Here is a 127,911-nt window from a genome sequence, read left to right on the forward strand (position 1 = left end):
ACTGTCAGCGCAGAGCCCAACAATGGGGCTTGAACTCACAAAATGTGAGATCATGACCTGAGCTGAAATCAAGAGTAGGATGCTTAACAGATTGAGCCACACAGGTGCCCCTGGTTTCTTGTCATTTTAGACATGTGGCTGAAGCAATAGAACTACAAATGGAATGCAAAATTTGTTAGGGACTTTGGAATAGAGGTGACAAATCAGAACCATGTAAAAAGGGATATTACTAAAAATCTATACATCAGGACAGATAAGTATTTAAAAGAATTGACTAAAAATAAATATTGATAAAAGTGCTCTGCTTAATTAACATAAAGTATTATCAACACAAAATAACACACTATAACATGATATCTAATTTTGGATAATTCTTTACTTTCTTATGCAACTCATTTCTTTTTCTTCTATTTTGGGCTCCTCTCTTTTTTCTGCTTGTGTAATTCACTACAGTACTCTGAGATGAAGTCAGAGATAAATTTATAGGTTCTGGAATGCAAAATCCTCAGTTTCAGTGTCTGTGTATTCATTTCGGGCCAGTGCCTTCCTGACTGACAGGTGGAAAAGATGAACCCAGTACCTGACATCCTTATTAAAGCATTACGGTGGTTTTATTCATCATTTTTTAATTTCTCTTAAAATATAATTTATTGTCAAATTGGATTCCATATAACACCCAGTGCTCATCCCAGCAAGTGCCCTCCTCAATGCCCATCACCCACTTTCCCATCTCCCCCACCCCCATCAACCCTCCATTTGTTCCCTGTATTTAAGAGTTTCTTATGGTTTGCCTCATCAGTTTTTTCTTAGGGCTCTCGGATTTCCATGTCTTTCAAAGCTTTATGGAAGTCCATTCTGTGTTCCACTCTGCCACATTCACCCTTACCCCTGCCTGGGCTGCTCTCCACTCTGCTGAGAGGGTATCTGTCAATGCATCATCAGATGAAGCACTGTGAGGTGCCAACATGTAAAACTTTAAGTACATCTCAGATTGTAGTTTTCAAGCCTCATAGTACAGAGCAATGGAGAGACTATTCTATAAATATTTAGAAAAACTCAGGAAAAGACTGGCTCTTCTAAAACCAAATGGTGGTTAACATGCCCAGATAGTTTTTTGCAACTTGACTTGGAAAAGACAATCTCTAACAGTCTCCCAAACACTAACTAGTCTTAAGTGGATGATGCTGCCTTTGTTGGCATATTTAAAACTTCACAGTTTATAGACCACAACATATCCCCAAAGTCTGATTTTTTTTCCACATCAATGAAAAGGTCTATCTGATGTGTGTGTTCTAAAAACATTAATAACATAAATGATGTCCCTGGTACTCTTTGATTTTTGTCCCTTTTGGGATACTTGATTGTATTCATAGGCTTGTTATTTGCTCTGTTATAAGCACTCACATGATTTTGTCAGTAATTCGGTGCTGGATAACTGACTTCTTGTGTTTCAGGACACCAATTACCCCTCCCAGCTTACATCTTGTGTGGGCTTGGCAGCCATCAGCCCCTAGCACCTACAAGGCTCTTCCTTCTCCAGACTAACTTCACGGAAACAATGTTTCTGTTGCAACCAGCTGAGGTTGGAATGAACTCCTCCTCTGTCTGCATCACAAAATAAGTGAAGACTAACGGGCCCAGGCAGGTTCTCTGTATCCTTGGATTGATCTCTCTGCATGCTCTTTGCCTCTTTTCAAGAGCTCTTTCTGTAAAATAGCCAGACTGCATCTAAATTTAACAATGCGATATGGTACAAACAGGCTTTCATGCACGCTGTGTCATCAAGGGGATTTCAGGATTGTCTAATTGGTCTGCCTTGGCGAATCTGACGCAATCTCCCATGGTCTGTACTCAGGAATCTGGGTGGGAAGTGAAAGTACAGACAAGCCAGCCCGGGCCATCTCCACCATGCAAGAGCTTGCCACTCTGTGTGGGTCTGAGACCCAATTTCAGACCAATTCAAAATGAAAAGCTTCAAATGAGTGCTCTGAAAGTAAAACGAAAACTGATTCTGCTTGCTACATCTCTGTGAGGCCCCTGAGATAGCAAAGGTTTTGGGGTCCAAAGCCAAGCTGAAGGGTTAAAGACAGACCCTCAGACTGATGAAGTAGCCCTTCCCAGGGGTATGGCTGTGGAAAAATGGCACAAAGGAAGGTCAACTGACCCGCATTGTTGGACTGGACCTCATCGGAGCCTTTTCTCTGACACCCCCACAGAGGGACTGGCTCCAAACTGAGCCGTACAGTTACATGAAATCCTTTCTGCTTTAGGACTTACAAGGGGAGAAGAGAATGTTTATGCTTAAAAAATATATTTTCCGCTAATATTCTCTAAGTTATTTTTATTATTGAAATGAAAAAGAATCAGCTAAAGTGGTTTGGCATAAAACATATCACAACATTTTTTTACTTAAAAGATCATTTTCTTCTGATCATCAATTCATGCTCACTGAAAAAATAATCCAATGTTACAGAAATATGCGACACAGAAAAGGAGCGGCCTTCCCCTCCAGTACATTTCCTAGAGGTAACTTCCCATCCCAACTTGTTACTTCCCCACTGATTATCAATCTATGTATCTATCTATCTATCACTTATCTACCTATTTCTAGTTTTTACAAGAATGGAATCTTCCTTGATACACTTTTAAGTTGCTTTTTCATTCTATTCAACAATACACCTTTCCATGTTTGTTTATGAAGACATACCCTGATACTGTGTTTGGTTTCTAAGACAAATTTCTTTAAAATTATTTTATGCAGAATAAAAGCCAAGAATATAGAGAGATATATTAAAAATAAAAATGCTTCCCTTCTCGGGGTTCCTGGGTGGCCCAGGTGATTAAGTGTCAGACTTTGGCTCAGGTGACGATCTCATGGTTCATGAGTTTGAATCCCACGGCAGGCTTGCTGGTGTCAGCACGGAGCCTGCTTCAGAGCCTCCCCTCTTTCTCTGCTTCTCTCTGACCTCCTCAGTAATAAACATTTTAAAAAATGTTTCCCTTCTCTTCTCCATTCTACAGTATTTCTCTGATCTTTGTAATGTTTTTTAAGCATATACAAGTATATATATATATGTGCGTGTTTACTCCTGTGTTTTTTTTTTTTTCACACCAAGGGAATCGTACTATAAAGTTCTGTGTCTCTATTTTTAAATTCAGTACTAGAATTTTCTCTCAGTTGTACCAAATGGTGTTTAACTTCAAGATACAAGAGCTTGCTTCTAGAGGGCAGAGACCATGTCTGTCTGGTTCGTGGATATCTGGACCTTTCCTGGCATGTGGTCAATACACGGACATACACGGAAAGCCTGAGGGTCTTCCGCTCCAGTCAGAAAATCTCAGAGGAAAGAAAGTACCCTCAGCTCCAAGTGCTTAACAGATCCCACAGGATCTCCATGAGGGCTTCCTCTTACAGGCACCAGGCAGCTTTGAGACCTGTTTCTGGGTGTAGGAGCCATTTGGTGCCCCGGAATCAGCAGGGGAGTACCTGAACCTGGCTGCAGAGGGAATACGGAGGTCAAAGAGGTCAGCAGACCCTGACTGAGCTACAGTTTCCTTCGTGTCCAACAATGTGTAAAATATACCCAATCTTTGTCGGGACAGAAAATCCAACTTTGATAGCAGAGAGTGGATTCTGAATAATCAGTAAAGTTACAAACGAATAGAGAATTTTAATCAAATTCTCAGTGGATGTTGTTTTAGTAAATTTCAAAATTATTTGTGTATGTGTGTGTGTGTGTGTGTGTAGGCTGAAATAGCCAAGTAACAATACTAAATAAGGTGTGCATTTGAACTCTTATGGACACTGTAATTTCTCCAGCATATTCACTGTGATACGCCCCTCCCCAACTGTGATTTTGATTTTTAATTCTTCAGTTCTAGGAAAACAAAGTGATCCTTGTCACTGCATTTGAGCATTAAATCAGGCTATTAAAAAAAAGCCCACTAATTCTATTAGAGAAGAATTTTATTCATCATTTTGTGGCTAATAGAAATTAAAACCAATATATAGTAGCTCTGAATAAGAGCGAAACTTATCTATCGGAGAGACTTCAAAGGTCAACACATCCCAGAAAGGCTCTAACTTATAACAGGAGACATTTATTATGTACTGACTTTGGGACATTAAAATGTCACTGCTAAAATTTATGGCTTTTGCAAAATGTGTACAATTTCTGTGGGGAATTTTCCTCATCCCAAAGGACAGGGATAATAGAAAGGAAGCCTTTTATTAGGGCTTACTTTTAAAACGTTCTAAAAGTGGTAAGGAGTCAGGATGACTGTTGTCCAGCTGGCTACAGGCAGTTGGTACATAAATCAGAAGGAACTGGTCTTAGTGAGCCTCTGTATGGAAAAGCTCACATAGACTGGCAACCGATCATTCCCTCTCCTTTATTTCTGTATAAACTGTTTACAGAAAACTATGTGGCAGAGTGTTTGAGAATAGTGACGTTCTAATCCCCAGTAATTCTTCGGAAATGTAATTGTAGGAACAGAATTCATAAAGTGCCTTCAATCTTGTATAAATCTGTGTAAATCACAGAGCCCTGTAAATGCCATTTGGACATCAGAGCTCTAGCTGGGACCAGAGCTTTACTCCCCTCTGGAGCTTTCCAAGGGCAACTGCTTGTTCCCTGGTGGAATATTTGCCTTCCAAGTGGCTAGTCTATGTGCTGCCGAAGCGAGCACTCCGTCCGAGTGCTTAGGTCTTATCTCTGCTTTCAGGGGTTTCTGGAGGGATTGGGGGCAATTTCCCCCTGTTTGTTGTGCTAAGAATTTGCCCTCCTGAGTTTTAAAGGCATCTGCCTTTCATAAGGAAAAACCAACCTCTGGTTCTGACTCACTGGCACAGAGACTTGCAGATGCCTGAGTTGAAGTGGTTGCTGTGCCTAGCTGTGAACAGACTCTTTCTCTGTGTTGAAAACTGAAAACCTATGTGGTAGATGCATGAGTCGTGTTTCATGGTGCTAACCTCCCTTCCACAAAAGCACTTTTAGCATGCATAAGGGATGACAAAGTGAGGCTGGAAATGTGTTGCTCATGGCTTCCAGAGCTAATGAGGATCAGTGAGTCTCTAGGAATGCAAGGAGTCCATGTCCCTCTTTCAGCTCCCTAATGTGAAATAAGTGGCAATTATATTCTTAAAGATACAACTCTGGGAACACAGGGCAGAAAAGTTTTCTCCCAGTTGTTCACACCACCAGAGAACTGAATGGACTAGTGTAGGCATAGACGCCCTGAACTTGGTTGTTACCTAATTGGATCCACGCCTGTCTCCAAAATATGACTCCAATCCTGCACTACTTCTTCATTTGTACATCATTGACCCACCCTGGCCCTAAGAATCTCTCACCTGGATTATGTCTGCAGTCCCCAACTTGCACCTCTGATTTTAATCTGGCCACCGCTCATTTATTTTTCCTCTAGACCACTGTCAAAATGTGATCCACCCATCACCTAAATCTATTAGGTCATTCCCCTGTTTATAATCTTTTGAAAATTTTCCATCACCTATAGACTAAAGTCCATCTACATGCCTTCCTGCCGCTCCAGGCCCTGCCTCATGTGGCCATGCCTCACGCTGGACACTCTGCCAACACATGCCTTCCTCACACTCATTCCCTCTTGACTCTGTGCCTTGATGTGCTGTCCTCTCTACCTTGGTGTTCTCCTCATTCTCTTGGCTGTGGTGACTATTGTTCATTAAGATTCCACTCATATACTATCTCCTCCAAAGATCCTTCTCTGACCCACCAGATAAAGGAGACATAAGGAATGGATAAGGGTGGATAAGGTGCCCACCGCTCTGTGGGTTGTCTCCTTCTACAAGCCCAGCCCTCAGGGCACTGACCTTATTGCAACTTACCAGCCTCATTGTGTGTCTTCTGGCCTCTGAGATGTTTGAACATGCGAACTATGACTTAGTCATTGTGATGTTCTTTCCTGAAGTATAGCACCATATTTGTCATATATGATACCCTATAAATGCCTGATGAATGAATGAATGAACGAGGTGTGAAAGGCAAAATTAGCGATAAGAAGGGCTTATATTTTTAAACAAGTTTTGCAAAGGTTATAGGAGGTTCTATAGTTTACAGTTGGTTTTTTATAAGGATGTTTAAGTTTTGTTGGAAGCATATATATTTATGAATAAGAGAATAATTAAAAAAATAATGTTTATGGCTGCAAGAGATTTTACAAAGCATCTTGCCCAACACTTTTCTTTTACAAATGGTAAAACACAAACTCAGAGAAATTACAACCAGCCCAAGGCTCCACAGTAAGGTAATAACCTGTGAACATGTCTACATAGAGTATTTATGGGATCTACTGTACAGATTGAGGTCTGTATTATATATGCTTTAATATTTATGTTCAAGAAAAGAATCAATATCATGATTCACAAGCGGTACATTTAGCCCTATCAAGGTACAAATTTAAGAGTAACACAAAAGTGTCTAGAATTGCAAAACGTTCCTCAGCTACCATCTACAGCAATAGTGAATATTACACTAACTCCTATTTCTGGAACCACCAAGTGGAACCCACAAAGGAGCAAGAAAATGGGAGCTCAACACTACCAGGAAGTGATATTTGATTTTGCAATCTGAAAGGAGGGACTTGACTAAATTAATTTGTCTTTGTCTCTTCTTATACCCAAGTGGTTTTGCTACCTATACCTTCCATATTCTGAAGCAGTGCCCATCTCTGATGTCAGCAGTGGCACAGCCCACAAGCCTGAATGGCATTGGGTCAGTCCTTTTATCATGAGGGACACAGAGCAAGAGAAGTACAATAGTGTGTCCCTGGGACCTAGGACCCAGTTTCCCTGGGACTAGAGCTAATCATCAGGGCAGATATTTTGGGGTATCGGCTGTGTTGTACCAGCACTGAGCACCCACATGTTGCTTAATAAACATGGATATTTGTAGTATGTGGTAGCCTCTAAACCTAGGGGACCAAGGCAAGAATCCCTCTTGTTTTGCTTTAAGAGCAGCATGAAATTTGAAAAAAAAATCATACATGGTAATTTTCAACCTCCCTATCAAAATATCCTGTGATGGTGATAAGGCATAAGGCAATAGCTTACCAGGTTCTTAATATAGGGTTTCTTACATTCTTATGGCATTGCATTTAGGATCTAAGGTATAAAGGTCTAAACAGAAAGGCCAAGAAACTGGGAATTTGCAGTCTTGAATGTTTTCTTAAACCTACTAATTACCTACTGGGTAACTTTGAGAAAACACAACCTGTTAATGGTTAGCCATTTCAGTTTCTCTACCCATAAAATAAGCCATAAATTATCTACACCCCTGCAGAAATACTGGGAGAATAAGGGCTCAAACAGAAGGTATTGTATAAGGATAACATGGTTTTACAAAGTTTGAAAGCTGTTCTGACCCCCACTTAAATAGTTAGCATGATGTCAGGCTCTCATGGAGAGAGTCTCCAACAGAACTAGTCTTAGATGCAACAGTGTGTTTTCTTTGAGCCACTCAAAAGAAAACTGCTTTCTAAATCCAATCTATTTTCTTAAGCAAATGGATTAAGTTTGTGTGTAACATGGAACTATCATTTGAAAATAATCCATTATGAAAACAAGACTGTTGCCTGGGAGGCTCTTCTGTTCTGTTCACATCTAATCTGTCATTACCTGTTCTTTTCTGGGCTGCCGGACACTCCTGTCCCTTTTTGGCTGGTTATAAACTGGACAAATAGACTCTTCTGTCTTCCAGTGCCACACTGAAGCTGACTTGAGTCCTTGAGTCTCCTAGAACAATCTGTGATTTGGATTAAGGATATATCAGGTAACTCAAAGACACTGAGACAAATGTGGTTAAAAGCAGATATTTTCCTGATTTAGATTAGGGACCAACTTCACAAGTTTGATTAAGGAAGCATTCAGAAACCCAAACCATCTAATCCTGTCTTGAAGGGCTATGGGATCCAGAGAATCCTCCCTCCCACCTACAAACAGCACTGAGCTGGTTTCTGGGGACCCAAAGACTCTGGAGTCATAAGACAGAGCACGGTTAGGGTATGGGCTTTGATGAGCTATAACTTCTTAGGGTTCTAATTTGAAAAACTTGCCCTAAGAAATGGGAGATTTCTGGGAAGTGGGTGGTTTGTTTGTGTTTCCCTTTACCCATGGTAAGTAGGTTCTTCACCTTGAGAACCATCATTCCAGTGGTATGTGTCCCATTTTTAAAAGTTTATTTATTTATTTTGAGAGAGAGAGACAGAGACACTACAAGTTGGGGAGGGGCTGAGAGCAAGGGAGATGGAGAATCCCAAGCAGGCTCCACATTGTCAGTGTGGAGCTTGATGTGGGGCTTGAACTCATGAACTGTGAAATCATGACCTGAACAAAAACCAAGAATTAGATGCTTAATTTACTGAGCCCCCAGGGGCAACTGTGTTTTCCATTCTTGATCAGTTCACTGAACCAGACCGTTTTTGTTCAGGATCATCTCTTCAGAACCTATTTTAGCCTTGACCATGATGGTGCTCAAAAAAAATATTTGTTGAACAAATAAACAAAAAACATATTACTTCATTACTCTTCCCTTGGTAATTACTTAATTAAAAAAGTGATACCCTACTTGCAAGACCTTAGAAGTATTTTCCCACCCTAAATTTCCCAGAAGTCCAAATGGACAAAATATTTCCATCATTTTAATTTTTAAATATCAGAAGAATGCAGTGACCACAGTTTATATTTTCTCTCCTATTTTCCTCAGGGCCTGAGTTGCTCATTTAAATGCAATTTGCTGCATGTTTGGGTCAGTGACTTAAGTCAGAAGGCTCTTACAGTAACTGGGCGCTGCGGAAATCCCAGACTTTTGGCTGAGGTCTGGAGGAGAAGCCTGGGATGGGTGGCTCTGAGGACCACTGTAGTTCCGCACCAGGCAGAGGGCTGGGCCACTTAGGACCCCAGGTCTCCAGCCTCACAAGTTTGGTTTTGCATGGAAATCAGTCAGCAATGCCTGAGAAAGCCAGGAGGCCGGTAAGGATGACTAGGAAGGTTATAAACCAGAAAACTTCCGCCTTGGTATTTGAAAACCACACGGTATTTTACAACATTCCTGTCTATTAACTGCTGGGAAGGGCACTACCTTATTGCCTTTTGCATAATGGAACCAATCTTTCCCCTCAGAGGCCCTCGTGTTGCTTTGATCAAGTTCAAAAGATGAGGGAAATGATGACTAAGAACCTTGGGAACCAGACTGAAGAATCTCACAGACATACTCAAGGGTTGCTTTTTTTTTTAAATTGTTGTTTGTTTGTTTGTTTTACTGATGCATTATTTTGGTAAATAATTCCTATAGTCAGTGCACTTATCAAATTCCTTGCCCAAATATTTGTTATTTATAAAATAATCAAGGAAACAGACTTGTGTTTATTATTCTGAAATCAGCAGCAGTTTGATGAATTGAACACAGCCTTACTTTTTCCTCTTTCCTCTCCCTTTACCAGCCTCTTGTAAAAGTGCCAACATTATACACCCATCCCTCTAGCGAGTAAAAACGAAAAATAAAAGTGACCTTGGTGAACTGGTTAGACCAGGTTAGATTTTGGGCCAAGAACCCATCCCCCTTAGCATCAGAGGTAGATATTTGGAACTAATTGAGTTGGAAAGGGATACTGTAAATGTCTGTTTCCGGTTCACAGGGCCCTCAGCGTCACTGCATAGTTTGGATGTCTGACTAGTTTCCTGACTTTGAGAGTCTCCTACTTTAAACATGAGGGATTGACCCTGGAAAGGAAAGGAAAGACACGCACAAGTCTGCCCCTGACTCCACCAATCATTACTCTCAGGCCGGGTTTCTCCTGGCAGGATTTAAATAGAACTATTGTGACACGGATAGTGCTTTCTGTTGCTGTCCTGAGGCAGGGTGGTGGTGAGGTCGTGGGTCTGCTCACATGGTATGAGTGGGGAAGGCCAGGTCTGGGCCAGCTCTCCACCACATAGCTTCCAGGAAAGCCCCACCGCCACTCATCGTGACCAAAGTACAGAGCAAAAACAGACACTTCAAATTCAGAAAACCTCGGTAAGACTGGTTCTCCTCTACATTGTCCTTAAGTGGTTCTATTTATATTTTACAAGTGTAAAAGAAAAGCTTTGTTAAAAGGGGCACAGATCTAAACATTTCTTTCCAAAGGAATCAAACTTGCTAAATCATCATGAGGATGGAACCAAAGCATTCCAATGAATCCTTAAAAAAAATTTTTTTTTAAATATTTATTCATTTTTGAAAGACAGAGAGAGACAGCGTGAGTGGTGGAGGGGCATAGAGAGAGGGAGGGAGACAGAGAATCTGAAACAGGCTCCAGGCTCTGAGCTGTTAGCATAGAGCCCAACGTGGGGCTCAAACTCACCAACCCTGATATCATGACCTAAGCCAAAGTCAGATGCCTAACCTAAGGAGACACCCAGGTGCCCTGAATCCTTTTATTTAAGAATAACTACAGTTATCCTTTACCAGACTAAAACTCTAGAGCCACGGTAACTTCAGCTCTGCAGAGTTGCCATAAAGCTTAACATACATATTTAAACCACTTGAACTGTCTTTAAAGTCACCCTTATTCTTGAATGTCCTCAATTTTGTCTTTATTTTCATGAATATGTTTATATGTTAACAAATGGAATAGCGATTCTCACCTACCTCTGAAGGTGTAGATTGCTTCTATTCCTTTATAATTAATATGCTGAGCTGGCTGAGAAATAGATTCTGTTCAGTCAAGGTGTGTCTCGTGGTTGCTAATTCCTGAGGAGCCAATAGGCTCCTGCTGGCATGATGATTGAGACAGGCCAAAGAATCCAGTTTCCTAGAGGAAACACAGGAGTAGGGAGAGGCACCTGGGGAAGGGAGCCAACAGAGGTTGGTTGGGGGAGAACCTCTTGCTGGCACTTGCTGGGGGAAAGGGTGTACTACATATTCATAAGTTAATATTTCATATTCATGAATAAAAACTTCATTTACCATTATGAAAGTAAGAATTTATGTTCATAAGTAAAAATTTCAGCAAATAATTTTATTATACTTAGGGGATCCTACTGCAGGAGTCACCTCACCCCACACCACCACTTGGCGCCAAATAAGAGCAGGTGGCCATAGCCTTGGAAGCAAGGCTGTCAGTCACAGGCACCCAGCCAATGGAAGTCTAGAGAAGAGTGGGAGGGGAAAAAGCTTTTGTTTTCCCTTTCTTCCAGCATTATGAAACAGCAAGCAAAGCTAGTCCCTTAGTATTCCACTTACATCTCCCACAAACTACTTTCTCTCAGGAACTTTTGCCTTGAACCACTTTTAGGCACTGAGCTAGTTCCTTCTTGCTGGAAGAACGTTATTGTATTGTCTGAAATACTGCATGCTTCCTTCCAGAAGGCGGGCGGAAAACCCCAATGATGCCTTTTCCCACCAAACTATTAGGATTTCTCCTTCCAGTAAATACAAAAAGAAGAACACGCAACGATTACTAACTGGCAGCCTACGAATGTTTTTTGAGTTGAAAAGTTATATTTTTAACTTAAAATTTCTATTATAAGCTCTGCCAGTGCAGAGACCTTGCTATACATCTTTGTATCCCCACAATATCCACTATTTTTTATGCACATAATTGGAGACGAGTAATGATTTTTTTTTATGAGAGAAATTGACTCCCACATTTAAAGGCTTTTTCATACAGAACTGTGGCCAAGCGAAGGCCTATAATATCGGTAAAGGTGCTAGGGAAGCACTGAGCATACTCCTTTCATACTCCCCAGTCTAGTATGAAAATCTGGATTGATGAATGGTTTTGCCTTTCACTGTTTTAATGAAGCAAAGGAGGAATGCGAATAACTGAAAAACGATTTATAATTCAAACAAAACTCATCTGAATTTAGCTTTGATTTGTGATAAATCCCACACCTCAATAGTGACCTTTTTCTCTTTCCATTCGTCTTTAACTTCAATCTCTGTCCCATTGATCAGGTCCTGGCTGGGAAGAGGACCCAGAAGACTCCAGACATGCAGGGAAGGCAATCTGTGGGAAAAAGAGGAAAGGTGGGAGAAGGTGCTAGACTCGAGGACCCAGTGGTGGTAATTGTTGAGGCTCATCTCTGCTGCTAAATCATTTTGTGTCCATGAGAAATGTTTTTTCCCTTTTCATGCCCAAGGTTTCTTCTTGACAACTGAGATGAATGGACCAGATGATGTGAAAATTTTCTGCTGGGACTGTGATTGAAATTCACATGTAAATAGAAATTCATAGAACTTTGCATTGTTGGGGTATAATGCTGAATGTGGATAGAGCTTAAAAATTTAACAATAAAAACTTAAAATGGATAAACTGAGTTAAACAAAGAATTATCAAAAGTGCAAAGAAATTTAGGGACAAAAATGAAAACAAAGTAAAATATTTACATACTTTTAATTCCAGGGTTTACCACTGTTTCCTTCTACAGCTTATTTAAATGCACATTTCAAAGTTGTAATAATTTTGAGTAAATCCCCTCGTAGACTTGAATGTATGTAAATTTGATCTTGGTCATTTGAACTTGACACAATTCAGCAATTTTTAAAATTTGTATTCTAGTTGTTCAAGTAAATGAATAGTGTCATTTGCTTATTTGATGCGATTTAAAAAGATGAGTCCTTTGGGAAACTACTTCTGGGTATCAATACTAAAATGAAAACACTGACTAAAATCATAAAAGCAAGAAAATTAATTTCAGGGCATTTTAAGCTCCCCCAGCTTCCTGGGCTCACAGGGCTTCAGAAGTTGAGAATTGCTCTCTGATGTCACTGTTCTCTGAAAACTGATCCATTCAAATCCATATGGTGGACATCTTTGAATCACATACTGCTTACATTTTTCAGTGCCTCTGAAAAAGAATTTCCCCCTTTTAATCCTCAAAACCAAACTCAAGTGAATTGTTTTCCCCACCTGCAGCTTCCTCTGAGGAATATAACTCTTTGATTCAATCCATAATTTCTTCTATTCTCCACCCCCCAAATTATCCAATTTTAGTTTTAAATTCAAATCATTATTACTGTCACAGATTCTGAGCTGCGAAAATGGAGGGTGGTTTTTTATGATGCGGCACGGAGATGTTACGCAGATATAAGCTGGGAAATTTCTCATTTCTTTAATTCTCAACTACAAGCTACAACCTTATTAATTTAACAGAGTTTCAATATGGTTCCATAGACTGCAAATCCAGAAACCGTTGGCTTCTAAAAACCTAGGGAGCTCAGCCAGCTGAGCATCTGACTTCAGGTCAGGTCATGATCTCATGGTTCCTGAGATCAATCCTTGCAACAGGCTCACCATTATCAGTGCAGAGCCCACTTAGGATTCTCTATTCCCCTCTCTTTCTGCATCTCCCCCATTTGTGCTCTCTCTCTCAAAAGTAAACATTTAAAATTAATTAATTAATTAATTAATTAAAGTCTCTTTCAAAGAAAAAACTATCTGCTGAACAATGAAGTCCATACAGAGGAATGGAGCATGGACCTCATTGGTTTGTGCTTCAGCAAGAGGACACCAGTGGCAGGAGGCTAGAAGAAGACTCTGTGCAATATAGAATTGCTTCTGGCTCAAGAAGCCCTCAGACAGTGCCCAGGATCAGGTAATAAACAAATGGTTAATGGGCAGGTCTGTCCTGGCCTCTGTCTCTTTGTTTGCACCCAGTTTACACCCCGACATTCTGTCATTGCATTGCTTCAACTAAACTTCAAGCTCATTCATGTTTCTAAATATTTTTTCTACTGGGGCATCTGGGTGGCTCAGTTGGTTAAGCATCTGATTCTTGGTTTCAGCTCAGGTCATGATCTCATGGTCATGGGATCAAGCCCCACATGGGGCTCTGCACTGAAAACACAGAGCCTGCTTGGGATTCTCTCTCTCCCCCTCTCTCTCTGCTCCTCCCCAGCTCATGCTCTCTGTCTCTAAATAAATAAACTTATTAAAAAAATAAATAAATAGGGGTGCTTGGGTGGCTCAGTCGGTTAAGCATCCAACTTTGGCCCAGGTCATGATCTCCCTGTTCTGGAGTTCGAGCCCCACTTTGGGTTCTGTGATTACAGCTCGGAGCCTGGAGCCTGCTTTGGATTCTCTCTCTCTCTATGCCCCTCCCCAGCTCATGCTCTGTCTCTTGCTATCTTTCAAAAATAAATAAACATTAAAAAATTTAAAATAAATAAGTAAATAAATAAATATCTTTCCTACTTGCACACAACCCTATTTTGTGTCATTGTATTGTAAGGACATATACCACTGTAGCATTTTTAGACTGGAAATAAGTTGTGGTTCTAACAGTACATAATATCACCATATACTCACAAGTTCTTTATTTTAATTTTTTTTATTAAAGTTTATTTATTTTATTTTGAGAGAGAGAAAGAGAACACATGAGTGAGGGAAAGGCAGAAAGGTGGGGAGAGAGAGAATCCCAAGTAGGTCCTGAATGGTCAGCAGGGCTCAAACTTCCAAACTGTGAGATCATGACCTGATCAGAAACCAAGAGTCAGACACTGACTGAGCCACCGAAATGCCCTATACACTCAGGAGTTCTTAATTTATACACTGTTTCTTCTGTGGGAAGAGCCCACTGTTTACACTCAGGCCAATGCTATCTATCCTGCAAGACCTGGCTATTCCTCAGATGCTCTGTGAAGCCTCTCTGACTGTCCCCCTCTTCTGTGCTTCCCAAGCATCTCAAGGAACCTCTGTCACAGTTTCTAACAGATTGTTATGGACTAAATTGTGTCCCCACCCCCCAAATTCATATGTTGAAGTCCCCACCTCCAGTACCTCAGAATGTAACTGTATTTGAAAATAACCACCTCTTTAAAGAGGTGGTTAAGTTAAAATGAAGACATTAAGGTCCTAATCCAACATGACCAGTGTCCATATAAGAGGAGAAAAGCCAGAGATACATGACCACAGAGGAAAGGCCACGTGAGGACACAGCGAGAAGTTGCCATCTGCAAACCAAGGAGAGAAGCCTCAGGAAAAACCAAATTTGCTGACAACATGATCTGGCCGTCTAGCCTCTGGAACTGCAAAAAATAAGTTTTTGTTGTGTGAGCCAGCCAATCTGTGGTATTTTAGCAGCCCTCACAAGATAATGCACTGTCCTGCAGACTGTTAACTTTACCGTCTCTACTTCTGTTATTGTGAAGACCCTCAAAAGTCACTGTATTTGATCTAGGTAGTCACATAACCTAGAAGAGTGCCTGACATAAGTCAAATAAATTTGTTGAATGAGGAAAAAAAGGATTTTCCTGACTCAATTTGAAAATCAGCCTCCAGTCACTTGGTGTCTTATTTTGCTCCCTATTTTTATTCATCCTCTCCTATCCTAATTCTAATGGTTTGAATATGTGTCTCTATTTTGCACCTAAATCTTTAACTCTGTCAAATTTATTCCTAGTTTTTAGAGGTATCACTCGGGACATTAGTGATATCTGGAACCGTCCCTCCCGCACTGGACATACACATAGCAGTTGGGTGCTGTGGTTTCTCATGATGGCAATATGCCCGCCAAAAGATGCCAATTTACATGGTACAAACAGTGAAATGATGGCATACATGCTCCTTTTCTAGGGTCAGGCTAGCATCTCAATCTCAAAGAGGCTGAAATTGCTCCTATGAACCCCTTCTGACGGCTAGTTCTGATGTGATCAAAGAAAGAGATCAGGGGTGCCTGGGTGGCTCAGTTGGTTAAGTGTCTGACTCTTGATTTTAGCTCTGGTCATGATCTCACGGTTGGTGAGATTGAGCCCTGCATCAGGCTATGTGCTGACAGCGTGGAATTCTGGAATTCTCTTTCTCTTTCACCCCCTCTCTGTTCCTCTCTCCTCCCACTCTCTCAAAATAAATACATAAACATTTAAAAAAATAAAAGAGGAGGTCATTGGCACAGTGACCCAGTAAATGTTTAAAAGGGTGGGAAGTCAGCTTAGCAGAATTGGGAGCTGCCTCACATCCTGAAGTAATTACTTCAATAAAACGCTCTTATGACCATATATATATTAGTTCCTCAAATTAGGGGATAACTACATATATCAACTCAGAAAAATCCCATTTGTGTGAATGAATAAAACGTGATTGTACTTTGAAAACATCATTTCAGCGTTTCTCTGCTCTGGTCTCCTGGGCCCCAATAAACTTTGAGGAAAGAATGGCAGGCCCAGAGTATTTACACACCCACAAAGGCTCTATTTGTTTTCATACATACTTGCTGCTTGGCTGCTTGGCTCTGCTTTCTTGCTTAAGAAACATAATGTTGAAATGGAACGGTATTTTATGTGAGTGAGGGTGAGTGATGAGTCCTCTTGTAAAAAAAAAATAGCCTGTCTTGATGCAAGAACACTCAAGCTGGCCTACTTTCTCTGGACAATGGTTAGCAAAATTTGTAGTGGACACTATTTGAACCTAATGCATGGAAGAATGTTTTCTCCTGTAACATGATTTGTAATGGCAAATCATTCTATCCCCAGGTTCTGTATTTTACATGTGTGTTTTTAATTCCCAGTTTAAATGGTAATTCTAGAAAATCTGTACTTTTCCTTAAATAGGATGTTTAATAGGACAGAGTATCTTAATGTTACAGCTATACTGAAATACTGTAGATGAGTTTGTTTTACTTTCCAAAGAAGTGTTGCAAGGCAAACTATGTATTTAAAAGAAGAAATGGTTTAAGATTTAGCACTAGATACCTTGAGGTGAGAAATTAAGAGCAAGGAGCTCATTTGTGACGTGAGATAATGATGAAGATCCTTCAGTAAATTCCCAGGACCACCTCTTTTAGACTTTCAATTAAGTAAACTCCATATTAAATGTCCGTTGTGTGCAGGGTATGATGTAAATACCTTGAGAGCCATTAAGGATTAAAATCTCTTAAATGTTTCTGGTCCTCAAGGAGTTTACAGCAAAGTTGGGGACAAAAATTTTAATCACAATCAGGTCAAATAGAAATAAAATATTTTAATAATAGATCTAAATAAAAAGAGATGGCAGTTGCAGTAAGGCTATCCATGGTTAATTGCTAAATGAATTCAACAAGCAAGCAATGCTCTGAGGCCCCAGAGAGAACAGGCTTGGGAAGGTATCGTCAGGACAGGTAGATATAAATAGGCCCAGGGGAGGCTAACAAACCCATCGAGTTGTCTCCAGATTATGAGACCAGGCAGACTTGAGCTTAGCTCCACTAAGGATAACCTGGATCAAGTTCTTTTCTGCACGGAATCTGTCTTCTCAGAACAAATTAAGATGATAAACTTACCCTTTGAGCTATTATGAGGAGTAGATGAGCTCTGTGTAAGTAAATTCTTGGTGTAGACTCCCACACATATTAGGGTTTATGAGAGCAAACATCATGTTATATATCAACTTGTCTTTTGGTTTATTGTCTGTTTCCCCCACTCAAAAGTAAGTTCCTTGAGGGCAGGGACTTAGGATTATTCTGTCCCTGGATCCACAGTGTCAATATCACTATCCAACAAATAGTAAGTGCCTAGTACATATTTGTTGAATGAATTAGTCAATGAGTAATCAATTTAACATAAAAAAGTAGATTAGCTAATATTATTGTTCAACTCTATCTTTTGCATATTTCTTCTTATCCCTCTTCATTGTCCTTAACCTCAAGAGCAACAAGAGATGTTACAAGCAACAAGCTAAATTCCAAATGAGCAGGATCATTTGGAGTCTTTAAGTTGTCCTTATGAGTTCAGGCTATTGGAACTTACATTTTTTGCTTTGAGAAGAGTAGATAATGCAGTGAGGGGAAATAAAGCTTTTCTTCCTGTATCTCCTTCCTCTATCAGCTTCTCCTCACTGGGTCCTCATCAGATCAGTGCCCCTTGTGGCCTTCTCATGCATCAATATCTGAAAATAAAGAATAGAGACAAATCATGGGGAGGAAACAAATTTTTTTTTAACATAGACCTTTCAACTCCCACGGAGAGAGGGTTGGAATGTAACTGCCCCTTTCTCCAACCCAACATAATGCCCATTTTTAAGCCCAGGAAGACTTCATTAGCCAAAGCATGCCAAGTGGAGCATGTCTGTTAGAAAAATGTTGGGTTTGCCATGACACCAGGTCAAGCATAAATAGGCACCTAGTATGCGATCCCTTGGCTTTGTGCAAAAGCCCCTGTCACTGCCAGCAGAGACAGACTTATTTTTGGCCTACTTTTTAGTTCTGTTATGATTTTTTAGACTAACGTGAAATTTGGTGTGTTTTAAGAACACAGACCAGGGTTTATATCTCTAGCAGGAGGGAAGGAATCAACGATCAACATTTTATCATCTTGTGTTGGTATGTGACCAACTGGAACGTCTCATTAAAATCTTATTTGCGGGAAATGGACTCATTTACAGCTCCCCACTCAGTAGTATGCTTGTTAATAGTGCAGAAGGGAGGGAAAATGAGTCACAAAAGGTCAACTTTGGACCGAGTAAGTTTCCTCCCAGACTGCAGATTGCGGACACCTCACTATGTTTTCTGTGTGTGACACACAGCTTCGATCCATGCACAGGATAGCCTCTTAGATAAAATGCTATCTCCAGGCCTGCAAAACCCATTATTGCCTAAGAAAAGCCAAAATTACTGGATGTTTTCCTTTCTTCTGACTTAAAATGAACGTCATCAACCATGTAAAGGAAAAAGGACAACGTGCAAAGTATTCTCTGGGGTTTCTCACCCGTTCTAAGATATTCTCACAATGAGTTCTCAGCTTAAAAATGGTTTTGTCAGAGGATTTTAATGTCCCTGAGTGAGCATTTCAAGAAATTCAAAGAAATGAAATCTAAACATTTCAGGCACATCTTGTGGAGAGGTTGATTTAAATACTTAGGTATTTTGTTTTTCATATGAGAAATATCTTAGAATCTACATAAGAGTTAATGGACTTAAAAAAATTTTTTGTAATATGCATACATTAGTCAGAGTCCTGATAAGAAACACAATTTGCCCCAGTGAAGACATTTTTTTTGAAATATTAAAAAAAATTTTTTAATGTTTATTTATTTTTATGAGACAGAGACAAAACATGAGTGAGGGAGGAGCAGAGAGAGAGAGACACACACACAGAATCTGAAGCAAGCTCCAGGCTCTGAGCTCTCAGCACAGAGCCTGATGCAGGGCTTGAAGTCACAAACAGTGAGATCATGACCTGAGCCAAAGCTGGATGCTTAACTGACTGAGCCCCCCAGGCGCCCCAAAGTGAAGATATCTTAATAAATAACTACTGACAAAGGTTGGGCAGGTAAAAGGAACAAACAAGAGATGTTGAGGTCCCCAGAGACCAGCAACAGTGGGAAGCTGTTACCACTGTTATGCCTAAAGGGCAAGGGGAGGGAATGGTGCTACTTGATTTCCTTGGAAGCTGGTAGAGACTACAGTCCCTGCCAAGGACACACCCAAGGAAGATGGGGAGCCGGGAAGAAACACCATGATCACCACCTCCCACCAACCTCTGATCTCCTTCTGGTGCTTCCTGTTGGCCAAACTGAACCGTAAGGGAGAGGCAAGGGAGGCTGGGTGACAGAATCCCTAGGGGGTAGTTGCTTCACACATAGAGCAGAGTGGAGAAAGGCAGAGGATTATTCTGCAAGGGCAAATGGAGCATAAAAAGCACAGTGGTTTTCAGAGGCAATGATTTTCTTCAATATTTATTTATCTATTACCAGTATTCATGATAAATCTGCAGCTATTTATCCAGGATTGCTCTCTACTCTGATCCTCTTTGAGACCCTGTAAACTCTACTTACATTCCAGGCCATGAAATACTTTCTCTCTGTACAGTGCTAACTCTTCCCTATTTGGATTAATCCTTATCTCCATATCAACTAAATTTAAAATTATGATAACTGTGAAGACCATTCTTCACCTTTATGAATCTTTAAATTCATAATCTCTTGGTTTGACAGTTTCATTCTTTCAGGGACATTAAAACATTTTACTTTTGTTATCTCATTGATCTTTGCCATATCTCTGATGGGTAGGGATCCTGGTATAGTACCTAGTACAGTGGCACACGGAAATAGACGCTCAATAAATGCTCGTTGACAAGATGATCACCACCAAATGGCTCTTGTGCAGATAGGAGAGCTTACATTGAAAAGTTAAGCAACTTAGCCAATATCTCATGATGTGTCAATAGGAATAGAAGCCAAATTAGAGAATTTACCCTAAATATGCTTCCTCTAAATGGAGATTTTGCTAAGCTGGGCAAGAATTTGAATAAGAGTTTATTTTCTTCTTGTACTTTGACCCAATCTTAAGAATAGTTGAGAAATTCGGGGCATAGTCTTTCAACTGATGTCTTTCCTACATTGCCAGTGAGATGTATGCCCCATTATTTATTATTAATCATTAGACATGAAACATTGTTACCAGCAGGAACAAAAAACTGAGTGATTCTCTTAAAGGAAATAAACTAAACTACTATACATTTTTTTGTATTATTTCTGGGATGGGGAAGGAGATGAAACCTGAGAACTACATGTGAAATCAGTTACAGACAACTCTTCCTTATCAATGAAAATAAAGGACAGGAATGACCTAAAATACATAAACGTACATGGTTTTAGAAACACTACAGTTGTATATTCCAAAGTTTGAAATGTTAGTTTTTCTTGGTTGTCACTGTTTTCCTGAATATTCCATGAAGGGTTCATATAGAGAAGGAGAAACAGAGGAACCTGGATTCATTGCAAGCAAGATCAACTCTTTGTGAAATAATATTAAATCAGGTAGATTAAATTTTATACACAAGATAAGTTATTCATCAACATGAAAACATGTGGACAGAAGGATGATCTGTAATTTTGGAAGCCTGTGTCACAATTTCTTTCAGAGAGTGTATTACCTACTCACTTGATCTGTAAATGGTACAAGCCCTTTCTCTAGGTCTGTCCTCCAAGAAGGGACCAAGAAGTCATGTGCTCACTCTTAGATCCAAGGAACAGCCAACACAGCTACTTGTGAAGCATATGGGCAGAACTTGTATAAACAGGCTAGACTGTCCACATGCATGCATGCAAAGTGTTCTGTGACAATGTTAGAGCAGAATTAGGAGGAGAAGGCAGAAAGGCAGAGAGTTGGAGAATGGAGCCTCAAAGAATTAGAAAGTTTTAAAGTTGAACTTGGCCTTCTAGGTAGTTATAAATATATATTAATCATGGTAGGAGAATAGATCATATTTTATCATTTGCAACCTTGAAATATTTAGATATATGTCAATGTGAGCCTCCATTTGTACTCTAGCCTGAACCTTCATAAATATTAGGGGACTGATTTCTTGACTAGTACAGTGCATAACATATAGGAGATGCTTAATGCATGACTGAGGACTGGCTCACAGCAAAACAATGTGGAATAATTGAGACTCAAGGGAAATAATTGTGCAGCATTTGAGTAAGAGAAAATAATACAAGATGTTAATCATAGTTGAATTAACAAACTAGTTAATATACTTCCTAAGAATGTTTATATTCAAAGGCCAAACTCAAACATTCTTGTTAGGAAGATGTTATTTACCAAATTAATGGTTAATTTTTACAAAACCTCACTTGTATTTTAAAAGTCTCTTTGCATTTCCAAAGCACAACACTAATCTACAAAGCACTCATAGATGGGTTAAGAATGCAGTCAAATAAAACATGAATCAGATAGCAAACTTAGTTGTGGGAGTTATACTCCATCCAGAAAGGAAGAATTAATGAAAACTAGCAACAAAATTTCTTGGAACCAGCATTTCAGGTCATCACTTAAATGACCCCTTTATCCTTCATATCAGATACTATCCTTCCTGTAAGGAAAAGAACCTTTGTCTTCTAGGTGAAACCTTGAGAACTAAGGTCCTGCCTACCACAGATATGATAATTTCAATGAACATAGGCATTTTAACTTTTTCTCCAGTATAAGAATCAATGGTTTGCCATGTTGAGTAACCAAGCCTTATCTCTTTTCTAAAGATAATACTTTTATTGTACATTACATTGTAGATCTACAATATTTTGTTGTAGATAACACATAAATGTGTGTTACTAACAACTGTAAAGAAATTTCAGGCTAAAATATGTATCTACATATGCTTATGTGTGTGTACATGTATATATGTGTGAAAATTGAGAAAAGGAGGGAGAGAATCTATTTAACCTGGAAAATCCACTAAGGAACATGTATTGAGTGACTTCTTTATACTCAGAATTTGCCATTTTATGCTAAGCATAGGAGATGAAAAGTCAAGGTCTTCAAACAACAATGAGATACCACTGTAATCCTATTAGAATGGACGAAATTTGGAACACCGACAACACCAAATGTTAGGATGTGGAACAAGAACTCTTATTCATTGCTTCTGGGAGTGCAAAGCTACTCTGGAAGATAGTTTGATGGTTTATTAAATAACTAATACACTTTTATCATATGATCCATCAATTGTGCTCCTTGCTATTCATATAAAGGAGTTGAAGACATGTCCACACAAAAACCTGCACATGAATTTTTATAGAAGCATTATTCATAATTCAGAATTTGGAAGCAACCAAGATATCCTTCAGTTGGTGAATGAATAAATAAATGTGGTACATTTGTGGTAATGGAATATTACTATTCAGTGCTAAAAAGAAATGAGCTATTAAGCCATAAAAAGACATGGAGGAAATTTAAATGCATATTACTAAATGAAAGAAGCTCATCTGAAAAGGCTGCATATTCTATGATCCCAACTATTTGACATTCTAGAAAAGGCAAAACTATGAGGACAATAAAAATATTAATGGTTGTCATGGTGGAGGAAGGAGAGGAGGAATGAATAAGCAGAGCACAAAAGATTTTTAGGATAGTAAAAATACAATATCATTATATCATTATACATTTTATTATGCATATCATTATATATTTGTCTAAATCCATAAAATGTACACAAGATTGAACTATAATGTAAAATATGGACTTTGAGTAATTATGATGTGTCGATGTAGATTTGTCAATTGAACCACTTTGATGTTGTGTTGTTGAAGGGTCTGGGGGTGTTGATAATGGAGAGGGCTACGCATATATGAGGGCTGGGAGTATATAAGAAATCTCTAATTTTTCAATTTTGTGGTGAGTCTAAAACTACCTAAAAAATTAAGTCAAGAAGGAGAAGGAGGAGGAAGTAGAGGACGAGAAGGAGGAGGGGAGGAAGGAGGAGAAGGAGGAGAAGAAGAAGAGGAGAAGGAAGAGGAAGAGGAGGGAGAGGAGTCATCGTAGTAGTAGTAGTAGTAGTAGTAGTAGTAGTAGTAGTAGTAGTAGTACTAGTAGTAGAGTAAGACAAGGTCTTGTCTGCAGGAAAGTTTACAATATTTGATGGGCATTGGGATTGGGTCTGGAGTGATGAGAGAAGTACTGTGGTCATATGTTGGTAGAGATGAGGGCACAGATTTGTATATTATCTCCCATGAATACACACTGTGATTACGTGTGTTATATTAGGGCATCTCATTTAATTTTCACCAAACCAGTGCATGTAAATACTATCTCCATTTTCCAGATGTGGAAGCCAATGTTTAGAAGAAGAGCCTAGGGGTGCCTGGATGGCTCAGTTGGTTAAGTATCCAATTCTTAATTTTGACTCAGGTCATGATGTCACACTGGTAAGATCAAGCCTTGTGTCTGGCTTGCACTGGGCATGGGGTGCCTGAGATTCTCTCTCTCTTCCTCTGCCCTGTTCCCCTACTTGTATTCTTTTTCTTAGAGAGAGAGAAAGAGACAGAGAGAGAGAGAGAGAGAGAGAGAGAGAGAGAGAGAGAGAGAGAGAGAGAAAGAGAGAGAGAGAGAGAAGAACCTAACAAAAGACCAATGTAACTGAGAAGTAGCCTAAAAAACTATTAACAAGTAACTATGGGAATGTAAATTGGTAGTCACTATGGAAAACAGTATAAAAGTTCCTCAAAAAATTAAAAATAGAACAATGTGTGACCCAGGAATCTCACTTCTGGGAGTATATCTGAAGGAAATGAAAACAGGATATCAAAGAGATATCTGCACTCCCTTGTTAACTGCAGAATTATTTACAATAGCCAAGGTATGGAAATAACCTAAATGTGTATTGATGGATGAGTGGAAAAAGATGTGGTTCATGTATACAGTGGCATATTATTCAGCTGCGAGAAAGAAGGAAACCCTGCTATTTGTGACAACATGGTTAGACCTCGATGCTAAGTGAAATAAGCCAGATAGAGAAAGACAAATACTGAATGGTGTCTCTTAACTCTTGGAAAATATTAAAAATCTTAAGTAAATAAATCTAAAAAAAGAAAAAAGCCAAACTCTTAGAAATAGTAGCAAAGTGGTTGCAAGGGGCTAGGGGTTGGGAGTATAGGGAGAGGTTAATAAAAAAGGTACAAACTTTCAGCTATAAGATGTATAAGGTCTGAGAATCTCATGTATAACATGATGACTATAGTTGATAACACTGGACTGTATAATTGAAATATGCTAAGAGAGTAGAATTTAAGTGTTCTCACCAAAAAATAAAATAAAACAAATATGTGAGGTAATGGATATGGTCATTAACTAGACGGGAGTAATCTTTTCCCAATGTGTATGTATACCAAATTATCACAATGTACTCTTTAAACTTCTCAATATTTTGTCAATTATACCTTGATAAAGCTGAAATACATAAACTTGAACAGCTGAGTCAGATTGCTCATACATCTCACTTATGTTATCAAAGATACAAGTCGCTCTCTCTCAATTCATGGGTCTGCAAATGGAAAAAGTGGATGGGTTTTACAAGAGTGATCTTGACTTCAGAAACAGTGATTACATGCATTGTGCTCATTCAGAGCTGGTAATGCTTCAAAATCAAGAAAAAGTTTAAAAGGAGAATCAAGTTCATTCTTCATTGTTTTATATTAATTTTTTGGTTCTGCTTTGAAACGTGTTCTATTTGTGCTTAAGAAAGATGTACAGTCTCTAATTATTGGACGCAGACTTTGTATATATGCCCATTAGATCATGTGTATTAGTTATGTAACTCAAATATTCCGTATTTGTTTGACCCTCAAATAACTGGGAAAGATGTATTGAAATCCAGTAGATATATAGCATTTATATATTTCTCTCTATAATCCTATGAATTTTGCCTCCTATATTTTGAGGTTATTTTAGAATTACTAAATGTTCTAAAAGAGTTGGGTAAACACAAGGAAAGGAATTTAAACATTTTGAAATTGGTTGGGAATATGGTGTCTATTAACTCAGGATAGTTTTATCACATGATTTTTTATATAACCAGTAAAATGTAAATTGGCCTCACTTCTGCTTAGCAAATATATTAATGCCTCATTTGAATTTAATCAAATAACAATACAAAATTTATATGTATATTTTAACACCTTCCTTACTGCCTTATTCCTCATTAGATAGAGTCTGGTACTGAGCCCTGGTTCTTTGGTTTGTTGAGTTCAAAGAAGTATTTACTCCCAGTGAAATGATCTTTGACATAATTGAAGATTTCTATTATTCTGTAGAAGGAGGGTGCAAATTTAGAAAGCAGTGAGACAAAGTTAAGTTACTCTGCAAAGAAAGGGAGAAAGATTTTAGGAGGCAGAAGTCCTGTGAACACAGTGTCAGAGCTGGGGAGGATGGGTGCCAAAGAGAATGGGTGGAAGAGAAGAGGCTTGAGAGAGGGGTATATCCAAAGGGGATTTCTCAAGTACTGTGCTGTGGAACTTCTTCTTTTGCCCCTCTACCTGGTCTTTAATGAAGTCTCCATGGCCCATTAATGCTTTTGAATTGAAGGAGCCAGAGCTATAGGACAAGGAGATGGACATCCTGTTTAAAACAAAGATATGCTGAATTTTCCTTGGTAGAAAATAGTTTATCTACATCCTCACTAAGTAAAGGTAAATACTCAGAGATCATCAGTTTGAGGATCAGCTGGTCATCATCCTGGCTGGGCTACTGACTCCTCTGAAAGGTCTTATCTCTGGTGAAATAACCAGGTTAGGTAGCAGGCCATTGCAGGGTGGGGACTCACACCCAGCCCATAGTTTCTTTATCTGAACTTGGAGAGGGGAAACTTGTAAAGCCTCAGCTCTGCTACTTATTAAGGCTTAAATTAGTACAGTTGGGTCTAAATTAGCCTCTCTGGATCTACTTTCCCCAACTGGGGAATGTAAATACTCAAACCTTTTCAATCCACCTCATCAGTCAGGTTGAAGGATCAAACAACAAAACAGATGAGGAAATACTTTGTAGACCATACCGAACTTTGATTGGGCCAGCTAACCTCAGAAATACCTGAATCATCATGAGCATGCCTGGCCTGAAAGAAAGGTCCTGGGTTCAGCATAAACTGATATTACCAAAAAGTATTAGTCATTTGCTAAATGCCAAAATGACTGGAATGCAAGACAACGAAAACCACCCCCCTCTCAAACAAATGAATCCAAGAGGTTAGACCTCTTGTTTTTATAGTCAGTATCAAAGTTTAATCATCTGACTTCTTAAATAGTTTAATATTTTCTGGTGAACTCAACTTGGTTCCTGGGAATAGAGTGGGAAGAAAAAAAAACACTAGAATTCAAGAAAGTGTTAGCTGGAAGTTAACTGGGCGGTACCCTTCCTCCCAGTAACTCCGAGAATGCTGGAAGTCAATTCGAACATTCTGAATGGCTTGTGCTTAGGCAAAAGTCTGGGTTTACCAAACTTTCAATGAGTGAAGTATCTGACTTTGGTGTCCTGAGCAGGTGACAAGATCCCTTCCATCCTGGTACTGACAGACCCATTGTAATCACTCGTGACCTTAACGGCTGTGGCCTAAACTTTTCCTCTCTATTTTATCAGATTTTCCAGGTATACATAATATAAATACTTAAAAACACAAGATATGGTTTTTATTCCTCAGGTATTCCTCATGATTGCCAGCATGAATTTATTCTGTTATCATTCATGTCACACGTTTCCTCAGACAATTATTGAGTCAAACTAATAACTAAGTTAGCGCTTCCCTTGTTTTGCCAATAAAATAGAAAAATATGGGGAAAAGCCATGCAACATTGTAGGTTTTTAATGTTCTATCCTATGAATCCTTATCCTCATAGCTCAGGAAATGTTAGTGCCAGGAATATCTTCATTTAAATCTCCCTCAGGCATATTTTCCTAGAATAGACAATTTCAGATTTTGGTAAAATTGTGCTTGTCCTAAAACACATGAAGGACAAATGAATCAGCTTGTGGTCCAACTCCTGGGGATTGTGTTTGTCATGAGAAAGGATTTATATTGCACCACCTTCAGCTCCAGTTACAGTTTACATCAGAAACTTCAACATTCATGCCCAGCATCTTTGGAGACATTTTCATTCTGCTCCTAATTGAGAAAAGGCTGAGCCATCAACTGTCAATTGGGATGACTTTTAAGAGCTAGAAGACAATCTTCATTCACCTGCTTCCAAAGTGCTGTACTGAAGACATGAAAGCCATGTCCACCCATTCCTTGGGGAACGTGCTCTGGGGGGTACTGGGACAAGGTTTTCCACGTCTTGTGTCTCCAACAGGACCGATACAGAGTTGACAATTATATGATGTCAATAAATGATGAACTGACTCTAATTAAGATTGCCAAAGGAGATTAGATATAAGAAAGAAGTCAAAGCCAAAATGAGAAGCAGATTATCAGAGAAATAAAGACAGAAACCAAAGTATTCTTTAAATAGGAGATACAAAGTGTGCCACTCAAAAGTCAATCCTACTGAGCCCATTTGGACAAGTTCCTTTTCCTGTTGATCTCTCTACCTATTTGTTCTTCCGTTGGTGCTGGTGACCTTGACCAATTACCCAACTCCAACCCATTCTTTTAAGACCTACCTCAAAAATCACCTCTCCTGAGAAGGCTTTTTTTGTTTTTTGTCTCACCAGACAAATGAGTTGTTTCCTTCCCTGTGGAATTTGAACCCACCCAGCACTTTATCCTTAGCTTTGTTTCACCACTTACCTCACCATAGCGTTATGGTTTGTTGACAAATCTGTCTCTTCCCCCTTCCTCCCTCCAGACCCAGACTGTAACCTTCTTGAAGACGTTACATTGTTTGTCCTGTTATCTATGACTATCATCTATGTATCCACTCCTGAACTCAGTCCCTGGCCACAGGAAATGCTCAGTAAATGTTTAGTGGACAATGACCAGTGTAGCTTCCATTTGTGGTTTTCATTAGAAGCATCAAAATGCAAAAGGAGCTTCTTGAATTCCTACTTGAACCTCAGGAAATTTACAGTTCTTTCTCAACAGGCAAGAAGAAAAGCACTTTCAACACAGAAGGAGCCCCCTACATAAATATCATTCCTCATAAATGTGTAAGCCACAACTTTGTACCCTTAATGGTTCACATCCCTCTAGAATAAACTAAATCAATAGACATTTGTGATAGGCAAGTTCTTTCAAAAGATCCACTGTCCCCACTTCACAACAGGAGTCCACGTGGAATTACTTTCTATGCTGCTTTCTCAAGGGTCTGGTCTAATCTGGTTTTAAAATAACCACTACAGAGAAGGTCCCATTAATTCCCTAAAATGGCTGTCTCCTGGATTAGTAGACTTCTAGGGATCTCTTGTACAAATAAACAGTTTGTGACACTGAACCAAGGCTGGCCTGCTTTGGTATTTCTCTGTGTGAAGCTTAACTGAAACATAGCTGGACTTGGAACATGTTTATACAAACTAACTAATCCTTCTAGATCATCATGACCTGTAATTACCCTGCTATTCCCAGCATGTACTCAACTTGTGCCAAATGAGGCAGTAGTTTCATAATGAAATAAAGTTTCCATTAAACAGACAGGTCAGACCCCTACACTGCTTTCCTGTTCACTCCCGTGTCCCAAGTCTCTGCATATCTAGCACTCTCAAGGAAACAACGTTTAGGGCATCAGCCTCCACAGGACAGCTGTACTGAATTTGAAAGAAAACTTCTCTTTGTTATCACTTGGATCAGATGTCAAAACTCTGAGTTTCAGGTGGGCCTCACTTTCTTGTAGCAGCCATTTTGTTTAAACAGGACCCTATGGCTCAAGGAGTTTTAATCTACTCATGATAACTCTAGTTACTAAATAGTTCACTTATATACATGATGATATGTATATACATGAAATGATATCCCTACAGGCTTGCAGAGTCAGACATCAAGCTCACATAATGTCTTAAAATAATCTACATTTGGTATCTGATGGAAACTCAACTATATTTTCCCTCAAATATCTCCTACAAACAGCGTGAAGATTTCTAGGGGGATATTAATCCATGTGTTTCTAATTCATTTGCACTCATACCATTAAAATCCTGTATGATAAGAGCTAGCTGATGTTCAAGAAACCAGTTAAACTTTTAAATAATCTTTGTAAAGTCTTTCTTCTTAACAACAGGAAGATGTGTTTGCCAAAAGAAAATGAACTGAAACACTAGAAAATCTGGGTTTGATTCAAAACTAACCCGGGAGGTTTAAAAGGGCTGTAAACTTGGTGAGTGAAACGAGTTTAGTTTCCATATACTACATATCCATATGCCGTGTTGATACTTGGTGTGCACACACTTAGCTCACACGTGCTGATGTGTAGTGTTAACATTTGGAAAGTCAGAGCCAGTTGGCAGGTTAGGTAGGAACCGGGTGCTAATGAGGTCAAGATTCCAGGCCAGTCTTCCTGAGGATGGGGTGCCACTTCTCTTAAGCCAACCACTTGCCACTAATGAGCTCAGTGGCCTTGGGCTACTCTGATTCAATCTAATTTAACAAGTTTCTTGAGGCCTACAAAGTGCCGGCACTGTACTCGGCACTCCGACTGCTCCCAGGGTTACCATGCAGTCCCCACACCAAAGGAGGTCACAGTCCACCAGGTGAAACAAGTAAGTCAATGTACCAGGGCAGTGGTTTAATACAGGAAATAAGTAGGATTTATGATCCTTGTAGGTCAAGGAAGGCTTCACAAAAAAGGATTTTCCATACCTTTCAAGGCTCAGCCCAAGCATTATACTTTTCTGTGAAGATTTCCTTAGGCAAACATAGGTGCTCCTTTCTCTACAGTCTTAATGTCCTGGGAAGAGACTTCTATTAAGGAAACTCAGGAATATTTGGTGAATAGGTGGTGGAGACTATACAGAATTATAGACCGAGTTTGAAAAGAAGAAGAGCACACCAAATAAAGGAATGTGGGTAGGGGGAGATTTGTCTCAAGAGCCAATGGATGGAAGAAAAATAAGGGATGAGGCTGAGGAGGTAGAAAAAAAAGACGCAGCTTTTAAAGAGTTTGCATGCTCTACAGAGAAGCTTCAATTTCATTTTGTAGTCTATGGAGCGTTACTAAGGATTTTAAAAAGAACTAGGCTTGTGTTTTAGCAAGATCAATTTGGTAGGCTGCTTAGCTAAGAGAAGCACTGGGATCAATTGGGAACCTATTATTGTCACTTTCTAGGTAGGAGCCAAGGATGGCTTGAACTTAAGCTATTGTGGGGAAGAGGAAGAGGAGAGGGTGGATCCCAGAGATGGCTGGAAGGCAAAAGCGTGAGATCTGAAGAATGATTGGGTGTGGGGTGAACAAAAGAGGAGTCCTGCATGGTCTCTCCCTTGGGGAGATTCGGTGGACAGAGGTGTCACCAGTTAGCATGAGCAATGTTGGAGGATATCTAGGGCTGAGGAGGGGAAAATGTGACAAGTTCAATTTCATAAGGAATGAATTTCTGTTGTTTATGGATATTTTAGGGAAAGCGTCTGTTTTCCAATAAAATATAAGCTATGTCTTCAGGAGCCTATGGAACTGAGATATAGATATAAGATAAGATAAAGATAGAGATGGAGATGGAGACAGGTATCCTGTATCCTGATACAACAGGTAGAAGGAGAAAATAGGAATGAAACAGAAAAACACTCAGGGATCCTGATATTTGAGACATGGACAGAGAAGGTTGATCCAACAAGAATTCTTAGGAAGAGTGCTCAGAGATAGAAGTGAACCAAGAGAGGGTGGTGTCACGGAAGACAAAAGAGGAAGGAGGGAGTAGCCAGTCCTGCCAAATGTCCTAGGAAGATCAACAAAGGAAGAACCTGAGATGATTCCATAGACTTTGGCATCAGGAGATAATAAACAGCTTTACTGAGAACAGGTGTCATGAGTAAGGACCTATTTCCAAGGGAATGTGTGAATAGACGTAAAGCATGAATGGTGCCTACTGATGAGAAGCTTGAGGACAACCCAAAGGAGAGCACTGAGGTAAAAGCTAGGGGCCACACTGGAAGGGCTTCCCTTCGTGTAGTACGGGCCAGATTTTCTTAAATGCAGTGTGCTACATTTAAGAAGCACCTCAGGAAAAAAATAGGAAATATAATGTCCCCAAGAAGGAGGGGACATGAACAAGGGACCTACTGGCCTCACCAGGAGGCCTAACACCTCCACCATCATAGAAAAAGTTCTTACTCAGCTTCTGGTGTATTATGATGTTTTCATGGTGAAATCTTTTATTACATTATTCATCTTAAACTCTTCCCAGGGCCCCACTTGAAAGCATCCTTGACCTTTGTTTTTAGATATGAGAAGTAATGAATTTCAGTTGCTTATGGATATTTGCAGGGAAAGTGTCCACTGTCCAGTGTGAAATGACAGGATGGGAGGCATGGCTGTGGTATAGGGAGATGGGTTTGCAGGGAAAGGTGCAGGTTGGAGTCCCCGCCCTGCCACTTATACATTACCTGGCCTCTCAGGACCTTATTGCTTTACCGTGTTCAACCTATTCAACAGGGCCCTGGAAGGTCAGCTCGGTGAAAGCTCTTGGTAAACTAGCACAAGACAATGTTAGCTCTTGTATTCAGTTCCCTGGAGCACTACATCTGTCTTATTCTGTGTGACTTCCAGGGCCTTTTGTTTTAAATGAGGTAATACATGCATGTAAAGCCCTAAAAACGGTGCTTGACAAAGGTATGAACACAATAAAAGTTAACAGTTATCAAGCTCCTCCTCTACCTCCCCGTACCTCCATTGCACTAATGCGCCTCAATAAGCCATCCAGAGATGGTGAAGCTTTCACGTATTTCTTTATACCATTCTAGGAGCTTCTCAACCTACCCAAAATGAAGGCTCACTGGTGTTGTGCTACATTTATTCAGACCCACCCCTTCTAACAGCTATTATAATAAAACTTGCTTATCTAATTCTCACTACAGTGGTGATGACAGATAATACTACTTTAAATGATTACTTCTAAGAGTATCTACAGTTTAGTATGGTATAACTCTTTAGCCAAGGAATGAAAATATCAGGTAATATGTTAGGCTAGTCACCACACTGCAAGTTAAATGGAGTTCAGTCTTGGTATATTTGAGATAACAAACATTTTCTAAAGTAGATGAGAAAATGAAGCTGAATGGCTTTTGAGAGTGTCCTATGTTAGAGTTTTCATCATTCATATTTACATTTATTATTTATACTACATCTCTTTCTTAAAAAGACTTGAGTTAGCTTATGATAAAGTATGCATGTCTAAAAAGTTTAATAAAATCAAAATATAAAATCAAAACTATGAAGAGGAAAAATATAGAAAGAATGTTTCAAATATAATAATTTTGTTTATGTGTATTTATTATATACATAAATGCTACAAATTTGACTTTGGGCTTCCTTATTGCCTGTTCATAAAAAACAAACAGACAAAAAGAAAGAAACCATGAGCATCTGGATGGCTCAGTTAGTTAAGCATCTGACCACAGCTCAGGTCATGATCTCACGGTTCATGAGCTTGAAACCTGTGTCAGGCTCTGTGCTTTGAATTCTGTGTCTTCATTTCTCTCTGCCCCTCCCCTGCTCACACTGTGTATCTCTTTCTCTCTCTCTCTCTCTCTCAAAAATAACTAAACATTAAAATTAAAAAAAATACTTCTTTCCAAAAATGACATTTCACATTTTTCTTACAGCTAACCCAGCTGTATTTGGTAGTACAAATTTGGTACAAACCCAGCCATAAGATTCACTTCTAGTCAATGGGGTATAAGTGGAATTTATAGGTGCAATTGATAACTTTAGTATGACGGGCATGAGACAGGATAAGATGAAATGGCAGGAGCTGGGGCAGTCATTTAGAACTCGGAAAAACTGTGTGTGTTCAGGATGACAATCTCTGTATGATCCCTGTAAGATCCCTGAACTGTTCATCTTTAGGCTCTTCCTTTGCTGAAGCTACTTCAGTTTTGGATCTTTTTGTTTCATTAGCTTAGATTGTACTCTACAAATGCAAAATTTGGTATCTAGAAGTAGAATCCTGTAGTGACAACAGAAACCCTGAAATAGATGACAGTGCCTTAATAATCAGGCAATAGGTAATGAGGAAAAGACACTAAAATAGGTGAAGCTGTTGACCAATGTCATGGCATGATAAACATTTGCTAAAACTACCAACAGTGATAGATGACTGGTAATTGGCAACCTTAGCAAAGCCTTACAACAGAGCTTAACTCAGGTGATAGCTAGTCAGCTTGCAAGCAGATGTCTGCTCAAGGAAGTTTTTTCTTGCATGCAGTCTGCAATCTAAATGGAATGAAAATCTGGTAATTCATAAGGTTGAAAATACCGCTGCTTTTGTACCACTAAATATACTCTATCCTTCCTCAGAGCAAATACAGTGTTCCCTACTAGACAATGGGATCATTCTCAAGGTAAAAACTGAAGCTGTTCCCTCATCATTCAAGCCTCTAGGGAGTTTCCAGCAATATGAGAGGGAGAGGTATGTTGAACATGGAGACCAGGAAATAAAAGAACAGAATCTTCAGGCTTAAGAGGTATGGATAGATGAGATCTTTGGCAGTGGTTACTGGCATCTGGAACTAACAGGAAGCAAGTAGACCATAAGTCTATCAGGTTTTAAGGGAATTGTATTGTCAAAGAAACCACAAGGCTGTCCTGCAAAAGCTATCTGAAACTTAAAGTAATCCCTAGCCTCCTAAACACCAGCAGGCAACGAGCTATGCTCACTTCATATGTGGCCATCAAAAGACAAATATAAGAACATGTCCCAGTGAATATCAAGCGAAATACAAAGGGTCATTGCTCCCAGCATCCCAGGCTCACCAGGGGGTCTGTGCTGCCAGTACATGGAATCTGCGATTCTTCTCCCGTCGGGTTTGACAGTTGCTAAGGACTAGATGCCATTGTATGTTTATCATTTTTCACTCTTCTAAATGGGAGTTCTTATTGTGGTTATCCACAATCAAATGGTCATAAAACTCTGTTTGTTGTGGTATTGGGGGTGGAAGGTGGGGATGGAGGTAATTTGCCTCTTAATTTGTAGGTTTAGAGCTAGACTTGATGGAGGGGACTATAGGTTATGCAGATTCTGAACTATAAATCTGATGGAAAATGTTTCATGTGTGAGAAGAATACACATGGAAATCGGGGTGGCTGAAAGGGCAAATTCTGGCAGGCTCTATTTGTCCACCAATATCAATGCCTCCTTTCTCTCTTTTCATTTTCCCTGATAGCCAGGCACAGCCATGAGAATAATTTCTGTCCATTGGGCGGTAAACACAAATAAGCCAATTCTGGGTTTCCTTGTCCTTTGTCCCTTGGAGCAATCACTTTGAATCCAAAGATGGGAGTCGTGTGCTGATGATGGCAGAGTCTCTTACTAGCTCTAGACCTCCTATCTGTGGAGTTTTACACAAGATATTAATAAACTTCCTCCTGTTTAAGCTACTGTGATTTGAGATACCTTTGTTAAAAAACAGCTAGGTTAATAGACACTACTTATTAAAAAGGAGAATGTCCACCAGTTTTGTAAGAAAAGCCTTTTTGTTTAATCTAGCTCTCAATCCAAAAGGAAATTTCTCAAGTGTATCCTTACATTGAGTGTCCTATAGACTCTATCCTTGACAACACTTTATAACACATCAGAAGCAATTTGCACATGGCTGTCTCCTGCACCCTTACCCTTTTGAAGTGCTAAAACCAAAAGCATAAATTTGGAGAGCAGTTCAGTGAAAGCAATTCCTTAAGAGCTTCCACTGGAGTGTTTCAAACATGGAGTCCCCCGGGGAGGAGGATGCAGAGCACACTTGATTCAAGGGTAGTTCTTACAACCTTCTGGAGTAGCAGAATAACAAGTACTTCCCAACTTAAGTCATTTGAAACCTCTTCAGTAAACTCTACAATAGCAACTAGGGTCAAGAGGGTATGTATTTATGTTACATGGACAGGCTGTAGAGTACATGGGGGGATTGACATTCGATAAGGAAACTGGAGAAGAATGGCTGGTGTTCCTTAGTGTATTAAATCTTAGCTCATCCTCACATGAAAGAGACTAAAGAGGGCCACCTGGGTGGCTCAGTCAGGTAAGCATCTGACTTCAGCTCAGGTCATGATCTCATGGTTTGTGAGTTCTAGCCATATGTTGGGCTCTGTGCTGACAGGTTGAAGTCTGGAACCTGCTTTGGATTCTGTGTCTCCTTCTCTCTCTGCCCCTCCCTTTTTGCACTCTGTCTCTCAAAAATAAAATAAATATTTTTTTAAAATTTTTAAAAAGAAAGAGACTAAAGAGCTGCTGGCATTTCAGAAATCAGGAGTTTGCTCAGGAGGGGCTCAAGCACAGGTACTAAGGCTGCCTTCTGCAGTAGACTCTTTCCAGACAGAAGTATCACACCACTCTGTGGGCCCACAAGCAATATATGAAGCAGCCTCTATGGTTCTTCAGTCCTTTAAAAATAAATCTCAGTACCCAGAGCTGTGACACAAAAAGCAAAACAGCTCACTTTTGAAGCACTGGTCTTTGGCACTTGGCTACCCCAAAAAACCTTTAAAAGCTAATCCTGTTTTTTTCACTGTCACCTGAAAGCAAGTTTCTATCCTAGAAATCAGAGTGTACTTATAGTAAAATAACATAAAGCCTTTTATCCATCTTCTTGATTATCTTAGAAAATTATTGGGTTTTAAGATGAATTATTTGAATAACAACTAAGAAAAATATACTAGAGGCTCTAGGTAGACATCCACTCATGGGCACATATAAACCTCTACTTCAATATTTAAGGAAGACATGGCTGATTCAGGCCTGGAATATTTTCAAAATTAGTGTTATAGGATGCCTATTTTGCCCATAGAGCGTCTACAATATTTCTGCAGATTTTCAACCCAGTAGCTAACCAGTGAGTGACCTTGGGGTATCTGAATATGTAGGCATGCTTTATGGGGTTATTTAGCTTTCTACAACTTAAATACCCAGATAATCTATCTGTTACACTGCTTTCAGATTCATTATAATACTGAGTCACATTTCTTGTTGTGTATTTAATATCTGACCATTGACTTCTTTGGGCCACCAGAAGCTTTGAGGGGAAAAAAAACTGATTCAAGGATTCATCTTAATATCTTCTGGAGTAGTGGACTATACAAGTTAGTTCCCAACTTAAATTATCTAAAAACTTCTCTAGTTAAGTCCAACGATGACCAGGGTCTAGAGGGTGTATACTTTATGACACTTTAGTTGCCTGTGAAGTGGATGAGGGATTGACATTTGATCAGGATACCAGAGAAACCTGATCATAACACCACTGCCTAGGAGGCTTTTTGCTTCCTGTTTGTTGCATAGGATAAATGCATCTAATTGCTGTTCTCAATCTGTGTTAACTGAAAAAAGCCAGATACAAAATTAGACAAGGCATGTGTGTGTGTGTGTGTGTGTGTGTGTGTGTATTTGGAAAGTGAAATTGAGAGCAATTTTAATTTTCTTCCAAGTCTATGTTTGTATTTTTGATTGAAGCACACATTACTGATATGTTCAGAAAAACACTTAAAGACATATCCCTTTCCAATCTGTCAGAATTTTTTAACAGACAAATTGGGCTGACATTACTTAAACCCACTGGCTTGGCCAGTTTCAGCGCCTTTAAAAGGATGATGATCAGACAGTATATACTTTTTGATGTGAGGCAATGGGACACATATAGTATCTTCCCATGAGATATTCTTGCCACTTGCCCCACCAACTCCCTCAAACACACACACACACACACACACACACACACACACACACACACACCCAACTAAGTCTGAATCAGTCAAGACTCAAGATCTAATTGTTAGTTAATAGGAAGTATAGGGATTAGAGAAACAAGTTGAAAGACACTATAAGGAAACAATCTATCAAATATAGGATAGGGAAGTATTTTACATGATAAAGAAGGAAAAATTACATTATAAAAAGGAGAATAATGTCAGAGTTTATAAGGGACTCATGAGAGTCAATAATTGAGTGCAATGTGTGGACCTTGTCTAGAAATTCATTCAAATAAACAAACTATAAAAAGACATTTTTGAAGAAATTGTGTAAATATGAATATTGAGTAGAAATTGAATCTCTATTCAGAAATTAATATGAAATGTTGATTGAGAAAGAAAAAAAGTACGAGGAAAATAACTGTCAATCTACAATTGTATACCTAGTTAAACACTATCCTTCCACAGTTAGGGTGAAATGATATTTTCAGTCATGCAATCTCCCTATCCCTCAAAGCACTATGGCATTAAGGTGAAGATAAAGATCATGAGAGAAATATTATTCCCTTTTACATCAGTTGAGATGGTGATCTAATTCTGCAGTTTCTGTCCTGATATAATTCTTGTAGGTGGATTAAAATCCAAGTGCTATAGTGGTCATCACCAACTGTTGATGTAAAGCACAGAATACATTGTCCTTGCAGGGATGACTAATGTCCAAAACACAAAAGGGAAACAGCATAGACAGATATGATAATAAAGTAATAAACAAAAGGTGAAGACAGATTCATGCTATTTTCTTTACGATGAAAGGGAATATAATTTTAGTTAATATATCAATATACCTGCATTCCAATGATTCGTCAATTAAAATTTTGGACTAAGAGATGTGAACTTGCCTCTGTTGGGAGAATCCTACTTGGAGCTCAGCCTTCCACAGTGTGTTCCCTGTTGAGGGGCAAAGATCCCTGGGAAGCAGCTGGAGGATTAGCCCCACAATGACAATGTTGCTTAATGATGTGTCCCAAGTATCAAGAGCAGAGACAGGCACACAATGAGTGGTCAGTATTTTGGGATAGAATTTTTAAATGTGTAATCACATGGAGAAAAGGAGATCACGAAAGCTAGCCAGGGGCCTGGGGCCATCAATTAGCAAAGAAGATATTGTAGGAAAAGCCACAGAGGGTTGCTCTGTGCATATGGGTGTAGGCCTACTCTGAAGAGCTTTTAAGATAAAAAAGAACACCATGGGATTATGGTGGAGGGAAATGATATAAAAATGAAGGCATTGTGTATTAATTGACTCACCGGTAGAGCCTCTAGGCTGCCATTACAGTATCTTATTCTCCCTTCCAAAGATGAGATCAAGGACTATAGAAAAAGGTTCTTAGCTCACTTCATTTTGAGGATTTCTTTGTAAGAGGATAAGACTCATGGTCAGTGCATTCAGTGGTGGGATTCCTATTTTGGTGGGAAAATGGAGATTTGGAGCAGTCCAAGTTAGATAAAGAGTATATTGTATTTTAAGTGAATAACCCAAATAGGAGCACCTGACTCTTGTGCTACAGAAACCTATGTCTTAGCCAGCATTGTACTCATGGTGATAAAGGAAGGGCATATTTACATATGTGTATTGATTAACATCATATGCACATTCAACATGCATCTGTAGACTCTTAGACCACATCTGTGGTCCATCCAGTGTACTTATTTACATTGTGATCTGTCGATTTCATAGGGAAATCCAAACAAGGTAGATCTGTTCTCAAAGGGTACCATGATACTCAACAAATTCAACTTGGGGAGCTCAGTATGAATACTCCTAGGGGATTAGGAGATCTGATTTGGGCACAACTCAGCACCCAACAGTCCCATTGTTGGCTTATCCCTGATACTTTAACAATTTTAAAGTTCTCCCAATTTGTGAATCATTTCAAGGATGTTGGAAAATAACCAGCATGGATTTGTTTAACATAAACACTCTTTCCTATTAATGAAGGCTTTTGTATAAACATCATGGCCCTAGAAATGGCTGTAAATGCCATTAATTTTATAGGTATGTAATATGATACATATGTGATATATATGTAATAGCTCAGTTTGTGCTAATTTAAATGAGTAAAGGCCCTTTATAGCTTGGTACAATCCAACTAATCATTCTACCTTGATTCTCCCTAGCTTGTGCCAAAAGGAGTTTTCATTTTAATGGGTGTGGGATAAAAAGATGAGGGAAGTGCCCTTCTGCAGTTCTTGGAATGTTTTTGTCATTAAGTTTCCATGAATATCTTGATTGTGCCATCATGTTAATAGTCTGCTCTGAATTAGGAGGAAATTTTATTTCATAACACTTGTCACCAAAGACAAGCACATCTCATCACCCATCCATAACATGTATAAACATAAGAAAAATCAAATCCAGGTGTTCAGTTAAACCTGAGATCCTAAGGCAGAACAGGTTAGACTGGTGGAAAAAATTTTATAGGCCTTTGATATTCCTACTTTGCAAAGTGTAAATAAGAGTCTACCACTTGCTGTTTCAGTAAAGAATGGATTATATATAAATTTACAAGTGTGGTCAAGCAATTTTTAATAACTAAGAATTAAGTTGGGTGAGAGAAAAATATACCCTATGAAATAAAAAGACATTACAAGGCTACAGTAATTAGATAAATATAAGTGTTCAAGGACAAAAAGATAAGTCAATTGATTGCAGAGTTTAGAAGTATATGAAAAACTATATAGTTTGAGAATAAGAAAGAAAATAAATGAATCATGTTATATAAATTATGGCCCCCAAAGAAGTGGATTATCAAACATCTAAAACTCTTCTATATGGCTGTCTTCAATAATTCTTTACTATGTACTCAGGTGTTATTCACGGATAAGCTTCCTGAAAATGTGTGTTTATTAGAAGCAATAGCAATAGCAGAGCACTGGGAGGCCAATATAAATTCTTTTTATTAGTGACTTATACTTGGGGACTTAATATCTTCTGAGTACTTTGTGGTAATGAAAACCATGTAATATATCATGCAAGCTGTGACATCGTGAAGAACAAAAGGGGAATTGTTGATAATTATTCTGAAAGAACACACATAATTCTGGACCATCCCAGGAATATCAGGTCATATAGTCACCCCAGCCATGGCTGTATAATGCCAGGAACTTCATATTAATTCTAAAGCCCCTGGGAACACTATAATTTCAAGAGGTGCCCCAGGGATCCAGACTTAACTTTGGGTGAACCTGTATATTCCATCTTGGCCCAGAGAATGTGATGTACTTGTTCCAAAATCACATAATCTTTTTTTCTCCATGCTCCACCATCTTTAAATTCTTTCAGTTTGGGGTTCCAGTCTATAGGAGGCAGGAACTGGGGTACATAACTCAGGTAAGGAGATGAATTCTTGACCCCAGGGTAGCCTTTCCAAAATGCCTGGAAACCCAACATTTTCTGGATCCAATCCATTTCACCCTGATCTGAGTTAACCTGGCCAACAAGACAGTTAAAATTTTCTACATAGGTTATGTGATTTTATCATTTTCAAGCCAAAATGTTTTAAAGCTGGTAAGATGCCTAGAAGCACAACAAAGGAGAGAAGGGAGTATGCCAGTCACTGGGTTTGATGCTTTATAAAGATTATCTCATGTCAATCAACCCAGAAACTCTATAAGATAGGTGTTTTGTACTTATTTTTAGGTGGAAATATTAAGCCTCAAAGATGGTAGGTAATTTGCCTAATATAACACAGCTAGTAAGGGCCGTCTAAAGGAACACTTGTTACCTTATGCCTTCCCACTTTCACCTGAGTTTCTTCATTTTGTTATTGGCTTTACCTTACTCAATGTTCCCAGTGATAATGATGAGATTTTGTTGTAAGAACACAACCAATGGAGGCACATCAATGGAGAGGAAAATGTTGTATCTCCCAGCACTAAAAAGGCAGAAACATCATCATATGAACTATTTAAAGAAAGAGTCATACAATTTAGCTTTATTTCCCAGACTACTATTGGACCTAAATGGGAGTTTTCTATACTGACAACAAACTTTCCTCTACCGTAACTTCAGTGTATGTTCTGATTTCTCAGAAATCATCATTTTTCTGTTCACTCTTTAGGGTCTCTGTCACTCTAGTGGTGAGTCCTGTGCTAAAAAGCCAACACTACCCTAGTGTCAGATGTGCTATTTACATGTGACCACACTGGTTGCTTTTGATTCTCAGTTTCCTGTGCATCTGGCTGAAGAATGGCCAGATGGAAAGCTGGGGATGCAGTTGTGGACCATACTGAAGTGCACAGTGTTTTAAACTGCTTTCTAAAGATCGGTTCATATTCTGTAGCAACTCACCCAAGTTGATTTGGGGTGCCCTGAGTCAGGCAGATAAATTCCTGTGCTTTTTTTCCCCTGATAGTTAATTGTCTCTGCTTCTGTCTCTGCATCTCTACCTTCAATCCACCTCTCCTTCTCTGTGTGTGTGTGTCTCTCTCTCTCTCAATTAGGCTAGATCACACAAGAGGTATACTGAACTTAGAACAAATGTTTATGGTTAAAATAACAGGATTATCCATTGTGCTCAGAAATTACAATAAACAGAGTACTTGACAAACAAGGATAATGGAATCATAGAATAGTATCATTGTTCATTAGAGAAAACAATGACCCTTATGATGCTGTGAGTGTGGAGAACTACATTATCATTTATTCCAAACACAAGCACAAATATGGAACAGACAAACTAATGAGTTGAGATGTCATCTGAATTTCCATGGATTACACTTACAGCTTAGAATTGTAGCTTTATTGAATGGTGCCAAAACATTCTTACTCTATAATAGCAATAGTGACAATTCACTTGGATAATCCTATTTGTTTTCATTCATTTTAATGAGGTAGCTTGGGATGGTAATCTGCAGAGGAAAACTTGGGAACAGGTGACAGCATGATTTGAAACGCTTCTTGAATTGAAAGGTAGTTAAAAGCTGAACTAAATGCTTAGATGCACAGTGGTTATCCAGCACTATATACTTTACTCCAAACATAGTGAGGCTAAAGTACCAATTTTAAGAACGTAGGACTTTATTACCTTTTAAATCTTTCCTGTGTGAATGAGTGGATAATAAGGACTAATTTGCTGCATTTTTGTGGCCTGTTTCCACATGTTTGCATTTCCCAATATTGCATTCTTTATGAAAAAGAGTATGCTAGGCACAACACATTTTTTTTCCATGCAGTGATCACGTCTATGATTCATTAAATCCTTCAATATATATACACACAGTCAATAGTGATGCAGATGGCTAACGGGAATGGATATTTGCCAAGCCTTTAGGTGTCCCAGCTTATAAAAGGGGTTTCTAACATTGAGAACTTCAATTATGTGACTTAATCCCATCAACCTTTTTCCCTTGCCTAATGCTATAAATCTTTCCGATCTCTTATTTCTGTAACATCTGGCGCCTGGAGTGAAAAGAACTCTGATGACCATTTGAGTTTTCCATAGAAACTTTGAATGAGAGAAATAGAGGCTCTGTAAGTCTTCTTTATCAATTAAAAATGGAAAGACTTTCCTCATTCCATCTATGCAAAGGCTAACTAAGCTGGTAAGTAGACCTCTCACATTTTTGGGGGCCCAGGATAAGAACTCATACTAAATTCTAGTCTTTGAGGCCCAGGGAGTTAGTAGCAATAAGGTATTCCTAACCAAAGAACACCATTCTCACCTTGGCTTCAGGTACCCCTTGCAAGATTTAGTCAGTGTCCAAGTGAGACAACTCTGAGATCATGAAAAAGACTGTTATTTTATCACTTCAGGACTAGTCAGAAGACAAATTAAACCAATGAAGAGAATTTATTAAACAGAACACAAAGAATTATTTGCTAGGTATTAAATTACTGAACACGTACAAAGGAAACACTGAGTTATTATGGAAATAGCATAGTTACTACCTGTAGGACTGGAGAGCAAAAGGAAGAGATAAAAATTATTAAGACCAGAAGCTTGGAGAAAGGGTCCCAATGGACCCAACACTGAAATGTCTAAGGAGGGAGCATGGCTTTAAAGGTGCTGGGCTTCAGACCTTAGAAAATGAGCCCTGTGGAGGGTAGACTCAGACCTCCCACTGGGAGGTGGCAGCTGGCTCCTGCTGTGTATCTATGGCCCCTTAGCAGAGCCTGTGGGGTTAGCCCAGACACCTAAGGATTCTGCCAACTGAGACAGTGTCTCTGAGGGGGTGGCATGGGACAGGTTCTACAAGTTTTGAAAAACTGCACACTAGTATCACCTCCTGCTTATTGGAATGAACTGCCATAGCTTGGGAAAAGAAATGTTGCCAGGTGATACTGGGGAGAAAAACAAACAAACAAACAAACAAACAAACAAACCAACAGCCAGCAAATCTGAGCTCAGTGGTAGCAGGAAGGAAGATAAGCTTTCTCCTCCTCTAAGCTTCTAATCTCCCATTAGCATCTCCTGTAGGCAGAACCTAACAGAGAACTAGAGGTAATTGTGTTTTGCAGAGACCCAGCAACCCAAAGCAGAGGACAGAAGGATGAGTTTGACACTGGGAGGCAGTAGCTTAATAATGAGAGACAGTAGCTTTAAAAAATATATATTTACCAGAAGCATGAAAACACTTTGTATTTCCCCATCCCCACCAGGTCATCTCCTTTGGCTAAGAGCATTTATACATTTGATAAAACTTGAGTCCAGACTTTTCTTTCTAACTTTGTTGCACTATTTCATTAGAACCAGAGTGGAATCAATTAGAAAGGTCTTTTATAGAGGTTATCTAGATGACTTTTCCTTCAGAGGGTTGTTTACCATTGTGAGGAAGGATCTTTTTAAGTCTATTTTTACTTAAGGAGGAAAAGCAAACCCTACTTGGGAAACGATTTACCATAAAGGTCTTATTTATGAACTATGTGCTGCAGCAGTAAAATCCCACGCATCATGCCCTTGACTGAAATACCTGGTCATTCTCCCTGAGTATGGAATAGAACCTGCCAGGTACATGGGTCCCTTTTTCCAAATCTCTAGGCTTCTTAGCCTTACTTGCCAGTTCTGAGTTGAGTTAGATAACAGAATGAGAATGGCCATTTGTTTGTCTTATTTTTTTAAGTTCTATTTTTGAAACTTTGGAACCCAATCCATTACCCAATAGATTTTTCTTCTAAAGTGTATAGAGATTGGCAGTTACCTTCTAACAGGGAAGCAGAACAACAGCTGGATTTTGCTGGTGATAGGGATGTAAGCTACTCAAATGAATCTCTGATTCATGTCAAGAACGACCAATCAGCTGCTACTACACTTAAAGAGAGCACCTAGCAAATTTCTGGAGGCTGACTTATGTAACAGCTTGTCACAATAGAAAACATGAAAGAAGTACAAAACGGTATTGTTTCCCAGTGATTCCCTTTAAGAAGTTAGTTTGCTATATGGCAAGAGAAGAGATGTGCAAGTATTCCTAGAAATAACAATCTACCTGTGTGCTTACTGGCACTTCCACCATGGAAAGAGGCTTCTTTATGATGGGCAGGTATTGGTTTCCAGCCTGCAAGCACGCTACCAGAGGGTTGCTTGAAGGAACTGGGAAAGAGCTACTTAGGTCTCATCTACAACATGAATCTGATTTTGAGCCAAGTTCCTAAGAAGAAGTGACAACAGGTGTTGTAAATGATGCTTCATACAGCAAACTAATTGAAACCAAACACCAGGCAAGATTTATGTGCATAAGAAATGTAAGCAGACATGGAAAATTACATTCTGAGAATATCTACAAATTAGAAAATAACATCAATAAGTGTAAGAGTAACAAAAACAATGAGGTCAGGCTTGTGCTAACATGACAATAGGAACACCATATTGTTTACTTTGGGACGGAGGAGTGTTAGACATTGTTTATTTCAGTTCCCATAAAACTCATTGCCTCCATAGTAGAATTGGTCCCAATTGCATATTTGTTCTGGCATAGGCACTGGGCTCTCCCCAAAGTTTAAAGAGTTCAGATTACTCTCATCCCCAAGAATAAACCTGGGACAAAGCTGCAGTTTCTAGGATTGAAACAGAGGCCCTCTATTCCCGTTGTTGGGTAGAACCTGTGGAGAAGTCATAAAACACTCTAAGTCTTAGGTGACTCTTCAAGAATGGTGCAAAGTCACCCAAGCTTCATATTCAAAGAGTTGCTAGTGGATCCCTCACATGACCTCAAGCCAGAGAGAGAGGGGATTTTGGAGATTCTCTCCTAGGAGTGCAAAAGTGGTTTGCACTGTTAACAACCTGGACAGAGCTAGCCAGACCAATACATTCGCAAACATTGAAGGTTCTGAGAGCCTGTCTGAGACCAAATGCATTAATAAATGAAAAAACCTATAAGTAACCTTCCCACCAACAATAACCACACCAAAAGTGAGCCAAACCCAGGCTTCTCATAATTGGTTCTTGTTCCGACACAAGGGTGAGAAGAGCCATTTGCTGTGGCCAACGGTTACTGTCGCTCTCCTCTGTAGAAAGCCACTGTCTTCGAAGAGCTTACTAAGGGTCTCCACCAAAGAACAAAAAAACATGGGTAAGACTGGTTTCCTCTCAAGTTATGACTCAACTTTGGTCACCGCACTTCCACTTAGGCCTATTAACATTTGGTGGCCAGAATGTCACTCTTCTTAATTGGCTGCCCTAGCAAACAACAGCCTTGCTGCCTCTCAGTCATATAGAAAGCCACAAGAATATTTCCTTTTGACTCTCTTCTCTCCACATCAGACCCACAAGTCAAGCTATAGCTGAGATCTATCTTCTCACAATCTACTAGAAAGTGGCCTGCCTTGACTTGCTTACCCTGCTAAAATGAGAGGCAAGAAATAAACAGCTTAATGTGAACTATATAAATAGAGGACACTGGTTACTAAGCTTATCTGTAGCATAACGGAAATTCAGGGAAGCATTCTCCTCCATCTTTGCTCAAGTTGTGAGAATATAGTGCCTTCCTCCTCAGCACCAGGGGAAGCAACGTGATTCCAAGCAGAAGCATATGGCAGGATCCTCATGACCACTCAGGGACTCCTGTACTTCGAAGGTGGGTCAGAGGAAAAAAAAATGCTATTGTTTTCTTTTCTCTATCCTTCTTGGAAATCAGAAAACAATAATAGATTGTGAAGATCCACTCTTAGAGATGATCTCCTCTGTGGTCATGTGCATGTTAAGACGTTAATAATGTTGCTTGGCTTTGAGATTTTATTATGATTATTTATGATTATATTAATACAAAATTAATCATTAAGATTTATTGGGTCCAAGTACTATGATAAGAATATTAAATAGTTTCTTTCTTAAGTCTCACAACTACTAGATGAATTAGATACTAACATTAACCCCAATTAAAATTAGGAGCTTGAGGCATGAAGAGATAGACTTGTTGGAGACCATGTTGCTAAAGAATGGCAGGGCCAGCGTTAGACCCTAGGTTCAGAGCTCCAAGAGCCCATCTTCTTATTCACTTTGGGTCAGTCTTTTCCCCTTTAAAACACTTAACTGTTTATATTCTCAGCAGACCCAAATGCTTAGCATATAGAGCCCACAAGAGTAATTATTACAAATGCCACTGTTTGGTGTTTCAGATGGTACATCTCAGGGTTTTTTAATTTAATCCCTTGTTCTTTTGTGCCAGTGGCATCTTTGCTCCTTGGGAAATGTCCCTCCCATTTCTTACATCATATCTTACACCATTTCTTCACAATCCATCCCCCTATCCCCTACCCCGATCCTCATCCAGGCTATCTGAAATCTACTCAGTGTTAAGGATGTAACTCAACTTCCACCTCTCCCAAAAAGGCTTCTCCAACTCCGGTAGCTCCTACCTCTGAATTCCTATAAAAATTAGGGTTTATACTACTTATTTGATATTTATGTTTTACATTTTACTGTTAGTTCTATTTGAGAATAATCCATCTTCAGGCTGAATTCATTGATTACTCATAACCCTAGAAGGCAAGGATCATGTGTTAAAACATTTTTATATCTACACATACACATCAAGCTCAGGCACACGACAAATGACCACTGAGAGCTGGATTAGAAAGCCCACTGCAGCCTGGAATTTGAAACAGTCTGGCTTGGTAGAGAAAGCAGCTCCTCTGTCCTCTTAGAGTTCTAGTGAGTACTATAGAACACATGTAAGAAAAAAGTCTAAGGACACTTAGGGGCAGAAAACAATCTTCTGACCCCTCAGTTCCTGGCCTTCCATATTCCAACTTCTCTCACATAGTCTATTCAGACTCCTAAATTTTGAACTAAAAGTATATAGAGTATCAGACCCTGAAAAACAACACCAACTTTTACTTACCAGTTTCACTGAACTTCACACCTGTGGTTTTGAAGGTGTCAAATTTCCTCTGAAGTCTTTCTGCAAAGCATTATTTTTCCCTCATTTTCTCCACCCTGCCAGTCATCCCTGTCAACAGTGACAATCTCTTTGTCAAACAGAAGTCACTTGAGCTATCAGTTTTCATTAGCATCTGGGTTTGGATAATCCTTGCTTCCTACAAAACTGTTTTCCTTCTAGAAATTACTGGTTTCTTTTTATTTAGGGTTTCTGAAACTTCTCTACTAAAGCCCCCTGCCCAGATGATTTCACATGGTTTTCTGAAAATCTTCAGCTAACAAGATGTGGTAAAACTTCATTGTCTATAATTTTAATTATGCAAAAATTTGGTATATTACTTCTTTTTCCCCACCAAATGACACATGGTACCCCAGAGAGTTTAATATGTCCTTGAAAGTGGTATCTCCCATGGGATAACTGTTCAAATTACTTTTCATTTTCAATAAGATCTGTTTCTTTATCCCTTTCATTTCTTATCCAGACCAGAGCTCATTCTTTAAGGGTTTGAGCTAAGCGGAAAAACCTTATGCCAACCTCAGAATCCTGTCATCTGTTTTCATTCAGATTCTTAAATTCACTAACCTAGAGGAAAGCCATAGATAGTAAATGTAACTACGCAAAAGGACCCCACTTCCTTCAGTGTGTATGAGTGCTAATTTTGGGAACAAGTAAACAAATAACCAAACCTGCCTACCTCAGTTCTCCCCCAAACCATGTCTCCGTTTTCAGTGCACCAATTCTTTTTTCTCAAACCTAACATTATAGAGAGGTTGAATTTTAGGAACAGGTAAGTAGCTCATCATCTTTCTGTGAGGTTGAAGTGAGCTCTGAGCTTATGGTCTCCCAACACTCACTCACTTTTCCCTGCTCACCCATTCCCTTCCAATTTTCATTTCCTACCCATTCACTGGGGTGAGCTGTTGGAACAGAGTTGTAGGTAAGAAGTGACAGTAATGATACTACACAGGTGATTTAGGACAATCCAATGAAGCTCTAGAAGCAGATCCCTCTTCCCTGGGGGTTCAGTCTTCACCTGACTAAAATTAGGTGATTGAAGTAGCCAGATATGTGGACCAATGCATTCTCATTGACCAAGTGACTGGGCTGTCTGTGTTAATGTATAAAGACAACAATTTATCTTAAAGCAAACTGTTAGAAATATCTTTCTTTTTTATCTTCTGATTTCCAGGAAATCAGCTAATGGCAAGCAGAAGTTCTGTTTTCCTTCCTAAAGCACAGAACAATCACTCTCAAGAATCAGAAGACACAAGTTCAAGTCCTGATTCAATAAGACACTAGACATGCAATCTTGGACAAATTATTTAGCTTCCCCAAATACCAGTTTTTCTCAAACATAAAGCACAAATTTTGCCCCAACTATTCCACAAGTATGTTGTGAGGATGGACTGAATTAATATATAGAAATACTTAACAAACTTCACATTCTACATGTATATAAACTCCATATAATATTATCATTCTGCTTTTATTTTCTTATCAATAATTCTTGATCTGCTATTTCTCAAATCTGTTCTCTTAATATACCAATGATTCTTTTCTGGAATACTGAAAATTTTCTTTCTTGTAGTTTGAACCCCATATCTAATCCCCTGCAAAGCAAAATCCACACCCCACATCCCCAAAGCCCAGTTCTTTCTTGAACTACTTCTGGATAGATATTCAGACATTCTGGTCTTTCCATTTTTTTTTAATAACTAAAGAGCTGATTTTCTTAAGAGATCTTTTGAAAACATTCTGGGCCCACAAGAAGGAGGCTGAAATCTCTTTAAACCTGTTCAGAGAATGGGGCACCTGGGTGAGGCAGCTGACTTCAGCTCAGGTCATGATCTCATGGTTCATGAGTTTGAGCCCCATGCCTGCTTCAGATTCTGTTTCCATCTCTCTCTCTGCCCCTCCCCTGCTTATGCTCTGTCTGTCTCTATCTCTCAAAAATAAAAATAAAGTAAAGTAAAAGTATTCAGAGAATACAGGAGCTCTTAGTCACCATTCATATTACATTGTTACAACATCAACACCTGCAGGTGTCAAGAAACATAAACACTATCACCTCAACTGTTGCTTTGTATGATTATACTCATTTTTAGAGTTAAAAAATTTGGATTTAAGTAGTTGCAAAAGCCATGCATCCTACTACCATGTTCAAAAGCACAAAATAAATGGGAAAACAATGATGGTTTGGCTAGAAGAAGAAGAAAGAATTTAACTTGGAAAAGAAAACTTTGAAGGGATAGGACAATGTCACTGAACTCATCACTCTCATTTGGTGATGTCTGAAAAACTTAAAACTTTACAGTACATTTTTCTCTCCTTCCATTGGTATATCAGTTTAATACAGCAAGTCTTCTTGAATCAGCAAAAATATGTTATCATCTCAAACTTATCATTATTTTTCACAAATATTTAATAAAATGATTAGAACTAGTTGGTATGATTAGTTGGTATGATTCAATCAAAGCATTTAATTCCATAAAAAGAATAAAGAAGAATTTGGGAAACATAACCAAAAGATTAACTTCTTCCTGAACTCTTCAATTGATTGTGGTATTATGTAGATACAGTTCCATTTAGAACTGGCCCCAGGATAAAACCATAAATCAACTCTAGCATTAATGCTTATTAGCAATGATGACTCATTGTTCCCTAAGTTGATGTTAAACTTTTTACAGGGGTGGAGACGTTGTTAATCAGACCTTTAAAGAACTCACATAGAGAAGTTTTGGAGTTGGCAAAAGGTTCAGAAAGTGAGATGAATTTGTGGTACAATTACAATTTAGGGGAAAAGCTGAGGGTTTGAAAATGCCACGTAAAGCCTTTTCTTGTAAATTGAGCTGTCATTTCAAATGTAAAAGCATTGGCCTTTAATTAGGGATACAAAGCTGTCCTGAATAGATGAAAATTTTAATGACAATGTATTGCCTGATAAGCCAATTGCCCATGCAAGACATATCAATGTGCAGACATATCAATTCCTTTTCTTAAGATAGATCACATTGAATATTATCTACAGGAAATTATTCTGTCTCTACAGAGAAAAGTGGTGAATTTTCGTAATTTTTTGTGAGAAACTATGCTATAAAATATGGTAAAAAAAAAGAGAGAAATACAGTAGGAGGAAACAGTGATTTATATAGGCATATTATATAGATATATGTCAGAGATATTGCATGTTCACTTCTAGACCACCACAATGAAGTGAATATTGCAACACTGCAAGTCAAATGAATTTTTTGGCTTTCCAGTACATATAAAAGCTATGTTTACATTATGCTGTAATCTATTAAGTGTGCAAAAGTGTTATGTCTACAAAAATGTATATTGCTTAATTTAAAAATACGTTATTGCTAAAAATGCTAATCATCATCTTTGTTTTTAGCAAGTTGTAATCTTTTTGCTGTGGAGGGTCTTGCCTTGATGTTGATGGCTGCTGACTATACCGGCTGGCTGTTACTGAACGTTGGGGTGGTTGTGGCAATTTAAAAACAGAAGACAAGAGTGAAGTTTGCACCTTGATTGGCATGTTCTTTCATGAACAATTTCTCTGTAGGATATGATGCTGTTTGATAGCATTTTACCCATAGTGGACTTCTTTCAAAATTAGAGTCAATACTCTCAAATCCTGCTGTTGCTTTATCAACTAGTTTATGTCATATCCTAAATATTTTGTTGTCATTTCAAGACTCCTCACATCTTTGCCAGGAGTAGTTTCCATCTCTGGAAACCACTTTCTTGGCTCCTCCATAAGGAGCAACTCCTCATCCGCTCTAGTTTTCTCATGAGATTGCAGCAGTTCAGTCCCATCTTCAGGCTCCACTTCTAATTCTAGTTCTCTTGCCATCTCCACCACATCTGCAGGACTTCCTTCATGGAGTCTTGGAGCTCTCCAGGTCATCCATGAGGGTTGGAATAAGCTTCTCCCGTACTCCTGTTAATATTGATATTATGACTTCATGCCAAGAATCAGAAATGTTCTTAATGGCATCAAAGATGGTAAAAGCTTTCCAGAAGGTTTTCAACTTACTTTGCTCAGATTATTGAGAAGAATCACTATCTATGGCAGCAGTAGGCTTGCAAAATGTATTTCTTAAATGACAAGACCTGAGAGTCAAAATTACTTCTGGATCCATGGGCTGCAGAATGAACGTTGTGTTGGTAGGCATGAAAACATGTATCCCACTATACATCTCCATAGGAACTCTTGGGTGACCACATGTATTGTCAGTGAGCAGTAACAGTTTGAAAAGAATCTTTTTTTTTTTTTCTGAGCAGTAGGTCTCAACAGTGGGCTTAAAATATTCAGTAAGCCATGTTCTAAGCAGAACATACTTTCACCTACGCTTTATTGTTCCACATCTAGAGCACAGGCTCTATAGATTTAGCATATTTCTTAAGGGCCCTAGGACTTTTTGAATGTTAAGTGAGCAGTGGCTTCAACTTAAAGTCAGCAATCTGCATCAACCCCTAATAGGAGAGTCAGTCTGTCCTTTGAAGCTTTGGATCAGGGATTGACTCCCCCTCTCTAGCTATGAAGGTCCTAGATGGTATCTTCTTCCATTTAAGGCTGTTTTATTACATTGAAAATCTGTTATTTAGTATAAATTATCTTAACTACATCTTCTGAGTAACTTGCCACAGCTTCTACATCAGCACTTGCTGCTTCACCTTGCACTTTTCATGATACGGAAATGGCTTTTTGCCCTAAATCTCATGAACCAATCTCTACTCTTCAAACTTTTCTTCTGCCCCTTTCTCACCTCTCTTAGCCTTCACAGAACTGAAGAGAGTTAGGACTTTGCTCTGGGTTAGGCTTTGGCATAAGGGAATGTTGTGACTGATTTGATCCTGTATCTAGACCACTAAAACTTTCTCCATATCAGCAATAAGACTATCTCACTTATCATTTGTGTGTTCACTGGAGTAGCATTTTTAATTTCCTTCAAGACTTTTTCTTTGCACTCACAATTTTGCTAAATGTTTGGCACAAGAGGCCTAGCTTTTGGCCTATCTCAGTTTTTGATATGCCTTCCTCATTTGAAATGCCTTTTGATTTCAAGTGAGAGACTATATTTCACTAGAATATTTAGAGGCCATTATAGGGTTATGAATTGGTCCAGTATCAATACTGTTGCATCTCAGGGAAGAGGAAGGCTACGTAGGGGGGTGAGAGAAATGGGGGAATGACCAGTTGGTGGAGGAGTCAGAACACACACAACATTTATGTTTGCCATCTTACATGGCCACGATTTGTGGCTCCCCCACAAAATTACAATAGTGGCATCAAAGATCACTGGCCACAGATCACCATAACAACTATAATACAAAGGAAACAGTTTGAAATATTGTGCAAAATACAAAAATGTGACAGAGACATGAAGTGAGCAAATACTGTTAGAAAAATGGCACCAGTGCACTTACTCAATACAGGGTTGTCACAAGCCCTCAAATTGTAAAAAACAAACAAACAAAAAAACACAGTATCTGTGAAGTGCAGTAAAGCAAAGTACAATAAAATGAGGTATGCCTGCATGGTGATTTCAATTTCACCTCTCTTGGCTTTCATGCATCTTGACTAAAGAAAAGAAAGGTCGATGATCCACCTTTAAAAGTAAAAATAAATAGGTGGAGTACACTTTTTATTAAAAGCATTCCTAAAGCATGTGAATCATAGTTCATACATTTTAATTAGTTTGAATTAGAAAATGTATCCTTCATGGCCAATTATTTCTGACTCAATTGTTTACTTACTTACTATGAGAATGACCTGTGGGATCCTTGCTGAGCCAAGACAGATATTCTGAAAAGCTCTGCCTTATAAATACGTGCTAGGGGTGCCTCGTGATGAAGTGTTTTTTCTGAGACAGCATAGTGACATCTGGATATAGAGTTCAATACATTGAGGGCATTTTGAGTAATTATATATTACCTAAATGATCATTTAATATCTAGGTAATTTAATTTTCTTCCTGTAAGCATTACTCATAAGGTGTTAATTCTCACATCATCTTTGAGAGGAAGGTCAGTATTATTAGTCATAGAGACTAAAGTTAACTTTGACAATTCACTCTTCAAAAATACAATGCTGAAAAAGTGAAGAGACCAGCGGTCACAGTGATAGCAAGTAAGTCATTTAAGCCTTCTTGGTTCTCCTTTGGTTAGAGATGAAAAGGAAGAAAAAAAAATCAAAGGAAGAATATGGAAAAGATGAAGGTCTAGTTAAAAAAAGACAGAATAAGAAAACATGAAAAAATGAAAATTAATAGATTTGTTTCAGTGGGAGGTAAAATCTATAAGTTCTGAGGGTGCTCTGAATCTTTGATTCTGATTTGTGATTTGGGTTAGTCCCTGAAAGAAAATACTTTTAGAAGAATTCAGGAAATTTCTCTAACTCTGATTTCCCAAACTTAAGGAATGAACTTTTCTTTTGCACTATTAGAAGCTTAAAATATCTAGATATAGGGCATTATTCATTCCAGAGACTGTTCTTTCTAGAAGTCAAAACAAATGATGAGCATCTCCACAACGAGACAGACTTTGTAGTGACTCCCATCCTTCTTTCCACATAGCCAAACCCAAGGATACAACACATTCCCAGCAATACCAGAGGTTACGCATGGGCCTGTTCACAGGGCAGTATGGGAAGAAAGGTTAAATCTGGCTGAGATGAATGGCAGTGTTTAAGGCAGACAGATACCATTCCAGTGTCTTCCCAGGAAAAAAATGAGAGAATGCAGCATACACTCCGTTCCCTTCATGACAGTCATCTGACTTATGCACAGATGAGGCCCTATTCTGCCCCATACTAATGAGATCAGCTCATCACTTCAGAGACTGTCTCTCTCCTTGCAGTCACCACTATGGGCGTGCTCCCAAGACACCAGCATCAGAGCACAAGGGAGTTGATACATAAATGGTTCACCACACTCCTAATCACAGGGACCCAGAGGTGAGCCTTAGAGCTGTCCTGAAAGATGAGGGGCAGGGAAGGTAATAACTTGTTTGGGGTGGAGACTTTGTCTCCAAAATCACTTGAACATAGCAGGAGCATTTTAACCCAATAGAAGCACCAAGAGAGAGCATGATGAGGCCAGCCTCCACTTGTGTTTTCTAGGATGTGCTATTTAAATCTCATTATATAGTTATACTAAGAGAATAATGTATTTTAAAAATGGAGATATAATGCACATGCCATAAAATGTCCTTTAAAAGTGTACAGTTGAGGTTTTAAAAGTATATTCACAAAGTTATGCAGTAACAACCATTATCTATTTCCACAACATTTTCATCAATCCACAAAGAAACCTTGTACTCATTAGTGACTACTCCCATCAGTCCCTGGCAACCACTATTTCATTCACTGTCACTATGGCCATGCCTAGCCTGGGCCTTTCATAAAAATAGAATCACATAGTATGTGGCGTTTTGTGTCTGTCTTCTCTCACTTAGCATGTTTTCAAGGTTCATCCATATTGTAACAGTTATCAGTAATTTATTCCTTTTTAATGCTGACTAATATTCCATTGTATGGAATTAACCACATTTTGTTTATATGTTCATCAGTGGTTGGACATTTGGGTTGTTTACACATTTTGGCTCTTATGAATAATGCTGCTATGGACATTGGTGCACAAGCTTTTGTGTGAATATATATTTTCAATTTTCTTGATTATATAGCTAGGACTGGAATTATTGGGTCCTATAGTAACTCTATGATTTAACTTTTGAAGAAATGAGAAACTCTTCCTAAATGGCCACACAATTTTACCTTTTCATCAGCAATATGTGAGGATTCCAATTTCTCCACATCTTCTCAACACTTGTTATTTTTCATTTCTTTGATAATAGCCACTCTGCTGAGTATAAAGTGACATCACATTGTGGTTTTGAATAACATTTCCTTAATGACAAATGACATTGAGTGTTACTTTATGTGCTAATTAAGCATTTGTGGGGGTGTTTTTGGAGAAATATGTATTCAAATACTTTGTCCAGTTTTAAATTGGATTATTTATTTTTAGTTGTTGAATTTCAAGAGTTCTTTATATATTCTGGATAATAAGTACTTGTCATATATATCCTTTACAAATATTTTCTCCATGTCTATGGGCTATCCTTACACTTTATTGGCAGCATTCTTTGAAGCATAAAACTTGTTAGTTTTGATGATGTTCAATTAATCTAATTTTTCTTTGGATGTTTGTGCTTTTGGTGTTATATTTAAGAAAACAATGCCAAATACAAGGTCACAAAGATTCACACCTATGTTTTCTTTAAGAGTTTTAGCACTTACACTTATATATTTGATTCATTTTGAATTAGTTATTCTGTACAGTGTGAGGTAGAGATCCAACTTCATTTTTTTGCATGTGGTTATCTAATTGTGCAGCTACATTTGTAGAAAAGATTATTCTTCTCCCATTGAATGGTCTTGGCACCCTTGTTGAAGATCAATTAACCATAAATATTTGAATTTATTTCTGGACTCACTTCTCTTCTCTTGACCTAAATATTTCTCTTTGTAATTGATTTAAAACAAGAAAGTGTGAGTCCTTCAACTTTGTTTTCTTTTTCAAGGTTGTTTTGGCTATTCTGGGTCTCTTACATTTTCATATGAAATGTAAGAACAGTTTGTCAATTTCTTCAAAAAAGGCAGCTAGAATTTTGATAGAAGTTTTGTTGAATCTGTAGATTAATTTGGAGAACACTGACATCTTAACAATATCGAGTCTTTCAATCCATGAACGCAGAATATTTTTCCATTTATTTAGGTCTTCTAAATTTATTTCAGTGATATTTTACAGTTTTCAGGCTATAAGTTTTACACTTCTTTTGTTAAATTTATCCTAAGTATTTTATTCCTTCTGTTGACTGCAAATGCAACTATTTCCTTACTTACATTTTCAGTATATTCATTGCTACTATATAGACATGCAATCCATTTTTGAGTATTGATCTTATGTCCTGGAAGCTTAATACATTTATGTATTTATGTATTTATTTAGTGAATTCTTATTTTTAAGAGATGAGTTTTTAAAAATTTATTTATTTTGAGAGAGAGACAGAGAGTGCATGCTCGTGAGTGAGCAGGGGAAGGGCAGAGAGAGGGACAGAAAGAATCTGTGCTGTCAACACAGGGCCCAATGCGGGTCTCAATCTTGTGAACTGTGAGATCATGACCTGAGCCAAAATCAAGAGTAGGACACTTAACTGACTAAGCCATCTACATACCCCTATTTAGTAAATTTTTAAGACATCCTATATACATGATCATGTCATCTACAAAAATAAATAGTTTTGCTGTTTTCCAAATTGGCATGTGTTTTATTCATTTTCTTGTGTAACTGCTGGCTAGAACACTAGATACAGTGATGAATTCAAGGGGTGAGACTGGACATCCTTTTCTTGGGAAAGTATATAGTCTTTCATCATTAAGCATAAAGTTATCTGTGGATTTTTCAGAGATGTTATCAAGTTGGGGATGCTTTTTCTACCACTAGTTGTTGAATTTTATCATAAGGATGTTCAATTTCGGCAAGAGTTTTTTTTCTCATCTATTGAGATGATCATGTGGTTTTGTCCTTTATTCTATTGATGTGATGTATTACATTAGTTGACTTTGGATATTAAACCAATCTTCCATTCCTAGGATAAATCTAAGTTGGTCATTGTACCAGTCTGCTTGTGTTATTATAACAAAATACCACGGACTTGATAGCTTAAACAACAGAAGTTTATTTTCTGGAAGTCCAAGATCAGGATGCAAGCATGGTCAGGTTCTGGTGAGGTTTCTCTGCCTGGGTTATATATGGCTGCCTTCCAAACAGATCCTTACATGGAGATGTGTATATATATATATATATATATATATATATATATTACCACAAGTAGTCAGAAAGAACCAAGCCACTCCTTCAACATTTTCCTTAGAAATCTCCTTAGTTAAATATCCAACTCTATTGCTTTCAAATTTTATTCTCCACAAAATACTAGAATATGGTTCAGCCAAATTCTTTGCCACTTTATAACAAGAATCACCTTTCCTTCAGTTTCCAAAGACATGTTCTTCATTTCTAAGATCTCACCAGAATTGCTTGCAACATCCATATTTCTGGCATGTACCTCAAAAATTTTCCACTTTCTACCCATTAACTAATTCCAAAGTCATTTCCACATTTTCAGGTATTTGTTATAGCAGCACCTAACTCCTGGTACCAAAACTTGTCTTGGCTAGCCCAGGGTGCCACAGTAAAATACCGTAGACTTAGTAGCTTAAAAAACAGAAAATTAAATTTTTAGCACATTCTGCTTTTTTTCATCTAGTGTTTTTGAATTGACTAATGGTGCTGTACTTGCTTTTTTCTAAAAATACCTTAGTTGAAATGAAATGATTTTACAGTTATGGCTGAACAGCTCAACATTTTGAACTGTGAACATCTCTCACCAGCTTACCTAGTTGGTTAAGGTGCAATGAAATATTTTCATTTCTTGAATATTTTTGATTGTCTTGGAAAAAAGCATCTGAAAAGCTATTTCGTAATTTGATAAATAAAATGACCTCCCTAATAGGAGTAAAATAAACACAGAAATTTATTTTTCATAGTTCTGGAGACTAGAAGTCCAAGATCAAGGCTAATGTTGAGAGGTGTCCAGAATAAAAGAAAGCTCTGAAATAGGTCTAGGCTTCTATCTAAGCTGTTCTGCTACTTAGACCATATGATTAAGAAGACCTAGTGGCACTTAAAATGTCAGTGACAGATAGGGATGCTGTTTGGAACTTTTGGCAGTTTCTATGTTTAAACTTCAGTGTAACCCCTTAGTATTTATGGCCAAAGACTTACCATCCTCTTGGATAACTGTTCTCATTTTGGGAAGCAATTCTTGGCCTGCTTCTTGGCCTTAGTAGAGACTTCATTCTTAATCATGACTCACAAAGTTACCATGTGATCTAAGGTATCTATGATGAACTGAGTGTTATGTGACCCACCAAATCATAAAAGTGGGCATGCAAAGCAGCATTCTATCATCTAACATAAATGTTATATACATGACCGGCCCTGATCAGGCCTTGAAGGCACAAATAAGTTACATGAGTAAGTGGCCCAAATGCCCATGGTCCCCACTTCTGCTACACTGCCTTCTTTCTCCTTGCCTATATCTATGTCCTCATGGGAAATTCCCTATAACCATTTGGCAGAGGAAGAAGATGACTTGGGCCTGGTCTACTAATGGTTCTGCACAATTTGCAGGAATGACCCCAAAGCAGAGAGCTATAGCTTTCTGGAAGGTCCCTGAAGGACAGAGGTAAAAAGAAATCTTTCTAGGATAGAACTTCAAGCAGTAAACCCAATTACTCACTTTGCCTGGAAGGAGAAATGGCCAGACATGCAACTTTATACTGATTCATGGGTTGTGGGCAATGGTTTGGCTGGATGGTCAAGGACTTGGAAGAAACATGGATAGAAAATCGGTGACAAGAAAATTTAGGGAAGAGGTATGTGGATAGGCTTCTCTGAACAGACAAATCTCATAAATATATTGTGTCTTATTTTGTCACTCACTGAAGAGTGACCTCAACATAGGAGGATTTTAATAATAAAATAATCAATAATTAAATAATAGAACTGATAGGATGATCCACTCTGTGGATATCAGTTAGCCTCTCTCCCCAGACATCTCTGTCATTGCTCAATGAGGTTATTAATATCCCATGTGGCAGGGATGTAGGTTATGCATGGGTTCATCTACAAGGACTTCCACTTATCAAGGCTAACTGGGCTCTGTCAACTGCTGAATGTCCAATCTGCCAACAGCAGGGACCAACACTGAATTCCTGATATGGCACCACGGCTTGGGGTGATCTGCCAACCTCCTGGAGGCATAATGATTATATTGGACCACTTCAACCATTGGAAGGGGCAGGATTTTGTTCTTACTGGAATAGATATTTACTCTGGATATTGATTTGCCTTCCCAGCACACAATGCTTCTGCCCACACTTCCATCTATGGATGTACAGAATGCTTTACCCACTGTCATGGTGTCCTATAGTATTCATTCTAATAAAGGAACTCACTCTGCTGCAAATAAAGTGAAGCAATGGGTCCATGCTCCTCATGAAATTCACTAGTCATAACATGTTTCTCACCATCCTGAGAGAGCTGACTTGATAAAATAGTGGAATCCCCTTTTTGAAGACTCAGTTACAGTGCCAGTAGGTGACAATACCTTGCAGGCTTAGCACAAAGTTCTCCAAAAGGCTGTATATGGTCTGAATCACTGACTAATATATGGTGCTATTTATCCCATAGCCAGGCTTCAGGGTCCAGGAATCAAGGAGTGGAAATGGAATAACCACCACTCATTATTACCCTAGTCTTCCACTAGCAAAACTTTTCATCCTGTTCCCATGAACTTATGCTTTGCTGGAAGTCTTAGTTCCAAAGATAAGCATGCTCCCACTGGGAAATGCAACAATGCTTCCATTGAACTGAAAGTTAAGGCTGCTGCCTGGCCACTTTGAACTCCCCATGTCTCTGGATCAACAGACAAAGAAGGGAGTTACTGTGCTATCTAAAGTGATTGATATTGATTATCAAGGGGAAATTAGACTACGAATTCACCAAGGAGGGAAGGAAGGAACACAGGAGATTCCTTAGGGTGTCTCTTGGTATTACTATGCCCTGTGATAGAGGTCAAGGGGAGATTACAATAATCTAATCCAGACAGGACTACTAATTGCCCAAGATCTTACACCTACAAAGGTTTGGGTCACCCCACCAGGTAAAGAATCACAACCAGTTGAGGTGATTGCTGAAAGCAAAGGGAATACAGAATGAGTGGTGGAAGAATGTAGTTAAAAAAATAACAGATATGACCACATGACCAGTTATAGAAATAAGGGTTGTAACTATAATGAGTATTTCCTCCTTATTTCTTAAAAATGTATTTGTGTGTTCTTTTCTCTATTATTCCCTTACCATGTAACTTAAGATGTATTGGCTGTATATCATAGTATTCAATTATTGTTAATTTTACATCATAGTATTTAAGTTATAAGATATCAAGGAGAAATATAAGCATCATGCAAGGACATTATCTCTTCTTCTGGGGAAGGGCTTAGTGTGTTTTCCGTTGTACACAGGACACCTGTATCATGTTAGGCAAAATTATGACCTCGTTAATGTCTTTATCTGGAGGTTAAACTTAGTTTAAGGAGATGTGTATGGGTACCAGGTTGACAAGGGGTAGACTTGGTAATGGCTAAGTTTGATAGGGACACTGGGTGCCCAAATATTTGGTCATTTTTTTGTGTATACTGTGAGGGTGTTTTTAGATGAGATTCATATTTGAGAGGTAGACTGAGTAAAACAGACTTCCATCCCTAATGAGATTGGCCCTCATCCAATCAGTTGAAGGCTTGAATAGAACAAAAATCCTGATTCTCCCACAAGTAAGAGGAAATTCCTCCTGCCTATCTATTTGAGTTCAGACATCAGTCATTTTCTCCCCCTTCATCTTAAATTGAAACATCATCTCTTCTTGAGTCTCAAGACTGCTGGCTTTTGGGTTGGAACTACAATATCAGCTCACCTGAGTCCCCACCTTGCTTACTATATATATATGTATACAGAGAGGTGGGGAGGAAGGGAGTTTGGTCATTTCTCTGTATAAACCAGACTAATATATATAGTCATGGTATAGAATCCATTTTACAGATTCAATTTGCTAATATTTTGCTGAGAATTTTTGTGTCTATCTTTATAAGATATTAGTCTGTAGTTTTCTTGTGATGATTTTGTCTGGTTTTGTAATCAGGATAATACTGGCCTTATAAAATAAGTTGATAAGTGTTTCCTTATCTTCAATTTTTAAAAAATGTTTTCAAAGAATAATTATTAATTTTTTGTTTGATGGTCTTTACCAGTGAAGCCTTCTGGTCCTGGGCTTTCCTCTGTGGGATTTGTTGTTGTTGTTGTTGTTGTTGTTGCTGTTTATACTAACATAATCTCTTTACTTGTAATAGGTTTATTTTGATGTTTTAGTTTTTCTTGAGTCAGTTTGGTAGTTTTTATATTTATTTGTTTTATTTATTTTACCTAAATTACTTGCTGGTATATAATTTTTCATATTATTTCCTTATAATTCATTTTATTTCTATACAGTCAGTAGTGATGTTGCTTTTTTTCATTTCTGATTTTAGTGATTTGAGTCCTCTTTTTTTTTTCTTGGTTAAATTAGGTAGAGTTTGTCTATTCGTTGATCACTTCAAAAAACCAACTTTTTATTTTCTCCATTTTTAATCCCTCATTTCATTAACTACTATTTCTTCCTGAGTCATTTTCAGTAATTTGCGTCTTTTTAGAAATTTGTTCACTTCATCTAGGCTGTCTCATCTCTTTTTTCTCAATCAGTTTAGCTAAGGGTTTGTCAATTTTTATAATATTTTCAAAGAACCAATTTCAGGTTTCATTAATTCTTTCTACTGTTTTATTTTTCCTGCACCAATTTGAATTCAATTAATAAAGTTCTTAATCTTTGCTCTGTTTTCTTTTCTCTAGGAGTGGTAGGGAGGCTGTGAACATTACCGTAAGGACTGCATCATCTGGGTTCTCTGGTACTCTGGGCTCCTGTTGGGTTCCGCATCAGAAGCTGTGGGGGAGAGGAAGAAGCTGGGGAGTATTCTTGCTCATTCACTTCTGCTTCAGGATCTTGGTTCTGGTTATTGCTGCACACCTCCTGTCAGGAGGTTCTTCTTCTGCGGCTCCAGTTCACATTAAACTCCCAAGACACTGTTTTCTCTCCTTACCTTTTCAGATCTGGGGTTGGTAAATGCTGTTCATTTTTGCAAGTCTCTGGACCCTTCCACATCCCTTGCTGCTCCCTTAAATGTTGCCTACACTTGTGCTTTGTGTTATTAAATTCCTTTAAAAATCTCTTCTAAGTGTATTTTCTATTTCTCTTTGGGACCCTGACTGATATAACCAATACTCATTGACTGGCAGTGCATAATATAATCTGCTACAATATTTATTCTCTCAGCCAACAGTTTTACTTGGGAAGTTATTATCTATACCTGTGTCTAAATATCTATTTATGTATACAAAAATTTTATTTGGGAAACTATTATCTATATCTGTATCTAAATATCTATGTATCAATATTAGTGATAGATTGTTTTTCAGAAAACATTTTAGAGAAAATAAGCTTATGAAACCCCATATTGCAAAGTAACTTTAAAAGATATATGTATTTCATCCATTTCGTGTTATTTTTGTGTATGGTATAAGAAGGCGGTCTAGTTTCATTCTTCTGCATGTTACTGTCCACTTTTCCCAGTACCATTTGTTAAAGAGACTGTCATTTTTCCATTGGATGCTCTTTCCTGCTTTGTCAAAGATCAGCTGGCCATATACCTGTGGGTCCAATTCTGGGTTCTCTATTCTATTCCATTGGTCTATGTGTCTGTTTTTGTGCCAATATCATACTCTCTTGATGATGACAGCTTTGGAGTAGAGGCTAAAGTCTGGGATTGTGATCCCTCCCACTTTGGTTTTCTTCTTTATTATTACTTTGGCTATTAGGGGTCTTTTGTACTTCCATAAAAATCTTAGGATTATTTGTTCTAGCTTTAGGAAGAATGCTGGTACAATTTTAATTGAGATTGCATTGAATTTGTAGATTTCTTTGGGTAGTATTGACATTTTAGCAATATTTATTCTTCCACTCCATGAGCATGGAATGTTTTCCTAATTCTTTGTGGCTTCTTCAATTTCCTTCATAAGCTTTCTATAGTTTTCAGCATATAGGTTTTTTTTTACATCTTTGGTTAGGTTTATTCCTAGGTATTTTATAGTTCTTGGTGCAACTGTAAATAGATCAGTTTCTTTATTTCTCTTTCTGTTGCTTCATTATTTGTGTATAAAAATGCAACCGATTTCTGTACATTGATTTTGTACCCTACAACTTTACTGAATTCACGTATTAGTTCTAGGAGTTTTTTGGTGGAATCTTTCAAATTTTTCATGTTGAGTGTCATGTCATCTGTGCAAAGTGACCTAAATATGAAAAAGGAAGCCATCAGAACCCTAAAGGAGAAAGCAGGCATCAACTTCTTTGACCTCAGCCACAGCAATTTCTTAACACATCTCCAAAGGCAAGGAAATTAAAAGCAAAAATGAATTTTTGGGACCTTATCAAGATAAAAAGCTTCTGCACTGCAAAGGAAACAATCAACAAAACTAAAAGGCAATCGATGGAATGGGAAAAGATATTTGCAAATGTCATATCAGATAAAGGGCTCATATCCAAAATCTACAAAGAACTTACCAAACTCAACATACTAAAAATGAATAATCCAGTGAAGAAATGGGCAGAAGATCTGAACAGACACTTCTCCAGAGAGGACATCCAGATGGCCTACAGGCACATGAAACAATGCTCAGCGTCACTCATCATCAGGGAAATACAAATCAAAGCCACACTGAGATACCACCTAACACCAGTCAGAGTGACCAAAATGAACAAATCAGGAAACTACAAATGCTAGCAAGGATGTCAAGAAATGGGAACTTTCTTGCACTATTGTTGGAAATCCAAACTGGTGCAGCTGCTCTGGAAAACAGTGTGAAGGTTCCCCCCAAAATTAAAAACAGAGCTACCCTATGACCAGCAATAGCACTACTAGAAATTTACCCAAGGGATACAGGAGTGTTGATGCACAGGGGCATGTGTACAACGCACCCCCCCCCCCCAGCATCAATAGTCAACAATAGCCAAATTATGGAAAGAACCTAAATGTCCACCAACTAATGAATGGGTAAAGTAGATGTGGTTTATATATTCAATGGAATACTACTTGGCAATGAGAAAGAATGAGATTATGCCATTTGCAAGCAAGGCGGATGGAACTAGAAGGTATTATGCTGAGTGAAATGTCAGTCAGAGAAGGACAGAAATCATATGTTTTCACTCACATGTGGACCTTGAGAAACTGAACAGAAGACCATGGAGGAAGGGAAGGGGAAAAAATAGATACAAATAGAGAGGGAGGGAGGTAAGGCACAAGAGACTATTAAATACAGAGAAAAAACTAAGGGTGGATGGGGGGATGGGAGACAGGGAAAGTGGATGATGGGCATTGACGAGGGTACTTGCTAGGATGAGCACTGGGTTTTTTATGTAAGCCAATTTGACAATAAATTATAATCATAAAATAAAATAAAAGACATATGTATTTGTAGCTTCTATTTACATAGGTTTAAAAGAGGTAAAACTAATTTATGGAACTGGAAGTTATAAAGTGACTACTCTGGAGAAGAGAGGTGTAGTGGTCGGCAGGGAGGATGATGAGGTCATTCGAGATGCTGGTGATATTCCGTTTCTTTATCTTGTTAGTGTTCCCAGAGATGAGTTCACTTTGTGGTAATTATTGAGCTGGGTATTTAGTATTTGTATGGGGTTCTGCATCTGTATTACTCTTCCATTTTGAAAGAAAAAAATTACAAAAAGACTAGTATTTCCCATTGTATTACACAAATGAAATTTATGAGAAATCATTACATCTGTTCATTACAATGAAATCAACTGAGCTGGCATTTATGAAATAGTTGAAAGGTATTTTCCAACCTCATTTTTGTACAAAGTTTAGACAAACTTTTCAGTGTGTGCCAGAATAGTAACAGATCAAAAAATTTAAAACAAAATTGAAACAGTTCTTTTTTATTAGTGCAAAAGACTCTTTTGACTATTTATTTAATCATTTATTCTTTCATTCAATAGCCACTTTTCTGAGTGTCTAGTATGGTCTGTACCTTGTGCATATACAGGGATAGTCAATAATGAAAAGAAAGATCCATGCCAAAAAAGGATTCATCTTTGAAAAAAACCCAAGGAAATGAAATATAACATGATTCTTCTTGTAAGAAGAAACGAGACTCCTAGAGCCTGCAGGCCTTTGGAAGTGCTCCACTCAAAATGAAGTGGAAGAATTTAGCAGCCACTTTGGAGGTAGGGATGGGAAAGTGGGGCTAAGATAGGAATCATAAAATTCTGGAAAGCCACTCCTTTCTGAGAATTCTGGAAGCCACCCTTTTTTGAAACCATCTATTTTTATAAAATACAGTTGCTAAGCTCACCAAATGCTTGGTGCAAATGATTTTGATTTTTGTTTTGCAGATACATTCATTTCATTTATTGTATTTTTTAGTTCTACAATGTCCATTGGGTTTCTAAGTAGACTGTAATCCTTAGCTAAAATTCTACATTTTGTAATCTAGTTTCCCGAGTGTGTTTAACAACAGTTACTTAATATTTCATGCCTGATACCCCCAATATTCTGTTTACTTTGAGTCTGTTTCTATGGTCTCAATTTGCTCTTTGGTTTTGGTTTTTTGCTTATCTTTTCCTGGCATGTCTAGTAATTTTATTAAAAGTGGGTTTTGTACATAAAAATTATGGAGACTCTGGATGATGCGTCTTCCTCCAGAGGGAATTTAGTGTATTTTTCTGGCAGGCAGATCACCTGGCTAAGATTGAGACGGGGCTGCTTTATTTCTGTTTTTTTGTTTTGATTTGATTTGGTTTTGATGAGTTTTTTGTTTTTGTTCTTTTCCTTACCTGGGTAGCCCTTTAAGAAACTCAGTGAAAAGTCTGAGTGTTTACCAGAATTTTTTCTCCCTTAGGTGGGGAAGGGGAGCTCTGAACTCTAATTGTTTTTGTCCCTAGTTCTTTGAGATGGCAAAAATCTCTGAATGTTCATTTAGCCACTTAGAAGCTCCTTTCTGCCTGAAATCCAGGTCCGTCAATCCCTCACTACTATGATAGTCTTGACATTCAGTTTTTCTCTTTCTAAACCACAAAGGCTACCACCGTAAGCTCTAGGTTGCTGCTTTCTATTTATCCTCTGTGTCTCAAGCCTCAGATTAGAGGGCTCCGAAATAGAACTACACATCATTGTCAACTGATATTTGACAAATGCGCAAAATCAATTCAGTGAAGAAATCATAGTTTCTTCAACAAATAGAGCTAGGAAAATTGAATATTCCCATATAAAAACATGAACTTTGAGCCATACCTCAAAACAAATAATAAATAAACCCCCAAATAATATCTAAAATGAATCATGAGCTATGTGTAAAACCTAAAATTAAACTAGAACCTAAAAGTTCTAGAAGAAAACTTTAAGTAAAAAAATCTGCAAGCTTTAATTAGGCAAAGAGTTCTTAGTTATGAAACCATAAAAACAAAAAATAGTAAATTGGAGTCCATTAAAATTAAGAAGTTCTATGCTTTGAAAGTCAGTGTTAAGAGAATAAAAAATACATGCTACATACAGACTGAGAAAAAATACTTGTAAATTAAACTAGCAAATTGCTTGAGGGGAAGAGGCCCTTGGCTTAATTTGTCTTACAAGAACACCTGGGTGGCTCCATTGGTTAAGTGCGGGCTTTGGCTCAGGTCAAGATCTCTAGGTTCATGAGCTTAAGACCCGCATAAGACTCTGTGCTGACAGCTCAGAGCCTGGAACCTGCTTCAGATTCTGTGTCTCCCTCTCTCTCTGCCCCTCCTCCACTTTCACACTGTCTCTGTCTCTCAAAAATAAATATTAAATTTTTAAAAATTTGTCTTATATTGTTTTTCATATTTATTGCATAGTATTATTGATGTACAATAAACTACTATTTAAAGTGTACAATTTTGTAAGTTTTGATATATTCATAAGCCCATGAAACCATCACTACAACCAAGATAAAGGACATTTCCATCACCCTCAAGAATTTCTTCACTCCCTCCTCCTCTTCTTTCCTCTTCGACCCTTTGCTTCCAAGCAACCACTGGTCTGCTGTCACTATAGGGTAGTTTAAATTCTTCTAGAATTTTCTAAAACTAGAAATATACAGTATACTGCTTTGTGTCTGGCTTTGTTCACTGGGCATAATTATTTGAAATTCATCTATGCTGCTCTGCTGTGCATATCACTAGTTCATTTCTTCTTATTGATTTGTAGTATTCGATTGTATGACTATAACGTAACTTATTAATCTACCTGTTGATGGACTTTGGGTGGTTCTTTATTTTTGCTACTATAAATAAAGCTGCTATGAAGATTCATGCACAAGTCAATAATACCTAGGAGTGGAATGGCTGAATATATTATAGGTATATGTTTAACTTTGTGAGAAACTGTATGACTGCTTTTCAGAGTGGATGTACCATTCTACATTCCACCAACAGTGTATGAGAGTTTCAGTTGCTCTGCATCCTCACCAGAACTTGGATATAAACAGCCTTCTGAATTACATTCACTTTACTAGGTGTCTACCATTATTCTATTGTAGTTTTAGTTAGCATTTCCCCAATGATTAATGATGTTGAATATCTTTTCATGTACTGATTTCCTATCTATATATCTTTTTTGATGAATTATTTGTTCAAATCTTTTGCCCATTTTAAAAATGGGTCTTTTTTTTTTTAAGAATTCATTGTACATTCTAGATATAGGTTCTTTGTCAGAAATGAATTTTGCTAATACTTCCTTGTAATCAGTGTCTTCTTTTTGTTTTTGTAACCATGACTTTGAAGGACAAACTTAAAATTTTTTTTTAGTTAAGTCTAATTTATATATTAGGTTTTTCTATGTCTTGCTTTCGGTGAAGTATTTAAGAAATCTTTGTCAATTTCAAAGGAAATTTTCTCCTGTTCTCTTATAGAGGTTTTATAATTTTAGGTTTTACATTTAATTTTTTTCTGTTTTTTATTTATTTTTGAGAAACAGAGAGAGAGACAGCGTAAGTAGGGGAGGGTCAGAGAGAGAGGGAGACACAGAATCTGAAACAGTCTCCAGGCTCTGAGCTAGCCATCAGCACAGAGCCCAACGCGGGGCTGGGACCCACGAACAGTGAGATCATAACCTGAGCCGAAGCCGGCTGCTCAACCGACTGAGCCACCCAGGAGCCCCTAGATTTTACATTTAGAATTCATCCTGAGTTCAATTTTGTATATGGTATGAGGTAAGGGTAGAGTTCATTTTTTGCACATGACTAATTGTTCTGTCATCATTTGTTGTAAAGATTATTATTCTACACTGAATTGCTTTGGCATGTTTGTCAAATATTAATTGATCATACATGTTTATATTAATTTCTAAACTCTCTATTCTTTCCCATTGACTCATTTTTAGCCAATACTGTACTATCCTGATTACTGTAGCTTTATAATAATATCAAAATCAGCTTGGTCTTTTTCTATATTGGTCTCTTTATATTGGTTTCTATATATATTGGTCTTTTTCTAACTTGTTTTGACAGTTTAAGTGCTTTATATTTTCATATAAATTTTAGAATAAACTTGTCAATTAAAAACACTTGTCAATTTCTACAAAGATGTTTGATAGGACTTTAACTGAGGTTGCATTGAATCCATACATAAAGTTGAAAAGAAATGACATCTTAACAATATTGAGTTTTCAAATTCAAAAACACAACATATCTCTCCTATATGCTCCTGTATGCTTATTTTATTCCTTTTTTTTTGGTCATAATACAGCAAAAACACAAATTTTAAAGTTAAAATAAATATTATCCAAAAAACTATTAAAAATATTAGTAAGGAAATATAGATATAAAGAAAACTAAATTATAGGTATAGGATATAAAAACATATTGATTTTTTAAAGTTCTTAATGGATTAGATGTATGGTTGAGTGCTGCTGAAGTATGAGTTTGGGGTCTGGAAAATCAAGATGAAGGACATACCAGGCATCAGAGAAGAATAAAGAGATATCAAAAAAAGTTTTTTAAGAAAGTAAGGAATGGGGCACCTGGGTGGCTCAGTTGGTTAAGGGTCTGACTTCAGCTCAGATTATGATTTCCCCTTTGTGGGTTTGAGCCCCACAATAGGCTCTGTGCTGACAGCTCAGAGCCTGGAGCCTGCTTCAGTTCTGTGTCTCCCTATCTCTGCCTCTTCCCCACTCATGTTTTGTCTCTTTCTCCCTCTCTCTCAAAAATAAATAAACATTAAAAAAAACTTTTTTAAGGAAAAAGTAAGGAAATAGGGCGAAAAGAAGTTGAAGTAGCAACATTTACAAAATTGAAATATAAAAAAAATTTAATAAAATATTTGAAGAATTAATAGCTCAAAATTCACTAAAATTAAAGAAAAATATAATATTTGAGGTTGAAAATTCTCATAGAGTATCAACAAGTATGGACAATTAAAAACCACACCTAGAAACACTAGTAACACTAGTAACACTTAACAATATCAAAGAAAAAATCCTACAAGCTTCTGGAGAATAAAAGATATCACCTACCCAAGAAAAAAGAATCGGATTAACATGCAACTGCTTAGTAACATTCCTTGTTTCAAGCAAACAGTGAAGAAATATTTTCAGTGTTGAAGGAAAAGAACAATAAAACTAGAATATTATAATTTGATAAACTATTATTTACTTATAAGAGCAAAATAAAGATTTCATTATATTTATGAGACTCAAAATTGTTTGTCACACAAAAACAGTCTGAAAACACATTTGGAAGATATATTTCAAAAAATGTAAATGCAAGAGGAAACTATGTGATATGTGAAATAAGTGTGAGTAAACAACTTGTATCTCTATGTGTCTAACATACAGAGAGATAAGGTGGGGGTAGGAGACAGAAGATGAATAAGAAGAACAAGAACAAGAAGAACCAGAACAAGAAGAACCAGAAAGAGCAGGAGAAGGAAGAGGAGGAGGGAAAGAGGTGGAGAAAAATAAATACATAATAATTGGAAGAAAAATCTAAACATTTCCAAAATGGTGGTTAAAAGACTGATTGGAGTAGGGGTAAAAAGAGAAAAATAAGAAAAAGAGGAAAACAAATTAAAATGAAACTAAATTTTTAGATAATAAAAACATGAAATAAGACAGCATTAAGTCCAAATAAAACTATAATTGCAATAAATATAAATGACAAACTTTGTTAATCAAAAGACAGAGTATCTCAAATTGAATAAATTAGAATCAATAAAATTTTGACAATTATGTAGTGGAAAGAAAATGATACATAAAAGTGGAAAGTAAGGGACAGGGAAAGATATACCTATTTTATACCTAACTATCAAATTGGGAAAAATGGAAAAGTCTGACAAAACCAAGTGAAGGCAAAAATGTAAAGCAATAAGAATTATTATAAACTAGGGCAGAAGTGTAAGTTAATGTAAGTAGTTTAGAGAATAATTTTATAATATCTCGTAAGGTTCCCAGGATCTAGAAATTCCACTGGTTAGTGATATTGATCAAGATAAACATCATTAGATGCTTGCTATGAACTTGTGTCTCCCTCAAAACTAATGCTTAAGTCCTAAGTGTCAGTACATCAGAATGTAATTATATTTGGGGACAGGACCATTTTTAAAGAAGTAATTTTAGTTAATAGATGGCCTTACTTCATTCTGACTGATGTCCGTAGCGAAAGGGGAAATTTTGACATACAAACTAAGAGACACCAGGAATACATATGCAAAGAGGAAAGGATGTGTAAGGACACAGCCAGAAGATGACTGTCTATACTCCAGGGGTAAGGCCTTGAGTGAAACTAAACTTGTGCCAACATCTTGATCTTGGACTTCTAGCCTCCACAACTGTTGGAAAAAAATCTGTTCCCTGAGCTACTCAAGCTGGTATTTTTTTTTATGGCAGCTCTTCCAAACTAACATACTGGTATAAAAACTACTTCAAAATATGAGTAGCAAAACAGAAATTTTTCAGTGCTCACATAAATCCCAACGTAATATTAAGTGATGGCCTTCCATACAGTGATTTTGAGTCTGAGGGTTTTTCTATCCAGCAGTATCACTATCATCAAGGCTTAACTTCTCCACTGCATCCTCTGCATCTGGCCAGAAAGCAAGGGAAGGGAGAGGAGCACTGAAGGACCCCCTCTGGGAAGTTTTCAAGAGCCAGAACTGGAAAAATCATATATCACTTCTACACATTCTACTGGCCAGAAGCCAGTCACATGGCACCCAGCTAACAATTGTAACAGACATTGTGGAATGCATCCTAGCCACAATGTATACAGAGGAAAAAGAGACAGGAATTGTTTGGCACATAGCACTCTCACCCACATAACTTAGAGAAAAATATCATACATATGAACAAAGAGATATAAAAGATGTTTAATACAGCATTGTGTGAAATAGCAAATGGCCAGAAAAACCTAATGTCCAATAATACAAAACTGGATTAAAAACAGACTTTAAAAAAAAAGACTTCAGAAGTATAAATACTAATGCAAAAAGTTCATAAATTTAACTGCATTAAAACACCAATGACAACATCAAGAGAAGAGTCATATACTGGGAGAAGATACTTGCAACATGTAAATTTAAGGATATATTTAATAACAAAAGAGGGTCCTATTAATTATTAGCTAGGACAATAAGCATAAATCTGCCATAGAGTAACCTTATCTAAAATCAGTGAGGTGGGATACCAGGGTGGCTCAGTTGGTTAAGTGGCCAACTTTGGCTCAGGTCATGATCTCACAGTTTGTGTGTTTAAGCCCCAGGTTGGGCTCTGTGCTAACAGCCTAGAGCCTTGATCCTGCTTTGGATTCTGTGTCTCCCTCTCTCTCTGTCCCTCCCTTACTCTTGCTCTGTCTCTCTCTTTCAAAAATAAATAAACATCAAAAAATAAAATAAAACCAACAAGGTATTAATCACTAGAATACACATACAACCTCTGCAAATCAATAAGAAAATATGGGAAACCCAATAGAAAAGGTGTAGAGGTGGGGGAGAATGACCATTCACAGAAAGAGAAACTGAGTGTCTAGTGATTTTGTAAAGAGTTTTCAACTGAAATAGTAATAAAATAAATGCAAAAGAATTCCTTGCACATATCAGATTTGCAAATATCACAAAGTCATATAATATCAAATGTTTGTGAGGATGCAGGGAAATGAGAGGCTTCATGCACTTCAGGTGGGTGTATAAATTAGTAATGCCATCTGAAGAGCAACACGGCAGTGCTTTGTGATGTTAACTAGACATTTACTCTCTGACCCAATAATTCCAGTTTGGGGCATATGCTGTAAGTACACATATGTGAAGATGGGTATGACATAAAGGGTTGGAGGCACACTGGATGTTTATTACTAAGAAAAGGGAGATGCATATTGTGGAATGAATTTTACTAGATAAACTAGATATATTTATATAGATTTACTATATATATATATATATATAAATGATTAATTTTCTTTTTTTAGAAGTTGATTTGTTTATCTAGAGAAAGAGGGAAGGAGCATGTGTGCACATGAGAGGGAGAGAGAGAGAATCCCAAATAGGCTCCACAGTCAGCACAGAGCCCCATACAGGGTTGGATGTCAGGAACCATGAGATCATGACCTGAACCTAACCCAAGAGGTTTAACTGAATGAGCCACCCAGGTGCTCCCTAATCATGAATTTTAAAAAGTAAATTAGGGGCGCCTGGGTGGCTCAGTAGGTTGAGCATCTGACTCTTGATTTCGGCTCAGGTCATGAATTAATAGTTCATGAGATTGAGCCCTGCATCAGGCTCTGTGTTGACAGGGCAGAGCCAGCTTGGGATTCTCTCTCTCCTTCTCTCTGCCCCTCCCCTCCTTGCATGTGCTCTCTCTCTCTTTCAAAATAAACTTAAAAAAATAAAATAATAAAAGTAAATTAAAGAAGGAAAAGAATAGTACAGAACCATTTATGCAAATTAAGAATACACATAAATACAAAATATCCTTAGAGTTTGTATGCATATCCAAGGGCATGTAAAGTACACACAACTGTGGGTACTTGCAAAGGGGGAAATAAAGAATGTCATCATTTGAGATGCCTTGACAGGACTGCTGATGATAGTGAGTCTTGAACTAGTAAGATAATTATAGCTCAGAAAACTGTACCTAAAACTTCTCCCCAAAAGACAATAAATACACGGGGCGGGGGGCAGTGAGGCATGCAGGCAGGAGGGCAGACAGTCAAACGGGCAGAAGATATGAAAAAAAAGAATAAAATCTTTTGAGTTTTAGTCAGCTCTTGTAAAACTGGGATGGTTTGAAAACTTGAGAACAAACCAACAGAACCTTATTCTGTAACACCGTTGGTTTTGTAGAGTGTGAGAAGCTTTGCTGGGTTTTGGGTGAGCTTTCCTCTTTATTGAGAAACACATGGAGTGGTTGGAAATGCTAAGCATGGTTTGCCACAATGAATACCCTGTACTGTAATTAAACCATTGGATTAGAGGCCTGTTTGCCCTGTTAAGTGTGCTTTGTGAAACTCAGTGTTTGCCTTTTGTTGTTGCTGAATCTTTCTGAAAAGCAATAGGGATTTTCTGTGTATTTTCCTGCACTGCAGTTGGGCAGACATTGTACGCACTGTTAGTTAAAAAGCACTACCCACCCAGGTTCAGTCGGTGAAGCGTCTGACTTCAATTCAGGTTGTGATCTTGCAGTTCATGGGTTCGAGCCCCACGTCTGTCTCTGTACTGACAGCTAGCTCAGAGCCTGGAGCCTGTTTTCAGATTCTGTATCTCCTCTCTCTCTGATCCTCCCCTGCTTGCGCTGTCTCTCAAAAATAAATAAAAAACATTAAAAAAAATTCACCACCCTACCATGCCTATTGGACTTCTGCTACAAGTGTTGGCAGGAAATGCTCAAGGAGACAAGAGGTATTTAGGGTTCTGTGGTCCTTTGAGATACAAAATGGTAAAGCAGCCATGGAAAGGAGTCAGCCTAAATTGGACCATAACCACAGTCAGCCACAGTGCTTCCACAGTCACCAGATACATAGCCCTGACATGCTCCATTCTTTCTGTATCCTCATAAAACCTAGAACCACATTCCTCGCACAAAGTTTCCTAAATGAATCTGTTGAATAACTGCTGAACACACACATACTTACATATTTATACACAAATGTGAATCTCAAGTTTGTAAAAATGTATTGACGTTCTAGGAGTTCTAAAGTGATTGAGAAGCTGGGTGCCTGCGGCCGTCAGTCACTTAAGCATCCAGCTCTTCATTTCAGCTCAGGGCATGATCTCACAGTCATGAGTTCGAACCCTATATCAGGCTCTGTGCTGACAGTGATCCTCTCTCTCTCCTCTTCTCTGCCTTCCCCTGCTCATGCTCTCTGTCTCAAAATAAATAAACAAACATTTAAAAATAATAAATGAAGTAAAATAAAATAAAATAATTGAGAAGGATTAGTTATATATTTTCTTGACCAGAAAACAGTCTGACAAACACTTTGAAAGATGCAAATGTCTACAAAGTGATATATGGCAGAATGAGACCAAGGAACCAATTTTAAAGGACAATCCATAATTTAAAAATAAAAAAGCAAACTAATAAGTGGTCAGAGAAAATGCAAAACTGTCAAAACAAAATGACTTTAAACATAATTTTTTTAATGTTTATTATTGAGACAGAGAGAGACAGGACACGAGTAGCAGAGGGGCTGAGAGACAGAGAGGAAAACACAGAATCCAAAGCAGGCTCCAGACTCTGAGCTGTCAGCACAGAGTCCAACGCGGGGCTGGAACCCCAAACCGTGAGATCATGACCTGAGCTGGTCAGACACTCAACCGACTGAGCCACCCAGGCACCCCAAAACAAAATGACTTTAAAATGTCACAACAAGAGGGGTGCCTGGTGGCTCAGTGGGTTGAGCATTCAACTTCGACTCAGGTTGTCATCTCTTTGTGAGTTGGAGCCCATGTCGGGCTCTGTGCTAACAGCTCATATCCTGGAGCCTGCTTCATTTTCTGTGTTTCCCTCTCTCTCTGCCCCTTCTCCCCCCACTCAATTAAATAAAACATTAAAATATATATCACAACAAGAAATGGTGGTTTGTGAAATGTGGAAATTTCAGCACCAAGAAGTTCAACTTTTAGCTGTGTTTTAAAATACTCTTCTGGCCCATTTACACCTCTGCCTACTACAGCTCCTCCAAAGAACTGTCCCTTCTCACTGTCCTGACATCCTCTTTTACCATTCTCTCTTGAAAACAGTAACATCAACTTTTATTCTCATCATTCCATGACTTTGCTCTCAGCAAAATTATTGAGCTCCATGTTGCCAAGTTAAATACTCAGCTCCAGGTCCTCTTAACTGACTTCTCAGCAGCATGTTTGCTCATCTTCTTGAAATTGCTTTTAACTGTATTTTAAATGTCTACTTCCAAATACTTTTAGACTCGCACAGAAGTTGCAAAAATAGTTCAGAAGGTTCCTGTGTCCTGATCACCCAGTTTCCTCTAATAATAGCACCTTCCGTCGTCATAGTACAATTATGCTCAAAACTTCTAAGAACTGCTCTTGCTTCCTTTAAATTCTTTCCTCACTTGGTTTTCATTATACCATCCTTCTGGTTTTCCTTCTCTTCTTTTTTAAAAAAATTTTTAGTGTTTTTATTTATTTTTGAGAGAGAGAGAGACAGCGCAAGCAGGGGAGGTTCAGAGAGAGAGGGAGAAACAGAATCGGAAGCAGGTTCCAGACTCTGAGCCGTCAGCACAGAGCCTGATGTGGGTCTCGAGCCCACCAACCGTGAGATCATGACCTGAGCCTAAGTCTGACACTTAACTGACTGAGCCACCCAGGCACCCCTTCTTCTTAATCTCTTATGTGGATTCTCTTCCTCTCCCTGTTTCTAAATATTGGTGTCTCCCAGGGTTCAATCCTTGTACCTCTTCTCTTTTTAATACAAAGTCACATCTTCTATGATCTTGTCTAGTTCTATAGCTTTAAATAGCACGTATATGAAAAAATTCCCAGACTATTATTATCGCCAGCCTTGAGTGCTACTGAATGGCTGATGTGTATGTCAAACTGCCTACTCAACCCCTCCACCGTGGCATCTAGTGGGTATCTCACTGTAACATGTCATAACTGAGCTCATTCAAGCCCTGTCATCCAACACTTTTGCCCTCATCCCCCTTCTCAGCATACGATTCCATCACTTATGCTGAACACTGGAATTGTCCTGGACTATTCTTCTTCTCTCAAATAACTGCATTCAATTGAACAACATATCTTATTGGCTCTAAATTTCAAAATATAACCTCTATCTGAACAGTGCTCACCACCTCTGATCTCTAACACCTTAGGCCAAACCACCTTCTTCTCTTATTAAGATTATTGCAGTAGCCTCCTAACATGACTCCAGGTTCCTGTCCATGCTCTTCAAAGCTCATTCTCCACATGTCAGTCAGAGAGTCTTTAAATACACATTGAGTCATATCACTCTTCTGCTTAGAACTTCTCGGTATCTTTCCACAGATAGAAATACTGTATTCCTATAGAATAAGGTCCATGGCACTTGTCATGGCCTACAAGACTCCACGCCATCTTCTCCCACGAACTCGCCAACTGCGTTTTTCTTTCTCAGCTTGCGCAGCCTCCCAGCTATTCCCATAATACCTAAGTATGTTCTCACTTGTGTACATTGGCTCTTAGGCTTCTCTCTACCAGGATCACATTTTCCCAGCTAAGCCCATTTAAGATTCTATTCATTCTCTCAGAAAAACCTTCTCTGACCACCTTATGTGAGGCGGAACACTGCTGCACCTTTTCTCCACACTTAGCTCTATCCTTACCCAGGCTTGTTGTTCATAATAAGAGTCTGATACCTGGCTGGCTGGCTGGCTTGGTGGCTGTCTGTCTGTCTTTTTGCTTATCTCCCATACTAGAAAATAAACTACAGGAGAACCAGTACTTTATCTGATTTTGGTTCACTACTGATTCTCTGCATGCCATATAATAGGCACTTAATAAATATTTGTTGAACAAATAAGCAAAGGAGCAGTAAAGGACTGTATATAGAAATGCTCTTAGAGAACATAAAATATTTAAATTGACAGTGACAAAATTTGAAATCCAGGTTAAAAATATAAGATTTTATAGGACAAGTTGAAATTTTTGTCACTTATGATGTAATAATTTTTTTCTTTGGACACCTCAGCCTCATTGCTTAGCAAATGCCATTACTTATAAATACCCTGAAATACCCTCAGTGATTATAAGTATGTAAATGTCAAATATTTCAGATGTAGAATCATTTTAAATGATTTATCTCAAATGACTTGCAGGCAACTTGAAGTGATAACACAAGGTCCACGAACTCTCCACTATGCAGGTCAATGGTCTAATCTCTGTCTACAGCACATGCCTCTCGGGTTACTGCTCTAAGAATAAATAGACTCACTTGAGCAATAAAGATGTGAGGATTTTAAATTATATCCTTGGTTAGTTTAATAGCATAAATATTTTCTTCCTTTATCTTTAAAGATAAACATGTGAATTACATGTATAGTCTCCATTCTTATTATCTGTAATTCTCATTCTTCTTGAGGCAGTGTTCTATCCTTATATAACTCTTAAAGGTAAAAATCAATGACACATATATCAAAAAACAAAATAAAATCTCCCTATCGTTTCTCATTTTTACTTTGTAAATCAGCATGCAATGCTACAATCTCTGAGGGTGTATGGTTTGAATTATAATGATAGTTTTGGGCAAAAATGGTCTGAGTTCTCTGTATTAATATTCCATGCAGTAGATAACAGATGAATACCATTTACAGATACTGAAGGAAAGAAAATATGGTCCTACAATCTCACAACTAGAAAGTATAAAGGATGAAGACAAACAGCTTTCAACTAGCAAGAACTCAAGGACTGTATTCCCCATTAGCCTTTTTTGAGGATGCTGTTAGAAATAAACTATAGTCAACAAAAAGATGACCAGAAAAATTATAACAGTTGGATAGGAAATAAACATTTAGTATATTTAACCAATACAACATAGAAAGTAAATATTTTGACAAAATAAAAATGATACCAAGATATTATGAAAAGGAGGGAAATTGAGATAAAGGTAATCAGTAGAAAAGAAAAACACAAACCTTCCTGAAAAAATGTACATACATATATCAAATAAATAAACAAATGGCATAGTTAATGTTTTAATTTAAAGAAATAAAAAACATAAAAAGTATGCCAAAACTAAGGTCAAATTTGTCTGTGATAATGGTAACTACACATGGGTTTAATATACCTGTTATATTAGTTAAGGTCTAAACTAGAACTTCAAAGAAAATCCCAAATATAGTGGATTATATAAAGTAATTTTGTAACTCTCTTTCTTGTAAAACTTTCTAGAAATGAATACTTCAGGATTACAGGCAAACTTTATTCCATAAGGCCATCCACATACTCAAGTTCTGACTTGAGTACTTGTAACTCACACATTTGTAGTATGATTACCAGTATTATGTATGCTGGGTCACCAGGTCCATAACCCCAGGACAGGGAATAAAGGAAGGTTGGAGAAAGTGGTTTCTTATTTCAAAATAAAGTCACCCAATTTCCTTCTACTCTTAGTTTAACTACAAGGGAAACTGAAAAATAGTGCTATATTTTCATTCTGGCATTTATTAGAAAATTTATATTTTTATGAATCCAAACCCCAAAATACTTTGTCAAGAAATCAGGAAAAGGGGTAAAAGGAAAATGTTCTTGCAGGAATTGATTATTTTTTAAGTAGGCTTCATGTCCAGCATGGAGCCCAAGATAGGGTTTGAACTCACAACCCTGAGATCAAGACTTGAGCTGATATCAAGAGTCAGATTCTTAACCAACTGAGCCACCTAGGTGCCCCAGGAATCAAAATCCTATAATCAAAATAGATACATTACTGATTTGAGATAATCCACTCATATCAAATTGAAAGCAGGAAAAAAACTATGACTTGTAGAATCAAAGGTTTAGTTAGAAATTTCCAGGGAACCAGGACAGGTGCACATAGGAGAGAAGCATTTGCGATCTGATCATGCAGGTTTTTTTTTAAGCTTTTGTTGTATTTAGAGAGGAGTGAGGTAGGAGACAGAGACAAAGAATAACCTGGATATCTAAAGAGGGCTCCTCTTAAGTTTTCATCTGTGAAATGACTAGCACGTACATATGAGAAAATTATTTAAGGCTGGAAAAAGAATCACCCAAGGGGATTGAAGGGAACATTCCTTGGGGCTCACAACACCAAAAATAGTTTATGTTCCCATTATCCAGAATGGAAAACTTCATCAAATAGATGGCCCAGAAGACAACTGTCATAGTATAGAAGAAAAATTACCCCCAAGTTAAGTGGTGCTCTGGTCTTACCTGACAAAGCTTAAGAGAAAAATCCCCAAAATATTCACAACGTTTCTAGGTAACTTAACTATCACCCAAAGGAAAGATCAAGAATATTTATATACATATAAAAATATCAAGCATACAACATAATTAATTCCACAATGTCTAACACTCAATCAGTAATTGCAAGGCATACAAAGAGGCAAGAAAATATGATCATAATGAGGAGAAAAATAAATCAATTGAAACTGAGCCAGGAATGATATAGGCAATAAAATTAGTAGACAAGGACATTGAAGAAGTTATTATAAATTATTCATCCTGTTCAAGAAGCTAGAGAAAACTTTGAGAGTGTTAAGCAGAAACATGGAAGATACAGAAGAGACCAAATCAAAATTCTACAAGTGGACAGTTTATTTCTGAGATGAAAAATATACTGGGTGAAATTAATAGCATATTAGACACTGCAGAAACATTAGTGAACTTGAAGATATAACAAGAGAAACTATTAAAAATGAAACACAGAGAGAAAAACTCTGAACAAATATAGTGAACAGAACATCATTCAAACATATATACAATTGGGATCAAAAATGGAAATAAACAGGAGGGTACAAAATGAACTTAAATAAATAATGGCAGAAATTTAAAAAATTTGATGAAATGATAAACCCAAAGAACAAAGAATCTTGACATGCAAAAAACATTAGCAAAGCTACAAAGTATATCATAATCAAATTGCTTAAAACCAGTGATAAAGAGAAAAATCTTAAAAGTAGTCTTTTTTTTGACAAGCAGTCTTATGGTAAGAAATAATGCCATCCAGAAGAAAGTAGAGCAATACCTCTAAAGTACTGCTGAAAGGGAAAAAAAGTTAATCTACAATTCTAAACCCAGAGATTGTTTCAAAAACAAATGCACAAAAGAAATATTTTCAGGCATACAAAAGTGGAAGGAATAACCAGCAGACATGTACTACAAGAAATGTTACAAAAGAGTCATTTAGACAGAAGGAAAAGATTAAAGATGGACATCTCAATCTACCCCAAAGAATGGTAAGTATTGAAAATGGTATTTGTGTGGCTAGACATAAAAGGCTTATTCATTACCTAAATCTCTTTGGAAAATAATTGTTTAAAATAAAATACCATTGTATTGTAGGGTTTATAAAAGAACATATTCTAAATGTTTCTGTGCCTAAGAAAATTCAAAATATATAAAGCAAAGCCTTATAGAACTGCAGTAAGAAATAGACAAATCTACCAATATAGCAGAGATCTCTCCTGACCCATTTCACAATAATTGGTAGAACAAAATGGAAAAAAATCACTCATAATATAGAAGACTTAAACAACATAATCATCCAAATTGACCTCATTGACATTTGTAGAACACTACTCACCATAGCAGAATATTTAAAATAGACCCTATTCTTCACTATAAAACAAGTCTAGCTAAATTTAAAAAGATTCAAATGATACAAATTATATTCTCTGAACATTATGAGATTGAATTAGAAATCAATGAAAGATATCTGAAATATTTTCAGATATTTATAATCTAAATAATATATACATGCAAGTGTATCCACTACTCAAAATTAATTGAATAACAAAAATGTTTAACACAGAGTAAAAAAGATGGAGAAAGCTGAGAGTTGGCTTCAAAGTCAGAAAATGTCCAACAACTTGTTCTCTGAGACTATTCTTGTTACAAGAAAGCTTATGACAAAAATCAATCAATCTCAATTCTTAACAAGTTATTAACTATTACTAGTATTCCTTGGAAGTCTCTTCAAAGAACCCTTTTAAAATTGGTTTCTTTTTTCTGATTTATAATAGTAATAATAAGACAATACATAAAATGATGAGAATTTTGCATGGAGAGTATAGGATTATAGCTTATTAAACATGATTAGTATAATTAATTTCCCTAATGAAGAGGGGTCTGGACATGTATTGTTTAGAAAGTCTCTCAGTGTGATCTTATTAGCATCCTACCAAAGGACCACGGATTCCCATTTGAGAATTACTGTCCTACTACGTTGTCACCACAGGCACCATGAGGCTTAATTCAGTGCAAAGAGGCTGGATATATGCTGTGTCACCATTCCAATACAGCCATTATTTGGAAGGAGATTCAGTTTGGGGTCAGATTTGATGGAAAGTTAACATACTGCATGGGAATTTGACTTTATAATTACTTGAAAACACTTTTTACTGATGATAAAAAATCTAATTCTATAATTGTGTCTTTATTTGATATGGTTTCATTTTTCCTGTTTCCTTCAAACATTTTGAAAAATCTTGCCTTTTACCTTGGTTAGTACAGGGTATCAAATACCCTGGTCCTGCAAAGGTCAGATGCTAGAGGAATCAGGGATGGCTAACAGTGTGTGTGTGTGTGTGTGTGTGTGTGCGCACGTGCACACGTGTGCATGCGCATGTGTGTACATGTATTTAGCAGTATGTGTGTGTGCATGTGCACACACATGTATTTAACCTAGGATTTCCGTTTTTACAAACTCTACCACTCCTACCACCCACTACGTCACACTACACACACTCCCACCCTCCAACACATTCTAGTCTTTGAATTGGGTAAGTGGCCTGGTGCCTGTGTAACTGAGCTTGAAGATACCCTTTCCAAACCATTTGCCCCAGTACATATTTCAATGATTCCAGAAGATCAAAGTCTAGTTCAGCATGGCATGAATAGCTCACAAACTATTTCTGGCTGGCTGGCACATGCGGTGACAGTTTTCAGCTAGTGGTCTGAACTACAGCCATCTGAGACCTACACATGCTGTCTAGGTGGACATGTAAAAATAACAGAGAATTGGCTCTAAATGGATTTGCCATCTTCAGATGAGAACTTCTGATATGTTACCATAATCCTGGACATAGCTGCTTCTTCCAATTTTCTTTTTTCTTGGTGAAAAGATGTGCATAATAAATCTTATCCCTCAAACTTCTATAATAATTTTGAGATCCTTAAAACTTACCATAAATGTTCAATATAATATTATATTGTAAATATCATTCTTGGGAAAAGTGAGCTTTTTGGTTTTGTTTCCATGGTGATAGAAATCTAGGAGTTTTTACATCATGTGGTGAAATGAAACATCCAAAAAGTTTGAGAATCACTGGATGAAGCCATGGAATTTTCTAAATGATTAGATTTCTTTTTAGGATTTATTATAATTAAAATGAAGTATTTTTTTCCTCATCACAATGAAAGTGGCAAAAACTTGCCTCCTTCTCTGGGGAACTGGTAGGGCTGAATCTGTACTACTTCAAAATAAGGAATGTGTTGGAGGAAACATCGAGGCTGGATCCATTACCAGTGCCTATGGTAACTCTGACCTAGTGCCTATGCTCCTTGTCTCCATGTGTTGCTTTGTTTTGACTCTGCAAGAACAACATATTTCATAAAGGGGTCAAAATTACAAGAAAGGGTCAGCCTGGAATCTGGGAGTTTCCGGCACCACATGAAAACATTCCGCCAGCATGCCACAGGTGTACGTCACAGCAGTACAAAGAAAAATATAGCATTGTGAAGGGTGTGGGAGGAAAGAAACAAAGAGATACAGTGGTTATATTCAAGAAAATAAACCAAACATGTTGACCCTTGGAAGATGACTATGACTTACCCCAAACTTAAAAATCTGTATAGCTCTGAACAATTTTTTTCACACACTATCTTGGTAAAAGTCATTGGGGTGGACCATTGAAAATCAGAACAAGCTCACTGGTACTCTAATGTTCTGCTTACTTCTTTAAAGTTCTGGGCACCTTATCCTGAATGGGTGAGTGGCAGATACACCATCTGATTTTAACCACAAAAGCCTCTGTCACAGTAACATAAAAGGGCAATGAAAAGGGCTATGAAATCAAAGTGCGCTCATGACTTTGATGTGGGCAGGATTGCTTTGAGCCTGAGAGTGCCAACTTCCTGGTACATTTAACCATCTGTGACCATCAGTGGCCACTGATTCTTATCTACCCAGATGGATGCATTTGCAGGTGCAAGGTATTTAAATGTGTACATTCACCTATGCTATGCCCGAATTCCACCCCAGAATCACCCCCAAAATAAATAACTCAGGGAAAAGTTTGAGTATTTGTACCTTAGCTAGCCTAATATAGTCAATTCAAGCTATAAATTTGCCTAATGTTTTCTTTACATGCAGAATAGAATGCCTCGTCTTTAAATGTCAGCCCAATAGCACCATTGCTGGCTGGTTTCCAGATTCGTATGGTCTCAATATAATGCCCAGTACACTGCCTGACATCACCAGCTGCAGGTGCTATGGCACTTTCAGAGGCCGATTTCTTGCCCTAGTTCAGAGGCAAGTTTAGAGAATATTGAATTCTGTCACATAAACTAGAAGGCAGAAAAAACCCAATGGGTTGACATTACAATTCAAACCCAAATCTGCAATTGAAATTAACCTTATTAAAATCAGACTTTTGATCAAAGTCAATATCTATTAAAGTAGTATTTTTCTGAGATTATAAGCAAAACTACTTTTAAGCTATTCTATGACAATTCCCCATGGATATGCAGGCAGATTGAGCCTGTCTGAAGACTTCTGTACAGTCTAGATGTAGAAAAAGAGCAAAGAGAGATAGTTGGTGTTAAAAGGGATAAGAAGACTGAGCCTTAGTCAGGATATATGATTTGTGTCACTGAGAGACAGAGCAGCCAGGCTGAGCGTGGATTGCCAGGCTACCTCTGCCAGTAGGCTGCTCTCCTTACATATTTCTATAATCAAATTGCCTTCTCTTTACACACTCTCTCATCATCTTCTGTTTGGTGCAAATTAGAAAGTTGTTATAATTTTCATTTGTTTTAGGAAAGACACCATACTTTCAGAACCTAAAATCAAAACACAGAGTCTAAAGAAGGATTTTAGTCAAAGGATTTTATGAATCAATTTATGTGTAAAGTTGTACCAAGTTACAATTATTACACACTTAACAGCTCTTCTCTACTGCAAAGAAGTGTTACTTTAAGAGTTGACCTTGCTAAGAGCAGTACACTATAGAGAAAGGAATGTGGGATTTGGCATGAGACCTATTTAGAATTAAATGAGACCTATTTAGACCTGTCTTGACTCTAATAGTTATTAGATGTGTGAACATAAGAAAGATCATTAATCACTCTGAATGTTGGTGGCTTCGTCTGTAGAATTAGAAAGAGGATACTAAACTGTCTTACTGGATTATTGTGACTACTAAGGGTGTGATACAAATAAGCAAAGGTCCCAGCCTAGTGCCTGGCGTATAAGGGCTCAACAAATGTCTTTTTATTCTCCTGCTCCTTTTTACCTTTCCTCTCTGCTGATTATATAAAGCCATAGTCCTTTCAGAAGTTTTCACAAAGCTACAATTGATGTGACATGTATAAATACTGCCTTAGGAAAAGAACATGACCCAAAGGTCTCTGGATCTGCAGGTGATGATAGGGCCTCTAAAACCTCAGCTGATCATGAAGAAACCTATGTATCTCTTCCAGGAAGCCCTCCTTGATTACAGCAGCTGCTGGCTCATGACAACTAAATCTTGTACCTCAGAGCTTAACATTTCATCCTATGCTCTCAGGCATTTTTGGTGACCAGCCCAGGATTTAAGTAAAACAGAAATTTCTTAATGTACGGTATAATTTCTGCTTGCTTCAGCCTTAAGGACAAATTGATAATAATGGATTTATCTGCTAAGCAGGATCATATTTAGTCCTGAACTGAACAATTATATCATGAACCCCAATAATAACAAAAACAGTAACGTGGAGTGTTCCTACAAACCTTGAAAACTAACAAATTCCACTTGTAAGCTCCAACAATCAGATACATCCTTGAAATAAATACAATTTAGTTAAATATAATTCAAATTCTTGAAGAGTTGAGTTAAATGCAATTTTTGAAAAGGTTTCTGAGAATATATTTGAACTAAAGTGTGTCGTGTTCATTTTCAAGGGCTGATAAAATTTAAATGAATAATTTACATATTTTTATATGAGGAGCAATAAAATAGAGCTTTCCTGAGAATTAAAGTTGTTCTTAGGAAACCCATGTATATCTGATTTATTAAAAAAATACTTATAAGGCTTTAGAGAAGAAACAGATAGTTTCCAGAAGAGAGGAAGCTGGGGAGATGGGTGAAACAGGTGAAGGAGAGTAAGAGTGCACTTGTCATGATGAGCACAGAGTAACGGACAGAATTGTTGAATCACTATATTGTATACCTGAAACTAATATAATACTGTATGTTAACTCTATTGGGATTAAAACTTTTAAAAATTTAGAAAAAGGAAAAAATCCTACTTATAAGATATATTTTAAGAACTATGCAGTATAGCGTTTCCTCTAACGCTTCTAATGCAAAAGCACTGAGTTTCTTGGGAAAATAGTTTAAAAATAAAGATCATTTAATAATATTGTAACAATTCCAAACTCTCTATAAACCAAAGTATATATTTTTGTAGACAGAGATGGTTGTGTCATTTTAGATTATGGATCCCTTTTTTTCTTGGAAGGAAACAACTTTCCTATGGAAAACTAGTATAAGAAATAAAAACGGAAGCTTATTTGTGAGGGTTGTGGTTGGAAAAACTGGTAACTATTCACTTTTTGAGGTTTTTGAAAAACCCCTCTCTACTCCTTATTTCCACAAAGGATGAAAAATAGACATCATGTGATTGGGATAATCACACAATTGGATAATATTTTTCCAGTTAGCAAATATTAATCTGATTAGACACGGACTCCTGGATTGTGTGTGTGTGTGTGTGTGTGTGTGTGTGTGTGTGTGTGTACACACAGGTATATATACATATATTTGATCTGTATGTGTATATATGCATGTTTCAACTGGCATTTTTCTCTTTAGTTGTTGTTCAGCTATTTCTTAATTATTTAAAAGGACAGTATTGACCAATTTCCTCAGTGAAATCATTGTCTAACAATGTACAGGAACAAAAAAATGTACCAGGATTTGCTTCATGAAGACACACAAGCAAAACTGGGTATTTTTAATTGATTCAAATTGTACTAAGAAGAAGCATTTTAGTTGGAATAGATGGATTGGATCAGAAATAACCCTAAGGAGAATCTGGAGGGCCAATCATGGCAGATGGGCAGATGATTGGGCTTCCTTAGCTATCCTGTGCTTAATTAGAATCTTTCCCAAACTATTAGAGTGAGGAGGGTGGGTGTGTAAACCACCCAACTGTGTGGCTCCAGGTACCACGTGCACCCAACATGATGAAAACAGCTCAGTGTGGAGACCCTGGTGGAATTTCCAACCTTCTGTCTGGGAATTAGCATCCTGGGGCTCTCTTCCTCACACCTGTCAGAGCATCGACTGAAAACTTACCACCCTCATACAAAAGGACTATTGAGGGGGCCATGAGTCAACTGGAAAACATACATGGCACTTTCTCAACTTATTTCTTTCCGTTGCTGCAAAATAGTATGTCTTTTAATTTGGATTTCCACTCAACAAAAGAAGGGCACCACTTTGACAAGCATTTACAAGTGGGCCTTAAGGCAAGGTGGAGTCTAGTTCATTAGGAACTAAATTTCTAGTAAACACCTTGATGGGCAGATCCGGTTCATAACAATCAGGCCCAGTTATTTAGTGAGTATTTTATACCTCACTGAGCTCTTGAGCTCCTGGAAACCATGAAGGCCCGCAGGAAGGATAGGGGACAAGTAGGGGGTCCTACTCTATTTACAATGAGACGTCTCCTCGGCTATTTCTTTGAGCATTTGAGGACGATTTCTCAATAGAAACTCCTCATATGCTGCATGTCACATGTGACACGTACTTGTATCTTACTAAGTCAGTGGAGTTGATTCAAAGAGTTCTGTGTAAACAATAGCCCCCCCCCTCCGAATTGCCTCTGGCAGATTGCAAAGGGAAATTCTGTTTCCAGTTTATTCTTTTATTGAGCTCTGTGTAAAGTACATGAAGGGATTCTGAAACCCTTTTCTCTTCTCTATCTCTCAGCTAACGCTGTTTTCCAGTCTCTGAGCTGCCAATGTACCATGAGAAATCCACTCATTGACATGACAGAAAAGCCAGTTGTACAGCAGAAATGGTACGGTCTGTTGCAATAAATTACAGGTTTCCTTTTCATGTTCAGCACAAGAGGCGGCCCTCATGCAATTAGCTACAGCTGGTTAAAGAAAGAAACCATGCATCTGTGGACAGATCAGACTGAGAACCAACCCTTATTTTTTGGCATATATCACTACAGGAACAGAAAAGAGACCTCAGTTTTGTTCCTGAGCATAAGCCATTTTTAAAACCTGTACTTCCCCCTTCTGAATCACCAAGACAGCGCACCCGTTTGGGGAAACAAATCTACAGTCACGTTTTTTCCGTTAAGGTCACTGGTTATGACAAATAGCTGAGTGCCTTCCACTTGATTCTTGTCGTTTAGGCCGAGCAAGATCTTCCTTCAGAGGATCATAGCCTAATGCTGACTCCTAGTTGTTTCATTGCCATTGTCTGGTTGGAAATTGATATTCATATGCTAGAGTCCTTCTACCATGATGATTCAGTGTTTTGTGTCTTTCTGATAGTGTTGAATGAAAATTTTCAAGATATAATTTGTAGTTTATTTCAGAAAAACTAAACAAGCAGGAACTCTAGAAATATTCTAAGTGCACATATATGGGGGCTAGATCACAAATATATTAATAATATATTCATGACACTACTATATAAAAGATGTAAAAGTATTTTAGTGTATATACCAAATGAATAGCTTGTCCTCAGAAACAACCTAAGACCATACTGGCTTTTATCAGTTTAAGGAAGGCATTGATCTGTCTGCATGATGCATATACATTCTAATGATCTGCTTCCTTCCTCATCATCCAGGTAAGACTCTAGCTATATATTTTTTTCTGCAAATAAGGTCAGCCCTAGGAAGCCTGGGACCTCCTTCCCAGATCTTTTGATGTCAAGATCATGCAATTTTTAAAATCATTTCAATATTTGAAAATACCTGTATTCTTACCAATCCTGGTCGAGGAAAGTTACTTTATAAATGAAGGAGGGTAAAAGTCAAGAAATTAAGACAAATCATAAGATTAAAATGTCCTACATTTAATCTTCTGAAACTTTTGGGGGGCCCCAATAAAGTTATTGACCATTCGTTTCGACACATTCAAATCTTATGAAAGTAAGAAGAGATTTTGTCTTGGTGTTGGTTTCTTTGTTTAGCACAGAAAGGAGAAATCATAATGGAAATCAGATGTAATTACTGACTCCCCCCTCCAAAATTGGCTCTGTTTGTCTTACAGAAAAGTAGTTAAGCTACTGATGTTTAAAAGGGGGGAAAATAGCTTGACAGTCCAGCTAAAGATCACAGGGCATTTGTTGAGATGTCTCCAAAGCATTTGCCTGAAGATTTATTTTGAAAGTCATGCTTAAAAGTAAAAAGCCCTTTGCCAGTTTCCCTCCCCTGTGTTGCAACCAACCTTACTGTGCCATTAGAACAAAGAAAACAATGATTCCCATATTTTTGCTCATTAGGTTTAAGAAAGGCATACAGAGCAAACAGCCTTTAAACAGCAAATCAGTTTTACATGTCTGGATGAAAGGAAAAGAACCAGAATGTGTGCCCAGACAACAAATTTGTATCATCTCAAAACCTGCAAATTACTTGAAAATGTAGTTTCCTTGTACTGGACTCCCAGACTCCTTGTGTAATGAACAATTTAAGTGTGAATCAAAACAGGTAGAGGGGAGGGGAACTATGAGCTATGAAGGCAAACATTTGCACGATTGTGAGATAAACAATATTTTTCGAACCTTTTCAAACTAGTCTGTTTTTTCCCTTCTAGAGAGACAATTTTGCTCTTGAAGAAGGAATAAGCTAGAGAGACTCCCAAGTACCAAAAATTTATATTCAAGTGGCAACTATTTAGTAAAAGTCATCTTCCAATAAAATCAAAATCACCATGAAGTGAAAAAAAGAAAAACTGAAATATATACCATTATAAAAACCTACTGGTAACCATGGCGATTGAACTTTGAGGGGAAACAACTACTTCATCATGTCTGGTAATGATTCAAGCTGAAGAGGACAAAACACTGAGATCTGTATTGATGCTTACAAAATAGAACTGGGAAGATTAAAAGATATATCTTTCTTTTTATTTTGGAGTCTAAAAATAATAAATATTCTCTACTGGCCATTTTTAGCATCACTTAGTCAAAGAAAGGTGACACATTATGAAATTATTAAATAAATATTGCCTGAAAGCCATACCAAATATAAAGGAGATTGCCTGAACATACATCTTTTATTTAAACCTGAGCTTCTTCAAGAAGCACAGAGCTTCTTGGTAATACTATTATTAATGATTTCAAAGGCAAATACAAATTACAGAAGGAAGTCCTCCAACCTGGAATTTCAAATTTCCCTTCAGCAGATGATACAAATTGATAGTTTTGATGATTATTTTCTTTTAAAGAACCCCTCAGAGGACACTGAGTGGCAGGTGAGAATCAAAGAGCCACACCTTACCACAGTCCCACTGCCAAGTCTTACACACATGAACACTAAATTCGTTTTCACAGCAAAATGCATGGAGAGCTTATTATTGCCAGCCATTCTTCTGGGCTGCACCAGCACACCAGCACATAAATATGCCTGCTCTCATGAAGTTTGTAATCTAGCTGGACAGATAGAAGATAAACAGTAAACAAAAGTAAATCATGCTAATGAGTGATGTGTTTAAGAAAAATGTCATGGAGGATACAGGCGACTAGGAGTGTGTTGGCAGAACACTTCCGGGAGGGGGGCAGGTCAGGAAAGCCTTATTGAAAAAGTGACATGAGAACCCAGCCCTAAAGGAGGTGATTAGGTACACGGATGATTCAGTTTCTCAACTTCAGAACGGCTGACATTATGGGCTCATGAACTTGTAGTAAGGGCTGTCCAGTGCATTGCAGGAGGGTTAATAGCCTCCCTGGCCTCTACCCACTAGATGCCAGTAATCTACACCCCAACCCTAATTGTAATAACTAAAAATGTCTCTAAATCTTGTCAAAAGCACCCTGGAGAGAAAAAAAGAGTAGAGTGAAGGAGGTAAGTTGGGGCTGAGGTCAGAGAGATGACAGGAATGATCCTTTGGGGCTTCATAGGCCAGTGTAATTCCTTTGTCTTTTACTCTGAATGAAGTGAGAAATCATTCAAGAGTTTTAGAAGGATCACTCTGGCTGCTGTGTAGAGTAGATGAGTGAGTGGGAAGGGTAGAAACAGGGAGTCAATTAGGAGGCTACTTTGATCCAAGTAAGAGATCATGGTGGGGGCCCCTTGGTGGCCCAGTTGATTGGGCATCTGACTTCAGCTCAGGTCATGATCTCATTGCTTGTGGGTTTAAGTCTCGCATCAGGCTCTGTGCTGATAGCTTGGAGCCTGGAACCTGCTTTGGATTCTGTGTCTCCCTCTCTCTCTCTTTGTTCCTCCCCCCACTCTTTCTCAAAAATGAATAAACATTAAGAAAGAAAGAGAGAAAGAGAGAGAAAGAGAGAGAGAGAGAGAGAGAGAGAGAGAGAGAGAGAGAGAAAGATAGGATGGTGGCATCTACCAAGGTAGCAAAAACTGATCAGATGTAGGGTATATTTTTCATGTAGTGAATGAGATTTCTAATCATGTGAAGGAAGGGCTTGAGAAAAAATTGAGCTAAAGATCCCTAAGCAACTGGAAGGATGAGGGTGAGGAGCAGCAGAGATGGTGGTGCAGTAGAGAGGGAAGGACTGTGAGAGTAGGTCAGGGAATACATTTAAAAAAATTCTTTGACTAATAGAAGGCAGCAGAAATTGCATTTCTACATGTGTCAATCCCAACTAGCCCTATTGGTATTGATATTTTAAAATCAAAGCAGTAACAAAATTCTCACATGTGAATATAACATTGGATAGAAAGAGAAAAATCTGTATTTTAATGTAGAATCTGTTTAAATGTTTCTCTTTGGTGAGCTAGGATTTTTCATAAATATTTTTCCTAATACAAGAATCTCCATGTAGCCATGCAAAACGTATGCAGCATTTCTTGGACTGAGTACATTGAATGTACATTGTACATTCAAGTACAATGCTACAAGCTATCATTCTTTTTATTCTCAAGGGAAACTATAATTATTCTAAAATAAAGAGCTACTATTCTAACATATATGTTGTTCTTAGTGGAGACCCAGAATACTAGAACTGTGTGTCTTTAGGACTTTGTTCTTACTTCTGTCACAGTAGTGACTATGTTGGATTGTTACCTGTTGGAGTAGCGTCTGCCTACCTCTGTATTCCCAGTGCCTGTCCCCTAAAGGACACTCGGTCAATATCAACTACATGAATGAATGAATGAATAAAAGGATGGTTACAAAGGAGCCAAACTGTGTGTGCACACATATAGCATTAGACACATAAAAGAGTCTCATGAAGGCAGAAACCACGTGTGAGCTCCCCACTTCCCTTTCCTTCCCCCTCCTCCTGCTTGATGTGATGGAAGGTAGAAGACTTGAAAATCAGTCAGGCCTGGGTTGGAATCCCAGCTCTCCCATTTGGTTAAATTACCACATGACAGGTGAGATTCCTGGGTAAACAGACATTTTTGCATAGACATCCAACAAAGCAATGGCTGTGTCACCAGAATTTTACAGTCAGAAAAATCTAAAAATCCAAAAATGGTTCTTTTATTTTCCATGTACATATATTCTATTAGCTTCAGTGACATAGTCTATGGGGTGGAAGTTTTTCAAAATGTCTTAATCCTGCCCTGAGACTGGCACTCTTTCCGACCTTAGGACACAGTGACCTTAGCACACAGTGAACAGGACAGGTCTGTCCTTGCCCTCGTGGCGCTTTCTGCCCAGCAGGGAATGCAAGCTTTAAAAAAAAAAAATAACTGCATAGAAAGTTATTTATTTATGGTTGTGTAAAGTGTCAGGTAGGTAAAAAATGACATATGTACAAGAGGGATTCAGAAAAATTGGGGGTGGGGGTAGGAGACTTTTCTGTGGAAGTCACATTTAAGCTAAAAGCTGAGTTGGAGTTGAGGGTGCATACTTGATAGGGAATAAACCGGAGAACAAGGGAGTCGGGAGGGAGAGCTGGGGAAGAAGAGTGCTCCAAGCTTAAGGCGTTTAAGGATCCAGAAAGGGTCTGGGCTTCAGCATTTCTCCATCAGTAAAATGAATATAATCCCCATCGGAGGTACTTGGATTATGTTTGATGGATGAACAAATTCTTGAAACCCCTCCTTCTGTTAGCTACACTTCACACTTCATACACACCCTCTGACCCATCCCCTAAAATGCCAACGTGAACCACCTGGTGAGAGTTCCAAGCTCCTGAGGAATTTAGGTTCTGGTTTGTCAGTATTCAAAAGGCACTTTGTCTTTCATCTAAGGTCTTCTGAATGGCTCTTCAAACCACAAGGCACTTGACAGCATTTGTGTTGTAAATAAGATCCTACCTTTCAACTGCCCATTGGCTCTAGCTGATCCATCTCTTCTCTGGTGCATGGCACCCATGTGACTGCTGAGCTCACCGATTCACCAGGAGGTATGGCCACTGCTGTCCCTATGAAATTACCAGCTAGTGTCTGGTTTTATTTTGCTTTTAATGAAGCCTACAGACTAGAGGTCTTTTTCAAAGCTTTACATTTTTTTCCTCAGCTTGAAGGAAACTAAATGAAAAAGGTACTTCCCTTTTATTTAAAGAATCATTAGAGATAAGTGGACTCAACCAAATGAGAAAATAAAACCTGAAGACCTGTTCCCACAATCATGTCTTCATTCCCTGGTACTTTCAAGAGAACCCCTGTGGCTCATGTATTTAAGGTTACTCTTATCATAAAATGTGATCTTTATTGCATATCAAGTTTCAGCTCAGGGGCAAGCTTACTTCCCCACCAAACTACATTTGCAAACTGGTCCTTTTTGAAAACCATTCAAATATTAAAACAACTGAGAAAAAATGGGCAGCTTGCATCCTAACCCATTCTTCTGTTTTTAAATTTTTAAATTTTTAAAATTTTATTAATAGTTTATTGCCAAGTTGGTTTCCATATAACACCCAGTGCTCTTCCCCACAAGAGCCCTCCTCCATGCCCATCACCCCCCTTCTCCTTTCTCCCTCCCTCTTCAGCCCTCAGCTTGTTTTCAGTATTCAAGAGTCTCTCATGATTTGCCTCCCTCCCTCTCTCTAGATTTCTTTCCCTCTCCTTCCCTTCCCTAATCCATTCTTCCATTGTAGTCACTTCAGTACTGTTAAGAAAAAAAAAGTCTGGCTGAGAATTTGCTTAACTCATCCTAAGTTTCTCTCATCACTTCTGTAATTTTGAAAATGAAATTGCCAAGATATTTAGAGGTTTATGAATTGTTTGAATTCTTACAAGTTTCACACATTCTGTTCATGTCATCAGAAAGACTTCAGCATCACTATTACTCTGGATAACCAACTAATTGTGCACATTCACCCACTGTTGGCTTTTCTGTGTTTCTAAGATTACATTAGATTTCTAAATCTAATATAATCAATCCAATTGTGGGGGAGGGGTGAGTAGCATTTTATATTATGGAGCAAACAAATTAAATAGCAAATCTGGAAAATGCAGCCATAGCATACTGTTAATTTAATCTGTATTGATTGCATGTGAACAGTGTGCATGCCTCTATAGAAGGACACAAAAAAAATGACAATTGTTTCTACTCTCAGGAGCTTATAATTTAACTGAAGACATAGGATGTTTAAAAATGCTATATAGCATTATGACACTTAATGTTCTCTGTGGAGCATGATGAGTGGGTAGAGGCACATGTTTTCTGGGTCCTGACCATCCTAACGTACAAGGTACACTGAGATTGCGGCCCTTTTGCCATCTTCCCAACTAGCCCTATTGGCATTATACCTCTCAGCTTTGGAGATCATTCAAACTTACTGGCCTTGCACGTCTCAACAGCTCTGGCCGTGAGGTGCTGCTGATAATGAGCAGACTCCGGCCCCTCCTTCTCCTCCTCATCAAGTAACTTTTATAGAACACTACAAGGAGCCGTAATCGAGGCTGTCCAGACTCAAAGGGGCTGAAGGAGCAAATGAAAAGCCCCAGATCAGTCATCTAAAGGTGTTTCATGTCAGTGACTATGCTCAGGAAGTGGAAGCACAAGTAGGCGTCCGAGATATTTCGAAACCCTCTGAGGAAACAGCAAGGTGTTATGGCCTGATCTCAACTCTAAAAGAACCCTTGCTGCTCTCAAAGTCTATGCTTCTGTTCTACCTCAGCATGCCCCTAAAATCCTACACACAAAAAGAATTTTCACCTGGCTTAGAAACATTCCTACCAGTAAGACCCTCTTGTTATGTAACAGCATCTACTTCACTTAGAGATAAAATTATAAAGATGCTGAAAAATGAATGAAGAAAGCAAAGATGACCTTAGGAAACTGGGAGAGAACAGTATTCCTTACAGCACATTTTTCAAACTGTGCTGAGATCCTTTCATAGCAGCTGAAATCAATTTGGTGAAACCAAATACTTAAAAAAAGAAATAAAATGGATAGGACAGGAGAAAAGTATCAAAGGATATCTCATAACAGTAAGTTTTTTATAAAACTTTTGTTTCAGTTGTGGGTATGTATGTGTAAATGTGACAAATCATGATGTCTTACTATGGGTCATGGTGAAAAATATTTGAAAACTATTATATTATACCATTGTTTCAAGATCCTCATCCAACTAAATTTCTCAAGAACAACCAAGCTGCCATTGGTATGACATTTGGACATGCTCCATGGTTATATCCCAACTCTTAGCCATGGCGATGGCTCTGGGATGTCATTTATTCCATGAGTGGAATAAAAGAAAACATTTAGACAAAGGGACACCAAATACCTGATAATGCTTGTGTCCAGATTACTCTGCAAACACTGTGAACATTTGTTTTGCTTCCTTTGGAGGGAGGCATTTATGTGTATAGTCACTGAAGAGGCTTTGTACTGAATATTGGCTTTATACTACTATTATTACAACATGGACTGAGCACTTAACCCTATGTTTTATATGCATCATCTCATTTAATTGTTCACATCAACCTTATAAGGAAGGTTCTAACATTGTTCTCGTTTTCAGATGCGAAATAAAGATTCAGAAGGTTAAGTAATTTGCTCAAGGTCTACATGTTGGTGGAGCCAACACTCAAACCAAGTCTGTCTGAGACAATGCTGTGAACATTCACAGTGTTATTTACAGACTATTCGCTACTTGACACTTTTTCTTTGGTAATGAGGCCATCTGATCATAAAATAAAATGTTAATTGATGTCTTCTTTATCTTTTACTGCCATTTGAAAATTCTTTCACTAAATTTGAACTTTAAAGGCAACTGGAGATTTTCAATAAACTAAAAATTTATGGAGAATGCTAACTCATTGATGTGTAGACTTACTAATGTCCTTCACAGTAATCACCCATCTGTAGGCTATACTCATCAGAACACAGCTCATCAAATATGATTGGGAAAAGATAATTTGGCCTATAGGCCCAAACAAAAAGTTTTAAAAATCTGTTATTTTATTGTTCCGTTGTATTAATGCCTTAGATAAGTCTATAGCACATTTATTAATAACAATCATTCCTCTATGTCTAAAGTCAGAAACTATGCTTCCTCTAAATTTTCCACTATATGTTGAATCTTATGCTTTATTATTTATTCCAACATTTATTTTAAAAAGATGTCTTCAAATTCTGATTTTGTTTTGTAGGTATTTGGAGATCTGGTTTACTTTAAAACAATGAAGCAGACAGAATCCCCTGAGGGCAGGCAACTCATTGAGAACTGGGAGGTCCTAGTGGCACAATTAAACTGGCAACAAATCAATAGAAACAGAAGAGAAGAGAAAAGAAAACAATAATTAAAACATTCTGTCAAAAAATAGAATGGTAATTAAGAGATGCAAACCATTGTTTTGCCCCACTAATTATGTTTTAATTTTCAATAGATTGCTGAAGACCATGAAAAGGCTTTGCCTTTTACAATATTCTGGTGTTTCTTACTAGGTTGATAACACTATGATTGTGTCACAACTGAATGGCAGTTATTTTCACTGAGAGGATGGAGCAAAGAGTAAACTGTTGCCCTGCCTGTTACATAATGTGAATAAACCTTTTATATGATATTCCAGTATGGTCCACCATTAATCATGGTTCATGTATTTACATGTGTACATAAGATGGTGTGTGATGATGAGGATGAAAGCTACTCTATTGAGTACCATGTAATGGGGGTACTTTGCTATGCACTTAACATGTATTACCTGCTTTAATACACATAAAAAATTTAATGCATAGGTAACTTTACTATTCCCCTATTTTATAGCTGAGTAAATTAAAACTTAGAGAGCTAAAAAAAAATCCTATCTGCAATCACACAGCTAATAATTGGAGAAACTAAGACTTGAATCCACTCAGACTCTGGAGCCTTTTCTGAAACAATATCATTCAATGAGAGCTTCCCACACTTGTGACAAGGTTACAGAAACAGCTACAACTTTGCTCTGTCCTTCACTACTCATTGCTAGATTCATGTAAGTAATTTTATTTTCACTTTATGGGTACTCTGATTCCCAAACTGTTAAAAATGTGAGGGGTGTGGGGAAACATATGCTTTATAACTCTTCCAAGAAATTTTTTATTTTTAAGTTTATTTGTTTGTTTAGAGAGAGAGAGAGAGAGAGAGAGAGAGAGAGAATGAGCAGGGGATGGACAGAAAGAGAAGAAACTGAGAATCCCAAGCAGGTTCCTTGCTGTCAGTGCAGAGCTCAATGTGGGACTCAAACCAGGAGATCATGACCTGAGTTGGTCAAGAGTTGGACAATTTAACCAACTGAGCCATCCAGATGTCACATCTTCCAAAGAGTTTTATTGCAATGGGAGGAAGAAATGAGCCCCAATTGGAAGGAAAAGTGTAGACAAGAGAAAATTTAAAATTGAAAGAGAGAATAGGATGCATGTTTGCTGATGGAATGATCGAAGAGAGAAAAATGAGAAATTTCTAGAGTGATATCCTTTGGGTAAGAGGAAATGGGAACTAGAGCAAAAGAGAATGCATTGGTGAACTTGAGGACAGTGACAGGCAAGAGGCTGAGTATATGGTACAGTATATGGTAAAGAGAATCTGTAGGAATCTTTTATGACTGCAAAAACTGAAAAATTGAAACAATCAGAAAATCTCCATAAGTGATCAATGCTTAAAAAAACCAATTTGGAAATGCATTCTGAATGTATTTTCAGGTGAAATGACATGATGTCTCATATTGCTTTAAAATACTATTGGAAAAAAATTTAAGTGCATTTCAAAGTTCACGAAATATGGTAATAATAATACCAACTGATGATATTTATTGAGTGCTGACCATGAGCCACTGTATTAAATGCTTTATAACTGAGCATAATTCTTGGTTCTCTCAATTTGGTTCCCATTAGCGTCTGTTTTCTCAGGAGATTAAGAGGCATTCATCTTGGTCTCTCCTATTGTATCATGTAAACACTTCACTTCTAGACCCACAAGGCTGAAACCCCTGGGCTGTGCATTGGAAACCAGCCGTGAGTGTGGAGTAAGATACAAAGACTGCTTTCCTCCCTGTGGTGGAGCTGCCATCATACACTGACAACAAGGCTTGTACTGAAGACACCCAGGTCTTTCTAACTTGGTCATTTCCTTAACTTTTCAATCCTTCTACTTCCTTATTTTACTTTCTTCTCTGAGGTTAAAGAGACACTAGGGACAGGGAACACAGAGGCCCATTCTGGGGCAACAGTATTGATAAATCTGCATCTATATATAGGTGGCAGGATGATAAATTAAGGTTTGGGAGATTTTTTCCTGGTATTTTCTTTTATATCCTCACCCCTGAGTCTTCTCATTTAGTCACCTCATTTGGCTCACATCCATGGCTTAAAGAAGGGATGTGAGCACAAAAAGCAGAGGAAAAAGGATTCTACTTCCTGGATGCTGAGGGGACAAAGGGTGGATCCCTGTCACAGAAACAATTTGAGATGAAGCCTTGAGAGGAAGAACAATTTTTTCGGTAGGCATGAAACTAGAAATGATTTGTGAAGGGGAAGTCATGTAGCTGGCAAACTAGAGGAAGAGAGGGCTGACCAAAGGGAGCTGAAGAAACAGAAACATCAGGATAGCTGTATAGTAGCTGCCGTAACAAATTACCACAAATTGAGGGGCTAAAACAACAAATATGTATTATCTCACAGTTCTGAAGGCTGGACGTCAGAATTCAAGGTGTCAACAGGATTGATTCCTTCTAAGGACTCAGAAGAAAGACCGCTTTCAGGCATTTTTCCTTGGCTTTTCAAAGGCTGTCTTCTCTCTCTACTTAAGTAGTCTTCCCTCTACATTACCCTATGTTCAAATTTCCCCTTTTAAAAGGTTACTGGTCACTCTATCTTTATAGAGAGATAAGGCTAAAGGTCACATTCTGAGGTACTGAGGTTTCAGACTTCAACATATTATTTGGGGGTTGGGAGAGGTGGTATGTGACATAATTCAATCCATAGAAGCTGGAATGTGAGACTTTTCTTAAAAGGACCCTATGGATGTTCACTCATCACAGTAGCACTCAGCTTCCCCAAGAATCCTATTACTAGAGCCCTGGATCCACATGGGAGCTGAGGCAGCCTGCACTGACCACTAGATTCCTCTAACCCACTCCCTGGACTACAGGATCTGTCACTCTTATCATCATCTGGTGACAATTTCTCTTTGTCCAGTGCAACAATTATGCACCAGCAGGAATCGCATCCATCTGCGCTCTAACACTTGGGGCTGCCTCATCCAATTTATTTACAGAGAGAATCTTCTTGTCTCAATCCACAGCAGAAGCAGCCATCATGTAGCAGCATATGACAGTGTACACAGAAAGTCTTTCCATCACTACCATAGTGGATTTACAGAGCACTAACAAGGTCATCAGCCATAGGGCAGTGCTAAAATACATTCTTGAAATATATAATACACAAAAGAAAGATATCTGTATTACATACATCTCTACCTATAAGGATTTTTTTTCCATGGTTCTATGCCTATATTTAATAGTCAGGGGCTTAATAAAAGACTTGAGAGTCTGCCTTCTAATTCCTAACTTGATTCCATATTTTTAATGCACTTATTAAATGAAATATGGTATGAAAGCAGTATGAAACAAGGATGGAATTACCAAAAACACAAGTCTGCTTTCTAATTTTATAGAGAGAAATCTCATTAGTCATCACACATTATATAAAATAATAAATGTTCTGTAATAACATGTAATAATATATAATGACAAGTAATATTCAGTGTTATGGTTTTCTCCATGATTTCTAAGGTCATAGCTGAAAAACTCAAAAGGAAGTTTGAGTGTAATTTGCTTCCCCTCTTGCAGTAATATTATTAGACACACTTTGAACACAAATTTCATGAGTTCTGCAAATTAAACCAAATTTAGTCCCTAGTTCAAACTAAGTTAATACAAGTCTGACAGGACAGGAAGTGAGTAGGGTGAAGAAAGTATCTGAAATCAGTTGAATTACAGAATCATTTCATCACTGCAGTGATGATTCTGATGTATCAAATTCTAGCTGGGAGGGAGAGTCAGTAACCTTGTTAACTATTCTCAGATCATCAGTGCTCCTGTAGACAAAAAAACCTCATAAAATGCTGATAATCTTTAAATGGCATATTCAAATGTTAGAAAAAATATAATTATTTCCTTGTACTAAAGTGGCTATGTCACCGCATCTCAATATAGATGAAAATATGAGAGAAGACCAAGGAAGTGAAATGTAAATTGTTACAGAATTGTAGTGGTTTCCAAATTAAGATACATGTAAAAAATTAGAAATCTTTGGTTTGGCAGATAAAGCCAAAGAGCTAATAAGATTAAATTCCCTAAAAAAATAATAAATGTGATTATTCTGGAAAATGGAACTTATGCCCTCTCCCACCCTCCACTAAAGACTGGCTACATCCAAAAGGAATGTTACTCCCTGTTACTGATATTATGTTGATTATAAGAAATACTCTGAAAATATCTCTTGATTCCATAAATATAGTCATTCTCTATTCTCATTTTTCCTTTGTACAATTCAAGATGGTGGTTGGATATATTCATCCAAGCCTATGTTTACTACACAGCCAGGCTGGTTTCATTTTCCTGAGACATAGTCATCTACATTTTTGTTTGTGAGTTTTTCTCCAGCTATCCTAGTACCCTACAACACTAGGGTATTTCCTTTAAGAATGGCAAACTCCCCTTTAATCACATAGAAATTTTCTAAAACTTTCTTCCCCTTCTTTTGTACCATTGCCTTGTATAAAGGTTAAATTCTCCCTTATTCATTCCAACTTTCTTCTTCTCTTTAAAATTTTTTTCAATTATTTATTTTGAGAGATAAAGCACAAGCAGGGAAGGGACAGAGAGAGAGGGAGAGGGAATCCTAAGCAGCCTTCTCACTGTCAGTGAGCCTGATGTGGGGCTCGAACTCACTAACCATGAGATTATGACCTGAGCCAACATCAGGCACTTCACTAACTGAGCCACCCAGGGGCCCTTCCTTCTTCTGTTCTTGTCAAACTTCTTGAAAGAATAGTTTATATGGGTTATGGCCACCAATTTCATTTCTACAACTTCATCCAGACCCTAACCTGCTACCTGCTTCATTTTTTTAATACTCCCTTGAAATGTTATACATTATGGCCATTAGTGACCTAATTACCAACTCTAATACCTATATTCAGATCATCCCCTTTCTCCTTGAAAATACATATGTAATGGTTTCCAGAATAAGATTCTTCCTTAAATTTTCAATTATACTTTTGACTCTTTCCCCATGTTCTGAGTCCTCTTCTCTTCCCACTCATAAATTCCCATCTACATGCATATTACTTTCAAACACTTATGTCCTTGTCCTGACTTTCTTGTTTATTTATTTATTTTTTAACATTTATTTATTTTGAGAGACAGAGAGAGACAGATCATGAGCAGGGGAGGGGCAGAAAGAGAGGAAGACACAGAATCTGAAGCAGGCTCCACGCTCTGAGCTGTCAGCACAGAGCCTGATGCGGGCCTCGAACCCATGAACTGTGAGATCATGACCTGGGCCAAAGTAGGATGCTTAACTGACTGAGCCACCCAGGTGCTCCTGTCCTGCCTTTCTTCTAAATGTAGAATTATATTTTGGGGGGGCAGCTGGATGGCTCAGGTTAAGCATCCAACTCTTGATTTCAGCTCCAGTCATGATCTCACAGTCATGAGATTGAGCCACACATGGGACTCCTCACAGGGAATGGAGCCTGTTCAGGATTCTCTCTTTCCCTCTCTCTCTACCCCTCTCCTTTTTGCATGTACACACTCTTTCTCAAAAAAATATACACATATACATAAATCTATAATTATATTTTTTAAATTCTTTCACAGTATTGATTATACTGCATTGTAATTGTCTATTTACAATCTGTGATGTTCAATATAGTCTAATTCCCTTAAAGCAGATACCATATCTTCTTTTCCTCCTTTAAATTTTCTTCCTTCATTGTCCAACAGGTCATCAGAGTAAGTCAGCCTACACAGGTAAGTTTTATGAGAAGAGGACATCTGACCAAACACTGGAAGAAAGTGAAAGAATGAGGTTCATGGATATCCAGGTAAGAGTATTCCAGGCAGAGGGAATAGCCAATGTGTAAGACCTAAGTTATAAGTGTGCCTGGTGTGTTCATAGAACACCACAGAAACCAGTGTGCCTAGAGTAGAGTATTTGGGTAGGAGATAAAGTCAGAGAGCCAACAGGCAGCAAAGGTCTTACAAGGGTGCATAAGGGCTTTGAATCTTTCTCTGAGTGAAAGTGGGAGCCACGGAGAGGTTTGAGGCACAGAAGGACCATAATCTGAGCCACCAAGCCACACCCCAAAACTATGTGTATCTGTGTGTTTTTAAATCACTCAGGTGCTATATCAAATATGCTACATCTAGGTGCTCCATCAAAACTGTAGGGAGACAAGAATGGCAGCAAGGAGATTAGTTTGCAGTTTTTGCAAAAGTCTAGGCAAGAAATGATGGTGCTCTGACAGAGATGGCAGTAATGATGGTGATATTAAATGGACAGGTTCAGATTACATTTTGAAAATAGAATTAGTTAGATTTTTCTGACAGATGAAAAGAAGGGGTCAAGGATGAGACAAAAATGTTTGCTCAGAGAACTCTAAGGATAGAGCTTCCATTACCTGAGATGGTTTCAAGGAAGAAAATATAATAATCAGATGGGTAAAATGGGTTGCTACGGATGCTAGATAAGGGCCGCTTTGAGGGAGAAAGACTAGGATTAGGTTGTGACAAGTCATCAAGTTATTGTAGTAGGCTAGGAAAGAGATAATTAGAGTTTATTTGTTTATTTTGGGGGAAGGAGGAGCAGAGAAAGAGAAAATCCCAAGCACACCCCCACTATCAGTGCAGATATGAGGCTCGATCCCATGAACCATAGGATCACAACCAGAGCCAAGACCAAGAGTGAGACACTTAACTGACTGAGCCACCAAAGCATCCCCAAGAAAGAGATAATTAGAGTCTGCCCTAGATCAAGGATAGCTGAGATCAGATGATAGAACAGATTCAAGTAATATTGGACAGAAAACTATTTTCTATATTTATAGATAACTATAGCAAAAAGGAGTCATGTTGAAGGATATACACTTGAAATTTTAATTTTAAAAAATAAAAAAAATCTAGCTCAATAGAATTTGTAAATTCTGTCTGCATGAGAATTTAAGTGATACATATCCTTTTTAATATGCTGGCTTAGAACCATTTTGCTTGGCCAGTTATTTTTTATTTTTTTAAGAACTTTTAACATATATTTGGTGAAAAATTATCCTCCAAGGAAGACGATAAAAGAAAAAAATTTAATTAAAATGATGGCAATCATCACCAAATATTCACTGAGAATCTATAATATTTCAAAATAGTGATTTATGAATTCCAGGGAATACAATAAAATGCATTTGACCTCTACTTTTTAAAGTAAACTTTTTATTCAAGTATAATATCCATAAAGATAAGTATGCAAATCTTAAATATACATCTCAATGAAGTTTTACAATGTGAACATATCCATGTAACCAGCACCCAGGTGTTGATTACATGACCAGCTCCCAAAACTCCCTCTAGTTCCCTTAGGTCATTATTGGTCCCTGAGGGTAATCAGTTTCCTGATCTCCATTCCCACAAAAAAGCTTTACCAGTTTTCGAGTTTTATGTAAATGAAATAATACAAGTAGTACTCTTTGTATCTGGCTTCTTTCACTTGACATTATGTTTGTGAGATTTGGTTGTATTATTCCATGTATTCCATTCATTCTCATTCCTTTATATATTTCAATTGTTTGAAATTCACATAGTTCATTTATGCAATATAATGCTGATGGACATTTGTGTTATTCCCAGTTTTAAGCTATTATGAGTAGCACTTCTAGGAACATTCTTGTAGTGTCCTTATTTCTATATCTAGATAACTATAAATATCTATATGAAGAGATTAGATATATAGATATAGATATCTATAGATATCTAGATATACTTATAGATATAGAGATAGATATAAGTCTGCTGGTTATATACTGAGAGTAGAATTCCTAGGTTATAAGTTCTGTGTCTCTTCGACTTTGATAGACACACCAAACAATTTTCTAGAATGTTTGTTACACTGCCTTTATTTTATCTGTTTAAATGTTTAGAAAATGCTCTGTTCTAGAACTGGTTTGACCTTTTCAGAGAATAGCTTGACCATACACCAAAAATGTTGTTATTGCAAGCTGTGCATCTGAATAGGTTACAAAAGATTCTGACTATATAGGAAACTATTTTAGAAATTTAGTTCACACAAGATATAGTAAGGGAAATGAAAAAGGTAAGGAAAAGATAAACAATATGCAGTAATAATTATAATGGTTAAGAGCAGCTACTGGCTCCCCACATGAAGGAGACAAGAAGTTCCTACAGAAGAAAGATGAAGCTTCTTTTCCCCCAAATGCCCTACCATGGGTGTCCTTGTGTCTCATTGGGCCAAATGCCTACCTCTGAACTGAGCCAAATGTCTAGCCATTCTGAAGACTGGAATGAGGTTAAGTTACCAACTGGAGTAGCTATGTTATGTTTAACATGCTGTTTAGTGCCATATCCTCAGCTCTCAACACAATACTTGGCATAGAGTAGGTGCTGAGTATATATTTGTCAAATGAATACATAAACAAATTATTAATAGAAGTAACCACTGGAAAACATCGAACTGGGAAAGATGAGCGTGAAGATTTATGCTACTGACCTAATCACACCATAAAACTGTACTCTGTCTCTTTGTTGTTTAGTTACATGTGTGATCTGTAATCAGCTAGGTCATCCTGCCCTTCAGGCTTCAAATGAGTTGGCTCAAACCACCATCACCTATGTCCTGGGAAAGCCAACGTTTACACAAATCCCTGCTGAGAATCTTGGAAGAATTTCCATTTTTGTTCATCACTGATGGTTTCATCCTCTCAGATCTTTTGCATTAGTTCATCTTGTGAATTATCTTGCCATTTTCTGTATGCTCTCTTTTTCCTACACTGTGTGGTCTTGTACTGAACACCAAGTCAATTCCTGTCTATCTTTAAAATACCACCAATGCAGAATATTATGTGCAGCAAATTTTTAAGAAGGCTTAAATCAGTAGAGGAAACGTATATCCTTGAACCCAGAAAACTTAAAACTGACTAGTGGACTGCTTTTTAAAAAATGTCTCTCAGACATTTTGGCACCAGGAATCTCACTAGTTACTCTTTTTCAGTAGATACTTTTCTCCATGAATTCCCACCTTCCAATTGCTCAGTCTTCCTTTCCTTGATCCATCTTCTCTCCTTCTATTCTTTCAAATACTTGTTAACTTTATATGCAAAAAGTTTTAATTTTCTGGATTGGTCTATTCCACAGCTCTCCATTTCCTACCTTCCATTCTTTCTACCCTAGCATAGATCTGTCATACAACAACCAGAGCAATCTTCTGCAAATGTAAATCTCCTGCTCCAACCCCCTCAATAGCATCCCTCATGCTTGAATTGAAACACAATGCCCTTGCCAGCCCTACCAAGCCTTACATACTCTGACCCCTGTTTCCTCTTACACTTCATTGCCTCTACTCTCCTTCTTACCTACTATCTCCATTGCCCTGGTTTGCTTGTTATTCCTTAAACATGTTAAGTTAATTCCGCTCTAGGGTAGTTATCCTTGATGCCTTCTTCAGCTTAGATCTTTATAGTTTTGTCTCATCCATCATCCAGGAATGAGTTGACTCAAACCACTGCTCAAATGCTACTTCCTCAAGAAGCCTTTACAGAATTACCTATAGAAAGTAGCAACCTCCTTCCATTTTCTCTATAGCTCTTACCATTATTTGTGACCATTTTTAAAAATTTATTGTATGTATGTATGTATGTCTTCCTCAACCAGAACCAATTTACCATGAGGGTAGAGAATTTCCTGCCTTGTTTACTTGTATATTTCAGGGCCTAAAAATGTGCATGCAAGCATACACTACATATTTGTTGAACAAAGAAATTGAGTAAAAGAATACCTTTATGTCACTCTCTCCTTACTGAACTTATAGTTGGACTTCAAATTCTACATCAGATCAATTAATATGACTGACGACAACAACAAAAATACAAAGAACAATTGTGAAGACATGCTTCTTGACTTCATACTATACTACAAAGCTAAAATAATCAAAATGGTATGGTATTGGCACAAAAACAGACACCTAGATCAATGGAACAGAATAGAGAGCTCTGAAATAAACCCATGCGTATATGGTCAATTAATTTAATAACAAAGGGGGCCATAATATACAATGATGAAAGGACAATCTCTTCAATAAATGTTGTTGGAAAAACTGGACAGCCACATGCAAAAGAATGAAACTGGACCACTGTCTTACATCATACACAAAAATAAACCCAATATGGATTAAAGACTAAAACAGAAGACCTGTAACAATAAAACTCCAAGAGTAAAACATGGCAGTAAGCCCCTTGACATCAATCTTTGCAATGATTTTTTGGATTCGACACAAGGAGAAAAGACAACAAAAGCAAAAATAAACAAGTGGGACTACATCAAACTAAAAGGCTTCTGCACAGCACAGGAAACCATCAACAAAATGAAAAGGCGGCCTACTGAATGGGAGAATTATTTGCAAATCATATACCTGATAAAGAGTTAGTATCTAAAATATATAAGAAACTCATACAATTCAATAGCAAAAAAAATATGATTAAAAAATGGGCAGAGGATTTTGAATAGATATTTTCCAAAGAAGGCATATAGGTAGTCAACAGCAGGTACGTGAAGAGGTGATCAATGTCACTGATCATCAGAGAAATACAAGTCAAAACCACAATGAGATATCACCTCATACATCTTTATTTTTTATTTTTAAAATTCAATTTAAAAAAATAATTTATTACCAAGTTGGTTTCCATATAACACCCAGTGCTCTTCCCCACAAGTGCCCCTCTCCATGACGATTACACCCCTTCCCCTTCCTCCCTCCCTCTTCAGCCCTCAGTTTGTTTTCAATATTCAAGGGTCTCTCATGATTTGCCTCCCTCCCTCTCCCTAACTCTTTCCTCCCCCTTTCCCCTTCCCATGGCACCCCAGTTAGGTCTCTCCTGTTAGACCTATGAGTGAAAACATATGGTATCTGTCCTTCTCTGCCTGACTTATTTCACTTAGCATGACTCCCTCGAGGTCCATCCACTTTGCTACAAATGGCCAGATTTCATTCTTTCTCATTGCCATGTAGCACTCCATTGTGTGTGTGTGTGTGTATATATATATATATCACATCTTCTTTATTCATTCATCAGTTGATGGACATTTAGGCTCTTTCCATGATTTGGCTATTGTTGAAAGTGCTGCTAATACATCTTTAGAATGGCTATTATCAAAAAGATAAGAAATAACAAGTGTTGCTGAGGATGTGGAGAAAAGGAAATCCATGAGCATTGCTGGTGTAAATGTAAACTGGTACAGCCACTATGGAAAACAGTATGTAGTTTTCTAAGAAATTAAAAAAAAGAGCTACCTATGACACAGTCATTCCATTCTGGGTATTTATTCAAAGGAAATGAAAACACTAACTTTTATGGAAGCAACCTAAGTTCCCATTGATAGACAAATTTTTAAAAATGTGGTATTATATATATTTACAATGGAATATTATCTAGCCATTAAAAAAGAAGAAAATCTTGCCCTTTGTGACAACATGCATAAACCTTAAGGGCATTAAGGTAAGGCAGAAAAGACAAATACCATGTAATCTCATTTCTATTCGAATCTAGAAACAAAACAAAACAAACAAGAAACCAAGTTCATAGACATGGAAAACAGATTAGTGTTTGCCAAGGGTAGAAAGTAGGAGATGGGTGAAATGGGTTCAGTTATCAAATAAATCATGAGGATATAATGTACAACATGGTGGCTGCAGTTAATAATGCTGTATTGTATATTTGAAAGTTGCTAAGAGAGTAAATCTTAAAAGTCCTTACCACAAGAAAAATAATTTGTAACTATGCAGAGTGATGGATATTAAACTAGACTTACTGTGGTAATCATTTTGCAACATATAAGAATGTTGAATGATTATATCATACACCTTAAGCTTGTATAATGTTACATGTCAATTATATCTCAATTTAAAAGAAAAGGACCTTAGAAAATGTTACTACCAAAACTGTAATACAAAAATGCTGAAGGAAGTTTTTCAGGCAAAAGGAAATGATGTCAGATGATAATTTGGATCTATGCAAAAGCAAACGAAGAGCTCTGCAAATGGTGAACATATGAATAAATAGAAAACATTTCTTCTTGGTTTGAAACTTCATTAGCAGATAATTGACTAATGCAAAAATGATAATAATGATTTTTCAAGTTTACAGGGCAGTTGGCCCTTGAATAACATGGGTTTGAACTGCACAGGTCTACTTTTCTAGACTTTTTAGATGAACACAGTACTGTAAATATATCTTCTCTTCTTTATGATTTTCTTTTTTTGTTTTTAAGTTTATTTATCTTGAGAGAGACAGAGAGAGAAAGCATGTGTGCAAGTGGGGGGGGGGGGACAGAGAGAGAGGGAGAGAGAGAATCCCAAGCAGGCTCCATGCTGTCAGCTCAGAGCCCGGCACAGGGCTCCATGTCATGTACTGTGAGATGATGTCCTGAGCCGAGATCAAGAGTCAGACACTTAACCGACAAAGTAACCCAGGTGCCCCTTTTTAAGACTTTTTTTCATGACATTTTCATTTTCTAGCTTACTTTATAGTAAGAATACAGTATATAATACATAATAGCATACAAACTATGTGTTAATTGATTATTTATGCGATCAGTAAGGCTTCCAGTTAACAGTAGACTGTTAGAAATTAAGTCAAGGTAATCAGAAGTTATACATGAAATCTGGACTATGCAGGGGTTCAGTGCCTCTAATCCCACATTGTTCAAGGGTCAACTGTATATGTGAAAGTAAAATGTATGACAAAAAATAACAACCTTCTGGTAATTATTGATCCTAGGGCTGACTACCCTCTTACAGGTCTTATGTTAACCTTCCTACCATCGCTCTGTGTAATGTTGTCTCTCCTCCTTGCCATATGGACACTGCCATCCCTTTTAACAACAAGGGAGCTCCCTCAGTGGATCTGATGTGGTGGATGCTGGCCAGGGGAAGTTCTGTGTATTCATAGCATGCACTACTTTCCATGAACACCCGTGGATCTCTACTTCTACAGAGATCCTGCTGAGATTAAAAAGGATGAGCAGGTACTGTTGAAATGGTTATGACTGAGGAGGAATTTCAAGGTGAATGGACGGCTCCAGCTCCTGAGTTCACTGCTACTCAACCTGAAGTTGCAGACTGGTCTGAAGGCATGCAGGTGCCCTCTGGGGCTATTCAGCAGTTCCCTACTGAAGACTGGAGCACTCAGCTTTCTACTGAAGACTGGTCTGCAGCTCCCACTACTCAGGCCACGGAATTTATTGGAAAAATCACTGAGTGGTCTTAAGCAGCTTTTCCACAAAGGCAAACAAAATGGAAATAAGGTTGATGGAAAATAAATAATTTCTAAAAAAAGAGAGAGAAAAGAAAAGAAAGATGGAACAGCTATATTAATATCCTAAAAATAGATTTTAATGCAAAGAATAGCACCAGGAATGAAGAAGGTAATTTCACAATGAGGGGTAAATTTATCAAGAGGACACAAAAATACTAAATATATATGCACTTAAAAAGATGGCTTCAAAGTACTAAAACAATATAATACATATGAAACAAAACTGTTATAACTGAAGGGAGAAAAAAAATCCAAAATTGTAGTTGGAGAATTCAACAGCTCTCTTTCAATAGTTGAGAGGACAAGTATACAGAAAACAATACAAATGTAAAAGATGTCAATAATTACCAAAATTTTTACCTAACTGACATTTACAAAACACTCCACCCAACAACAGCAGAAAATTACATATTCTTTTCAAGTGCATACAGAATCTTCACCAAGAAAGGATATATTCTGGATTAGAAAATAATTCTCATAATTTTAAATCAATTAAAATCATAAAAAGTGTATCCTTTGACCATAATTATATTTAAAAGCAATAATAGATAGCTCTATGGAAAATCTACAAAGACTTGGAAATCAATCAACATACTTCAAACAAACTATGAGTCAAAGAAGAATTCACAGGTGAAATTGGAAAATATCCTGAGATTAATAAAAACAAAAAATCAATATACCTAAGGTTGAGGGATGCAACTAACACAGTGCTTAAAGGTTAATTTAGAGCATTCGCTACTTGTATTAGAAAAAGAGTAAAGATTTCAAATAAATAATCTAAATGTCTACTAGAAAAAGAAGAGTAAATTAAGCAACAAGTTAACAAATGAAAATAACAAGCAGACCAGATATCAATGATATAAAAAAACAGTAAAACAATACAGAAAATCAACAAAAACTAGGTTTTTGAAATTATTAATAAAATTGGTGAAGCTCTCACCCAAGCGTTGGTTAACTATGGCCAATGGATGAAGTCCAGTCTGTAACCTGATTTTGTATATCTGCAAGCTACAAATACTTTCCACATTAAAAAACATTTTTAATGTTTGTTTTTGAGAGAGAGAGAGAGAGAGAGAGAGAGCAATTGCACAAGCTGGGGAGGGACAGAGAGAGGGGGAGGCAGAGGATCTGAAGCAGGCTCTGTGCTGATAGCAGAGAGCCCCATGTGGGGCTGAACCCACAAACGGTGAGATCATGACCTGTGGCAAAGTCAGATGCCTAATGGACTGAGCCACCCAGACACCCCCATTGTACATTTTTAAAAGATATTCAAGAAGAATAGGAGGAAGGGGTGGAGGGTGGCAATAAAAGGAAGAAGGAGCCTAAAATAGTTAATATCTGACATCTTAGAGAAAGAAGTTTGCCAGTCACCTATTGAGCCAGATAGACACATTACTACAATTCTTCTGACATTAAATACATAACTGGAAATATTATAAACATCTTCCACCAATAAATCCAACAATTTAGAATTAGTATTATTTCTTCCTTAAATGCTTAGCAGAATTACTACTGAAGCTAGATATAATGTTCTCTTCACAGGAAATTTTTTTAAATTACAATTTCAATGTCTTTCATACATACTCAAGATTTTAAATTTATTTGAAAAAATTTCAAAAGTAATTTTATAGTATTATTACTATTAATATTAATACTATTAAAGCTCACTAAAAAAAGGATAGAAATCACTTGAATATCTATTAAAGATATTGAATTTGTAGTTTAAAAAAAATTCCCCCATGAGGAGAACTTTATGCCCAGCTTCAATAGTTAATTCGACTAAATATTTAAGGAAGACATAATACTAATTCTATATAAACGTCTAGAAAACAGAAGAGGATGGAATTCCTTTGAACTCATTTATTAGTCCAGTACTGGCCTGATCCAATACTAAAAATATTATAAGAAAAAAAAATCACAGGATGTTAAGATAAATGTACCAAGTCTAAGTGTTAGTTCTTGCAAAAATTCAAGATTTGTTTCATGTTTGAGACTCAGTGAGTGTGAATTTAGTGAATTAACACGCTATAATGAAAGATCACTAAAGAAGGATATAGCAAATTGCTCAATGGGCATGAATTTACAGTTATACAAAATGAGTAAGTTCCAGGGATCAGCCGTAGAACATGGTGCCGACTGTTAAAATTAAGATACACTTAAAAATTTTTAAGAGGGTAGATCTCATGTTAACTGTTGTTACCACAAAATAAAGAGGAGGTGATGAATGTTTATAACCTTGATTGTGATGATGGTAACACAAGGGTGTACATATGTCCACACTCATCAAATTGTATATATTCATTATGTGCAGTATTCTGTTTATCAACTATACATCAATAAAGCTGGAATGATAAAGGGTGTATTACATAGTCTTCTCAAGACATACACGCACACAAAACTTGGGAAACTTTATACACACTTTTAATAAAAACTTTCAGTAATTTAGAAATAAAAGAAAACTCCCTTAACCTAATAAGGGATATATACAAAAAGTATGCAGCTAATAATGTAAGGATAGACATATATTGCTTCTATTGGGTAGAGAGCCCATAAAGATATCCACACATACATCATGCATTGATTTTCACAATCTGAGGTAAATCAATCAGGAAAGAGTAGTCTTTCCAATAAAGGATGTTGGAAAAAAGCAGACATTGACAATCAAAACTATGAACAGAATACATTCCATATTTTATATCATCTATAAAAATTATTTATAAACATATCATAAGCCAATAAGTAAGCACTAATACTATAAAACTTCTGGGAGAAAATACAAAAGAAAATCATTGCTACCTTGAGTTGGTAAAAAATTTCTTAAATATGACACCAAAAGCATGATCCATAAAAGAATTTAAAAGCCTAAATTCTAAATTTAGACTTCTAAATTTAAGAAGTCAGACACAAAGACTCTCTACTGTATGATTTCATTTATATAACAGCCTGGAAAAGGCAAAATTTAGTGACAAAAGCAGATCAGTGTCTTGCAGGAGCCAGGACTGGGGGAAGAATAATGAATGCCAAAGGGAATGTTTTCAAGGTGATAATGGTCTATAACCTGATTGCAATTGTGATTACACAATTGTATACATTTGCGAAAATGGGAGGTACAGGCTTCCAGGTATGGAATGAATAAGCCATGGGGATGAAGCACAACATAAGGAATATAGTCAATGGTGTTAAAATAGTATAGTGTGGTGACAGATGGTAGTTACATTGGTGAGCACGGCCTTATGTACAGATTGTTGAATCACTATGTTGTACACATGAAACTAATGTAACATTGTGTGTCAAGTATACATCCATTAAAGAAATGTAAAAAAAGGTATTGAAATGTATACTTAAAAAAGATTAATTTTCTTGCATCCAAAATACAGACAATTCTTTTTAAAAAGACAATTCTAGAGGCACCTGGATGGCTCAGTTGATTAAGCAACTGACTTTGGCTCAGGTCATGGTCTCATGATTCATGAGTTTGAGCCCCACATCAGGGCTCTGTGCTGACAGCTCAGAGCCTGGAGCCTGTTTCAGATTCTGTGTCTCCCTTTCTCTCTGCCCCTCCCCTACTCATACTGTCTCTCTCTTTCTCTCTCTTTCTCTCTCTAAAATAAATAAAAACATTCAAAAAAATAAAAAATAAAAGACAATTCTAGGTAAGATACTGTAATAAAATAAGAATACTTAGTATTTCTTGGATACCTCTAAAATTTTGTAAAACTGGAATATTAATCTGACCTAAGATTCTACCTTTTGAGTTCCAAGTAAAGCCATTTGTTTTGTTCACTTCATTAGAATGAAATATGGAATTAAGAACATATTATGGGGGAACAGAAAACAGTTAATAAGCCATTCACATAATGAACATCCACTTCATAGGAAAGAAAATAAGCTCAGACCATAAAAAAGAAGGAAATCCAGCCATTTGCAATAAATGGATAAACCTCGAGGACATTATGCTGAGTGAGATAAGACAAAGACAGAAAAATACCATATGATCTCACTTACATGTGGAATCTAAAGAAACCAAACTCATAGGAACAGAGATCAGATTTGTGGCTGCCAGAGGAAGGGAGTGGGATTCGTAAAGACGGTCAAAAGTACAAACTTCCAGGTATAAAATAAGTGAGTCCTGGGGATGTAATGTACAACATGGTGACTCTAGTTAACAATATTGTATTATATATTTGAAAGTTGCTAAGAGAGTAGATCTTAAAAGTTCTCATAAAAAAACAATTTTGTAACCATGTGAGGTGATGGATATTAACTAAACTTACTGTGGTGATCATTTTGCAATATATAAATATATCAGTGTCAATTATACCTCAATAAAACTGATGGGGGGGGGAGTCTCAGAGAAGTTAAGCAACTTTTGTGGCAAACCCAAACTGAGGGTAGCAGAGGTGATAATATGACTCAGCCTAAGGTTTCTAGAACTGAGTTGGTGTCCTTTCTCTTCATCATGCTGCCTTAACATGACCAAGACATCCAAAAAGAAGATGAGGCAATAACAACTTTCAAAATGGGGTTTTCTTTATTTGAGGCCTTAGGTGGGAGAAAATAAATACATTAAGCACACAAGCAATGTAGGACATTAAAATCATACAGAATTGGAATAAGACCTTTTGTCAGTAATTTATGCACAAACAACTTTTGGAGAGGTAAATCTCTCTAGAAGTCAATTCCTTTCCTGAAATAACAATGTATTTCTTGCAAAATTATTATGATGCTTAGAGGTATACTATGCATAGCTTAGTGTACCATCTGAACAAGTAGTTAAGTCTACTGTATATTTTTGTACACTTAGTGAAATGGAAGTGTTCTCTGTTAAAATAAATTTAGGAAACGTGGTTTAAATAGGTTTCTTTACATTAAGATTTCTTAGAGCCTTCAATATACATTTTTGATCTCCAAGAAGTGAAATATGTATAAATTATTTCTTGTATTTTTTATAACGAAATCATTTTTCCATACTACATGAATTTCAAGATTCTGCCTTTTAAAAAGGCACAATGCCTTTCCTAATTTTTGTCCAATATATTCTGGCCTGTTCCTCTTGAGCATTTAAACAATTAAAGGTTATAGTTAAGGGCATGGGCTTTATGGTCAAATTTCTGCCACATCACTTCCTAGCCATGTAACCTGGGCCCAGTATAATGCTCAGTTTCCTCATCTGTAAAATGAAGATAATAGCCTAATGTAAAGAATTACTGTAGAGATTAAATGAGTTCATAAACGTTAAGCACTTGGCACAGTGCCCAGCATATCCTAAGTACTCAATAATTGTTAGTTATCACCCACCTTCGGTGTTTTGAGTTAGGAAGAAGGCTGCAGTTCAAAGTAGCCACAAAGAAAAATTGAACTGATTAGTGCTGCTCAAATAAGCAATGATTCTTCCCCTGAATACGTAGGTACCTGCCTACTGACTGTCCTCCACTTGTTGCGTGCTCAGGGTATGCCTGGACAGGGGACCCAGAACATTCACAACTACCTTAGGCATGAAGAAAAAATTTTATGCCCGTGGGGCTACCCGGTTACCTTCCAGCCAGAATGTGACCTCCACGATCTCCCTGATGACATGATATTATTGGATAGAGTTTGCTTTCTAGCTAACTGGAAGGAGTTCAGAGGAGGGCAACCAAGTTAATAAAAGGTTTGGAAATGAAACCCTGAGTGCAGATGAAAAACCTGGGCATGTTCAGTCTCGAGAACAGGCAAAGCAGCAGCATAGTTACACCATGTTATGGAGAAGACAGATTCATTATTCTCGGCTATGGATGAGGTTACTGCAGATGACATGGGGTTTAGATTTGCCCTGAAACATTTTGGAGAAAATGAGTACAATTCACAATGAAGTAGAAGACCATATAGGGGGTTCCTAGGATGACTATTAAATTATTTTCAAGAGGAATGTGTTTAGAACCATAGTAATTTACCTATTGGTCTCTTGGAGTAAATCAAAGACAAAGAAGCCAACCACACAAGAATGGAGGAGATTGTCTAGATGTAGTAGACAGGTTTCCTTGGTTGTAAGCAACACTTCATGCCATTTTTTTGCAGAAGAGGATTTTAATAAGACCTGAGGTTGTCAAAGTACTGAGTTTGAAGAAGATACCAGTTGAGGCAGCTGCTAGAGGTCCAGGCAGCAGGAATCAATGAACAATCTCTTCAGATGTCAGTTAATTCAAGATTCAAAGTCCCAAAAGAAAATCTGGTTGGCTTATTCCTGTCATATGTCCACCCTTTGCTTGCACTACAATTAACCTTTGATTGGCAATTATACCAAAAGACAGGTAAGAAAATTAATGTTACCAGAAGAAGCTAAAATAAATCCTAGGTAGAAAAACAAAACAAAATAAGCACATTCCATTCTGTGAATTCATATTACATGTTACAACTATCATTTATTTAGTACTTAATATAAAATGTGAGAACAATGATTCTTAGAGGGGCTTTAAAAGGAACTCATGTAAGGTCGTAGAGCTAATAATCGGTGAAGAAGAAACTCAAATTATAAATTAATACAACATACTGCTTTCCTGTGCATCCTTTTCATAATCTCTGCCATCACTGCCACTCCTTTAGTACTAGTCACTAATAAAAAAGAGTTGTTATGATCCTCTTTCATTCCATGGTACTGTGATCCAACACAAGACCGAAAGCTCTTGTTCCTTATCATGTACCTATCATTACTATACAGGCCCCCGATGGGGAGGACCTGGGAAGGGAAATCTGGGGGTCAACACTCTTACAACTGGCAAAGTTTGGATTTGAGAATTTTGGAATAAAGGATTATTGGAAACAACTCTTCCAGCATCAGAAATCTCCTTATCCTCCTGAGGATCTTGAAAAGTTCCTGGAAGCACCACATCAGGCTATTACACAGACCAATTGTTTCAGAAGGAGCGGTATGAAACAGTGTCCCTCTTTATTGTCCTCTACTTTTCTGTGGGTACAAGCCGTGCTTCCTCGCAGCCACTGCAAACAATGGGCATTTAATTATATGGATAAAAGCACGTATACTGAAGATAGGATGATGATGACTTTGGCTTTACTAGTTTTAGATCTAGGTTAATCCTCCCACTTTTGTGGTCTATAATCTTAAAGATTCAGATTCTATCCAGATAAATCAGAGTTGTGAAAAGTTAAAAAAAAAAATCACTATGTATAGGGAGTCAAGAAATATTACAGTGTTATAGAAGTTTGGCATTGAGAAAATTGAAAACAGGAAAAGCTGCCCAGTCCAGTTTAATGGTTAGATCACAGACTTTGGAATTAACCAGATCTGGAGTCAAATCCCAGCTCATCTATACTTTTGCTAACTTCAGTTCCTTCATTTCCAAATACAAGGGGTGTCAAATTTGTAGAGAAGATTAAATGAGATTATCTGTGTCGAGCCCTTGTTTGGTCCTTCTCATCAGTAAGGCTGAGCAAATATACATCATTATTTCAGTACATCCATACATGTCTTTTTACTCCTACTACAATTGTATACCTGGGGGCTGGGTGAGGTTGAGTGGGCTGGGCTTGACTTGAAAGTTACTGAATAGTCTTCGAGGTTCTAGGCTAAAATTCTTAATAATATCATAATTTCTGAAAAGACTTCATAGCTACTCTAGTTTATATCTGATATATACTTATTGTCACTGAAAATTATGTCTCATAATTTTTCACTTTTTATATTTGAGCAATTTTGTTGCAATAGACTTCAATATGTTTTTATTCATTACCTTTTTTGGACCAAGCACTGCAATAGGAATTCTAGTTCCTATTTATTTATTTCTAAACCTTTAAGTTTCTGGGAACCCAGAAGTAACAATAAGCTGCAAAGAGCATGAAAAAAACTTATCAATCATCAGAAGAAAAGTTATCCCATGACTCAATTATGCAGAGATTAATAAGATGAAAGAAAAGACAAAATGTATGAAAAACAGTCCCAGAAAATTTTTTATTGTTATGTTATAATATATGCCAAATATATAGGTTAAATTCCAGAAGAAAATACAGCAAATGGACAAAAATCTAACATAAAAACCTGCAGAAGAACTTTGACTTGAACCATGGGAAAATTTAGAATTTAGAATTTTAGACTTAAAAAGTTTATAAAGTATGTGGAAAAATTAATAAAATGACAACTGGGCCAACATTTTGAATTTCAAAGGAAAAAAAATTCCACAAGGCTCATGTATATAAATAAACAAAGCAGATTCTTAGGAAGGAAAACTTTCCAGTTATCATTATCTTTATCCCTGCTACAATAAATCCCTAAATTTTGTACTCATTCCCACTAAATCATAAAATCAATAGCAAGACTATTCTTGGGGATATAAGGATAAAGAAAGACAAGAAATCATTTATCCTTTCTGATATTTTTAATTGAAAATACATACTAGTTGACCTAGAGATTAAAAACAAACAATGTCAAAAAATATTTAGTAAACTTAATGTAAATGTCAAAAGTAACCTTTGAAAGAGAGTAAAAATAAATTCCTAGATCATTATAAAAATAAGGGCAGTAAGTCAGTTGAGTAGGGAGAAAGAGGAAATCAAACAATGCTAAATTTTAATTTTATGCAGGGACACTAATAGTTTTACATAAACAGTTTTTAAAAGATATAAAATATGAACACATGATGAGCTCACATTCAAACCAAAGGAAAAATGGATTACTCAACTTCTGGTTCAACTATCAGCTAACTAGGGGCACCTGGGTGGCTCAGTTAGTTAAGTGTCTGACTTTTGATTTCAGCTCAGGTTATGATCTCATGGTCCAAACCATGAGCTCTCTCTGAGTCCAGTTGTGTGTTGACAGTGTTGACAGAGTCTGCTTGGGATTTTCTCTCTCTCTCCCTCTTTCTCTGCCCCTCCCCTACTGTCATGCTCTCTCTCTCTCTCTCAAAAATAAATAAATAAACTTAAAAAGATAAAAAGACTACCAGGAACTAAAGAGAGAAAATATAAAGTTAAATTACCACAATATACAGCAACCAAAATGAATCTCAGATAGACTAAAGATTAAAATGCAAAAAACTAGAATAAAATCTAAGTAGCTATGTGGTCTGAGGAGAGAAAAACTTTTCAATGTGTTATATCAATGACCAAAATATAAATGAAAAAGCTGATAAGTGTGACTTAAAAATCTTTTTTTTTGTACTTAAAAGAAAGTCCATGTAAAAAATTGAAAGACAATAAACCAGGGGAAATTATTTGCAGAGTAAACTGCCAGAGGTTAGTGATTTAATATATAGAAATTGTATTAATAGATAATAAAATGACAAACATCTCAATTAAAACACACACACATTCACAAAGGGTATAATTGAGCAATTGACAAAAAGAAATACTAACAGTAAATATAGGAAAAAATGTCCTATTTGATATTATTTAAAAGCAAGGTAAATAAAAGTATGTTGACCTATTCAAAGTGAAAACAATAAATGAAGACATTTTAATGGTGTTTATCTTAAAAATTCAGGACACAAAACAGATATTCAGTGAATATGTGCTGAATATTTCCTCCCAACACCTTTTATTTCTCAAAGTCTTTTCTGAAAATAATTGTCAATTTGACACTGTGCAGGACATGAAGATCAAAATATTGCTTCATTATTTCATTCTACTATTAATGGTTGGTTGTTTCTGTTCTTTGCTTGGTTCTCCTTAGCATGGAAAACCTATAATCACGTTGATACTTTAAAATATGAGTCACTGCAACTCCATTGTAACTAAAACTGTACACCCTTACAAGTCAATATAATTAGAAAATTAGTTTGTGGGTATAAGTTACACCTTTATAATTATGACCTGACTTGACCAATTTAGGGCAAACCCTAAAAGTCTGTGTGTTTTCCTTTTAAAATGTTCATTTGGTAACGACAATTCAAAATGTTTTGCATATATTTTAATTAACCTTTTCAGGAAGAAGGGGGAAAACAATACCCATTCCAGACTCCACCCTGCCCCTGCAAGTCCCCAGGACATGGTTGCCAAATTTGAAGAAACTTACCATTTCTAGTTTGCATTAATCTCTAGCCAGATTAATTAATTCCTCCCTTGAAAGATCCCAGGAACTCCAGCCTAGTCTTGGCTCCTGGCAATTTGGAGGATACTGGGAAGGCAGGGTCAGAACCAAAGTTAACCTAGTAAAACAGATGTACTCTGATGTAGGCTCAAAAAAAGTAGGCTCAGTTGTCCTTCCAATAACTTGAAAGTGACTAGACTTCCTTAAGAATCCTATAAACCTAAGGCATCTGAATCCTGTGTATGCAAGACCCACTTATTTCTAGATTCAATACTCAGAGGATTGGATGAATTCACAATGCCTTTAGAAAATGAAAGGAAGAGTTGAAGATCACTGAATATGTTAGCTTTAGAATCAGCAAGAATAAAATGAGAAAAAGAACAGGCTCAGTGGATAGCAAGTAAAAGAATATTATAATAAACCTATGAATCCGACAAATAATTTCATGAAAGGTAGTTTTATGATGATGGATATATTGCTGGAAATAATGTTCACAGTCTTATGGACCTGGAGAGAAAAGGGAATCAATGTCAGGAATAAGTTATAAATTAGGGAGTAAAAAAAGAGTTGAAGAGAAAGAGAGGTTTCACCTTCAGATGGCTCTTCCACTTTATTATTCCTAATGGCAGCCCCAGATCTTTCCTTTTCCGGCAGAGGGGTCAGGGGGAAGTACAATGTTTTATTTTGGTGGATTGTTTGGGATTTGGGGGTGGATTGTTGTTGTTATTTATTATTATTGTTCTTTGTGGGGATGGTTAAAGGTTAGAATGTTTGATGTGGGAAAAGGGAAGGAAGGTTGAAACGTTCTTACGACTTAATGGCAGAACATCAGGTCGGTTAAGCTGTATGTTGCAATAAGTTTTTCAGCCTTTCTCCCCAGTGCCAACTGTCAACAATTAGTTAACTTTATTATACAGACTGGCAGGCGCATGGAGGGAGACTAATAAAAATATTTGTTGAGTTTATTACAGAGAAAATGTTTCAATTACTTTCCAAAAAGTACTGTTATCATAGACCAATGTCTGTCAGGTCATATAAACAGCTTTACTCTAAAGAACATTTTCTTTTAAAGGGATCTATTGTCATGGAACTTTATATGCAAAACCATAGATTTAGCTACAAAGAATATAAGAATGTGAAGTGTGTGACGTGTTACCCAGAAGAAATCATTAAAATGATGTCTTCAGGAGTGTCTGGATGTCTCAGTTGGTTTTGCATCTGACTTCCGCTCAGGTCATGATCTCAAGGTTACTAAGTTCAAGCCCCGTTTCAGGCTCTGTGTTGATGGCTCAGAACCTGGAGTCTGCTTTGAGTTCTCCCTCTCTCTGCTCCTCCCCCCCCCCCTTTTTCTCCCTCAAAAATACATAAACATTTAAAAAAACGTTTTAAAGATGTCTTCAAGTGTATCTAAAAATAAGGTTGGTTTTAATGGGATAAAACAACAATTTATAAGCATTTTTGTTTTAATTACTTGAAACTATCTAAAGCTTGGAAGAAAAAAATGTTTAAGACCTTGGCTAATTTTATTAAATGTTTATTCAGGCTTATAAAACATCTTTTGTATATAACACACATGCACACACATCTAGTCTAATGGCTGCTCTTTGGGGATTCAAGAATGTAAAAAATTCCTACAAGTCATTTACCAAATAGTAGGATCAATGATCAATTAACTTGCTTTTTTTAAAAAAAATTTAAAGTCTTATTTTGAGAGACAGAAAGAGACAGAGCACAAGCAAGAGAGGGGCAGAGAGAAGGGAGGCACAGAACCTCTGTGCTGCCCTGTCTGTCGTCAGCACAGAGCCTGAGGCAGGGCTCAAACCCACAAATGCAAGATCAAGACCTGAACCAAAGTTGGACATGTAACCCACTGAACCATCCAGGTGCCCTGCAATTATCAATATTCTGATTTCTTTTCACTTGGGTCTATTTTTTATTCTTTTCTTTTTTCAGTAGAGCTGCTACCTGCCTAGGAACCCAAGACAGCCATGTCAGTGGTGGAAAAAGACTAACAGTGACAGATCAATCAATAAATTTCAAGAGAATTTCCTCATTGTCCCTCAGAGGGATACTTTTTTACTCTAAAATAATAAATCCATGTAGTGGACCACATCTACCCATTGACCTTACTCAGTGATTATACCTTTGACACAATAATTTTTGTTAATTTAACATGTTTTGATCTTTGAGGCACTAAGGCAATAAGGCAATGGCAACTGAACATAAAGTCCCAATAATAAAAATATTTTTATTAAAGAAATCAAAGATAACAGTGTACTTTAATAGATAACACTATTCCATCCATAGAAAGGAAGAATTTCTCTTTTCTGAAGGATTTTTGAGGCATTTTCTTGTGGGTTAGCCACTAGAGGGCATCATGATGCTATACACTTTAAAAATACTTTGAATATTGATTACTCTAGAATTGATTACTCTCAAAACATTTCTTATTTAAATAAATAAAAATGAAGTAGAAAACAAACTCCTCTTTCTTCCATTAATGCTCATATTTCTCATTTAACTGGATAAAAATGAACTTGTAAAAAAAACAAACTCATCTTTCTTCCATTAAATCTTAAGAACATTTGACAGAACTGGTGAAGAGACTAAAGCTCTATATTACCAAATCCACTGGATTATGACTGAAAGAATTCATCTGAGAAAAAGAGTGGATATGGCCAACAGAAAATGTAACACTTCAATAAGATTATTGAAACTCAGTGAAAGTCTTAAAAATTCATTCCTAGTTCCACCATATTTTTAACATAAGCATATAAACCAAGAACCAACATTCAAATAATTGCTACTCTGAAGATAGTCATGCTCAAAGTTCAACTTGTATTTCTCATAAAATGTAACATGGTGATTGCTACTTCTTCATATAAGATCTCTCATAGGTCTAACAGGAGAAACCTAACAGGGGACCATGGGAAGGGGTGGGGGGAGAGTTGGGGAGAGGGAGTGAGGCAAATCATGAGAGACTCTTGAATACTGAAAACAAACTGAGGGCTGAAGAGGGAGAGGAGAAGGGGATTGGGGGTAATGGTCATGGAGAGGGGCACTTGTGGGGAAGAGCACTGGGTGTTATATGGAAACAAACTTGGTAATAAACTATTTAATTAAATTAAAAAAAATTTTTAAAAGATCTCTGGATGTCAGTCAATAGTTTATCTTTAATCTTCCAGTTTGGGAGAAATGGTTGACTGTTGTTCAAAATTGGGCTTGGATTCAGTTAATACCTGGCTTCTTTGATTTCTTTCACATAAGTTTCATGAAAACATTTAGCTAAAGATAGGCTGTATTGTCTTTTGTGATGCATAAATAGTCTTAACTTTAATATGGACTGCAACAAACTATGTTTTGTTTGCATATTTCTTAATTAATAAGCTTTATTTTTTAGAGGGGTTTGAGGTTCACAGCAAATTTGAGTAGAAAATACAGAGAGTGCTCATATACCCTGTACAACCTTCCGCACGTGTACAACCTCCCCACCTAGCAACATCCTGTACCACAGTAGTGCATGTGTTACAACTGATGAAACTACAGTGACACATCATTACTGCCCAAAGTCCATAGTTTACATTACAGTTCACTCTTGGTGAAACAATGGGTTTGACAAATGTTTAATGGCATGTATCCACTATTGTAATATCACACAGAATAGTTTCACTGCTCTAAAAAAAAATTTATACTCTATTTATCCCTCCTCTCTCACTTCTAATTCCTAACCCTTGGCAACACTGATCATTTTAACATCTTTAGTTTGCCTTTTCCAAAATATCACATATTTGGAATGATACAGTATGCAGCCTTTTCAGACTGTTTTCATTTACTTAAGTAATATACATTTTAGTTTCCTCCATGTCCTCTCATGGCTTCATAGCTCATTTCTTTTTAGTGCTGAGTAATAGTCCATTGCCTGGATGTAGTACAATTTATCTATCCATTCACTTCCCAAAGAACAAAGTTGGTTGTTTCCAAATTTTGTCAATTATGAATAAAGTTGCTATAAACATTTGTATGCAGGTTTTTGTAGAGACGTAAGTGTTCAATTCATTTGGGTACTTTGTTTTGTTTTCAGCCGATTTGAGCTCTTTGAGCCATGCTTCCTTAGAGTAACTAATGCTTGGACATTTTGGTTCTATTGACTCATAGAAAGCCATGTGGCATTGGAACTGGCTAATCCAATCACTCATTCTATACTTCAGGAAATTGAGGCACACACATGGGAATTCATTGTTATTCTATTCTTTTTAAAAGTCAAATATTCCTGGGTTCTGTTTTTGGTTTCACCTTGAGATGCTTTTAAAATATGACCATGTTACTTTTTAAAAGTTTTTGTTTATTTATTTTGAGGAAAAAAAGAGCAAGAGAGCAAGGAAGGGGCAAAGAGAGAGGGGGAGAGAGAGAATCCTGAGCAGGCTCCGCACCAGCAGTGCAAAGCCTAATACAGGGCTCAAACTCCCAAACTGTGAGATAATGACCTGAGCCAAAATCAAGAGTCAGTTGCCTAACTGACTGAGCCACAGAGTCACCCCAGCCACATTACTTTTTGAATGACTAGTAAATATTAATGATCTTTTGTTCACTGGGTTCAATCTCAGGTTTTACCATTAGCTTTTTCAGAAAAAAAAATAAACATAAAAAATACAGCAAATAATTTTTGAAATGCAAAGCGTGGAATGGGAATGGGCATGGAGAAGAAACACTATTTTAATAGTAAGAGTTTTGGTTAAAAGGTTGTTCCAAGTTGATAGTTTTTCTTCAATGTCACTGCAGACCACTCTCATTAACTGTTTAACTGGACACCAGCCTTCCCCTCCTCAAATAACCCTCAAAGCAGGGTACTGACCTCCAATCTGGAAAATCACCTAGATGAGTGTAACTGGATGCTAAATGAGAACTCTCCTGTTATCTCCCTTTCAGCAGAGGTCCCAAAGCAGACAGTCATAGGTGACAACTATTTCCACTTTCTAAAGAGAGATGTTAAACTACTGCCGCAGAACTTGCCAACGAAGTGGCCCTTACCTCAGCCTGATCAGAAGGATGAAGCGAGGGTTTCTTTGAAGGTCATTGTTGGAGGAGAGTATGGTGTTTCCCTAAATTCAAAATGAACAAAAAGAGCCTTTACAAGATCCCCTTGTAGAGAGTGTGGGTCTTGTCAGAAAGGAATACCCACATTTTATCCAACTCACACATCTTTTAGGTCAAAGAGATTCAGGATAGAGCCTGGTTGGTTGCAGAGTTCTTGGGAAAACGTGGTCTGCATTTCCTGGAATATGGAGACAAGTATCCATTCTTACCTGGAAGAGTTTAAAAAATAGAAAAAGTCTTTGTGGGTGCCCTGTCATTTGGAAAAGCTGGGCTGGCATGGCAAGCAATCAGCCAGAGGGCCATCCCCTGCTCTAGGAATGGTAATGTTGGAGCTCCTCTGGGAAAAAGTAGAGTGGTCTCATCAAGAACCGACAAAAGTACCTGCATTAGTCAGTACAAGTGCTTGCAAAATATTAGGAAGAGCTGAAGGAGCGAGCCTCCTAGAATGATACAGAATTGACCAACTAGGGGAGTAGCACTTCTGAGGCCACCACTTAAGCTAGAAGTAAAATCCACATCTACCACTACTTTTATGCATATGAGAATGTAGAGATGGACACAGGAGCCCTGTTGCAGGAAAGCTTCATGTTTCCACCATGCTGACTTACTAGAAACCATAGTCCAAAGCCTAAGATGATCCCCATATCATTCGTGACCTCCAAATTTGATAAGTAAATCCAACTGAAAGAAATGAATTCATATCAAGAAACCTACCTGCAAAGGAGTCTGGAAAGTATAGTTTTCATGTGTCCAACCCCTCCTACTAGAAGCAGTATAGGAGGAAGTTGACAGGACCATCCAGAATACCCAAGACAGTATCCTATGAGAGAAATAACCCATAGTTGGACTCCTGCTTCACAGAGAGCCTCATTGCCAGATTACAACAGCAATGGCCAAGTAAGGAATTTTTTCCTTTTGTCTCACCTCATGTTTTTCTTTCTCTTCTCTATCCTGGAGGAGCCAGAAGTAGAACATAGCTGGGAGTAGTAGATAAGGTGAAGAAACAGTAAAGAGTCCATTTGTCTACTTACTTACACTGTAGGTTTCTGAGACTGGGTTGGGTGTGAGTGATGTAGAGGGAAAAGCTTTGAATTGGTATGAAATAAAAGCTTTAACATTAGATAAAGTGTAAATTTTTAATTGCTAAACTGATAAATGTTCATTAATGTTAGAAGGTGGAGGTGATATTTAGTAAGTTCACCAGCTAGGATAGCATGGGCATTGACCAATCAGGATGCAGACTAGCTATAAGTAACTGGTATAACTTTGTTAGGCACTATTCAGGCTGGTCTTTGGTCCAGGCTGAAAGTACTCTGAACTGGAGAGGGATCTTCCAAAGCTACTGTTTTAGGGAAAGAAAGAAGGTTATCTACGAGAACAGATGGGAGAGTTAGTTGTGAGGAAAATACAGTGTTGTTTCCTACTTGTACAATACCATGTTCAGCTAATTTGATCAACTGGTTACAATAGAGTTTTCCACTTGCTGATCACGTTATTGCTCTGTTATAGTCATTCATGGCTGGACTTTAACAAAGAGGTACCAGATTTTCCTTCTTGATTCTGAGTTTAAAGAGATGGGTCAATGTATGTTCCCTAGGCTCATTTGCCATTTAGCTCATCCCTCTTTCAGTCCTTCCAAATGAATAACCCATTCAACAGAAAGTTTGCCTGGGTATCTCAATCCTAATATTATCTCTTAGATACAAGAGCTGGAATTTAGCAGAGGTGACTGGTGAATGATTGTAAGAACAGAATATAGAGATATCGGAAATTTCTATATGTGAAACTTTCATGGGCCTCAGACATATTTTTCCAAAGGTAACAACTCATCCTTATATCCATTCTGTGAAGCCTAGCATTTTAATCTAGCGATCTCTTTGTAAAATATCACTAAGGATCATTCCTTTTGAAAATTTTGGGATTTTGTTTTTTGTTGTTAGTATGTAATAAAGGAAAACCTTGGTTTACAAGCATAATTCATTCCAGAAACATGCTTGCAATCCAAAGCACTTGGATATCAAAGCGAATTTCAAGAATCTTTGGTTCAGTTGTGATCATGTGATATTTAGCATCATGTACTACTCATATTGCAAGATATTGCTCATTTATCAAGTTAAAATTTATTAGAAATGTTTGCTCATCTTGCTAAACACTAGCAGAATAAGTTACTTGCAACCCAAGGTTTTAATGTACATGTATTTTTTGAGTTAGGGTCATGCAGTAGCAGTATATGAAAAATCAATAAATTCTCAAAAGCTTCAAATGGATTAAACAAAGTAATTAAGTTTGCCTTAGAAGATGGCCAATCCCATTTGTCATTTTAAACCTTCACTGAAGTAAGGAACATTACTTCAGGAAACATTAGATTTGGGGGTTCTCCCTGTGGTTGTGTTATTTCTATACTACCAGATACCATTTTCATTGATAATGGGTCACTTTCAAAAACCAGGGTATACTGTGGTATCATTGGTCCAAACTGATTCTATTCTCTGAATAAATTTATGTATCTGCCATCTACATTGCAAGGATCCATGCACAGAGAGAATGTCATGATGACTAATGTCTAGCTGTTACCACTTTCCAGTTACTGCTAATGTAGGGCAAGAAGGGAAAGAGACAACATTCTTTTATTAAGAATGGATCAAGAAGATGTGGTATATATTCACGATGGAGTACTACATGGCAATGAGAGGGAATGACATATGGCCCTTTATAGGAAAGTGGATGGACCTTGAGGGTGTCATGCTGAGTGAAGTAAGCCAGGCAGAGAAGGACAGAAACCATATGTTTGCACTCATAGGTCTAGCAGGAAAACAAGAGAGACCTAATGGAGAACCAGGGGTAACGGAGGAGGGAGAGAGAGTTGGGGAGAGAGAGGGATGCAGAACTTGAGAGACTATTGAAAGCTGAGAATGAACTGAGGGTTGGGGGGGAGGGGGTAGGGGGGAAGACAGGTGGTGGGGATGGTGGAGGGCACTTGAGGGGAAGAGCACTGGGTGTTGTATGGAAAACAATTTGACAATAAAATATTATGGAAAAAAA

The 127,911-nt window shown here is 37.5% G+C and overlaps 1 long non-coding RNA gene and 2 pseudogenes across 1 annotated transcript; 2 read left to right on the forward strand and 1 right to left on the reverse strand.

Annotated features, from left to right (window-relative positions):
* Positions 1-9,936: 9,936 nt before the first annotated feature.
* Positions 9,937-12,264, forward strand: LOC115295566. Its single transcript, XR_003910472.1, has 3 exons — positions 9,937-10,052; positions 11,976-12,047; positions 12,161-12,264. It is a non-coding gene; the product is annotated as an uncharacterized LOC115295566 (long non-coding RNA).
* Positions 12,265-40,210: 27,946 nt separating this feature from the next.
* Positions 40,211-98,923, reverse strand: LOC115295298 (annotated as a pseudogene).
* Positions 98,924-109,179: 10,256 nt separating this feature from the next.
* Positions 109,180-109,709, forward strand: LOC115295299 (annotated as a pseudogene).
* Positions 109,710-127,911: the final 18,202 nt, after the last annotated feature.

This window comes from Suricata suricatta, chromosome 7, assembly GCF_006229205.1.
Source record: "Suricata suricatta isolate VVHF042 chromosome 7, meerkat_22Aug2017_6uvM2_HiC, whole genome shotgun sequence".
NCBI lineage: Eukaryota > Metazoa > Chordata > Mammalia > Carnivora > Herpestidae > Suricata > Suricata suricatta.